The sequence below is a fragment of the Cornus florida genome, unplaced genomic scaffold, assembly GCF_030987335.1.
Source record: "Cornus florida cultivar Cherokee Brave unplaced genomic scaffold, ASM3098733v1 CherokeeBrave_3.0.0_Hap2_Chr11, whole genome shotgun sequence".
NCBI lineage: Eukaryota > Viridiplantae > Streptophyta > Magnoliopsida > Cornales > Cornaceae > Cornus > Cornus florida.
In genome coordinates this window covers 99,933,799-100,040,307 of record NW_026775581.1, presented here as the reverse complement: position 1 = coordinate 100,040,307, position 106,509 = coordinate 99,933,799, and the positions used below count along the sequence as shown (strand labels likewise).

At 38.0% G+C, this 106,509-nt stretch overlaps 8 protein-coding genes across 13 annotated transcripts; all 8 read right to left on the bottom strand.

Annotated features, from left to right (window-relative positions):
* Positions 1 to 14,120: 14,120 nt before the first annotated feature.
* Positions 14,121 to 21,980, bottom strand: LOC132281673 (uncharacterized). The gene is made up of 4 exons (XM_059783350.1): positions 21,450 to 21,980; positions 20,926 to 21,307; positions 17,708 to 17,847; positions 14,121 to 14,267 (listed from the first exon to the last, which is right to left on the bottom strand). Exons 1-4 carry the CDS (start codon positions 21,978 to 21,980, stop codon positions 14,121 to 14,123), a joined length of 1,200 nt encoding a protein of 399 aa, XP_059639333.1.
* Positions 21,981 to 28,594: 6,614 nt separating this feature from the next.
* On the bottom strand, positions 28,595 to 31,820 carry LOC132282564 (disease resistance protein RUN1-like). The gene is made up of 4 exons (XM_059784290.1): positions 31,688 to 31,820; positions 31,293 to 31,583; positions 30,033 to 31,171; positions 28,595 to 29,042 (listed from the first exon to the last, which is right to left on the bottom strand). Exons 1-3 carry the CDS (start codon positions 31,802 to 31,804, stop codon positions 30,068 to 30,070), a joined length of 1,512 nt encoding a protein of 503 aa, XP_059640273.1. The 5' UTR covers positions 31,805 to 31,820; the 3' UTR covers positions 28,595 to 29,042; positions 30,033 to 30,067.
* Positions 31,821 to 31,830: 10 nt separating this feature from the next.
* LOC132282565 (disease resistance protein L6-like) lies at positions 31,831 to 35,802 on the bottom strand. Its single transcript, XM_059784291.1, has 2 exons — positions 35,333 to 35,802; positions 31,831 to 32,185 (listed from the first exon to the last, which is right to left on the bottom strand). The coding sequence occupies exons 1-2, from the start codon at positions 35,800 to 35,802 to the stop codon at positions 31,831 to 31,833; spliced, it is 825 nt and encodes a 274-aa protein (XP_059640274.1).
* Positions 35,803 to 37,108: 1,306 nt separating this feature from the next.
* Positions 37,109 to 44,415, bottom strand: LOC132282562 (uncharacterized). Of its 3 annotated transcripts, none has more exons than XM_059784287.1 (8): positions 44,307 to 44,415; positions 41,216 to 41,358; positions 40,811 to 41,101; positions 39,573 to 40,713; positions 38,650 to 38,915; positions 38,225 to 38,542; positions 38,021 to 38,126; positions 37,109 to 37,722 (listed from the first exon to the last, which is right to left on the bottom strand). In XM_059784287.1, exons 4-8 carry the CDS (start codon positions 40,504 to 40,506, stop codon positions 37,388 to 37,390), a joined length of 1,959 nt encoding a protein of 652 aa, XP_059640270.1. In that variant the 5' UTR covers positions 40,507 to 40,713; positions 40,811 to 41,101; positions 41,216 to 41,358; positions 44,307 to 44,415; the 3' UTR covers positions 37,109 to 37,387. The 3 variants fall into 3 exon arrangements, with proteins under 3 accessions (XP_059640270.1, XP_059640271.1, XP_059640272.1); XM_059784289.1 differs by lacking the exon at positions 44,307 to 44,415 and adding an exon at positions 37,829 to 37,916 and having other exon boundaries at positions 37,583 to 37,722; positions 41,216 to 42,136; XM_059784288.1 differs by lacking the exon at positions 41,216 to 41,358 and having other exon boundaries at positions 44,307 to 44,370.
* On the bottom strand, positions 40,703 to 42,004 carry LOC132281671 (disease resistance protein L6-like). The gene is made up of 3 exons (XM_059783349.1): positions 41,216 to 42,004; positions 41,032 to 41,101; positions 40,703 to 40,713 (listed from the first exon to the last, which is right to left on the bottom strand). Exons 1-3 carry the CDS (start codon positions 42,002 to 42,004, stop codon positions 40,703 to 40,705), a joined length of 870 nt encoding a protein of 289 aa, XP_059639332.1.
* Positions 44,388 to 44,810, bottom strand: LOC132281670 (disease resistance protein L6-like). The gene has a single exon (XM_059783348.1). The coding sequence runs from the start codon at positions 44,808 to 44,810 to the stop codon at positions 44,388 to 44,390; it is 423 nt and encodes a 140-aa protein (XP_059639331.1).
* An 11,608-nt stretch (positions 44,811 to 56,418) lies between these two features.
* On the bottom strand, positions 56,419 to 56,912 carry LOC132281669 (uncharacterized). Its single transcript, XM_059783347.1, has 2 exons — positions 56,856 to 56,912; positions 56,419 to 56,763 (listed from the first exon to the last, which is right to left on the bottom strand). Exons 1-2 carry the CDS (start codon positions 56,910 to 56,912, stop codon positions 56,419 to 56,421), a joined length of 402 nt encoding a protein of 133 aa, XP_059639330.1.
* Positions 56,913 to 63,768: 6,856 nt separating this feature from the next.
* LOC132281804 (ABC transporter D family member 1) lies at positions 63,769 to 102,530 on the bottom strand. Of its 4 annotated transcripts, none has more exons than XM_059783473.1 (28): positions 102,223 to 102,530; positions 100,312 to 100,431; positions 96,119 to 96,295; positions 95,564 to 95,714; positions 94,314 to 94,593; positions 86,878 to 87,102; positions 84,452 to 84,649; positions 83,821 to 84,275; positions 82,044 to 82,179; positions 81,886 to 81,964; positions 80,156 to 80,394; positions 79,532 to 79,836; positions 79,307 to 79,418; positions 79,060 to 79,218; positions 77,612 to 77,711; positions 77,378 to 77,486; positions 75,744 to 75,834; positions 75,296 to 75,420; positions 75,011 to 75,160; positions 74,843 to 74,915; positions 70,254 to 70,434; positions 70,001 to 70,159; positions 66,662 to 66,823; positions 66,356 to 66,592; positions 64,908 to 65,071; positions 64,751 to 64,803; positions 64,551 to 64,629; positions 63,769 to 64,288 (listed from the first exon to the last, which is right to left on the bottom strand). In XM_059783473.1, exons 4-28 carry the CDS (start codon positions 95,623 to 95,625, stop codon positions 64,202 to 64,204), a joined length of 4,020 nt encoding a protein of 1,339 aa, XP_059639456.1. In that variant the 5' UTR covers positions 95,626 to 95,714; positions 96,119 to 96,295; positions 100,312 to 100,431; positions 102,223 to 102,530; the 3' UTR covers positions 63,769 to 64,201. The 4 variants fall into 4 exon arrangements, with proteins under 4 accessions (XP_059639456.1, XP_059639455.1, XP_059639454.1 ...); XM_059783472.1 differs by having other exon boundaries at positions 100,312 to 100,428; XM_059783471.1 differs by lacking the exon at positions 100,312 to 100,431.
* Positions 102,531 to 106,509: the final 3,979 nt, after the last annotated feature.

Here is a 106,509-nt window from a genome sequence, read left to right as displayed (position 1 = left end):
CAGTTCAATTCTAGCATGATTGACAACAATTAAAGTAGGGAAACTCACAAAGGAACAAGAATTTGAGTATTAGAGACCCCTACCTCTAAAGCAATGAAAAACCCCAAATTGATGCCCTAAATTTTGAAAATTAAGGAGTGCACCAAACTAGAAATTGCTCCTATCAACTTATAGGCTTCGCCGTGAGCTTCAATTTGCCGCAAACGGCTTTTCAAAATACCAAGAATTGAGGAATTAATCAAGGGTTGAAGTTGCAAATGAAAAAGAAAAAATAAAGCAGCGAGAGAGAAAGAGGACGCGGCAGAGAGAAGAGAAACATAAAATAGGTCTATTGTGATACCCCCTAATTTTGGAACACGGATTGATCAAGTCCGCGCACAAAATCAAGGGATATCAAAACAATTTAAGTATTTAACAAGCACAGAATACAAAGATGAATAATAAAGAATAAATAAACCGCTGAAGAAAACTAATAAATAAATATTACTTAATGATTCTCCAACAATTACAATTCGGAAATCCCATAACTCAAGGACCCCTTAAAATATTATCCAATAATCCAATACTATTTAAAAGTACACAAGATGAATAGACGAATGACAGTCTCCCAGCTGCGGATCCTCAACCTCGAGACTGGAACCTCTAATAACCTGAAAAATAAATCGTGGGTTAAACCCTACGAGCAAGTTCACTCTACCAGGCCTCTGAAAACCAATAAGCAGATCATCTCTGATCAAAACCAAACCTAATAAAGTTTTAACTTTAATAAAGCACGATATACATGTCTATATATAATTATATATACTATACTAATCACATCCATTAATAGGTTTATTAAATTTCCATACCTATTAAATAATTATTAAAATAATATTCATACCTAGACCAATCTACCATTTCATTTTATAAAAACTCCTTTGACCTTAATCCCATCCTAGTCAGTTGTTTAATCATTTAAACAACAAATTATAATAAAAGAAATACTCTATTTAATCCCAACCCGATAATGATTTTAATTGTTTAAATCACATATCCAAAATCCAAGTTTTGACAAATCATCCACGTCTTCCTCAATATTATTTTATTAATGTAAAATAATACACTAACCAGTAAGTACTAAACTATTCTCATTTAAGAATATCTAACCCTAATCCAATCCATACATACAACAACCATAGATGATATTTTAATCATCTTCCAGAAAATTACAGAACAATTCTAGAAAATAAAGAAACCATAATTAACTCTCTTGGGTCACAAATCCACCTATAGATTGATTTTAAAATATACATAACACCTATATATATCAATTAAAATCCAATAATCTAAAAATCAAATATAATAGTTTATACTTTTTAATTATTCCGATCTAACCATAATTTTTAAACAAATAAATTTAATTAAAGCCTTGATACTCAAGGTGAAATCCTTATGAGTTCTAAGAGGAAAGTTAGAGAAAACTCGCCTGAAGGTTTCGAAACGAAACCGACGCTTTAAGCTTTAATTATCTCTTCCAATTCCGACGTCCTCCTTTTCAGATCCGACCTTCTCCTTGTCAGCCCTTCTTCTTCCTCTCTCTCTGTCTGTTTTATTTTTCTAACGTGTAAAACCTTTAACCCTAAAGCCTTATGTGTATTTTTATACACCTTAAATTCCAAATCATATTCCAACTAGTATTATGAATTAAAATAATAACCTTCCATAATTAACTCATTAGTTAATTAAATCATATATACTTATAAATATCAATAAATATATATCTATATATATATATACACCTTAAATTCCAAATCCTATTCCAACTAGTATTATGAATTAAAATAATAACCTTCCATAATTAACTCATTAGTTAATTAAATCATATATACTTATAAATATCAATAAATATATATCTATATATATATCTTTTCATAACAATTATTAATTAATTATATTTATATATAATTATATATATATATATATATATATATATATATATATAATTGATACAAAAGTGATCATTTAAATAATTAAATAACCACGGACCTTCATTAATTAACCCAATAAGGTTTCATACAAGCCCAAGACCACATCTTTTGGTCCAACTTTCCTTAAGCCCAATCCAATTAATTTAAATAAATAAGATAATTAATTAAATACAGAAATTAAAATAACTAATTACATGAAGCACATAAACAAACAAGAATTTACAACTAAGTCATATAATACCAATAAAATCAACACACCAATAATTCAATCAATAATCAACCACACAAACAATCAATCATCATACATAATCACGAAATATAACTTAATTAAAATAAGATAATTAATCTAGCACTCAATAAAATAAAATAAATCATTGAAAAATAAAATAAAATAATTAATCCTAATTAATAAATTTTTTAAAATTATCGGGGTATTACATTCTTCCCCCCTAACAAACGGAATTCCGTCATCGGAATTCACAAATCCATGAAATAAAAACTTTGATTATTTAATTTCAAATTTCATTATTCCTTTTATCCGTGTGGAAATTAACTCATCCACACATATTCATTATTAGTAGACACATCACGTAATTAGCTAATTCCATATTTATATAATTGATAAATATAAGTACACACTAGAGACTCTCACTGGACTAAAGCAGTTTCAACCGGATAGTGGGTATCTCATGTAAAACGCACACAAAGGTGGTTACGAGTCCTCCTTCTACCAGAGCCCACACATCCTTAAACCCAGCTACCCATCTCAATCGGCAATATACGCCTCCATCCTAACCACTGATCCTGAGACTCAAGCTTATATCATGGCCCATATATGTGTGTGTGTATGTATATATATATATATAATCCATTATATCCACATAAAAGTAAACTATCCAACCATATTATTTCAATGGCAAACCATCCAACTATTCCGTTGACCTGACACGAATAAGTAGGACTTAACGCTATGGTTAATCCGTTCCCTTATAAATATATAGGTAGGACTTAACTTTTTTGGTTAATCCGTCCCTGAAATGCCACCGTCCCATACCGGTGTATTAAACCATACAATTCATAACTAAATAGGTAGGACTTAACTATTCCGTTAATCCGTCCCTAAAATACCTCCATATTATTTTATTGGTGCATAAATCCATAAAACCCATACTTCAAAATTAGGGGAAGACTCAACGATTTACCAATACCTTCTAAATCGGTGTCTTACCATTTTCCTGATAAGACTCAATGATTTACCATTAGGACACACTAACGGACCGAATATAGAATACAATGAATCCTAAACTTAAGCTCTAAGTAAAAGAGTACACAACGCGGAAGTCACACAACGAAAGACACCCTAGGGACACTTGAACCTGGAATGCTCTGATACCAACTGTGATACCCCCTAATTTTGGAACACGGATTGATCAAGTCCGCGCACAAAATCAAGGGATATCAAAACAATTTAAGTATTTAACAAGCACAGAATACAAAGATGAATAATAAAGAATAAATAAACCGCTGAAGAAAACTAATAAATAAATATTACTTAATGATTCTCCAACAATTACAATTCGGAAATCCCATAACTCAAGGACCCCTTAAAATATTATCCAATAATCCAATACTATTTAAAAGTACACAAGATGAATAGACGAATGACAGTCTCCCAGCTGCGGATCCTCAACCTCGAGACTGGAACCTCTAATAACCTGAAAAATAAATCGTGGGTTAAACCCTACGAGCAAGTTCACTCTACCAGGCCTCTGAAAACCAATAAGCAGATCATCTCTGATCAAAACCAAACCTAATAAAGTTTTAACTTTAATAAAGCACGATATACATGTCTATATATAATTATATATACTATACTAATCACATCCATTAATAGGTTTATTAAATTTCCATACCTATTAAATAATTATTAAAATAATATTCATACCTAGACCAATCTACCATTTCATTTTATAAAAACTCCTTTGACCTTAATCCCATCCTAGTCAGTTGTTTAATCATTTAAACAACAAATTATAATAAAAGAAATACTCTATTTAATCCCAACCCGATAATGATTTTAATTGTTTAAATCACATATCCAAAATCCAAGTTTTGACAAATCATCCACGTCTTCCTCAATATTATTTTATTAATGTAAAATAATACACTAACCAGTAAGTACTAAACTATTCTCATTTAAGAATATCTAACCCTAATCCAATCCATACATACAACAACCATAGATGATATTTTAATCATCTTCCAGAAAATTACAGAACAATTCTAGAAAATAAAGAAACCATAATTAACTCTCTTGGGTCACAAATCCACCTATAGATTGATTTTAAAATATACATAACACCTATATATATCAATTAAAATCCAATAATCTAAAAATCAAATATAATAGTTTATACTTTTTAATTATTCCGATCTAACCATAATTTTTAAACAAATAAATTTAATTAAAGCCTTGATACTCAAGGTGAAATCCTTATGAGTTCTAAGAGGAAAGTTAGAGAAAACTCGCCTGAAGGTTTCGAAACGAAACCGACGCTTTAAGCTTTAATTATCTCTTCCAATTCCGACGTCCTCCTTTCAGATCCGACCTTCTCCTTGTCAGCCCTTCTTCTTCCTCTCTCTCTGTCTGTTTTATTTTTCTAACGTGTAAAACCTTTAACCCTAAAGCCTTATGTGTATTTTTATACACCTTAAATTCCAAATCATATTCCAACTAGTATTATGAATTAAAATAATAACCTTCCATAATTAACTCATTAGTTAATTAAATCATATATACTTATAAATATCAATAAATATATATCTATATATATATATACACCTTAAATTCCAAATCCTATTCCAACTAGTATTATGAATTAAAATAATAACCTTCCATAATTAACTCATTAGTTAATTAAATCATATATACTTATAAATATCAATAAATATATATCTATATATATATCTTTCCATAACAATTATTAATTAATTATTTTTATATATAATTATATATATATATATATATATATATATATATATATAATTGATACAAAAGTGATCATTTAAATAATTAAATAACCACGGACCTTCATTAATTAACCCAATAAGATTTCATACAAGCCCAAGACCACATCTTTTGGTCCAACTTTCCTTAAGCCCAATCCAATTAATTTAAATAAATAAGATAATTAATTAAATACAGAAATTAAAATAACTAATTACATGAAGCACATAAACAAACAAGAATTTACAACTAAGTCATATAATACCAATAAAATCAACACACCAATAATTCAATCAATAATCAACCACACAAACAATCAATCATCATACATAATCACGAAATATAACTTAATTAAAATAAGATAATTAATCTAGCACTCAATAAAATAAAATAAATCATTGAAAAATAAAATAAAATAATTAATCCTAATTAATAAATCTTTTAAAATTATCGGGGTATTACATCTATAATCCCATTTGCAACATGATAACTTAAAGTAAAGCGGGTCCCACCCTTTTTTTTTTTTTTTTTTTTTTTTTTTTTTTGCTTTTAAATTACACCTCACACACAAATATGTATATATGAAAAACTTAAACATTACATTCTCCCCAACTTAAAAAGATTTCGTCCCCGAAATCAAGACATACTTGAGGAAGAAAATAACGCTGGGTACTTGGAGCGAACCTCCAGTTCGAGTTCCCGAGTAGCCTCTTCGACTCCGTGGTGTCTCCAAAGAACTTTCACCATTGGTATCGTCTTATTTCTCAACACCTTCTGCTGTGTGTCAAGGATCTGAACTGGTCTCTCCTCGTAGGAAACATCCTCATCAATGTCCACATCAACCCAACTCAAAATGTGAGATGGATCCGGCTCGTACTTCCGTAGTATCGATACATGAAAGACATTGTGAACCCTGTCCAACTGTGGTGGCAAAGCAAGTCTGTAGGCAACCTCTCTTACTCGGTCCAAAATCTCAAATGGTCCAATGAATCGTGGCGACAATTTGCCACTTTTCCCAAATCTCATCAATCCTTTCTGTGGAGAAACCCGTAGAAAAATGTGGTCTCCCATTTCAAAGGATAACGGTCGTCTCCGCTTATCCGCATAACTCTTCTGTCGGCTCTGAGCTGTAAGCAACCTCTGTCTGATTAACTTAATCTTCTCGGTAGTCTCGAGTACTATGTCGGGTCCTAAGGCGGCGGTCTCACCCACCTCAGTCCAACAAACAGGAGACCTACAAGGTCTATCATATAACGCCTCAAATGGAGCCATCTAGATACTCACCTGATAACTGTTGTTATAAGCAAACTCAATAAGCGGTAGATGATCTTCCCAACTACCACCCAAATCAAGTACACATGCTCGAAGCATATCGTCCAAGATCTGGATGGTAGCTCCGACTGGCCGTCTGTCTGTGGATGAAATACCGTACTAAGATGCAACGCTGAATCAAACGCTGCTTGAAGTCCTTCCCAGAACTTCGAAGTGAACTTAGCATCCCTATCTGAGACAATGGTTACTAGAACTCCATGTAACCTTACAATCTCCTTCACATAAAGTACACCAAGCTTCTCTGTATCATCTGTTACCTTAATAGGCAAAAAGTGAGCCGTCTTGGTCAACTTGTCAATGATGACCCATATAGCTTCATTGCCCCTCCGTGACCTTGGAAGACCTGTCACAAAATCCATAGCAATATTTTCCTATTTCCACTGCACTACAGGTAATGGTTGCAACAAACCAGCTGGTCTCTGATGCTCGGTCTTCACCTGCTGACAGGTAAAGCACTTAGCCACAAACTGAGCAACATCTTTCTTCATCCCGTTCCACCAATACTGACGTCTCAAATTGTGATACATCTTGGTACCACCTGGATGAATAGCAAAGTAGGAAGTGTGAAACTCCCGTAAGACGTCCTCACGACAAACCGTGGGAACCACCAATAAACCCCTGAACCGTAGACCCCCATCTGCATGCAAGGTCCAATCTTTCACTGTCTCACCACCAGAGATCAAGGTGTAAAGGGCATCTAAATCCGGGTCCTGTCTCTGTGACTCAATCACTCGTGCAACAAGAGTAGACTGAGTCACAAGACTAAACAAGAATGCTGGCTCACTGTCAACATCGTCATCAAAACAATGCAATCCCATCTCTGTCAAATCCTTAAGCATCTTCTACTTCTGAATAGCCAAACAGGCCAGAGTCCCACGAGATTTCCGGCTTAAGGCATCTACTACCACATTTGCCTTGCCTGGATGATACTGCAAGTCAAAATTGTAGTCCTCCAAGAACTCAACCCATCTTCTCTGTCTGTTGTTCAAGTCTTTTTGGGAGAAAATGTACTTGAGACTTTTATGATCCGAGTACACCTCGAATCTCTCACCATACAAGTAATGTCTCTAACATTTCAAGGCAAATACAACTGCCGCTAACTCCAAATCATGAGCAGGGTAGTTAAGCTCTTGAGTCTTTAACTGTCGAGACTCATAAGCCACTATTCTACCATCCTACATCAACATACATCCCAAACCATCACGTGAAGTGTCACAATAAATCACATAACCCACGCCACACTCAGATATCACCAACACTGGAACTGTAGTCAATTTTGTCTTCAACTCTTGAAAAGATGACTCACAGGCTTCAGTTCAGACAAACTTGATCCCTTTCCGAGTCAAACAGGTCATAGGCGCTGCCAAACGGGAGAAATCCTTCACAAATCTCCGATAGTAACCCGCTAGGCCAAGGAAACTCCGAATCTCAAAAACATTCTTGGGTTGCTCCCAATTCAAAACTACTTCAACGTTTGATGGATCTACTGACACTCCACCTTCTGAAACAACATGCCCCAAAAATTTCACCTCTTGTAGCCAAAACTCACATTTCTCATATTTGGTATACAATCGGTGCTCCCGTAAAATCTGTAAAACAATACTCAAATGGACCTCGTGCTCCTCCCGAGATCGTGAATACACAAGAATGTCATCCACGAAAACTATCACAAACTGGTCCAAGTAATCGTGAAAGACGCGGTTCATCAAGTCCATGAATATCGCTGGCGCATTAGTTAAGCCAAAAGGCATAATAAGGAACTCATAGTGTCCATACCGTGTACGGAACGCTGTCATTGGGATATCCTCATCCTTAACTCGTAACTGATAGTAGCCTGACCTCAAATCAATCTTCGAAAAACAACTTGCTCCTCTCAACTGATCAAACAAATCATCTATCATTGGAAAAAGGATACTTATTCTTGATGGTAGCACGATTCAACTTCTGATAATCAATGCACAACTTCAAAGAACCATCTTTCTTCTTAGCAAACAAGACCGGTGCGCCCCACGGTGACACACTCGGTCAGATGAAACCTTTCATCCTCAAATCATCAAGCTGCCTCTTTAATTCTTCCAATTTAACTTGTGCCATACGATACGGTACCACAGAAATCAGCGCGGTACCTGGCATTAACTCAATAGGGAACTCCACTTCTCGGTGTGGAGGCAACTCTGTCAAATCTTCCGGAAATACATCCAGAAAATCACAAACAACCGCAGGATAATCTTCTTTCACAACATCATCTTATTCGGCTATAAGGCTAGCCAAGAAGTAATCACCACGACTCCGTCCACGAGCTCCATCAAACGATGAAATGTGGGAATCACTCTGATCTCCCACGAAAAAGAAACAGTCTCCCTCGGGAGTGCAAACTGTAACTGTGATACCCCTCGGATCCGAGACACAGATTGATCAGGCCCAGGCCCAAACCCGAGGGAAATATCAATATATTAATATGTAACCGAACACAGAATACAAGATGAAATAAATAACAACAATAAGCTGGAATAATACTAATTGAAATCCTCAAAATAATTAATGAAATCTGTTAAATCCAAACTCCGAAACTCCATAAGTTACAACTCGGGAATCCATCTAGTGGACCCCATACTATTAAAAATCCAAAATGAAACTAAAATATCTGAAATAGAAAACTAAAGGTAAACATAGAAAAGATTCCTACGTAGTCGGAGGAATGAATGTCTGTATCTGCTCTGCACGTCCAAGCTCTAACCCTGGAACTGACGAACACCTGAAAAATAAAAGAGTGGGTCAGGCCCACATGCAAGTCCTATTTTACTACGATCCAAACAGTAATCCGATACGCAGATACATCCTAGGAAAACTCAATAATATCTAAAGTAGTCCATATGTATATATATAGTACACACTATAGGACGCTCACTAATCCAGTAGGTCTATCTCAGCCTGAGTAGAGATACCATGTAAATCGCACAATAATGTGGTCATGTATACCTAGACCTACCAGGGAATAACACCTATGTCCAGTTATCCATCTTAGGCTATATACGCGCCTTAACCATGGTCCTGAGACTCAAGCTCATACCATGGTACCATATAATAAATATATAAAGTCCGTTCTCCTCCTAATACAAAATACCATCCATCTGTGTAGTGGTCTAGTATATGTATAATCATCCGTCCGGAAACCATATTAAGTCATTCAACTATTTTGTTGACCTGACACAAGTAGGTAATGGACTTAATCTATATGGTTAATCCGTACCTTAATCCAAATTAGGTAGGACTTAGGGTTTGATCCAATCCATACCTAGTATGTCACTGTCCCATACCGGTACATACAATCCTCCAGTTTACACGGTTGACCAAACAATGATAAATGCATATCAATTATACTCCAGAATAAGCACACATACAAATCTAATAAGTGTATGATCAAATTATATATCCAGTATATAATCTAGAAGTCACATTATAGTTTTTTTAAAATGTTAGAGTACAATACAGCATCTGACTCCTCTAAAACAGTACCATAACTTGATGCAATAAATAGTATAGTTAAACATCAATTAATTTCCATTTAAGCATACCTATTTTTTTTCCAGAACATATAATATATGCTTATACAACAGCTGAAACATGAACAACAGTTTAAAACTATGCTAGAAACCAAAGTGCTTTATAGAAACAGTAAGCAATGTCAAGGTATAATTCAACCTCCCACATACAGTGTATTATTGTAGGTTATCCCATGCTTCAATATTAATACTAACATGCTTCCCAATTCTTTTAATATCTCTGGAACAGTTTTATAAACAATCCACAGCCCCTAGAACAACTCAGAAACCCTCCTATAGGCCAACCGGAAGTCAGAAACGTGAAAAATCAAAAAAATAAAAAAGGAGCCGCCTCCACCAAAAGTGGAGCCGCCTCTCCCTTTGTTGGAGCCGGCTCCACCCTTTATTGGAGCCGGCTTTACCCTTGTGGAGCCGGCTCCACCCCCTTGTGGAGCCGTCTCTCCTCCGTTGAAAGCCGTATCCCCTATTCTGTGCATCTTCTTCGTCTCTGACGAAGTGCAGAAACTCTGTACAGTTTTTATAGCTTATTTAGGAGTTCAATTGCAATCTTAGAATCCATTAAAATCATGCATTCAGTCCCAAATACATAAGGTTAAGCAAAATTAAAACTCACACAAACAGTTTATTTTTAAACAGAGCAACGTCTTACACACAACAGAATTATGCAATGATTTAACAGTCGATTCAACATGCTTCGAAGATTAATATTACTTTAACTTAATCTATTTTAGTGCTAAATTAATTCCTAGAGTCCACTAGGCATGCACAGAACACGAATTAAAGGGAAAGAATAAAATAGTGAGTTGCCTTTGAGTTTCAGATTTGAAACTCTAAACTGTCGTCCTGAATTTTCCGACGAGGTTTCCGACTGTTGTTCCACCTTCGTCACTTTAGGTTTAGTCTCAGTTGAAACCCACAACCCTAGCTTCATTCCTCTCTGTAACTCTCTCAAGTTCTCCTCTCTGCTTCTTCCAAAACCACAACTGTTACTCTCTGTATGTTCTCTACGTGTATGGGTTTTGTTTTTAAAACCCTAGGTAGAACTCGTACATGTATTTATAGGTGTTTGTAATACACAACCCTAATTCTAGTTGCAATACAAGAAGGAAACCTACATATACCCAGTCGGCTACCATGAAACCTAAAACCCTAATCCAAACTCACGCATTTAGCTAATTAAATCAATTACAAATAACTCAATTAAAATAACCATAATTAAATAAAACAAGTATAAAATTAAATATCAAATAACAAATAACAATTACACATTTAATCAAATATCAATTAAATTAATTGAAAACAAAATAACCCTATTTAATTTAAAACAATTTACAATTAAGCAAATAATTAAAAATTAAACAAAATACGTGCAATTTAAGCAACACAACAAATAAGGAAACAATTAATCAAATAAAAAGACAATTAAATCAAAAATAAAATATCAGAAATATCCTTTTAAATATCCTTTTAAAATTAGGGGTATTACATTCTTCCCCCCTAACAAAAGGAATTTCGTCTTCGGAATTCGCACTTACCTTCTTCCAATATTTCAGGAAATTGCGAGCGAATGACATCCTTCCGTTCCCAAGTGGACTCAGCCTCATTGTGATGACTCTACTGAACACGTACTAAAGGAATAACCTTGTTACGAAGAATCTGATCTCATCGGTCTACAACACGACATGGTGGCTCTAAATAAGTTACATCCGGCTGTAACTCAATCTCCCCAACATCGATATGCTGATACCGATCCTCATCTCGCAGAAATTTCTGCAACATGGAAACATGGAACACGTTGTGCACGCGATCCAAATGATCCGGAAGTGCCAATCGATAAGCCACAGCTCCAACTCGATCCGTAATCATGAAAGGACCGATAAACCGTGGAGACAACTTCCCTTTCTTCCCAAAATGCATAACACCCTTCATAGGCGAGACTTTGAGAAGAACCTGATCCCCAACCTTAAACTCCAAAGCACGAGTGTGACGATCAGCATAACTCTTTTGCCTACTCTGGGCAGTACGCATGCGATCTCGAATAAGAGCTATCTTCTCAGAAGTATCCTTGATAAACTCAGGACCCAAGAATCTGCTCTCACCAACCTCCATCCAACAAACAGGCGATCGACACGGTCGGCCATATAACGCCTCAAATGGTGCCATCCCAATAGTCTTCTGGAAACTATTGTTATAAGCAAACTCTACAAGGGGTAAGTAATTCTCCCAGTAGCCTTTGAAATCAAGAACACACGATCGGAGCATATCCTCCATAATCTGATTCACCTTCTCAGTCTGTCCATCAGTCTGAGGATGATAAGCAGTACTAAGGTGCAACTCTATACCCAAAGCCTGCTGAAAACTCTTCCAAAATCCCGACACAAAGCTTGAATCCCTGTCTGATATAATAGACAATAGAATGCCATGCAACTTTACAATCTCTGAAATGTAAAGTCTCGCCAACTGCTCCGAAGTGTAGTCAGTGCAAATAGGCAAGAAATAAGCTGACTTGGTCAACCTATCCACAATGATCCAAATGGAATTATGACCCTTGAAAGAAGTGGGCAATCCCTCCACAAAATCCATAGATATACTCTCCTATTTCCACTCTGGTATCGGTAGTGGCTGTAGAGCTCCTGGCAGCCTCTGATGATCAATCTTGACCATCTGACAAGTACTACATTGCGAGACAAAAAGAGCAATGTCCCTCTTCATACCTGCCCACCAAAACTGCTGCTTCATATCTTAATACATCTTATCGCCTCCTAGATGAACAGAGAACTCAGAGTGGTGAGTCTCAGTCATCACATCCTTCCTTAAATCCTCAGCAAAAGGTACCACTAACCGTTCCTTGTACCGCAAACCTCCATCAGCCCCAACATAGTAGAATGGAACCTCTCCGGAAGCTATCTCTGCGACCTTGTCGACACACTGTTGATCGGTGAGTTGTGCTTGTAAAACCTTGCGAATGATAGAAGGTGTAACCACCATGCAAGCCATAAAAGCATCTGACAACTCATCTACATTCTTCAAAGCATTCCACTCAGTAGTGAATAGAGTAGAGAGACTACCGACAGATCGGCGACTGAGTGCATCCGCCACCACATTCGCTTTCCCTGGATGATATTGTATGGAAAAGTGATAGTCTTTCACAAACTCCAACCATCTGCGCTGTCTCATATTCAGCTCCCGCTGAGTGAACAAGTACTGCAGACTTTTGTGATCACTAAATAACCTGAAGGACTCACCCAACAGATAATGCCTCCAAATGCGTAAGGCAAAGACCACAGCTACTAATTCCAAATCATGTGTTGGATAATTAAGCTCATGAGGCTTAAGCTTCCGAGATCCATAAGAAATCGGTCTCTCCTCCTGCATCAAAGCACATCTAAGATCCTACAACGAAGCATCTGTGTAGACAAGATACTCTATCCCGCTCTGTGGAGTAGACAAAACCGGTGCAGAAGTCAACTTAATCTTCAGCTCATCAAAAGCTTTCTGACAGTGCCCATCCTATACGAACTGTACACCCTTCCTGGTCAGATGAGTGAGTGGTCCTGCTATCTTGGAGAACCCCTGGATGAATCTCCTGTAATATCCTGCCAGACTGAGGAAACTCCGAATCTCAGTAGGTGATGTAGGCTGTCCCCACTCAACCATAGCCGAAACCTTGGCCGGATCCACCGCTATTCCATTTTCTGACACCACGTGACCTAAAAACTTCACCTCCCGTTGCCAAAATTCACACTTCTCGAACTTGGCATATAACTGGTGCTCACGAAGCGTCTACAAGACTATGCGAAGATGTCTAGCATAGTCGTCCTCAGACCTAGAATAGATCAAGATATCATCAATAAAGACAATGACAAACTGATCCAAATAAGCCCGAAAGACTCTGTTCATTAAATCTATGAACACTGCAGGTGCATTAGTCATCCTAAACGGCATGACACAAAACTCATAAGAGCTATATCTCGTGAGAAATGCTGTCTTAGGAATATCCAGCTCCCTAACCCTTAGTTGATGATACCCAGAACACAGATCAATCTTGAAGAAGTATGTGGCTCCCCGTAACTGATCAAACAAATCATTAATCCTGGGTAGAGGGTACTTGTTACGAATAGTAACCTTGTTCAACTCTCTGTAATCTATACACAGGCAAAACGAACCATCCTTTTTCTTTACAAATAGAACCGGTGTTCCCCAAGGTGATGTACTCCTATGAATAAAATCCTGGCTGAGTAATTGCTGAATCTAATCCCTCAGCTCTTTCATATCCACCAGTGCCATCCTATAGGGTGCCCTAGCAATAGGAGCAGTGCCGGGAGCTAAGTCTATCACAAAATCGATCTCGCGACTAGGTTGCAACCCTGAAATCTCCTGAAAAACATCCGAAAAATCCTGTACAATCGATATGCGATTCAATGACACAGTAATCCCCTCCTCCTTTTCCTCCTCCACATGGAACAAATAGGTGCTACCGTCCCCTTTAGAATGTGGCATAGCTACTACATACATATCGTGACCAGGTACGATAAATATAATAGACCTATCAAAACAATTAACTTGGGCATGGTAGTGAGACAACCAATCCATCCCAAGTATCACATCATAAGTGTGCATGTCTAGGACCAATAGGTTGGCTAGAAATCTAAGTCTGCCAATATCTAGTGTCATAGGCCCATCACTCTCATGTATAATAGCTGTATCGCCCAATAGTGTAGAAATACCCTGAGGTCTAGTGCATACCCTCGTCCTCATCCCAGATAAAATAACAAAAGTCCTAGCTACAAATGAGTGTGTAGCACCCGTATCAAATAAAACACGTCCATGCAAACCATGTATAAGAAACTTACCCTCAACAGCCTGAGGTGCTTGCATATCCTGTGGCTTAGGGTTGTACACCCTGCCATAATGTAATTGCTGCGGTGCCTGTCCCTGAGGCTGCGGCGGTGCCGGTAAAGCCGGATAAGTCTGTCCATGAATTCGTGGAACTTGTAAAGCTGGTAAAGGTACTGGCGCCCTCTGTCCCTGCTGCACATGCTGTCCCTGTCTCTATCTCTGTCCCTGTCTTGTTGTAGGACACTGCTTGGAAGTGTGACCATATTTTTCACAAGTATAACAACTACCCTGGAAAGTACCAAATGGCCTCCTCTGTCCGTTAGCCTGTGGTTGACCCTGTCCTGCCTGTGGTCCCCCATTCTGTTGACGCTGAATAGGTGCCACAGCCTTGGAAGCATCCGGACCACCCTTGTGCTTCTTCCAAGGCTGCTGTCCCTGGAACTTGCCCTTATCATTCTGTCGGTGTCCGTTCCCATTCCCTTTCTCAACTGACTGGTTAACAGAGTCTCTGTCACCCCGCTTCTCACCCTTGGCCTATCTGATGTCCACGGTCAACTGATACTGCTGTAGAGCGGCGTCTACCACCTGAGCATAGGTAGTATAAGCTGGACTACCTATAATAGCTCTCTTGATAGACCACATCAACCCCTTGATGAAACTGTTGTGCTTCTTCTCTTCTGTATCCACCTCTTCTGGTGCAAAAAGAGACAAGCGTGTGAACTGCTGCTCATACTCTGCCACTTGATAAGCGCCGAATATTGCATATTCAAGCGCCCTAAATTGCATTAGTTAAGTCCATTATTTGATTTTATTATGTAGATTATCTTCATTTGTGCATTTTTATTTATTTTCAGGTTCATTGGCTTAAAAGAAGCAAGAATGATGTTTTGTTGAAATTTTGAATGCAAAGGCACAATGCTGAAGCTTGGCGGCAGTGGAACCTGACTTTTGTCGCCATTTTTGACCTAGCAAACTCAAGAACTGGACTTCCATCATAACATGAAAGATTTAGAGCTCTGAATTAGATTTCTAAATCTTCAAATGGTTTGTCATTCAGAGCTCGGAGCAGAGAGTTATGGCCTTGTTACCAGAGGTGCGCAGAATTGCCTGGCAGCAATGAAATTCTGCCTTGATCTTCATTTTCGACCAACCATCCTTGAGAATTGGATCTTCACCAAAACATAAAGTTTTTAGAGCTCTGAATTAGCTTTCCAAATCTTCAAACGGTTCATCATTCAGAGTTTAGAACGCAAAGTTATGGCCATTTTACCAAAGTAGGTCCGGGTGAGCAAGGCAAGAATGGAGCATTCTACTCCAATTTCGAGTGCTCGAGCCCTTATTTCGAGTGCTCGAAATTAGGGCAGAATTGCATCCGGAAATGACCCATTTTCAGCCATGTGCATCTTGGGTTCCTCAATTCTAATTTCCCTCTTTAATGGTTGGTTGGAGATGTTGGTTGGTGGGGGTTTTTAGAGGCTTATCTTTAGAAGATAAGAGAGGGAGGCCACACATTTACATTGAGCTTCATTTTGGGAAGATAGAGGAGAGAGAAGAGAGCAAGAAAGGTATGTTCTTGAAGCAAAGGAAGGAGCACGAAAATGGAGTCTTTCTTCAAGCTTCCTCCTTCCTCTAGTGCATCAATGGGTAACTAAACTCTATCTAGGGAGGTGATAAAGCCTCCCCTTGTTGTTCATGTTCTAGATTAGGTTCTATTTTGGGGATTTTAATGTATAGATTTTGGTCTTTTCATAGTTTAGAGCATATTACTTCTTGTAATGAACTCTATTATGTTTAAATGATTGATGTAAGTTATTTAGCTTGACTTGATGATTCTTACATTAATCGTATTGCTTGTATTCTCATGGTGACAATGGGGAGAAAACTATGAAATGTTTTCAAGGCATGTTGATAGAAAAATGGATAGTCCATTGCTTAGGAACTTCCTTTGATGGGTTATGCTAGTTTCCTACTTCATGTGCTTTGTCATTTGCTTTAATTCTTGATGGTCTTCAGCTTAAGATAATATATTTGACTCTACATCCTAGTTTAGGTAGTTCAATGTGTTAGCTTTTGAAGGATCATTCTTATGCCAATTTAATGGATCTCTTAACAAATATATGGTAACTAAGTGTTGTCATATATTTCTTGACCATTGCATATATTGTCCATCCCCAATTTAGACTTAATCTAGCATGTACTTAGGGTGTAGTGTGAATTCATCTCCTTAGTCTTCTCTACCTAGATCTCTCTTTCTAAATTTCTTACAATTTTATTATTTTATGCATTTTAATTTCTTAGTTTAGTGACAAACACACAAACCCTTTATAAACCCCTCATCACTCTAAAATGACTTTAGATACTTAGGTTGCTTTAAGACTAGCGCAGTCCCAGTGGTTCGACTTACCTGTCCAATAGCCCTATTTTACAATGATTCGTGCTATTGCGAAGAGGGTTGATTTATAATTGATTTCGACCGTCGATCACCACTGTCATGTTTCCCTGTTGCAGATTGAGAAATTCAGTCTTCATGGCTGCCCTGACTGCATAAGAAAAATACTTTTCATCAAAGCGTGCACTGAACTCATCATAAGTCAAAGCCATCATCTCCTCTATGGTGGTAACTGACTCCCACCACTGCAGTGCATCCCCCACTAGCTTGAATGTAGCAAGCATCTGCTTCTGAACCTCCGTGCACTGAACCAAGCAAAGATGTCGCTCGATGTCCTGTTTCCACTAGTGAGCTGTTCTCGCATCGGTGGAGCCTGTGAACTCAGGTGGGCTCCCCTTTGTGAAAGAACTCCTAGCCTTCTCCCAAGTATCAATCTGAACAACCAGTGTTGGTAGCGGTGCCGGCTGTACCTGAGGCTAATTCTGAAGTGCAACTGTTACCCCAGCTTCTATGGCCCGAGCAATAAGGTCATTGAGGTGAAGAGGATACTCTGGATCTCCCCCCTGATCCCGAGCCTGTGGAACCTCCTCCTACTCCTCATAGTACTGACCTTTATCCTCCTGACGCTGCCTACGGGCCGCTTCCCTTCATTGCCGATTGTTCCGTCTGGTTCTTGCGTTAGCCATTTTGTCAACATAGAAAGACAGACATCAGCACGATTAAACCAAACCGTAAAGAATACAATGAATCCTAAACTTAAGCTATAAACAATAGAGAACGCTACGCGGAAGTCTTATACGATAGAATCCTAGAGACACTTGAACCTGGAGTGCTCTGATACCAACTGTTATACCCCTCGGATCCGAGACACGGGTTGATCAGGCCCAGGCCCAAACCCGAGGGATATCAAACAATTAATATGTAATCGAACATAGAATATAAGATGAAATAAATAATATCAATAAGCTGGAAGAATACTAATTGAAATCCTCAAAATAATTAATGAAATCTGTTAAATCCAAACTCCAAAACTCCATAAGTTACAACTCGGGAATCCATCTAGTGGACCCCTTACTATTAAAAATCCCAAATGAAACTAAAATATCTGAAATAGAAAACTAAAGGTAAACATAGAAAAGATTCCTACGTAGTCGGAGGAATGAATGTCTGTATCTGCTTTGCACGTCCAAGCTCTAACCTTGGAAATGACGAACACCAGAAAAATAAAAGAGTGAGTCAGGCCCACATGCAAGTCCTATTCTATTACGATCCAAACAGTAATCCGATACGCAGATACATCCTAGGAAGACTCAACAATATCTAAAGTAGTCCATATGTATCTATATAGTACACACTATAGGACGCTCACTAGTCCAGTAGGTCTGTCTCAGCCTAAGTAGAGATACCATGCAAATCGCACAATAATGTGGTCATGTGTACCTAGACCTACCAGGGAACAACACCTATGTCCAGTTATTCATCCTAGGCGATATACGCACCCTAACCATGGTCCTGAGACTCAAGCTCATACCATGGTACCATATAATAAATATATAAAGTCCGTTCTCCCCCTAATACAAAATATAATCCATCTGTGTAGTGGTCTAGTATATGTATAATCATCCTTCCGGAAACCATATTAAGTCATCCAACTATTTTGTTGACCTGACACAAGTAGGTAATGGACTTAATCTATATGGTTAATCCGTACCTTAATCCAAATTAGGTAGGACTTAGGGTTTGATCCAGTCCATACCTAGTATGTCACCGTCCCATACCGGTACATACAATCCTCCAGTTTACACGATTGACCAAACAGTGATAAATGCATATCAATTATACTCCAGAATAAGCACACATACAAATCTAATAAGTGTATGATCAAATTATATATCCAGTATATAATCTAGAAGTCACATTATAGTCCTTTAAAATGTTAGAGTAAAATACAGCATCTAACTCCTCTAAAACAGTACCATAACTTGATGCAATAAATAGTATAGTTAAACATCAATTAATTTCCATTTAAGCATACCTATTTTTTTTTTCTAGAACATATCTTATATGCTTATACAACAGTTGAAACATGAACAACAGTTTAAAACTATGCTAGAAACCAAAGTGCTTTATAGAAACAGTAAGCAATGTCAAGGCATAATTCAACCTCCCACATACAGTGTATTATTGTAGGTTATCCCATGCTTCAATATTAATACTAACATGCTTCCCAATTCTTTTAGTATCTCTGGAACTGTTTTATAAACCATCCACATCCCCTAGAACAACTCAGAAACCCTCCTACAGGCCAACCGGAAATCAGAAACGTGAAAAATCAAAAAAATAAAAGAAGAGCCGCCTCCACCAAAAGTGGAGCCGGCTCTCCCCTTGGTGGAGCCGGCTCCACCCTTTATTGGAGCCGGCTCTACCCTTGTGGAGTTGGCTCCACCCCCTTGTGGAGCCGCCTCTCCTCCGTTGAGAGCCGTATCCCCTATTCTGTGCATCTTCTTCCCCTCTGACGAAGTGCAAAAACTCTGTACAGTTTTTATAGCTTATTTAGGAGTTCAATTGCAGTCCTAAAATCCATTAAAATCATGCATTCAATCCCAAATACATAAGGTTAAGCAAAATTAAAACTCACGCAAACAGTTTATTTTTAAACAGAGCAAAGTCTTACACACAACAGAATTATGCAATGATTTAACAGTCGATTCAACATGTTTCCAAGATTAATATTACTTCAACTTAATCTGTTTTAGTGCTAAATTAATTCCTGGAGTCCACTAGGCATGCACAGAACACGAATTAAAGGGAAAGAATAAAATAGTGACTTGCCTTTGAGTTTCAGATTTGAAACTCTAAACTGCCGTCCTGAATTTTCCAACAAGGTTTCCGACTGTTGTTCCACCTTCGTCACTCTAGGTTTAGTCTCAGTTGAAACCCACAACCCTAGCGTCCTTCCTCTCTGTAACTCTCTCAAGTTCTCCTCTCTGCTTCTCCCAAAACCACAACTGTTGCTCTATGTATGTTCTCTACGTGTATGGGTTTTTTTTCTAAAACCCTAGGTAGAACTCGTACATATATTTATAGGTGTTTGTAATACACAACCCTAATTCTAGTTGCAATACAAGAAGGAAACCTACATATACCCAGTCGGCTACCATGAAACCTAAAACCCTAATCCTAAGTCACGCATTTAACTAATTAAATTAATTACAAATAACTCAATTAAAATAACCATAATTAAATAAAACAAGTATAAAATTAAATATCAAATAACAAATAACAATTACACATTTAATCAAATATCAATTAAATCAATTTAAAACAAAATAACCCTATTTAATTTAAAATAATTTATAATTAAGCAAATAATTAAAAATTAAACAAAATACATGCAATTTAAGCAACACAACAAACAATGAAACAATTAATCAAATAAAAAGACAATTAAATCAAAAATAAAATACCAGAAATATCCTTTTAAATATCCTTTTAAAATTAGGGGTATTACAGTAACCCTTCCTCTGTAACAGTCAATCGTAGCATGAAATGAAGCTAACCAATCCATCCTGAGAATGACATCAAAGTTAGTCATCTCTAGGAGGATAAGGTCAAACATAAAAGTCCGCCCGGCTATCACAATGGAATAATCCCACACAACTCGGCTCAATGGCACTGAAACCCCAACTGGCTTATCAACACACAACGCCTGATCCATGAAACTGACCTCTAACCCCGATGCAAGTGCAAATGATGATAAAATGAAAGAATGAGATGCACCATAATCAAACAAAACACGGGCCCAAAAACCAAACACTGGAAATATACCTCGAAGAACTGACGATCCAGGAGATGCATCAGTCAGTGTAAGTGCAAAGACACGTCCCTGCGGTGCCTGTGCCTTTGAATTACTAATTTGAACACCAGACTGTTGTGCCGACACAGTAGGAGTATCCCACCTAGCTAGTAGTGAACCCTGAGAATAAATGGCAGGTTGTGGTGGTGGCGGTGGTCTGAAACCTGACTGAACTATAGCCGACTGTGATGGCCTCTGCCGTGACCCTCTGCAACTAGTGGTGATTGCTCCCTGACTCGGATAGTCTCGAATCAAGTGGCCCTGCTGGCCACACCCATAATAAACCCTCGGAGCTGAAGAAACTGAAGACGATCTCAAGGGACAATTGGACTTGTAATGTCCAGGCTGCTGGCACTGAAAGCAAACAACTGCACTCCTATCAGATTCAGCTGGTATAGGAGTCGTAGAAGCGGATCGTGCAAACTGCTGCCCCTAAAACTAAAATGAACCACCCCTATTCCTTTTTCCCTGAAGGTCCCTCTACAGATGGTCCTACATTCCTCTTTTGTCTCCACTGTTCCCTTGTTACTTCGTTATCTTTGGCCTCCACCTCTAACATTAATGCTCTTTCCACTGCCTCAGAATAAACCTTGTTGCCATGTGCTATTAACAACGGCCTCATCTTGTAGTCAAGTCCGGAGATAAACTTCCGAACCTTATCAACTTCATTACTCACCATCTCTGGAGCAAAGCGGGAAAGAGACGTGAACTTGTTCTCGTATTCTGTCACTGACATATTGCCTTGGATAAGGCCAATAAACTGATTCTTTAACTCCCACCTATTGGAGGCAGGGAAATACTTCTCATAGAACAGCTCCTTGAATCTATCCCAACTCATCTCTTCAATCTTATATTGATTTGTGATTGATTTCCACCAAAACTTGGCATCCTTTGTGAACTTGTAAGTGGCTAGGGTGATTTTCAAATGATCCTCCGTCACATCCATAGAAGCCAATTGAGTTTCAACTTGCTCCATGTAGTCATCCGCTACCATGGGATCTGCACCACCTTCAAACAATACCGGCATTAAATGAGAAAACCCTTTAATAATATTGAGACGCTTCTGTGCTGGCGTCTCCTCCACTTGCACTACCGGTTGTGGTATCGGCTACAGTATCGGTTGCGGCTGAGTAGCAATGGTGGCCATCAAGGCCCTCTGCAACAAGCGATTCAATACTAGTTCCGCCGGACTTTCACCCTCTTTGACGGGTGTTTCCACATTATCCCTCCTTGTAGGAACAACTCTTGGGGCAATTAAATCCTGAAGAAGTGTGTCCTCATCAACTGGCTCCGCCGGATTGGAGCTCGAGCTCTCGCCAACATCATCCCTTGTTGGCCTAGGGCCAACTTCCCTGGGTCCCTCACGCCGTGACATCGTTCTATAAAACAAATAAAACGATTCAATAACGATAACACTAAGGTCTAACCGTGAGCAACTCAATATAAAAGGATGTTATACTAACACTTAGCATGCAAGACTATGCAATGAACACATTAATATAAGCATATAAGCACATAAGCACGTAAGCATGTAAACAAGTAAACAGTTAAGCATGCTTTTGCACATAGCAAAACACTTTAACAATTAATCACATAAACTATGCAAATGACTTCCCATGAAACCTGTAATACCCCTAATTTTTAAAAGGATATTTCTGGTATTTTATTTTTGATTTAATTATTTTTTTTGATTAATTGTTTTCTTTGTTTGTGGTGTTAATTATTTAATTGCGGGTATTTTGTTTAATTGTTAATTATTTTGTAAATTGTTAATTATTTAAATTATTTTAATTATTTAATTGGTTGTTAATGGTTGTTTTTATTTCTTTATTTAAGTCATTGTTATTATAAATTTACGTAAGTTCATGTAGCCGGCACTGTTAAACCTAGGTTGTTCAATGGGCCGAGTTGTATAAGGATTAGGGTTTAGAATTTAAAAGTCTATATATATGCATATTCTACGTTGGTTTAGGGTTAGAAACACAATCCTAGTTCTCATAGTCACACTGTGAAACAAAGAGAACATACATAGAGTAATAGTTGTGGTTTTGGGAGAAGCAGAGAGGAGAACTTGAGAGAGTTACAGAGAGGAAGGAAGTTGGGGTTGTGGGTTTCAACTGAGACTAAACCTAGAGTGACGAAGGTGGAACAACGGTCGGAGACCTCGTCGGAAAATTCAGAATACGGCAGTTTAGAGTTTCAAATCTGAAATTCAAAGGCAAGTCACTATTCTTCTCCTTCCTTTTAATTCGTGTTTTGTGCATTCCTAGTAGACTCCAGGGATTTACCAAGCATTAAAACATATTAGATTGAAGGTAATATTAAACTTGAAATCATGTTTGTATCAGTGGTTTAAACGTTGCATAAATCTGTGTTGATAGGAGGTTGCTCTGTAAATTGTTCCTCTTATTGTTACGTATAAGCTTTGTTTAATAGGGATTAATAATGGATTGGATGTCTGGTAACTAATCTAAAACTGAGTTTGAACCCTAGAACAAGTTCTTAGATCAATTTTTTATTTCACTAAATTAATTTGTAAAAATCTGTTGTAAGTTGCTTGAATTTTCTAACGGAGGTTCTGTGACCGTGGCTTAAGAACTTGTGTTCTTCACATGTTGGAATTGGTTTTCAATGATTTAAGTTTGTCTAAAACTAAGATTGAACCTAGAATGAAGATTAAAAACATTGCAGAGGCTTTGCGTTTCGCCTGAGACAGAGAAGTTGATTAGTTTTCGCGCAAACGGAGCACAGGGGAGTAGAGCCGGCTCACCACAAGGGTGGAACCGCCTCTACAAGGGGTAGAGCCGGCTCCACTTGTGGTGGAGGCGGCTCCACTTGTGGTGGAGGCAGCTCCACCAAGGGGGGAGGCGGCTCCACTTTTAGTGGAGGCGGCTCCTCTTTTGTATTTTTGATTTTTTCCACGTTCTGGGTTGTTTTTGGCCGGTAGGAAGATTTCTGTGTGGTTCTAAGGACTGTGGATGATTTATAAAACTATTCTAGAGATGTAAAAGATTGGGAAGCATGTAAGTATTAATTTTTAAAGCATGAAGTAACCTACAGTTAATTAATACACTGCATGTGGAAGGTTGTAGTATATTTTGTTATTGCTTACAGTTTCCATCAAGTAACTTGGTTCCTTAGCATGATTGTAAACTGTTATTTGTGTCTCAACTGGCTATAAGCATCTATTATATATTCTGGGAAGTAATGTAGGTACGCTTAAGTGGAAATTAATTGAAGTATAATTATACCGTAATTTTCATCAATTATTGTATTGTTTTGGAGGAGTTATATGTGTAGTCCTTCTTTATAAACTTGGAGGACCGGAATAGGATTTCTATATCTTATATTGACTGTATAATTGAATCATACACATATTAGATTGGTTGTATGTTGGTTCTGGAGTATAGTTAATAAGTGGTTATTATGCTATTTTGTTAACTGTGTTGGATGGAGGACTGTGTGCACCGGTATGGAACGATGGCATACTAGGTATGAACTAAATCGAACATGTTGTTCTACCTAATCTGGATTTAGTGGTGGATTAACCAAAACAAGAGGTTAAGTCCATCTCATAATTGTGTCATATCATTAAAACGATTGAATGATCTGTGGTGGTTTTAGGATGGATTGGTTATACATACATCAAACCACAATACAGATGGTTGATATTTTGTATTAGGAGTACAAGGATTTTATATATATATTATATGATGCCATGGTATGAGTTTGAATCTCAGGACCATGGTTAGGGCGCGTATATCGCCTAGGATGGATAACTGGACATAGGTGTTGTTCCCTGGTAGGTCTAGGTATACATGACCACATTATTGTGCGATTTACATGGTATCTCTACTCAGGCTGAGACAGACCTACTGGACTAGTGAGCGTCCTATAGTATGTATTATATATATACATATGGACTACTCTAGATATTGTTGAGTCTTCCTAGGATGTATCTGCGTATCGGATTATTGGTTGGATCGTAGTAGAATAGGACTTGCATGTGGGCCTGACCCACTCTCTTATTTTTTCAGGTGTTCGTCAGTTCCAGGGTTAGAGCTTGGACGTGCAGAGCAGATACAGACATTCATTCTTCCGACTACGTAGGAATCTTTGCTATGTTTACCTTAAGTTTCTATTTCAGTTATTTTAGTTTCTTTTGGGATTTTAATAAGGGGTCCACTAAATGGATTCCCGAGTTATAACTTATGGAGTTTTAGAGTTTGGATTTAATAGTTTTCATTAATGTTATTTTGAGGATTTCAATTAGTATTCTTCCAACTTATTGTTATTATTTATTTCATCTTGTATTCTATGTTCGGTTATATATTAATTGACTGATATTTCCCTCGAGTTTGGGCCTGGGCCTGATCAACCCGTGTCTCCGATCCAAGGGGTATCACACAACCCCTATGTAGGCCTCTACCCGTCGTCCTAATGGTTTTCGAACTAAGGCTCTGATACCAAATTTTGTAACGACCCTAAACTGATACCATTAAAAAAAGAAAATTTCGACATGACCTCCGCTAAAAATCATCATACAACAACCTGTTTAAAAGCATTTTTTAACCTGTCCCAACACAATAAACATATAATACATTCCATGGTGGTACAACCACATACTATATCATCCAGGTATCATAATTACAGTCCCAAAATACAAGATTAATATCGAATGTCCATGTTTTACAACGTTTAGACAGCTCATACAAAAGTTACAGCCCATAGGTATAATTAAAATATTAAAAGTCCATAAGTCGTACTACAAAATACATTATGCTTAGTATTACAAAAATTAAGTGACCCAAGTACAAAAATAACGAAATAAGCTCTTAATCCATACTAAGTCTGTGGTAAAATGTCATCTGCTACTTCTTTCCCGTTTCCTGTAAAAAATGTTAAGTAAAAGAGGTGAGCAAAATTGCTCAGTAGGTGGTGCCTAAGACACACCTTTTGTATCCCCGTGAATCCAAACAAGGAATAAGACAATAGGAATTTAGGGTCATGCAAAGCCGGGAAAACACAATATCAATTCTAAGTTCAAAGCAAATAAATCTCGTGCCATGAATGCAATATTATGCATGTCACTCCCCATTTTCAGAAAAATATCATCATTTCACAAATTGTTAATATAACCCGCCATTTGGTGACTCCGCAGCGACACGAGAAAAGGATTGGCTACTGTCCCTACCCTTTGGTACCTCTACAGCGTCATTTGGGGCCCAGATAGCTCAACCATGCTTGGGCAATCTCCTTAGTTCCCTCTAGGCTATATTAACACACCGGCCCTCTGGTGACTCCGCGGCGACTGGGTTTTTCTCAAAAACCGTTTCATCAAATTCTCCCCAAAATCCCCTTTTTCATCTTTTTCAAATCATTTCACCCTTTTCATACCCCATACTTTGAATGCATGCTTTGAATGCATGTTACATGCCTTTTTAATACCATAAAAATTTGGGAAAAATTAATGTTACACAACTAGCATGCTTCCTCATAACAATTTTTAACAATTTAATGAACACAACAAGCATAGAAAATCAACAAGGGAAAATTAATGTTACACAATTAGCATGCTTCCTCATAACAATTTTTAACAATTTAATGAACACAACAAGCATAGAAGATCAACAATTAGGCATACTTTCCATGTAGAACAACAAATACGCATAATAGCATGCTTCACATACACAATTAAAATCATTTAAGAGATTATCAGTTCAATTCTAGCATGATTGACAACAATTAAAGTAGGGAAACTCACAAAGGAACAAGATTTGAGTATTAGAGACCCCTTCCTCTAAAGCAATGAAAAACCTCAAATTGATGCCCTAGATTTTGAAAATTAAGGAGTGCACTAAACTAGAAATTGCTCCTATCAACTTGTTGGCCTCGCCGTGAGCTTCAATTTGCCGCAAACGGCACTTCAAAATACCAAGAATTGAAGAATTAATCAAGGGTTAAAGTTGCAAATGAAAAAGAAAAAAAATAAAGCAGGGAAAGAGAAAGAGGACGCTGCAGAGAGAAGAGAAACATAAAATGGGTCTGTAATCCCATTTGCAACATGATAACTTAAAGTAAAGTGGGTCCCACCCATTTTTTTTTTCTTTTCTTTTCTCTTTTTCTTTTGCTTTTAAATTACACCTCACACACAAATATATATATATATATATATATATATATATGAAAAACTTAAACATTACAGGCTTGTTCTCCTTTGGTGCTTTGGTTTTATTGTGTTTTTAGTTATTGGTGGTGTTTTGTTTCCGACACTGCTTTCCTTGCTCATGGTTCGCCGGTGATTGGTCAAGTCCCTTGGTCCTCCTCAGTTTTCTCGGCTTCTCAAGTGGTGTCTGCTGTTGGCTTCTGGGTCACACATGGTATGTGTTTTGTGTTAGGGCTGTATCGGGTCTCTACGTATACTCTCAATCCTTCTTACGTGTCCCTGCTACAGCCTTTTTTGCTTTGTATGGTCAGGGCTGTGCAGATCTCTCTGTCTCTTTTTGTATCACTGGTTAGGTGATTGTGACTTTTGCTTTAATTGTCTTTTGTGGTTCTGTTTATTGTAGATGCCGTAGAGCTTCTTGTCTTTACCAATGAAAAAAAAAAAAAATTCAATAGATATACTCACTATTTTTTTTCAATAATAAACAGGGCAATAACTAGTCATCATTGTCTAAATTACTACATTGTGAGTATGGGTTACCCAATATTTCTCCCATTGTACAGGATGTCCATTTTTTGTTATTAAAGTTTGTTGCTTAGGACCCATGGAGTTGAACGTGAAGCCTGGTATTATCAAACCCAGCAAACAGAGTTCGTATCTCAATGAAACAGTTTTTATGTTTCCTCATTTTATGGACACGAAGTTAAATCAGAGTTTGGATTGCTCAAGGCATGAATAATGAAGGATGCATGTGTGTTGGTTTCCCTTACTGCAACTTAAAATGAGCTTGGAGACATGGCCTTCTTGGCATGAAACTAAAGTAACGACTCTTTTCATTAAGGTTGGGATATGTTACAAGATTTCTTGTATCATATATGCATTTTTATAGATAGGTGAGGCTTGAAATAAGGCTAATTTGTGTCAGAGGGGAGGGGTTCCAGGCTTCTATTCGTGGACAAAAAATGTATTAAGAGTGTTTTTTTGTCGATGTAAAAATAATAACAATAATAAGTCCAATCCTTTTGGGCCCAGAGCATCCCAAGAATGTTCACAGCCCAACAGTTCGGGCTTGTGAAGCATTATGTCACTAACAGGACATTCAAAGAATAGATGGCTCGTATCCTTAGTTTTTTTCTCCTGCAGAGAAGGCAATTGATAAGTATTGTTCAAGATACCAACTTTCACAAGCCCATTCTGAGTGTCTCTGTCTGACTGCCATCCATAAGATGGGAGCATCTGGATTTCTGACCTTTAAAACATGCCAGGATAGTGTCCCCTTTACACCTTGTACAAATTCCTCATAGAAGAAATGGTGAAGCTGCAACCGTTCGTGAATCAAATAATGGGCCCTTTTCAACACATATCTTCTTACATGCTTAGTGAAAGAAAATATAGTGTTGGTATGCAGATTTGGCCCGACGCCAACTTTGAGAAGAGGGGCTGTGGATGGCATTTTATCACTTTAAAATAATGAATAAGTGAATGTCATGCTAAAAAATATTAACTTGTACTCTTTTAATTGATACAAAAATGATACCTACCCAAAAAAATGATACACCAATCTCTCTCGACAAATCAAACTGTAGCCTTTTGCACAATTTATCAAGAACTCCATATGTTACTCTTGCTAAAACACTTTGAGAAGTGGTCTGAAACTCACTGATATGTTTCAGTTGTAACAAACCAAAAGGAAAAATAATAATAATAAAAATATATAAAAATTGGAAAAGAGAAGAAAACTATCTTAGGCAGTAGGCACCACTGTTTCTAATAGGAAAGTTACCATTGCTTTTCAGAGAGCTGCTTTATTTTTTTTTCCCTACTTTCATAAAGATTCTTCTGTTCCTTCATTCCTATGTTCACTTACCAGTTACCACCAGCAGCCTCAAGCTCAATTCTTCATCTTCCAAAGCCTTATAACAACTACAAAATAAAAGGAATAAGTAAATTAAGTATACTGCATATCACGCCTCAGCTGCAATTAATTTAATTAAACAAAAAGAAATAGGAAAACTGAAAAAATTATCATAAAAAATAACCAACCTTTTAACCATCTAATGGTCTAAATGTACCAAGTCTCAAATTACCAACCATTTAGGTTTAGAACGATTTAAATTTCTTAGGTTTCAAATAAATGATCCTTCAGGCGTGGAGCAGTGTAAATTTCCAAGGTTTCAGGTACCCAACCTTTCAGGCTTTAAATATTCTAAATTGACTAGTCTCCGATAACCAGCCTTAATTTAGGCATCAAATAGTCTAACTTTTTGGTTTCAGATAATTGTCTGAATAGGTTACAAATACTCACTCTCAATCAGAATAACCAGTTAAATAGACTTTGGATATTCTAACACTCAATTTCAGACAAGCACTTGCATGGACTATAAATAGTTCAAACTTTTGATTATATTAACCGCGTGAATAGGCTTCAAATAGTTTTAACTCTAGGTTTATGATTGACTCTCATTTTTACCATAACAGACCTTCACCCTCGGATAAGTAGGGTGAAGGTTAAAAGTCAAACATGACAACACTGGCATACAAAACAGAGCATCAAGAAAATCAACATGCTCCTATGACATGCTAATTTGGAAAATCCTCCGGAGGCTTTTAGTTTGGTTGTTGACATGTAAATGACAATTCCTAGTTTCTTATTTGAGTGCCAATTTTGATACTAATTGCTGAGAGCACTAAGAAGTGGTTTTTGTTGAATGTTTTATGACCTCCTCCAACCTCAAACTGAAACTGATATACAGAGAGAAAAAATAATTAGCAAGCAATCGAGAAAAAATCACTCATGCGAAAATCAAACATTTAACTCAACTAAAGAGACCACCATATGCAAGAGAGAGAGCATCATACAGCTTGCTAGAAATATTATCCCCATCCAAGCCAATATTAGAAATAAATCCATACCAATGCATTGTATCACCATGATAATAGATCTAATCTTAGCAGCGCTGAATGGGCATGTTTGGCAGATTTTGTATTGTTTCCAATGGGCAACCTAACACATCAAATACCTCCAAAGAGCCCAAATCCTTAAGGCCCTCAATGTGATATAAGTTCTCACAGCCATGCAAATCCACACATCTCAAAAATTCCAGTTCGGCAAGTCCTTGGATCCTCATGAGTCCTCGACAATTAGTAATGCATAATGCTATCAACTTACTTAGGTTTGACATATCTCCAAGGTTAGCTAACATGTCACATGCATTTATGTTCAAATTTGTCAATGACTCTAATCTTCCAAGCCCTTGAACCTTTGTCAGACTCTCACAATTATGAAGCAGCAATTTTGATAAAGATTTCAAATATGACAGATACGGTAATCTTTCCAATGAATCACAATATGCCAGAGATAGATCCACTAGACTTGAGGGTAACCCCACTATATATTGAAGATCATCACAAAATTGTACATTGAGCAACTTCAGATGAGAAAGGACACCAATCTCTTTTGGTAGGATTCTAATATTGGTAGAATCCAAGGTCAATTTCTCCAATTTGGATAAGTTGCCAATATCTCTAGGAATCTCCGCATACTCACAGCCCCCAACAAAGTGCAACTCCTGTAAATTAACCAGATTTGTAAGATTAGGGATGGAAGCAACATGCAGAACCCTTAAAGATGAGGGAAGCTCTGGCAGTGATTGAAGATATGTGCAGCCCCCTAAGTTAAGGGTTTGAAGGCAACAAAGGTTGCGCAAGCTTCTTGGTAGGCTTTGAATTTTGGTATCACAAAAGCTCAAGAATCTAAGAGATGATAGTTTCCCCATATAACTAGGAATGTCCCCCCTCAAATTACCAGATTTTGTGAAGTCCATCACCTCCAGCTTCTCTAACATCCAAATTTCAGCAGGTAAAGTCCTTATATCAGCATATGAAATGTCTAGAACTTTTAGATTCTTCATACTGCCAATGGATAGGTGTATTTCCATTAAACTTTCACAGCTTCGAAGAATCAATCTCTCTAAAATTTCATATGATGAAAAGTCTAGAGTTCTCCTTAAACCACAATTTGCCAGTTGTAGAACTTTCAATTTTTTTGCCACCTGTTAAAAACATAGATAATGATGATGATGACAGAAAATATTAATTTCAAACAAGTCTGTGATATGACACACACAAACACGCGCGCACACCAAAAAAAAAAAAGCAGATATTTTACAAGACCTTGAAATGACTCCAACCACCCCAATCTTCTGTGATGCAACTATTTGAGAGATCAAGAATGACTAGATTCTCCAAACAAAAATTGGTTAGTTGAAAATATGGAGAGCAACCACGCCAATTAAGCCATCTTAAGTGAAACAAAACATCTTCAAAATCCCCAGCAAGGTCTGTACCATCCACTTGGAGATACCATAGATATTTTAGTTTCTTGAATTCCTTCCTTGTAAAGCAATGCCTGTTTGTAGATTCTAATTCAAAGCAAAGACTGAGGGCCTCAACCCTTTCTGTTCCCTGCAAAAAGGAAAATTTAAGTAAACAGCATATTAAAATAAGATTTCACAACCTACAACACTAGATTAAATAAGAGTATAAAATTCAGTGTGCTCAGATCTTACCATCCGTCTCTTCAATACGCTTAGGGCTTCCTCATGATCCCATAACCTACTACGCTTTCCTGGAATCCTTTCTTCACAAACAATAATCCTCCCAAGAGCACTTAGCTGATAATGCATCCTCAGCTCATTAGCATCTCCCACTTTTACAAGAGGAGACTAAGAACATTAAATTCTATCTTTGGATGATAGCCACAATCACCCCACACGTAAAATACAGTTGCCTTATCTGTCCCATCAAAAAGACATGAAATATCAAGAAAAATCTGTTTTTGGTCATTATTTAATGCTTCATAACTCTCTCTGAACCTTTTCTCGACTTTGTCGTGCAGCTTTTTCTTCAACTTTTTCAATATATCTTGCCATATGGCAGGATCCTTGTCAGACAAAAATGAACCTGTATGTTCAAGAGCTAGAGGAAGCCCTGCAGCAGTGGATGCAACCTCTTCAGAAATACTATCACACTCTTCTGGAAGGAGCTTCCTTCCAAAGGCATGTCTGCTGAAGAGTTCAAGAGATGGCAGAGGATTCATAAAAGGGGGTTCATAAGTTTCATCAACTTTAATAACATTTAAAACATGTTTGTCTCTAGTTGTAACTATGATCCTACTTCCTTCACCATACCAATCTCGCTTTCCTACAAGCAAATCAAATTGCAAACTTTCATTCACATTGTCAAGAGCAATGAGAACTTTCTTTGCGCAATATCTGCAATCAATCATGCGTATTCCACTGTCAACATCAGCAATGTCAAGGGGACAGTTTAGGGTGTCGGTGAAAAACATTTTTTGTAAATGGACAAGTCCATTCTGTTGCACCGTTTCTCGGATATTTGCAAGGAAGCTATGACAGTCAAAGTGCTTGAAGAGCTTGTTATAGACAAACTTGGCAATAGTTGTCTTGCCAATGCCAACCATGCCATGGATACTGTTGAACATATGGCTCAATTTGAGGCTTGCATCACCCATGATGTCATCAAGATTCTTGGCCTCCAAGAATGTGTGCCTAACAAGTCTTTTGAGTGGTCACTAAATAGCCTTGGCCTCCAAGAATGTGTGCCTAACAAGTCTTTTGAGTGGTCACCAAATAGCCTTGGCCTCCAAGAATGTGTGCCCAACAAGTCTTTTGAGTGGTCACCAAGTAGCCTCATTTTGGTGTCCCATTTTAGCTATAAATAGCCTTTGCCCTCCATAGTTTGAAGCATCCGAGAGGCATCCAAGAGTAAGACAATATTCGGATCAAGAGAGTATATTGGTTTTGTGTGTGTGAGAAAATCCTTTTGTGTGTGCAATCTTCAAGTGACACTTGAAGCTTGTCTTTGGGTGGGTTTTTCTCTTTGTTTAAACCATATACTATTTGGGGTATTTCTTGAGTGTTGAGTGAATCTTCTTTGTTGGTGAGTGAGTGGTGTGAGAAGAGAGATTATTATGAGGAAGAACCAAAACGTTCTTCAGTTTGTAATCTTCTTCTTTATAGTGATACGAATCATCATCGCCCATGGATGTAACCCTATTTGTGAGGGTGAACCACGTATAAATCCTTGTCCCTTTTGTGTGTGCCTATTCATTATTCTTGTTATTATTTTTCTCTTGTTCTCATAAACTCCTATTCGATCCTTATTTCATAACAAACTGGTATCAGAGCTTTTTGGGGAGTTTTTGAGAGGTCGACAAAATACGAGATTGAGAAATTTGATGGCAAGATTAGTTTTAATCTTTGGCGCATTAAGATGCAGACCCTGCTCACTCAGTAAGGTATTGGCAAAGAAAAAGATAAAAAGAGGAGTTACGATCCTAGTTCTCAAAAGGGTTGTGAGGGGACCACACAACATGGTGGGAGAATGAAATCCGTTTGCAGATGGCAACCAAAATTGCAGCAGTCCTTACAGGGAGGCAAACCCATGAGGATAGGTGTGATATTGACTTGCAATAATCTTGGTGGCAATGAGATAGTCCATTCGAGTGTCATTAAGATGCGTGGGAGGCAAGTAGTTGGTCACAACAGAGATGCGAGGAAAAGTCAAGGACATCCTATTCTCCACAAGGGTGAGAAGATGACTTTTCATTACCAGCCCGTGGTTTGTGGGCGGTTGGAGAAGGTTGCTGAAGGAGATGTCAAATTTGGAATTTCTGAGGTTGCTTTTGGTAAGCATTTAGAGTTTGACACAAATACTGAAGGTATGCTTGTGGCTGCGCAAGACATGCATGGGTTGAAGAATGAGAGCCCGGGGGTTAAGTTTGAGGATGACTCAAATTTAATTAAAATTCTTTATTAATTTGTTTTTTGTTGGAGATGATGATGGCGTTATTTTTATTACTCACATTGTGTTGAAGAAAGACTCTTTATGATGTTGTCATATCATTTCTGCTAAAGCGGAGAAATTTTGCCAAGGATGGAGTTTTGTGGCTCATTCGAAATTTTTGCCAAGGTGAAGAATTTTCGCCAAGGTGGAGATTTGTTGAACATGTGGCTCAATTTGAGGCTTGCATCACCCATGATGTCATCAAGATTCTTGGCCTTCAAGAATGGGTGCCTAACAAGTCTTTTGAGTGGTCACCAAGTAGCCTTGGCCTCCAAGAATGTGTGCCCAATAAGTCTTTTGAGTGGTCACCAAGTAGCCTCATTTTGGTGTCCCATATTGGCTATAACTAGCCTTTGCCCTCCATAGTTTGAAGCATCCGAGAGGCATCCAAGAGTAAGACAATATTCAAATCAAGAGAGTATATTGGTTTTGTATGTGTGAGAAAATCCTTTTGTGTGTGCAATCTTCAAGTGACACTTGAAGTTTGTCTTTGGGTGGATTTTTCTCTTTGTTTAAACCATATACTATTTGGGGCATTTCTTGAGTGTTGAGTGAGTCTTCTTTGTTGGTGAGTGAGTGGTGTGAGAAGAGAGATTATTGTGAGGAAGAACCAAAACGTTCTTCAGTTTGTAATCTTCTTCTTTATAGTGATACGAATCATCATCGCCCGTGGATGTAACCCTATTTGTGAGAGTAAACCACGTATAAATCCTTGTCCCTTTTGTGTGTGCCTATTCATTTTTCTTGTTATTATTTTTCTCTTGTTCTCATAATCTCCTATTCGATCCTTATTTCATAACAGATACCAACAATTCGTACATCATTTGAACCAATTTTTAATAATCTCATCATTTCATGTTCGTGGTGATCCATCCCAACCACGTTATCAGGTTCAATCATGCAGCGATTGCTCAACTCAAACAACATTCTTGGAATAATTATGTCTTTTATTAGTTTTCCTTGATGCCTGATTGATGCCAAGGGACAAATAATTAGTGTTTACAAGCCAATTAAAGTAATCAATAACGGAAAAGAATCCTGAGTTTTATATGTATATATGTGTATTGAACTAATTAAGTTAATTTATAAAAATAAAAAAAAATTAAAAAAAAAAATTAAAAAATATGAACTAAAAAACTGATATTGAGTAATTCTGTCATTCATTGTATGAAGGTAAGATTGGCACAGATACTCTTATTTGAGTAATTATGAGGAGCAGCTAGCTGTGAAATCTCTCCTAAATGACTCCTAATTCCAATTGTCATAATTTTTTGAATTCCAACGCTAGATAAGAGGATATAGGGTTAATTAGCAGGAATGAGTATATTAGGATGGAATTAGCATACCCGTCAGGTTGTTTCTCCACGTCCATACCCTTCAAACCTGCAACAACTCTGAGTGCCTCCTTCCATTGCTCAATAGTTTCGTCATCCAAACTCTCAGATTCCTGGAGCTCGCGTAAGGCCTTGGCGTAAATTCCATCTTTATCCTTCAGATCCGAGGGTTGGACATCGTAGAACCATTTACTGGACGCATAGTTTTTGGAGAATATTGGGATTGAGATCTTTGACTTTCTAATTGATTTGAGCAGCTTTGGGCCGATCTTCTCTCCTATGTGAAGCTTGTTACTGTCACGAAAGGTGCGAACTCCGTTGTTTTCTAGATAGATGTATAGAAAATCTGTGAAGTTGAGACGAGTGTCAAAGCCTCTGAAATTCAAAAACACTTGGTATTCGTCTTCTTGAGATAGATGATGAGTGGTTGTGGTGATAGTAGAAAAGACACCATATTCATTTGGATCACCTTCAATTTTCATTCTCTCCCTCTATGCCTGCGCTTTAAAAGTAGGACTTGGGGCGACAGATCTTCCCTTCGCATCTCTATTCAAGTTAACTTCCCCTTGATGAAACATAAGTAAAGTCAACCGGAACAGGACAATTTCTCCTCCAACTAGCGCCTGCACGCTGCTTTGGTGTACTCTCCTTTTTTCTTTTTCTTTTTTTACCATACTCTCCCTCTTTTGGGAACGTGTTATTTTTGGGACAGACGAGAATATTTCTGGGAACAGAGACAGTATCTGCATTTCTTAAACAAAGGAAGTATTATATTTTTTAATAATGATAAAGAGTCCACAACCAATATTTTTGGGACAGACTGAATATTCTACATTCTACATCTTTTTGAGAACAGAGAGACTAATCTGTATTGTTTTTGGAATTCTTTTTTAATAATGACAAGGAGTCCACAGCCAAATAAATTTTCGTGGATAGGGATGATGTGAACCTCTTCTTCTGTTTTTTTTTTTTTTTCTTTTTTTTTTTTTTTTTTAAAGCGAATTGCATATATAAAAGGGAAAAAAATACTTAGAAGGCCTTCGGCTGAAACAGCCTTTCACAGGCAAACATGCCCAAAGGCAACCCAGCCCTAAGATCCCCGAGCAACCCAAAGCAAAAGCCCAACCCAAGAGCAATAATCAAATAGCAGATGGAACCGTTAGTTGAAGAACTTAAATCAAATCCGGTTAGCAAACCCTGCGGCGACAGGGGAGAAACCTTCCACCCCTTAGTTCGGAGGACGGAGAGGAGGTTTGCAACAAGATGGGGAGAGATTCCAACTACTCAGAATCGATCTAGAGGCCATGCAATCCCTTAGACAGCCCAGTCGAAGCAAGGATCTGATTGAGGGGATGATGTGATGACATCATTATGTTTATCCATCACTTTTGTATTCATCATTTCTTTGTATGGCAGGCCTGCACTCTTTTTCAGTAATCTGGTTTGCATGGTAGGCCCTGCACTCCTATCTTTTATTGTAATTATTTTCTACATTTTTCACGGCTTCTTTTTTAGTTCTTCATTTTCTTCTCTCCTAATTTCAACTACAAATATCCAATAGAGTACTGCTACCAAGAGAGCCACAAGAGTTGGAGGCTCTCTTTATTTAATCACGGGATTGAGATTTGAGACAGATTCTTGGGCATCATAGAAGCAAGAACACCTTGCGTCCTCTCTTTAACAGCCATCCGACAGCCTACAAACAGCACTTTGCCAATGCATGCATCGAATGAGAAGCAACAAGACATAGCAAAACACAGACAAAAGCTCTGCTAGTGGATTATACACATTCACAACTCACAAGCCATCTTCCCAAATTTGATAATTCAGTAATAAGCCACTACATTGTCAAAAATAACTAATACAAACGAACGTCACAAGAGAATGGAATTCCTGAAGGACCTCCTATTACTACTTCTTTCAGCTAGATTTGCATACTCTTTGGTACATAGATTGCTTACTCTTATGAAGACATAAAGCCCAGGTGAAAAACAGAAGAGCTAAACTATATAAAAGGTCATATGGAGGCTATATCTTAAACCTATAACTCATACAAGCCAAATGACATCATGTTTTGCTCTTAAACTTCCTTTGGGCTGTCAAGTCCACCACAATCACAGTGATGTTGTCCTTGCTTCCCTTCTGAAGAGCACGGTTTGAGAGGCACTCTGCTGCTGCCTGAGCTGCAGGATCAATCCCTTCACCCCTTTTTAAGGGAAGTGTAGCATCATTCTTTTTATGCCAAAGAAGTATCCATTTCGGAGCAATATCACAAACTTCCTCATTCGTCATGACATCCCATAAACCATCGCTGGCCAGAATGAGGCATTCATCGTCTTTTGTTCGAGGAATAAACATCACTTCTGGATCTGGAATGATCCATGGTTTCAAATATCTGTCACCTGCACCCCACATACAAGATCGGTTTTTGAAATTTGAAAGAAAGCTAAACAAGTGCATGCAGAAATGGGGATGGGACGCAATTACAAATTAACACAGTTTTTTTACCCTAATTGACATTGTTCATAATGGTACATCTTGTTAGAACCTACGTACTAACATGGCGATAAAATGTCTTCAGATACAGTATACGTCCGTGGTAAAATAATAATGGAGAGTATCATTAAGCAAAACTACTCTTATATTCAAATTAGGTGGGAAAGATAGTCAAATAATAAAATTATTATGATGAACACATACCAATGGACCTTGACATTGCAAGAACGCCAAAAACTCGGGGCCCATTCCAATGTATGATCTTTCCTCCAGCTGCTTCAATCCTTGCACATTCATCTCCTCGATCCGGCTAAAAACAAGTCCAATGAAAAGATAAAGAACTATAAGTTCATAATGATCTCTCGTGAACTATACAAAGGTGTCAGAATACAAGTATAGGTCTCATACTTTGTGATCTACAGACAATGCCACAGGCTCTTTCCCACGACACAGGACTGCTCTTGAATTACCACAATTTGCCACTATGATATGAGATGAACAAACGATAGCTACAACAGCAGTAGAACCAACAGTTTCAGGAGCAACAGGTCCAATATCATCTTGTCCTCCGACCTCAGTATCAACCTTGAGAAAACAGTTGGTGAATGCTGTTCTCCACTGCTCTTGGCAATTACCCTTAATATTTCCATCATTGGAGCTGGCCATAACATTTTCCAACTCCTCAGTCAAAGCAAAATGAACTCGATCACAACAACAGCTTGCAACCTAAAAGAAGAAAATTAAACCCAGAGACTAAAATTACTTGAGCAAATGCACAATCTAATAATTAATAATTTGAAAAACCATGCGCAATCTGGAGAGAGAGAGGTTACCTGAGAGCCTCCGTAGCCATCATAGACTCCAAAGAAATGAGCTGACAAATGACTTGAAAACCAGCTCATGCCATCAACTAGCCGGTCACTGATAAGCATTTGAATTGGAATTTTCCAAAATTGAGGTACAGTTGCAACTGCATCTTCCATCTCTGGTCTCCTTCCACACATAGATGTAAATCCCCAAAGCGGCACACAATCCACCTCAAAAACACTCTGGTCAAATGATGCACTCATCTGTTTGTCCAAGGGCAACTGAGGCGCAACTGCAGGTGATTTTGAATTAGATCCATCTGAAATCTTTAAGTAGGCTTCAATCGATCTGATTCTTGATTTTGAATAATCGCTTAAATGGACTTGCATAGTCTAACATTCAATTTTAAACCACTACCAAGATGAACTTCAAAAGTATAACATCTGGTTTTTGATAATAACGTAAATAGGCTTTGAAGAGTCTAATTCTAGATTTAGGATTGAACCTCAATTTATCATAACCAACATCCTGTCTCAAACAAATGAGGTAGAGGTCAAAAGTAAAATGATAGAACTGGTATACAAAACAGAGTACCAAGAGCATTAACAAGTTCAGAATGAACCATGCCCATTTAGAGAGATCCTCCGGAGGGCTAACAGTTAGGTTCGTTGACTCGGTGTACAAGACCATTTCACATTTCTTATTAGGAGAAATTTTTTTGATACTACTCGCTATGAGTACTGATAACTGATGTTTTTGTAAATTTAATGAACTTCATGGACCACATTCTGAACTCATATATAGAAACACAAAATATTAACAAACCATTAAGAAAATCCAGAGAGAGAGGGGGGGGACGCGAGAGAAAGAGAGAGAGAAAATGGCATACCATCACAGAACTTGATAGAAATACTATTTCCATCTTAACCAAAATTAAAATAATCCATACCTGGGTGTTGATTTAGTAATGTGCACCCGGACAAGTCCAATGCCACCAAAGATTTCAAAGCCCCAAGGTCTTCAATCCAATGTAAATTCGTGCAACGATGCAAAAACAAATATTTCAATGAAGTTAATTTGCCAAGTCCTTGGATTTTATTGAGTTCTGCACAATCAGAAATAGATACTATTTCTAACTTCTTTAGGTTTGACAGATATGGCTTTTCATCAAGGTCTTCACTCCCACTCATCTCCAAGGATTCTAAACATGAAAACTGTTCAAGCAGATCAAGATTGGCTAGCTTATGGCACGAATATAAGCCCAACTTTCTCAATGATTCTAATTTTCCAATCCCTGGAATCTCTTTTAACTTAATGCAATTTTTAAATGATAATTGCTGCAAATTTGTCAAGTTGGATAGATCCGGCAAAGTTTCCAGTAAAGGACAAAATGTAAGAGATAAATTGACCAGACTTGAAGGTAACGTAGGTAAAAACTGAAGATTGTGACAGAATTGTACATCGAGCCACTTCAGCTGGGGAAGGGCAAAAGTCTCTTGGGGTAGGGTCCTAATGTTGGTAGAATTGAAGAACAATCTCTCCAAACTCCATAATTGCCCAATACTACTAGGGACCTCCACAAACTCAAAGTCCACAATAAGGTGTAACCCCCGTGAATTAACAGAACCGGTATGAACAGGGATACAAGCAACTTCCAAAGTCCTCAGATTCCAGGGAAGCTCTGGCAGCAATTGAAGCCTTTTGCCAACCAATTCAAGGGTTTGGAGGCAAGAGAGCCCCCAAATGCTCGGTGGTAGGCTTTGAAATTTGTTATTATAAAAGTTCAAGAATCTCAAAGATGATAGGCTCCCTATATCACTAGGAATTCCCTCCCGAAGGTAATAGCATGATGACACATCTATCATTTCCAGCTTCTTTAACATCCAAATTTCATCAGGTAACTTCCTTATATCAGCATATGAAATGTCAAGCACTCTTAAATTCTTCAGATTACCAATGGAAGGGTCAATTTCAAGCAAACTTTTGCAGCGTCGAACAATCAATATCTCCAGAGTTGCATATGATGAAAAGTCTGGAGTTCTCCTTAATGCACAATTAGCCAGTTGTAGAACTTTCAACTTATTTGCCACCTGTTAAATATAAAAAAATAGACAAACAGAAAAGTAATAATTTTAAACAAGTATACGATGTGATAGAAGAAATAGAAGTAGAGATAATATAGAAGACCTTTAATTGATTCCAACCCCCCCAATCTTCTGTGATGCCACTGTTTGATAGATCAACAATGACTAGATTCTTCAAATGAAAATTGGTAGGCTTAAACTGCGGAGGGCACCTGTGCCAATTAAGCCATCTTAACTTGGGCAGAAGATGCTCAAAATTCCCAACAATTTCTGCTCCATCCACTCAGAGATATCTTAGATTTTCTAGTTTTGTGAATTCCTTACTCGTAAAGCGAGGCTTCCTTTCAGGCCTTAATTCAAAGTGAAGACTCAGGGCTTCAACCTTTTCTGTTCCCTGCCAATGGAAAAATAATAATAATAAGAAGTAAACAACATATTAGGACCAGATTTCATAGCCTATTATGATTAGTAGAAAGGGTAAAAAATTCAGTGCAATATATTATCATACCCTCCGTCCCTCCAATATGTCCAAGGCTTCCTTGTGATTCCACAATCTACTACGATAGCCTGGATTCTTGAAACTTTCTTGACGAACAATTTCCCTTCCTAGATCTCTAAGTTGATGATGCATCCTCAACAAATTATCATCTCCTATTTTTACCAGAGACATTAGACATAGAACATTTATTTCCTTCTCTGGATTGTAGTCACAACCATCCCACATGTAAGATACATATGTTTTATCCATCCCAACAAAAAAACAAGCAATATCGAGAAATATTTGTTGTTGCTCATAATTTAGTGCTTCATAACTTATGCTCAGTTTTTTTTGGACTTCAAAGTCCGGTATGTTCTTCAACTTTTTCAATGTATCTATCCATAAAACTTTGTCAGATAGAAATGATCCTATAACCTCAAGGGCGAGGGGAATCCCAAAAGTTACAGACACGATCTTTTTAGAGATACTAACATAATCTTCTGGAGGAAAGATAATTCTAAAGGCATGAATGCTGAGAAGTTGAAGAGATTGCACATTATTCAAACGTGAGGGTTTATAAAACCCATCAACACCAAGAGCATTTAAAACATGTTTGTCTCTAGTTGTAACTATGATTCTGCTTCCAGAGCCAAACTGATCATTCTTTCCCAAAAGACTAGCAAGTTGAGAGCTCTCATTCACATCATCAAAAACAATTAGTACTTTCTTGATTCCACTATTGACGTCAGCAATGCCAGGACACAGTTCTAAGGTGTCAACAAGAAGCTGTTTTTGCAAACTATTGTGCTGTTGCACCATTTCTTGAACATCTGCAATGTAATGTCTTGTGTTTTCTTTATATATATATATACATGTAATTATGGTATGTATAGTGGTGAGAATTTAAAAAAAAAAAAAAAAAAGGAAAAAGAAGGTGGGACCCACGCCCCTTTTAAGTGGTTGTAAGACCACATTTGGTCTTAGTTTTCCATCTGCTCCCTCTCTCCCGTCTCTGTTTTCTTCTCTGTTCTTTTTTTTCTTTTTTTTTTCTTCAAGCTTCCATTGTTGATTCCTCTCTCAATACTTACCGGATTTAAGTGCCGTTTGAGGCAAAACAAAGCCTACGACGAGCTCTACGCGCTAGGGTAGGCAATTCCAGATTTGGTGCTTCCTAGGGAGTTCGAAATTAGAGACCCACTTTCAAGGGTTTTGTTCAATTTAGAAGTAGGGGCTCTTAATCCACAATTTTCTTGCTCCTATGTGAATTACATCTTCTAAATTGTTGCAGGACATGCTTATTTGTGCTAGTTGTAGTTTAGAAGTAGTTAGAACATGTGTATGTGGTTATGTGAGAGCTTGTATTAAATGTTTTATGTGGAAAACTTGCCTATGTGATGATTTATATATGTTCGTTAGGCTAGATGTATTGTTATATAAGAGCATGTTGAAATTCCTTGAGAAATTCTTGTGAAATTATGCCTTGCTTACTTAAATTGAGTTGGTTGTGGAATGATGAGTATATTCATGGTACTGATGCACTCATGCACTTACATTGGGCATGAAATGAGAAAAATTGTTTTGGAACGAAAAGGGAAATTTTGGGAAAAGAGTTTTTACGAAATGGTTTTATGAAAACCCGGTCGCCGCGGGGATACCAAAGGGGCGAAGTGTTAATATAGCCTAGAGGGGGGACTAGGGAGTCGCCCTAGCATGGTTGAGCTATCTGGGCCCCTCGATGACGCTGCGGGGTTACCAAAGGTCTAGATACAGTAGCCAATCCTCCTCTCGTGCCGCTGCGGGGTCACCAAAGGGCGGGTTGTATTAACAGTTTGAAAGTGATGGTTTGAAATGTGAAAATGTGGAGCGACATCGGCATGCATTTGCATTCCATGGCATTGTATTGTTTGCACTTGAGTTTGGTTGAAATGTTGTATTATCCCGACATTGTATGATCCCTATTCTTATTGATCTATTCTTCGTATGGATTCACAAGGACACAAGATGCGTGTCTTAAGTGTTACCTATTAAGCTTTATGCTCACCCTATTATTTAATAATTTTTTTCAGGAAACGGAAAAGAAGTGGCCTAATTTGGATTAGAAGACTTCTTTTCGCTATTTTTGTATTAAGTCCCATATTTTTGTAAAATTTTAGTTTGTTATATTTGGTATAGAGGTTTGTGAACTCTTGTTATTATAATTATACCCATGGGCTGTAACTTTTGTATGAGCTATCTAAATGTTGTAAAATATGGACATTAGATATTAATCTTGTATCTTGGGACTGTAATTATGATATTCGGATAATATAGTATGTGGTTGTACCACTATGGAATGAACTAAGTTAAGGCATGGTGAATGGATGAAAGGGATGTTGGAATGTATTATATGTTTATTGTGCTGGAACAGGTTAAAAATGCATTTAAACAGGTTGTCATAAGCCTATCTTTTAGGGGAGGTCATGCCGAATTTTTTTTAAAATTTTGGCATCAGCTAGGGTTGTTACATGCAACAAAGCTATGGCATTCAAAGCATTTGAGGAGCTTGTTGTCGATGTACTTTGCAATAGTTGTCTTGCCAATACCACTCATGCCATGGATACCAACAATTCTTACATCATTAGAGTTAACATCTAATAATCTCATCATTTCATTTTCATGATGATCCATTCCAACCAAGTGGTTGGTTACCTTCTTCTTGTATTTCTTCAACTCTAACAACACTGTTGGAATAATAATCTCTTTTATTAGTTTTCCTTGATACCTGGTCGATGTCCGTGGGGAAAACAACACAAAACAAATTATCAGGGCCGAGCAAGAAATTATAATAGACAAAAGAATTGGAGAAAAAGAACTTGCTCGGGAAAAAGATAATCTTAAAATTTCTTTAGGTATTATTTGTCCCTCTTGTTCCATTTTTTTAATTTGAATTTTCAAAAATTGCCTGAAGCTCCTGGCTTTGGCTATGGCTAATGAGAAGGATTTACTGAATTTCTACATCATAATAACTATGAAATTAACTATTAAAAAAAACTATGAAATTTTACTTATCAAAAAAATAGAAATAATAAGAAGCTAACTACGAAAATTCTGTAAGGGGCTTCTTAGCAGAGGAATGAATTACCCATCAGTTTCTTTCTGCACTTCCCAGCCCTTGAGTGATCCGACCTCTCTCAGTGCCTCCTCCCATTCCTTAACAGGATTTTTATTCGAAAATCTCGTGTATGTGGAAGGCCTCCTCGTAACTCCCAGTTTGATGCCGAACCTCAGACGGTTCAACGTCATAGAAAATGGGCAGAATCAGTTGTGTTGAAGTTCTCTTGCACTCCACCATCTTGGCGAGCTCGCCAAGGCACCATTTACTGGACGCATAGTTTTTGGAGAAAATTGGGATGCAGATCTTTGACTCCGTGATGGCTTTGAGGAAATCTAATCCAATCTCTTCTCCTTTGCGAAACTCGTCATCATCCCGAAAGATTCGAACTCCAAAAGCTTCCAGATCGGTGTAGAGGAAATCGGTGAAGGTTTTACGAGTGTCTGGACCTTTGAAACTCAAATAAACATCGTATTTGAATCCTTCGGCGGATGTGGATGAAGAAGAGTACAGACCACTTTTCTCGGATTCCATCTCAGATTCAGCGACAAGCAGCTCACATCTCTTTCTCTCCAGGTTTGGGCGACCAACCTCCGTGATAGTCAAGTCAAGTCAGTCAACATGGAGGAGAGGACTGAGAGAAGTTTGTAAATAATTCAACGAGGAAGAAGGATGCTAGCACACTCCCATATTCAATCCAAGGGCTTGCAAACCCTCGACTCACCTAAAACTTTTGATTTTAAAATTAATTTTCTTTTGTAAAATTACACTATCTCCGGACTTTATTGTATGCAGAATGCAACAATAATATATAAATTAAATTAAATTGAAATACAACAACAACATAAAGGTATTTTTATTTTTATTAAGTGTAATGATAGTTAACGATTTGTTTACAATAACAATGTCGATTTGTTGAGTAAAATGACGTGGCAGTCCAATGGGTAGAGAAAGTTAATAACGTGATTTGATTTATTCACTTTTACTCTTCATCATCCCCTCCCTAATTCCATAAACCTCGTCCCCAATTTCTCAAACAAAGTTTCTCTCATTATCTTCAATTTTTCTAAGTTTTTTTTTCCTCCAATTCGACGTGATCTGCAACAATTCCAAATATTTTGACGATCTACAATAAGCTTTTGACGATTTGAAACTATTAAGTACTTCTAGTTAATCATATATATATATATATATATATATATATATATATATATATATATATTAATTTCCCTGTATATGTATATGTTGTAATTTTTTTTTTTTTAAGAGTTCATCACCAATGTCAATCCATTGAATAGAGATTGATTCAGACAACTAGGATCAAACAACCCCATATATATATATATATATATATATATATATATATATATATATATATATATCAATCTCCCTATATATGTATATAAATAGTCAAAAGCTTGTTGTAGATAGTCAAAACATTTGGAGTTGTTACAAAAAAACGTGATCTTTGTCTGAGAAATTGGGAATGGCAAAAAGGTTTCTGAAATTAAGGATGGGATGGTGAACAATAAAAGCGAAGAGTATTGTTATTGCAAGCGCGCTATCACGGGCTTAGAGTTTCAGCACCACTCTAGTTGCTCCTGTGCGGCACCAAGACGTCGCTTCTACTCTCGCAAGTACTTGGTCAGCCTAACTCCCGTGCACACCTTAGCCAACACACTCCCCTCGTGCGCTTACTAGTGTTGTAGTGGCCCTCGCCCTCTCCTCACTTGGCTTGCACACTCACACACACTAAGGCACTTAAGCTGGCAAGGAAATAACACTTCTATTACTTCAAAGAATGCTTTGTACAAGGCTAGCACTCAAACTCTCTACAAGGCTCTCAAGACTCACTTTAGGACTTGTTGGCTACAAAATGAAGTTCTACTCCTATTTATAGGCATCCACATCCCTAATGGATAGCTAGGATGCATTCTAACCAATGGTGGAGATCGATTCTCTAGAATCTTCTCCCACCTTATTCACACTTCCATACTTATTTACTAGTATCTACAACATTCTAGAACTCTCCATACTACTCTACACAATTCTGGAGAACTCTATAATATATTACACATATCTAGAATCTTCCACACAACTCTAGACAATTCCGGAAGATTCTAGAAACTCCACTCGCCATGCAGTTGCCATGCAGCGTCCTCCTCAGCGTTTGCGTGTCGCCTGCGTGGCACAACCTCCATAGGCGGGGCGTGACAACGCGCTCGCACTAGCACTAACGAGCTCTCCCATTCTAGCCACACGATTTGTGTGCATTGAGATTCGAACAAAACAAACAAAAAGTAATTCATGCCATAATACTTTTCTCTCTCCTCTCTCTTTTTCTCTCACAATTGCTTTCTCTGTGTGTTTTCTCTCTCCTCTTGTAGACGCCGAAAATTTCCCCTTTTTTAGTAAATCAGTGTTCATTAAATCTCTGGAACACTTCCTTGGAGCAGGAAGATTGTAGTTGAGTCAACTATCGGCCTTCATCGACGTTTTTGCCGGAACTGTATCACAGACCAGAGAATATTGATGGAAAGCCAGTAAGATTGTTTCTGGCATTGTTCCGGTGAAAGGAACTGAAGAACCAATCTGAGTATTATATATATTTTAATATTTGTGTTTGCCTTACATGTTTTGATAAAATCTCTGCAAACTAAAAAAAAAAAATCTCCATATGAGAAAAAATAGAGAGAGATAGAAATCAATAACATATATTATATATATAGATACAGAGTGATACCATATATAGAAGTATAAAATCAAAACAAACCTGTTTGTGATGAGTTGAGGAGGAAAGAAATTGAGATGTCATGCTTCAACAGCCATGAGAGATGTTGTTTCTTGTTTAACTCTTTGTGATTTTGGGTTGCTTTGTTGATAGATGGATAATAATTTGTGTAGAGAGAGAAAAGAGGATGGACAACAAAGAAGAGATGAGCAGAGCATGCAATGAAAGTGGGGGAGTTGTTGTGTTTCCTTTGCTTTATTTAAGATAGATAAGAGTCTAGCGAGAGATAAAAGACAAGTCTTGCACCGCAGCGGCAAAGCTGTAATCGTACTATCCCTAGTTTCCATAAATTCTGGCAAAGCTCGCTGAAACCCAACTGAGGAAATTTGCCGGAATTAACTTCCGGGTAATTTTCCGGCAACGATTCAATTGTCTGGTTCTGATTTTTGAGTACCTTTTTGTTGAATTGAATTTTGCCATCCTTATATTTCTTAAACACTAAATTGGCTTTAGAGATGGAGACAAAAAAAAAAAAAAAAAAAAAAAAAAAAAAAAAAAAAAAAGAAGAAGAAGATTTGCAGGAAATTCTTTTTAAAGAGAGATCTTTCTGTTTTAGAGAGGCGATCGGCGAGGACAAACCTCGGCCACCCCTAAGAACAGCTTTGTGGTGAGCCATTGATTGAATAAGAGAGAGGAAAGAGAATATAAGAGAGAGAAAACAATTGTGAGAGAAAAAGAGAGAGGAGAGAGAAAAGTATTGTGCATTGAATTACTTTTTGTTTGTTTTTGTTCGAATCTCAATGCACATAAATTGTGTGGCTAGAATGGAGAGCTCGTTAGTGCTATTGCGAGCGCGCGCTCGCAATAGCATTACTCAAAAGTGAATAAGTAGATTAGTAAAAAAATCACCTTGAATCACGTTGTCTGCCAATTGGACTGCCACATCATTCTGCCCAACAATTCTGTGCATGGCTACCGCTCGCAATAGCATTACTCAAAAGTGAATAAGTAGATTAGTAAAAAAATCACCTTGAATCACATTCTCTGCCAGTTGGACTGCCACATCATTCTGTCCAACAATTCTGTGCATGGCTACGGTGTAACTATCATTACTCTTTTATTAATTACTCAAGTCTTTTCCAGTTGTAATTCAAGTTACCATATCAGGATCGATAGCGACTACAGAATGGAAAGGTTGTTCAAAGTTACCATAATTGAGATCTTTTGAAAAAGGTAAGAACAACACATTAGGAAGGATTCTAAAAAGGTTAGGACACATTCTACACTTGGTATTTATTTCAAAACTTACCATACGGTGTTTTTCAGCCTTAGTGAACCAAAATTCAAGTTTTGGCCAACTTGAACCGGTTCAGCCGCTCTGAACCGGTTCAGCCCCTCTAAACTTGTTCAAGGTTTCAAGATTGGATTCGAAAACCAATCTGCCAAACTTGAACCGGTTCAGTCCCTCTGAACCGGTTCAAGGAGTCATGTTCACAATACAGTTTTCAGTTTCCTTTTCCTAATTTCGATCCTAGTTGGTTTAAGATTGTACCAAGTCCTATGCACGAATTTTTCCATATTTTCAAAGGGACTAGGACATTCTAAACTCTATATAAATCTTGTCATACACATAGGTTTATTCATGACTTTAGCACTACAACTTCATTATTCATAAAAAGCATTAGGAAGATTTTTGTCTCAGAAATTCTTAGAGAATTTTCTATTTGTCTTTCTAGAACATATACACATAAACACATAGTGAGTTTAGAGTTGTGTTGTTCAAAAATCCTGATCGTGATCATACAATTGCATCTACATCGATCAGAATAAAGCAGATCTACTTCTACATCGAATTTAGACGATTGAAGAATAGAAGTAAAAGTAATCACACTTTGAAAAGGTTAGAGCATTTGAGTAGTGTTGTCTAATCTACCTGCTACTCTTTTACAAATATCAAGCGTAAGCTTGAGGTCAAGTTGTTGTTGGATAGGGAGTCGCAAAGCCAGAGATTGTCAACAATTGGTGTTTGGTAGAACGATAGAGTGTGAACCAAAGTCAAAGTTCAGACGCATGTTATCAACTAGGGTTTCCTCGCTAAAAATCCTAGTGTCATCTCAACTTTACTTTATTTTATATTGCATGATATTAATTTATTAATTGCTAAAATAAAGAAAGTTAAAAAAACACAAGATGTGTTTTTAAAATAATCAAAACTTTTTAAATATTCCGCTACGTACGACTCACATAAATGTGTTGCAGTGTTTTGCTCACAATCAAGGACCACCGTTTAACAAAAGTATTCTAAAATATAATTATGGAAACCACCCATTTTCTGTTACCATGTGGATGGAGAGCCAACGGCTCTATAATTACTAATTAGTTATTCTTATCAAATAGAGAGAAATTTTAAGGACCAAAATGTTATGGGAGTTTGTCCCACTTCGAATTCGGATGGAAAAATAAATTTGGTATAAATGGGTGAGTATGCAGCACTACTCAATAGCCTTTTGAGTAAATGGGCAAGTGTCCATCCGTTTCAGTTGGTGTTAGAACCAGACACAGTTCTTAATCTGATGTCACGCCAAGCACCCAGTTTGGAGGACTTCCGGGTCTTCTTCCTGAGTAGACAGGGTGGCCCGAGCCGCAACGAGGGCGTTATAAGTTCAAATGGGGGAGAATATTACAAGGGGACTTATCCCACATCGGATTCGGATGAGAAAATAATTGGGTATAAATTGGTGGGTATGCAACACTATCCAATAACTTAAATTTTTTGGTAAATGAGCAAGTGCCTACAAATTTCACAAAATTTATACTCCCTTTTTAAAATACTTCTATATTTAGAGATGTTTCAAAATATATGTCACATTTAACATTCTCAAATTAAAATTTTTAATTAAATAAGTGCCCTAATCATGAAATGTATCAAGATTTTTGGGAGAGGAAGCAAGTCTCATGGTGGGACCCACAAAAAATATGAGTCTCATATAAGATTTAAATTAGTATTAGTGAGAGGATGTCCGGTATTTTTTAGACGATAACAATGATTTGATTCTAAGATATGTTGATATAATCCAATAGTCTCTAAATAAAAAATATTGGACATTACTTTATTGAATATATATAAGTTTTTTTTTTTTTTTAATAATAAAGTAAACGCACATTTTTTATTTTTGAGGATATAAAACGTTTTCCACATCTTTGTGTAACTGTGAACCATGTGTCAGCCGGTCATTTATAGTGTGATTTTAATTCCAATGGAGCTTTTGGTTCCTCTTGTGAGTTCATATCGCTATGAATTTATGAAAGAGATGTGGTTAACTTGACATTTGCAAAATCCACAAGAAAATCTCTAATAAGGATCACAACCATGAGGAGCGTATCACAGAATTCTGAGTTCGCGCAAAGCACAGAGCTCAATGCAACACTCAACCGTTACAACAGTACGTTTGGTAATGCAATCAACAAGTTATATTACATTTATTACTAGAATCATGTTGTGAAGTTTATCAAGCAAAAATTGTGCAATTGTTTTGATCCTGATTTCCATATTTTTATTTTTGCTTAGCTGAAAAATGGAAATATGTAGATATATGTATATGTTTTTATTACCTAAGCATGTTTGTGGAAGCTATTTTAAAAATAACTGATATTAGGTGTATGGTTGCAGAATCTGAAGACTGATCCCAAGGATGATTTCCAGGTCACTTTGCTCAAAGCAACAATAAACTGATATGGGGTGTGTGATGTGTGTTTTCATGCTGCTTTTCTCCTTGTTAGTCGTTTAATTTCTCACATTATAACCCTTGCAAGTTGCGAAATAACTTGTTATAATATGCACAAAATGCGATTAACTTTTTATATTTGATTTCATGATTAATAATCAATTTGGCAAAACGTACCACTCGAATGAGTTAAGGCGCCATATATTAAACCCCTGTAAGTTTCAAAAATAAACTCTGAAAAATCTGCACAATGAATGGCTTACATTCAACTTTCATTACCAGTTCTGGGCTTGGATCACTGGCCATAATCCAACTATACACCATTTACACAGTAAGTGTTGGTGAGTGTTGATGGTAGTTCGTGAGCAGGACGAGGAGATCATTCCACGTAAGTCAAGAGATCTGAGATCAGTATCCAAGTGAAGATCCAAGCAACACAAGGGATTCTCTAAGTGAGGAGATTAAGAAATGGAAGGCCGGCGGCTCGAGCTTATCCAAAGATAGATATTAATGTGGTGGTTCTGTTGTTTTAAGGCTGATTAACACCTCTATTTATAGTGTTTACCTCCTCGGTTAATGTCTTTTGGTCCTTTAGCTGAGCCTGCTCTTATCCAAAGGCTTGATGGTCTCTTCTTCTGACGGATGAGACATTGATGGATGGGCCGCGACGCTTTGCCCCCCGATTAAAGGAGGTAATGGCACTCCTTAATTAATATGGGTCTCTCAAACGTCTTTCACAATTAATACGTTTCTTATCCTTCATTGCTCGAGCTTAGGTACCAAGTATCCTTTCCCCCTTGTGTTGGCCTCGGGCTGAGGCGACCCCTTGGATCTCAGCCACCTATCCACATGTCCTCAGATTCCCGTGCTTCAGTGGGGATAGGTCCTTTTCGAGGTCCTGCCTTCATGACCTCGCAAGATCCTATCCCAATTTTATCCCGAGGTCCTCTTTACCGAGACGGGAATTGTGTAAATAGGTTAGTCGAGGTTGCTCTTTCAGAGAGCGTCCTCGAATGAGCCAGGGGGGGAAGAGCCCATCCAACTAGAGCGGAGCGCATCCACAGTGGAGGAAAGGTAGCGACCCCTTCCTCGGCCAGTGAGTTCAGTTATCGGATAGGTAGTTCGAAAATACCTAATCCATTATGGGCACGCCAGGTCAGCACTGGCCAGTTGTGCCTATATTGCAGAGGTGGCGCCACTTAACCAACTGTCATAGCGCGATCATCAACATTTTGCCCCCCTGCTCGAGGTCATCGAGAGGGGAGCTCGAGCAAACCACTAATTTAATTTCTTTTGTCATTATTGTTTCCACTGAAGGGTCATGTCATTTAAGTACCAAACAATTATATCACTTCAGGGGTCATGTCGCTTTAGCTTATCCATCTACGTATCGCCCTTTTATTGGTGTGTCAGGTTAAGACGTTTCGGGTCTTGAGTCGCGTCCTTTCGTCAGCCGGAGGTGCAACGCTTGGGATGCCAAGCCCCCATATTTAAGTCATTCCAAAACACATTTTTTTCAAAGGCACATAACAACACTCGTCCACTTATCCCTGCTTGCTCCTCGCAAAAAGACTTCTTGTTCAAAACAAAATACAATGGCAATTCGCGATGATGTTCTCGATGTCCCTCCTTTAAACGAATGGCGAGTTGCCCCATATTTCGGTCTGAGCGACACCTTCTGGGTCAACAGTGATGTATTAAGCGAGGTAAATGAGGTTCCAGCAAGCACACTCTTGTTCGAGGGAGAGCCTTACGCGCTCACCGGGGCACCCATTCAGCCCAACTCGATTTTACGATTCAGGGTAGAGCGTGGTGACTTCCCTCACTCCAACATTGCCTTTACGAGTCAGACCGGTCATGGACGAGGGTGGGAGTTGTGGACAGACGCGATTCTATCTGATGGTGAGTTCTTAGGGATTTTGCAGGCTTCGAAAATTACAGACGCTATCCGAAACACTCGGGAGCTAACCATACCTCGGGATGTCCATGATCTCACCCTCCTGTTATCTGGATGGAGCCGAGATACCCATACCTTTATCACTTCTTGGGGAAAATTCACCCCTACTTTGGAGGATGTGGTGCAGCTTATGTGCTTGAACGTATTTGGTGAGCATGACCCTAGCTCTTGGTCCATCCCTGAAGACGAGGTTAAACTTGCCTCCAAGCTTCGCAATAGTGTTACCTCGGCAGGTAAGATAGCCTCGCACTATCAAGATACTGGACTTCTTGAAGAGTTCCCGGAAAGGGGCAAAAAGTGCACGTTTGTATCACTTTTGCGTTATTATTTCCGAGACTTCCCCCCCCCCCCCCAGGGTCAAGAAGAGGAGGAGTCCTTCAGTGGCCTGAAGTGCAAGGATTCAGCTCGCCTTGCTGCATATATCTTGTCGTGGCTATCCAGATTTGTTTTTCCGGGGCCTCCTGATGACGGGCCTTGTCCTGACCTCATCCCTTTGGCCGTCAGGCTATCTTATGGCAAAAGCTTGCCTTTGGTCGCTCTGTTCTTGGGTACTCTCTACCACGAGCTCGACTTGGCGCATGCCCGCATGGAACGCTCTGTGGGTTGCATAACCGTGGTTTCTCCTGTTAACGCAATTTTCCTTCAGATGTTCTTGTACGAACACTTCCCAAAGTATGGTCCTCGTCCAACCACGTTGGCTCGTAACAGCTGCTTGAAGCGATCTTTCCAGTGGCACAAACTTAGCACGAAAAAGAAATTATCGGAGTTTATTGACAGTGAGATTTGCTTTGTAGCTCGCCCATACACCCATGAACCTCGTGTGGAGTGTTGTACGTCGAAGGACGGCATGGTGATTTCGGGCAAGTCTTTGAAGCGTACTCCAGCCCTGACTATCATAGCCATGACCCTGTCTGGCTATCTTCCCGCGTTTCTTCCCCCTCATTCGAGCGTAGGTAAGGTTTACAACCCTCACAGGGTGGCTCGACAATTTAGATTGGATCAGGGGCTTCCAAGGGATTATGGTTATGGGGCGCGACAGGATTATAGCACCTACGCTCTAGGTTTTTTGTGCTTCCTCGATTCTGCAGAGGTAGAACTCCTTGGGGATCGCCAAATTCTTCATGTGCCCTCTACTCAGAGGGTTGGGAGATGGGCTGAAAAGATGAGGGCCTATTGGAAGGAGATAATTCTTTCTTTTAAGAAGTTTGTAAGTAGCACTCCTGTCCCTGTCCCTGCTCGAGCCCTGTTAAAGGATGACGCCTCGTTCTGCACTTTCAAAAATACGTTTGTAGCTGCGAGGGGTAAACCTTGCAGCACAACAGGTTTACTTCCTCTACTCTTGCCAACTGCAACCGTGCCCGTGATAGCCCTCCGTGCTACTAAGGCACACCGGGACAAACGCAAGGCAGATCAAGACGTTAGCACCTTCATACCTACAACCGCGTCTTCAAAGCAAGCTAAGGTAAAAGACAAATTCTACTTCTACTTTCTTATCAACTCCATGCTGACCAGTTTATTCATCTCTTTTTTTATAGGATGCTCCAAAGGCCCCTACCGTTGCAAAGGATCCTGCTTCTTCTGAGATTCTTCATTCGCCCACCCGAGCTGGGGTTCCTTTGAGAACAAGGTCTCGCGCTAGCCATCCAAAAAGAACTCCTACAACGACCGCGCCTACTAGCGGTGTTCTTCGCACTCCTGAGGCGGATACTAGCCTGGCCATTCCCTCTGACCCTCTTCATACTTTGGCAAGCGTTCTGAAGGACCCTGAGCGTGCGGCGAAGGAAGTACTGTCCTCTGACTTGAACCCCCCTCCTTTGCAGAACGGGGTAGGCAAAGAGTTGATCCCCCTAGCCCGCGGCTTGGGCAGGTTTGACGAGGAGACCAGGGAGGTTAATACCTCGGCAGATCCTACTATGGGAATTTTTAATATCGAGCGAAGCCCAAGTCGCTCGCCATCCCATGGAGAAGGTACTATTCTTTTCTTCCCCATCCCCCCCCCTCACTTTCTCTTTTTTTTTAACGATTGGCTATCCATCCCTTAGGTGCCGAGGTAGCTACGTCTAACGCGGCTGAAGCTGCAGCTGGTTCAGAGGGTCATTTCCCCGATTGCGTGGGCGAGGACAGCGATACCAGTTCGCAGGTCGAGATTGTTCATGTGCTACCTCGAGAGCCTCTTGCCGAGTTGCAGCAGATGATGGATTCAGCCATCAGATCTCTTCCTGAGGATGACGGTTTGGATGAAATGGAGAGCTCGAATGCCAGCGGTAACTCGTCCCATGATGACACCTCAGAATCGAACTATTTGAGGCATGAAGTCAACCAAGCTGAGGGTAATGGATCGATTCGGCCGGCCTCCAATGAGGATGCAACCGAGAGAGAAGTTAACTTACCAACAGGAGGTCAGGCCACGAATCCTATAGAGCTAGATCAAGAGACGGATGACCCTTTACCCGTGTTGTGGGGTGGAATCACCGTTTCCGCCGCCGAGGCTAAGATTTTGGACGAGGTTCAAGCAAAATACCCCCAGACCTTTGGGGATCTTGAAGGGCTGTTGCCTTTGTTCCTGGACTTTGTGTATAAAACCACATACGAGTTGGTAGTCGGCCTTCGAGAAGCCCGAGATCGTGCCCTGGCCAAGAAAGATCTTGATTCCCTCGATCGTCTCTTCACTAATTTGGGCCAAGCGCAGATCGACGTAGGCTGGGCCCGCGACATCCTTTTGCGAATTAAGGCCTTGGGGGAGCGCGAAAGGATGGTAGAAGAAATCAAAGACCTTCGCGATCAGGTCATCGAAGAGGAAGGAGTGCTGTATAATGAAAAGATCCGCTTGGCCGAGTTGCAAGAGCAGGTGAACTCGAGATAACAGCACATTGCTTCTTTAAAGGATGAGATCGAGCGCAAGTCATCTCAACTCGGCCCTGCTGTTTTAGTTTTAGGCGATTTACCCTGATATTATAACACCTTGTACTGGGGTATTCTGAGAATATGTCAATTTATGCAACTTGCAGACTTTAAAAGTATGATAATCTTTTATTAATAGAACGGTCTTTTTTTTTATTATTATTATTACCGCCCCTTTTTTTTTTTTTTTTGAGCAATGTCATGAAAATTATTATAGATGACCTGTGCAAGTCATTAATATGAATCAAAAATCATAAATGGCTTTTAGCCGAGGCCAGGTGATACCATGGTTGCTATAAGTAACCTCTTCCAGAGTCGAGATAGACTAGAGGCTCTTACAAATGATCAGTGTTTTTTTTTTTTACATGACCTCTACCAGAGATAGGGCCAACCAGGAATTTTGATTCAGGAAGTAAAAAAGTGAAGAAAAAAAAAAAAAAAAACATGCCAGGCATTAGAAAACGAGAGGGAGGCGCAAAGCCCCCTCGAGCTTTTCTTAACATCTTACATGAGTTCTTGCATTACAATAACAGGGCCTCGAATGAGGCTTTCAAATTAGGAGTAATATTTCTTCAACCACTTGGCATTGAACGTGCCCAATATCTTTCTGCTTCCAATCCTTCCATTATCGTAATACCTACTAGAGCTGGCAGCCCTTACCTCAAAGGGACCCTCCCATTTTGGTGTGAACTTTGGTGCAGACGAGTTCCGCATCACATGTGTCGCAGTCTTCAAAACCAGGTCGCCCTCTTGAAACGCTCGAGGTCGAAAGGTGGCATTGTAAGCCCGAGCCACCCTCCTTTAGTAAACCACCATTTTGCTCTTCGCCTACTTCCTCTGCTCCTGAAGCCCCTCGAGCTCCCCGATCCGGTGGTCGAACTGCAGCTTGCTCCGTTCAGCTAGACTTCCAGAAGGAACTGCTATTTCAACCGGGAGCACCGCTTCTGTTCCATACACCAGGGAGAAAGGCGTTGCACCAGTAGCTCCTCTTCTTGTGGTACGGTATGCCCAAAGTGCGAGTGGCAGCTGCTCGACCCACTTGTCATGCTGCTCCTTCAGTGTTCGACTCAGGATTCGAATCAGTGTCTTATTGGTGGCCTCTGCTTGTCCATTGCCTTTTGGATAGTAGGGCGTTGATTTACGGTGAACCTTTGGAGAAACGCGCGGACTCGACTGTTGATAAAGGGTGTTCCATTGTCTGAAACAATGATTCGAGGTACACCGAAACGGCATATAATATTTTCTTTTATGAAGTTTGCCACTACTTGCCCGGTTGCCGTTGACAGGGCTATCGCCTCGACCCACTTAGTATAGACCTCCATCGCTACTAATATCCACTTCATTTTTTTGGACTTGGGTGAGATTGGTCCTATCAAATCCATAGCCCAGGTGTGGAATGGCCAAGGCGCGTCCGTGGGATGCAATTCCACAGCTGGCGCGTGGATGGCATTATTGTGGAGTTGGCATTCCCGACACTTTCGAGCGCAATCTTTGCTGTCAGCTTGCATAGTAGGCCAATAATAGCCCAATTGTATAATGCGATTGTACAGTTTCTTCCACCCTTAGTGTTTATCATCGTGGGCTTGCTTCAGAACTTCGTGAGCTTTAGCCAAATTGACGCATCGCTTAGCTTTACCATCAAAGCCTCGTCTCATTAGCTCGCCGCTGCAAATGAAGAATCGGCTTGCCTCCTTTCTGAGTAGAACAGCCTCCCCAGGATCCTGCGGGAGCGACCGATTTTCAAGATACTCCACATACTTGTGTCTCCAGTCTTCCTTGACATTGGCCATGGATTGGTTCCCCTCGAACAGCTCTCGGCAATTGTGGCATGCTTTCTGAATAGCCGCTGCCTCCTTTGCCATCGTCGGCCAATAGTATCCCTACCTTTGTATTCTTCGGTACAAGCTTAATGAATTGTCGCCACATGTGTGCCTGTGAATTTTGCCCAACACTTTACTGGTTTCCTTTCTTCCAACACACCTTGCCAGAGTTCCTCCGGGTGCCCTGAAATACAATACCCCCAGATACACTGTAAAATTTTTAAGTTCCATCAAAGGAATCTCGCCCACACCACCCTTCAGCTGCGACTCATAAGGGTCTCGCCAATCCTTATCCTCAGAGTCTGCAAATTGTGCGTCGTACAAGCATAACTCATTCTTTCTGTGAATTCGGATGTCTACTGATTCCCCTGTAATCTCGACTTTGGATGCCAGAGTGGCCAGAGCGTCCGGATGCCAATTAGCAGTCCTCGGCCCATGGGTTATTTGAAGTTCACTAAAATGACCACTGAGCTTCTGGATAATGGTTCTGTATGCCGCCAAAGCCGGCTCTTTGATGGCATAAGAGCCATCTAGTTGTTTTACCACCAAGTTTGAATCTCCTTGCACGTGCAACCGCTTGATTTTAGCTTCTCGTGCTGCCAGGAGACCTAACACCAGAGCTTCGTATTCTGCCGTTTTATTGGAACATCCGAAGGTAAGCTTGTATGAAAGATTTCTGGCTTGCCCCCCCTCAGGGGTCAACAATACTCCTGCGCCGCCTCCCGTAGAGGTCGATGATCCATCAAATGACAGCGTCCAAATCATGTTTTCATCTACGCAACAAATTGACTCAAACTCATCGAGGAGAAGGTCATCGTGCACCGGCTTGAAATTCCCAAAATGGAATCAGGCTATCAGATCAGCCATGGCCTGACTCAAAATAGCACGAGGTGCTAGGCATTGGATATCGAACTCGGCCAATATCAAAAGCCACCGCGCCACTCCTCCCGAAATGATCGGTCGCGAGAGCAGGTATCTCAACGGGTCACATTTGGTGATGAGATGAATGGTATGGGCTAAGAAATAATGGCAAAATTTCTTGGCTGCAAATGCGAGGGAAAAGCAATGGCGCTTTATCGGAGAATAGCGTGCCTCAGCACCTTGCACAACTTGGTTGATGTAATACATGGGGCGCTCTTAACCATCCTTTTCCTGGGCGAGAAGCGCTCCAATGGAGCATTCTGTCGAGGTAATGTAAAGTCTGAGGGAGATCCCTATCTGATGGGCCACCATGATGGTTGGCGAGGAGAGCAGTCCCCTGAGACGGTCGAGAGCTTGTTGGTGCTCCTCACTCCATCTGAACTCGGATTTTTTCTTCATCAGAGCACCAAAAGCATGAGTCACCTCGGCAAGCGCCGGTATGAAGCGTCGTAGATATGAGACCCACCATACCAAACTCTTTAGTTGCTTGAGAGATTGCGGCGGGGGCATTTCTATGATAGCTCGAGCCTTGCTTTGCTCAATGTCGATCCCTTGACGATGCACTATGAAGCCCAAGAAACAACCAGCCTCGACCCCAAAGGTACATTTCAGAGGATTCATCCTTAGCTTGAACTTCCGACATCTTTCGAAGACACTTCTCAGATTAGCCAAATGTTCACTCCGAACTCGGGATTTCACCACCAGATCATCCACATACTCCTCCATTTGCCTGTGTAACATGTCATGAAAAACAGCTGTCATGGCCCACTGGTAAGTGGCTCCTGTGTTCTTCAAGCCGAAGGGCAAGACTGTAAAATAGAAGTTCCCCATGGGGGTGCGGAATGTTGTTTTCTCTGCATCACACTGCGTCATTCTTATTTGATTATATCCGCTGTATCCATCCATGAACGAGAACATCTCATGCCTTGAGGTCGAGTCTACCAAGTTGTCAATTATAGGCAGCGGAAAATCATCATTAGGACATGCCTTATTCAAATCTCTAAAATCAACACAAACTCTGATTTTTCCATTTTTCTTCTTCACCAGAACCACATTCGCCAACCACGCTGGATGTTGAATTGGTTTGATAAAGCCGGCTCGCAAAACCTTCTGTACCTCCTCCTTTATTTGTAACTCAAGCTCTGGCCGAAAGCTCCTTTGCTCCTGCTTAACCGGGTATGCATCCGGTCGCACATTGAGATGGTAAGCCACTACTTGAGGGTCTAGTCCGGGCATTTCTTCATATGTCCAAGCAAAGACATCTTCGAACTCTTTGAGCAGAGCTACCAGTGCCGCTTTCTCATTTCTTTCTAGCTTTTTATACACATAGACTACCCGGGAACGGCCATCATTGCCTAAGTTGACTTCCTCTACCTCATCCTGACTGAGCCGAGTGGATTCGCTTGACTCCATTTTGGCTTCTTCCTCCGAGCTCGGGGATTCTACCTGACACGACTCCACTCGGGGGCGTGGTCTCGCCCAAGATCGTGCCCCCCAACACCGTCATAAACGGTACGCTATCCTCCCGTCGAACAAACGTATCCTTTTGCAGACAACTAGACTCCTCTTCTGGTTAGCAGCCGGCCTTGGTATTCTCTCCTCCTTTGGTTAGTCAATCTCCTCCCATTTCGGTAGAGGGAAGGCCCTCAATGGCTGGGGCTCCTCTGTATCTTCTAACTCGTTAAAGAATCCCGCCTCCACCATATGAGACTCTCTTTTAGTAAATGGTCGATCAAAGCAACGGACCATTATTTGTTTCCCGTTCCAGAACCCCTTCATGCATTGGTGATAAGAGGATGGTACGATCCCGAACTTGTGCATCCAACCTCGACACATGAGCAAATGGTAAGAGGTATCTGAATCAATGACATGAAATTTCACCGAACTTTTAAACTTCCCAATGGCCAGTTCGGCCGTCACGTGTCCCTCAGTTCTCCGGATATCACTTCCAAACCCGGCGATCTCAGTTCGCCTTCGGACAACTTTCTCGTCTGGGAGACCGCATGATATTGAGGGATGAACCATTATCTAGAAACGCCCGTTTGAGCTCGACCCCATTGAGCGACGCCATGACGTACAGTGGCCTGTTGTACGGAGTAGGGACACATTTGTCTTCCTCTGTAAAGACTATAGCTGACCCAGCTAACTTTTGTGATACAGGGAGTGACGCGATAGACGCTACTTCTTTGACACCCTCCTTCACCGCTAGCCACAGAAACTTCGCTATTTCCTTCTGGGCAAAAGGAGAAAAATCCATCTTTTGGAGAATATTCTTGACAGTGGCCGTTCCCAATAAACGAAATGCATCTAGGTCGTGTTCTTCTACCAGCGCGACCTGGTCGGCATCCTCCTCGACCCCTTCCTTGCCAATTGCCATTTCCGATACCATCATCACTACACCTCGATCGTGCGCAAGAAAAGGCTCTTCTCTCACATCCTTGGGGGGAAGAATGAGCTCGCCACTAGCAATCCGCCTATGGAAAGTATTTCGCAACGCCCAACAATCATAGGTAGGGTGACAAGTATACCGGTGATACAAGCAATACTTCGGATTAGCTATCTCCTCTGGTGTGGGCTCTCGGGCCACCTCGGGCAGCCTGATGTCTCTATGTTGGATCCATTTTTTAAGAATGGTCTCTACTTCCTCTGGAGTGCATGGGAACGACGGAGGAGCCTCGTCCGGATTCTTCGAGCGAGGAATACGGGCTGGCCTTGTGCCTCTCTTATTTGGAGATTCGTCCGCAGCCGAAACTTGAGGTCTACGCCTGCCTCGATACTCTTCTTGTGTGGCGGCGTGTGCACAAATAGCGAGGTTACTTGCCAAATTCCGGGATGCCTCTATCAGGTCGGTGAAAGTGAGGAGCTTGAGGTTAATGAGATGGATTCGATAAGACCCCTGCATGCCTTGTATGCAAATCTTGGCCAGCGCCTCCTCTTCATGGGTTTCAAAGCATTCCATGGCTCGGTCATGAAATCTATGGACATAGGTAAGCAAATCCTCTCCCGGGCCTTGAGTCTCTTTAGTCAAGGAAAGTGTAGTCACCCTTTCCTCTGCCTGAAAGAACTTTGACTGGAAAATCGTGACTAATTGGTTCCAGGTAGTGAGCGACCCGGATTCCAAATTCACATACCATTTGTAGGCCCTATCCGTGAGAGTTTTTGAAAACTCCCTCAGACGCAGGGTATGATCGTTTCCAAAGGGCCCCAGAGCCTCAATAAACCGTACCACATGCTCTCGGGGGTTCCCTTTCCTTCCATCAAACTTGCTAAACTTGGGGGTCAGGTACCCTGGGGGGTAAGGGAGAAGCGCAATGGATTGTGCGTAGGGTGGTTCAGGGGCTACCTCCTGCATCAGCATACTTTTTTCGTTTCGCAACAATGTTTGCAGGTCCGCCATAGTTACATATGGCGACCGCTGCGCAGGGTCCTTTTGATGTCCAAATCCCTCCGAGCCCGTGTCTCTGTGATGAGCCACTCTCCGACTGGTACTCGGCATACTCAACCTTGCAGGCGCCGTAAGAGGAATACTGAAGAGGGTTCAGCGAGCCCGCGGCGGTGTATCCCGCCATCGCCTGTGTCGACCAGTGGCTCACCTTGCCTCGGCTGACGACGAGAACGTCTGTCGCGCCGGATTGTCTGGGGTTGCATGTTCACCAAAGAGAGTATCACTCGGATTTGCGCCTTGCCACAGTGCTCCTTGGTCAGCAATCTGCCGCAGCAGGGTCACTACCTCCCTCTGAGTGCCTTCAAGCTACTCCATTCTGTGCGACAGTGAGTTATGGGCTTCGACTAGCACATCAGGATAAATAATCCTAGTTCCGGGGAAGTACGACCCAGGCATACTCACAGACCCATCGTAGCCCTCGCCTAAGGCAGGGCTGGTTTGAGAGGGCAGATTGATCTCTCGTATGCTTGACATAGGTGAAGCGCTCCTCCCCAACAGAGTAGCCAAAATGTTGATGGTAGTTCGTGAGCAGGACAAAGAGATCGTTCCATGTAAGCCAAGAGATTTGAGATCAGTATCCAAGTGGATATCTAAGCAACACAAGGGATTCTCTAAGTGAGGAGATTAAGAAAGGGAAGGCCGGCCTCAGTACCATGTGAGCTCGAGCTTATCCAAAGATAGATATTAATGTGGTGGTTCTGTTGTTTTAAGGCTGATTAACACCCCTATTTATAATGTTTACCTCCTCGATCAATGTCTTTTGGTCCTTTAGCTGAGCCCGCTCTTATCTAAAAGCTTGATGGTCTCTTCTTCTGACGGATGAGACATTGATGGATGGGCCGCTGCGCTTTGCCCCCCGGTTAAAGGAGGTAATGGCGCTCTTTAATTAATATGGGTCTCATCAAACGTCTTTCACAATTAATGCGTTTCTTATCCTTCATTGCTCGAGCTTAGGTACCAAGTATCCTTTCCCCCTTGTGTTGGCCTCGGGCTGAGGCGACCCCTTGGATCTCAGCCACCTATCCACATGCCCTCAGATTCCCGTGCTTCAGTGGGGATAGGTCCCTTTCGAGGTCCTGCCTTCATGACCTCGCAAGATCCTATCCCAATTTTATCCCGAGGTCCTCTTTGCCGAGACGGGAATTATGTAAACAGGTTAGTCGAGGTCGCTCCTTCAGAGAGCGTCCTCGAACGAGCCAGGGGGGTAAGAGCCCATCCGACTGGAGTGGGGCGCGTCCACAATGGAGGAAGGGTAGCGACCCATTCCTCGGCCAGTGAGTTCAGTTATCGAATAAGTAGCTCGAGAATACCTAATCCATTATGGGCACGCCAGGTCAGCACTAGCCAGTTGTGCCTATATTGCAGAGGTGGCACCACTTAACCAGCTATTGTAACGCGGTCATCAACAGTGAGTCATAAAGCCCGTGTTAGAGAAATACATTCAAAAAGGGCTGTCACCAATCCTCGATGTTGTGAATATATATTCCCTCTTGAGTTGGTTTAATTCTTTCAGTAATTCAACAATTTCTTCACTCACCGTCTTATTTCCAACCGTCTTATTTCCAACGTCTTTAAAGTCACAGAGAAAAGCAATTTCTTTTTTTTATTATATTTATATTTTTATATTTTTTTGACCAAATGGAACTTTAGAAGATGCATTTCAAAAGAAAAATAAGAAAATATTTACAAAGAAAAAAATATATTAAAATTTAACTCATCAAATTTGACAAGTCATTTTAACTCAACTTCCATGTGAACTCAGCCTCAACCCTCAACCCTCAACCTACGTAGATCTTTGCCAAATATCGAAAAAATAAAAATATAAGAATATTTTTACAGAAAAATATATATATTTTCCCAAAACGAAGCCGACTCCATAATTTATTGTATATTTCCTAATATTCTTATCGCAACAGAATCAAGGTGAAATGGGTCGGACGTATCTCACACGGGATCCAAAACTCCAACAATTAATATTCATATCACAAGACGTCTGGCAATGTTTATTGTGGGCATGAAATTAGGATGAGAACACTTGATACTAGTGAGTGATGGGGGCCAATAAGGCATCATGTTTTTACAACATTTAAGAACCAATAGTTAAAAAATTGCTATACATAGTTTCTTCCTTTTCCCATAGATTACAAAAAAATCAATACATGCTCTATGCTCTAACCTTATTTTCTGTGATTTGATTCAACAGTTCATATAATAATACTACCACCTGGTTCTGCTCTTTGGCCCTTCATTATTTGACATGGGATGCTACCACACATCATGTGGTATGACCAAACTAATCACTTCCTCCTGGACGTCTGTCTCAGTCTACGTTGGCTTGCGCCCACCACCAATCACTCCACCAAATGCAGGAAATTACACTACATTACATTTGGGCAAGACAGCCAAGGGGATAGACATTCTCGAGTCACTGCTTAATAGAACGAAGCTCCCACCTACCCTCCCCATCGATCAACCGCAATTCCTTTGAATGGAACGGTATTAAAGCAGGCCGCTGTTGACAGAACCAAAGTTATGAACCATGTAAGACAAGCAATATTTTATAAAACAAAGCACGAGGAGGGAGAGTAAATCATTAAGTATATACTAGGTAGATCAATTGAAAAATAAAAAAATAATAATAATTAAACAAAAAAAAAAAAAAAGGGGCTAATCCAGCACAGCCCAATCTATCATATGATCAGATCTACTGCATCACTGCTCACAATACCTGATGCATACCAATTTACTATGACAACATTCATATTATTACTTACCTGCGAGGATGTTATGAACGTGATGCCCATATCAGTTGCTAGTCTATAAAGGTGTTCTTCAACGTCAACACTTGTAGCACTGCCATTGAGGATCCGGGGAAAAAAAAATAATAATAGCAAGATACCATGAGATCACGGATAAGCCTTTTTTTTCTTGAGGAGAAAAAAAAAATTTAAAATAGCAAGTTTTTGTAGCATACTTGGTGCACTCATCAAGGATGCCAAAATTAGGCTTGTGAAAGAACAGACGTGCCTAGTAAAACAAAAAATATTTTGTCAAATACTTAACCACCACTTGGATAATAAATTGTTCTTGTTAAAAAATGGGTAAAGATGCTACAGAGCACGTGAGCTCACCATGCCTAATCTCTGCTGTTCCCCAAGAGATAGGATGTCCTCCCAGTTCTGATTAGCATCCCACCCACCGCCTTCTCTATCCAGAAGATAGAGCAGTTTAACCTTCTCAAGAATAGTTTTCAAATGTGCATCCAGAATGTTTGTGTCATCAACGGGTTTTTGACCTGAATTTTAGCAAGATTATGTTTGTAATCAGGAAAAAGAATAAAGCAAATAAAAAACAACTTCAATAAAATATTTAATGAAAGTGAAAGACGTGCACACTCATACAATAAACAGGAGGAGCAAAAAAATGTTATTTAAAATATATATATATATATGTATGTATCTAATCCAATAGAACAACGAGAACCAAAATAAAATAGAAAAAAGCATTCCTACATACAAATATATGCCAAAAACCAAACCAAAAACATTGCTCGAGTTCTTAAAGAGTTTTCAAAAGTTACATTAGACTTAAATGTACAACTACAGCTTGTGACAGGAGCCTTATTTCTAACTTTAAATTAATTGGATCCCTACCCTACCCCGCAAGAAGCAGTTCTTCATTTATGTATATTTACTCTTTCTTTTTCCTCAATATGAGATGTTTCACCAAGCATGAGCTTCAATAACAATTCCTCCACCTCCCAAAGAAGAAAGAAGAGGTTGACTGTCCAAGTCCCAATTACAAAGAAAACAACAAGACATGACTGTCCTATACCAGGGTCCTATACCTGCCACCTTTTCATGACCCACATGGCACACTACTGTAGCTTGTGTTTGTGGCTGATAAAGGGAGCTCTCTATTCCTAGTGCAAATTCAGGGTAGGGGTCACCTAGTCCAAACCCTGAGAAAGTATTATATACCACGGGGGTATGGTACCCCGGGTCAGTGGGAGCCATTGGATCATGGATGTGGTGATGGGCCCCACCACACCCATGGGTTGAGAAGACCCAGGGTACCATACCACCGGGGTATTTAATATTTTCTCCCAAACCTTGCAGGCTCTTGTACGTACTAATCCAGTTAAGACAAGTATCTCACTTGAGGAGAGAACATAATGCTGCACTGCTATGTTGAAAGCCCCAAAACTAGCTATCACACAACAGACAACTACCGCAAGCCTACTCAACTAAACTCATAAGCAGAGGCCTCGCAACTAATAGAGAAAAACAACCACTAGATGAGACTAGTATGGTAGTATTTGAGTCTCCTTGTTCGGATCTTGACCGGGAAAAACTATTTTCATTGTAAATTCTCTTTCATAGACCCAGATTGGAAAACCAACACTTTTTTAAACGAATGAAATATCCAAGAGCCAAAAGATAAGTATATAATTTTCGAAAGAGGAACACAGAAGCAGGAGGCTGTGAGACATGTTCCGGTATAAGATAGGGAAGAAAATTTCAAAGGATTGATATAAGAAACATATCATAAAGGATAATGAAGACATAAACTAATTTACCTTTTCTGTGCAAACTTAACGTCCTTTCCTCGGCTTCTTCACAGGAGAGAGGATATATAATTTGATCCCTCAGGGTTCCTAAGCATGTGTATGGTCGTTGAGGAACATAAAAGACCCCGCAACCAGATCCAGATTCCTTGTAAATATTTTGGAATGGTTTAACAAGTCTACCACTGGCGATGGGCCAAAGACCTCGAAGGACTCTAAAGAAGGAACTTTTCCCACTCCCATTTGGACCTTGAAAATATCGGACTTGTCAGAAGTGAAATATGCACAACAGGATAAACAAAGAAATATTTCACCAACCAGTAAGAAGTAGGCTGTTTCCTGGTAGGATATCACATGTCAACTCCCGAGCCAACAATTTCTGTGCTGGGGTAATGATGTCGACCTTCGAGAAGGAAATGATATCACCAGAGTGAGATTCAGCCGCCTTATGTGGAGAAGAAGTGCCACCAACAGGTTCCCCTGGAAGAATACCAGCTTATTAGCACAAATGCATAACCTTCAGGCGATTTTATCAAAATAAATATAAAACAAAAACATATTCATTAGGCAACCAATACAAAATAGTGCGACCATTATTTGCATAGAAAAACATTAAGCATGAGATTGCAACGAATCACGATGTCGACTATTCGAACAAAAAACAAACACAAGCCAAGTTGTACTGAACTTTTAGGTTATAAATGAAGAAGAATGAAACCAACACAAACATTGTGATGGAGAATCTGCAGGAGTACCAACCACATAATATACTTTTATTGTGTCTCACGTATGAAAACCCATAATACAATGTTGTTACAAAGACTTCAACTAATCTGATTAAGAAATCAATCAATCAGAAACAATTCACAAATATAACTCCTAAACACATAATACTGCCATATTAGAATCAACTAAAATATTAAATTAAATTAGGAAGCCTACCAATTAGAGAAGTTGATTTTATTTGCAACAAGATTAAAGATGGAAACATGTTATACGCTCAAGAATGTAGTTGTAATTCGTACCTCCTACATTAAAGAAGACACATATATTTCTTTCTTTATTCCCACTATTTGGAAGCAGCATTCAAGCAAGGGAAGGTCTCCGTTTATGTCCTCATAGTCATTATTATGTAGCAGTTGCACTGCTGATATACTTGTAAATTTACTTCTTATGATTGAATGCAAGGGGGTTACTGCCTATTATGAAGTACAAGGGGGTTATAAGCAAAGCATATATAATAGGAGGGGGTTATCTGCATTTAACCCTTTTTCAAAATGACAGCTATGCATAACTAATTTAAGTATATAGCGGTAATCCAAAAGAGTAAGCAAGCAGATTGATCTGTATATTTCATACCAACAACAAAAACAAAATCTTTGCTGAGACCAAATTGATGGTTACCTATAAAAAAAGGCATCATTCTACTAATCAAGTGATCAATGTTTAAGCATTTATCCATCATCACAAGCCCTGCAACAAAACTCATTGATAGGAACCAAAGCAATATACAACTTTTTTGCCCCAGTAGTCCATTCCCTGTTAGAGAGGGCCTTATAGTATGATTTATGTGAGAAAAAGCAAATTACAGTCTTTCAGTACCAGCACAATTTCATCGTCTGGGAAAGCTAATTATATGATAAAGCAACACTCTCCAATTCCTGATAATGGAGTCTTCTAGTAAAAACAATATTCCAATGCATGGCCCACCACCAGACCACAATCTTTCACCATCCATCACCGTTTACAAATATCTCATAAAGATGGGGAATTCTTCCTTAAGGAAGGTCTCCCCAAAACTTCATGCTGTCACCCTCTCACTTTGCAACTCACCAAAAGTATCAAGGTCATTTACATCAAATTTGCTTTCTAAAGGTCCACTCCCATCTAATTTATACTTCCAGACTACAATTTTCTATCTTACTCTACTCTTCCTAAGGTGAATCTCCATAGTCATTTTCCTAAAAGAGCATGATTCACACAAATCAATGACATTAGACACCAGCCTTTTGTAGAGAGTAAAAACAATCACAGACTTCACAACTCAAGATGGAACCTAAACTCTTTGCTCATCCCTTAGAAGATTCCCCAACCTTCTAGACACCAAAACAAAGGATCCTTTAGAACAATATAACCAACCTTATGGTGGTTGGAATGCTTCCTAAAGTACTTTTTAAAAGTTAACTTCTCTCCCCTAGAACAATAAAAATTTGCCACCTATCTCATCTCATCCCTAGCAGTAAGTGACTCCCACATTCTACTTTCTAAGTGTTGAAATATATAAAAAGTTGAAGAAAGAAATTAAACATGAAGACCACAAGGATAGACACACAAAGCCCAAAGGGCTACATCACTTTTATTATATTCTCTCTTAAGATTGTTTACAATGAGCACCCCTATTTATAGGTGAAAGAACAACGTGATGAATATGGAGAATACATTAATGGAGGATTCATAAAATCAATCCCATAAATCACTCCAATCATACTCTATCATAGACTAAAATCAGTCCTACAATATTCTCAAAGCAATATTTTGTGGATTAATTTAAGGTTCCTATAATAATATTCTCCAACAATAAGAAAATAAAAAAGGCAAACCAAGAAATGAACATGAAAGACTCCCTATTTTATGACAAAAAAGATCTCCACTACCCCTGTTTGCATTAATTTGATTCTTCATAAAATAATCTTAAGCCCCAACACTATCTCAAAACAAGCAACACCCCCCACAATTATTGAAACTTAACCTCATTCAGACCATAAAGAAAATGATAACAACAAAAATAATGGTCGTACTGCACTAGTGCAAAAATTTTGATTGAATAGAGATTAAAGTCCTTACCATTTGGATCATATAATTCATCTAGTCAAGCAACATCATGAAAAGATCAAACTAAGGACCCCAGATATGTCTATGGATTAAAAGTACTACAATAATCCCAAACTAATAAGAAAACTTCAAAAACACACCACCAAAAAAATAATGGCTGTCATTACATTAACAGAATTTTGAAAGAGAGCCAATTGAAGTTTTTTATCGTGGACCGTTTCATCCATTTAGTCAGATAACTCCACAAAGTACCAATATTAAAGAATCTAGATGACTAAGGATTCAAATTACTATAATCTTACACTAACAAGACAACCTTACTAGAGTCAAATGTCAGCTTTCATTTGAAAAACCTAACATTGCATCATGCCTCAACCTAACTTAAATCAACAGTCTTAATCCTAATTCAATGGAGTGAATCAGACCAATCCTTTGCCACCATCCACAGCTATTGAAGATAAATTTTCCTCAATACTAGAAAATCATTGAAAGCAGGGCCACTTGTGTTGGCTGCTGACAACATCAATAAATGCGAAGGTGTGTCAAACATTTAGCTGGACCATATGTTTTGCAATCCACAAAAGTTGGATTCCCCTTGGTACAAAACAGAATGTTGGATATTTTGTAAAGGCAAATTTAATTGTGCCCAATATAGATTGATAGCGAGCAATATAAAGGACGTCCAAAAAAAAAAAAAAAAACGAACATAAAATAGAATTCATAGATGTCTTCAAAAAAAATTCAGAAGAAATAACTTTTTGTTGAAAGATCAATTCAAAGAGATATAAATTCAGTGGGACAGTCAACAAGCAGAAAAGGACACACCAGATTGAGCAGCATCTAGAAGTTCTTCAAGCTCAAAAATCCGATTAATACCCCCCGATAGCTCAAGGAATTTTCTATGTAGTTCAAGAATGTCGCCAAAAGCTAAAAAGCTTTGAGATACAACAGATGCTAAGAACCGCAGTGCATGAGCCAGCTCACCTGAAAAATTATAGAATGAAAACAGTTCCAACTTTAATTTGCTAAACAGGAATTACCATAACCGAATCAACAAGACTCTCTAATTTAAAGTCACCTTGAGTTGAAGTCAAGGCTCGATCTCCCTTGTGTTCCATAGCATATAACAAACTCAAACCCCAGGTAACATTGTGTGGGAGTTGTTTAGTGATAAAGTCATCCAGCATACCATATAGCCATTTCTTCCTTAGAAGTAACGCAGAGTGATCGAGAAGTTCCCCAAATCTTGATTCAACCATCTGTTTAATACAAGAAGCGTCACCGAGGAATAGACAGATGATTATAACAAGCGGATTACATTATACAGGAGTAAATCAATCAGTAAGGGGAATAATGAACCTTGATTTGTTCGGTATTTACCAAAATCAAATTTCCATCTGTAATCTTAGAAAAAAGCAATGTTCTTTTAGAAATAAGACAATTAACAAGTATAACTACTGGCCATATGACCAATAGTACCTTGCTGCCCCCTCCTTGAATTAGTTTCCTGAAGTCTTGAGACTCACTAGCACCCTATTCCTCACGAGGAAAGGTGGAGCTATGAAGCATTAACACTTCTTACTCCCTTGTTGTGTCCACTCTGTGTCCTATTTCAAACTTTCTTAGACCGTATCATGTCCTGTCCATATTCGTACTACGTAGGGTAACAATTTAGTTTATGGGCAAAGGTAGGGGATAAAGAGTGCTCGGAAAAAGGATAAACAATAACTTGTGCAAAACAAATCTACCAGACCCTGAATTTAGTAAATAAAGTATTCCCTGCCCTTAAACAGAGTCAGTTCGCTTAAAACTCCAATGACAATATAGCAGGGCAGAAGAAAATTAGTTATATAAACCATGGAATGACATTAATCCAAGTTTTCATAGCCCTAATTAAAGGGAGGTCCATCAATCAATTTTTCTCCACAAACTCTTCAAACAACCTTATCATTTCTCACTGATAGACTACAGCACCATACCATCATCACCAGAAGTCCAGAAAATGCCCTCAAAATGAATAAAGCTCTAATAAAAGAGGTCCCAGGGGAAGTGCTTATTAAGCCTAGAAACATTCTTCACTATGCAAGAAATTAAGATGGGGATGGCTCAGAAAGACAAGGAACATTCATACTGTGCTGACAGAAAGCAGTTATACCAATGATTTATTAACCAGCTAGGAAGCGCTGGAATGCATGAACCTTCAACTAGTATGTCATGGGCCTAAACTCTCAAAATATTTTCAGAGAAAATTTTTATTCCAGCCAATTCATTGATCCCAACAATCACTATCTTGCTACAACAATGTCATGGAGAGACCTAATCTTTGATATTTCACGAAGTGAGTGCTTTGGGACTTGAACTTGCACCAATGATACTGATGTTCATTACCCAGTGTCGTACCGACCTTTAAATTGTTTGAACTGTTCAAGAATAATAAGAACTCGCTGGTTTCCAAAACCTACTCAAAAACTATTTTTGGGGAATTTTTCCTCATCTGCTTCCTCCTTTATGAAGCATCGAAAGCCCTAAGGTATACAGGATGTTCTCACAATAAAAACAAATCTCTTCTTCATCGTCCTTTTCGTCATCCACCGTTCTTCTACGTCATCTTAACATTAGATTTTTCTAATTTGAGGAAGTTACACACTTGGAAGACACAAAACTCAAGTTCCTGAACAAGAAGAGGGAAAAAGAAGAGTTTCAGGTAGTTGTACCACATGCAGGACCTTTTACTGCTTCAGTGGGTCGTCAAGGCCCTAGGATATCCCAACCATCAAACCGCCAAAAAAATAAAATAAATAAATAATAATAATAATAATAATAATAATAAAACTAATATGTGTTTCTACTATTCTTATTGTTTGCTTTCTTTTCTCCCTTTTTCAATTAGTGTCAATTTGATTACGGTCTGAAGTCATGATCAATCCACTTGTGAGTTGACCATGAATCCAACTCCAACCATTGGACTCAAAAATCACAATTAGTTTATTCTTTTCACTTGACATTTTATCTTGCTCATTCTTTATAAATTTTGAAGTGATTTGTTAAATTTCATATTGTTCTCTCGGTGCACCAATTTGAATATTTAATTGATTAAAACTTGTTTAATATGCCCTTCTTTAAATTAAGCTTGCTTAACATGATTACCACTGGCAGTTTGCCCAGGTGTTATCTGAGTCTCTTTAAAAAAACCCTGATTGTGGGTTTTGACCTCACCATCCATCCTCCCCAGGCACGGAGCCAAGTGAGGCCCAGTGGGGGCGGGCACCCCCATTGGAATTTTTTTCATTTACATTCCATTCTTTTGAGTTTATCAAAATTCTAATAATACCCCACAAATCTTTAAACATTTTCACTCCTGCCCCCACTAAAAGTTTTATTTATTTATATTACATTCTTGAGAGTTTCTCAAATCATAAACGATCAGTTTGGTTCAATGGTTTTGGATTTTCTGATGTGCAAATATATATGTGTGTGCGTGTGCATGCGTACATATGCATAAAAAATATATATATACATAGCAATCAAATGAAAAACCAAAATTTCAAGCATATATAATGATCCTATATACTGAAGTGTAAGATAAGTTATATTCTCCACCAGTAAAAATTGAACAAGTGTATTATATTGCATATTTATTTATTTATTACTAACGATTTGTTTCGGTTCACTTCATTCCTTTTGGCCTCCAAACCTAGAACCAAACCATATTCAATGATTCCTTAAATTTTAGAACCGAAACCAACTTCCATTACAAACCCGGACAATACTGCACAGTACAATTTTGTCTGGTTTGGTCTAGGAAGCATGAACACGCCTAAAAGGTAAGTGTTTATATCAAACACACGCTGGACACTCCAAAAAACGTGTCTAGAAGCTTTTCCATTTTGGACACGTTGCAGATGCTCCATAGACATGCATCAAACATGCGGTCAAAATGTGGGCACACATGCCTGATTAAAAGGGAATTTTTAGAAGATTTCAAAAAAAAAAAAAAAAAAGAAAGAAAGTGGATTAATATACAGTATGTACAATGCTTTGAAAATATTCAATAATATAAAGGTCAAAACATTAAAATATATATATATATATATGAAATTTATCAATCCACTTTATTTACTTGACTTTTTATACTTATTACCTGTTTGATATAGGAAAAGATCACAAAGAGAAAATGGTAGGAATCTTGCTCTCTTTCGCAATCAAGCTTCGAACTTGCAATGCCCAATCATCAAAACTTGATTGCTGGCAGACCACCTTTTTCTTCTTTATGAAACCCTCTTTCTCTATCTTTTTTTCCCCCTATTTGCATTGTTATCTTCTTCCTATCACAAAGCTTTTTCTTACTCTATAGATTCTCACTTTTATTATCAGCAAGGTGCTTATTTTTTCCTCAACAAAATTTTAACTGTCTTTATTTCTTTTATTATTAACTAATTCTCTTTCCCCTAATAGAAATCCCTTTCTTTTCTTCAAGAAAGCCGTAATTTTAGAGAGGGTTTAAAATTCTCCTTCAGCCAATTCTCTCTCTCCCTTCTTTTTTCTCTTCTTTAATGAGAGAATTATTGTTGTAGATCATTAGTTATTGTGATCTGAGATTTTTTATTTTTAATTTGATGAAAAGTAATATTAGCACAAATAAAAATATAAATTTATTATTCGTTGTGTCCCCACCATGTCCTCATCTTCACTCTTTAAGATTTGTCGTGCACGTGTCGTGTCGTATCCATGTTGTCTATCTGTATCACTGATTCTTAGGGTCCAGTTTACTAGTTCTAACGAGTTCCATCTTAAAGAATCCTTCCTATCCTGTTGCAAAGGTGAGCTATAAATGATCACCATTAGTAACTCTTAGTAAGAGTTAATTTACCTGGAGGTTGGAAAGGAAAGGATATAGTCTAAGAAGCACGGACAATTCTATGAAGATGCTGTGTCCATGTCGGAAACGACACTCCATGGACATGTCATGGACACGTGTCCGATACTTCATGAACGTGTCTATAATTTAGAAATAATTTTTATTAATTCGAACACTTGGCTGAAACATCCCAAACATTCGACTAACAGATCCTGAACACTCGACTAACATGTCCTACACTCTCAAATACAAGTCTTATATAATACAAGCATATAACAATATTGAAACATACAAATACAGTTCAAAGTGTCTAGCCTCCTTTTCTTTTAAAAGAAAATTGATAAAAACTCGACCCATTAAGTCAAACCACATAGTATCATATCTTTCCTTGCTAACTCTACCCATGTTAGTTTTGGTACTCTTCCTTTTTCCGTAACATGTCATTGTTCCCGACTGGTGCACTAAGTGGCCATTCTAGCACAATACCCCATAGGTAAATGAAGACAGAAAGAATATGAGTTGTAGAACGGAAAGATTTATCAGTATTCTCTTCCATTCTATTTTATAAAATGGATATTGAAGCCTCATTTTCAGTCCAACTTTTATTGTGAAAGCAATCTATGCCCTCCCACCAAGATATGGTAAATTCATTACTAATATAGCATGGCCACAGACACAAATCAAGCTGTGATATTCACCAAAGTATCAAGCAATAACGATAAAAATGCAAACAATAACTCATAAAAAGGTAGTAGCACCCAAATTTCAAGCATGTGGAAATTGGAACGTAGTGAAATTCCAGAACTAACCGCTTTTTCTCTAGCACCACCCCCAAAGAAAGCAATGGATTCGGCATGCGTACGCAATCTCTCATGCATGAATCTAATTAATGAATGGTATAACAAGTCAGACTGATGTTCATAGAAATATAGACTCAAAGAAGCAGTACAATAAACATCAACAGATTCTGAAATGACCTAAAGGTTCCCTCAAGTTGTTGTTCTCGACTTCCCAGGTCACCAAAATCAGGAGTAACACTCCTCAGAAAACCCAGACCCAGTAACATATAAGCATATAATATAGCAACTCCCCTTCGACCTGTTAATAGCTTCATTCTCCAGGTGAACCTAAACAATTGGAGCATTGCTTTAGATTATTGAAGAAAAAGTGAAAATATGCATTTTACCTCAAACCAAGATCTTGCAATGAAGCCAAAATACAACCACAAAGAAAACTTAATAACCATTGCCACACACACTCACCATAAAATGTCGACAGATGGTTTTACCATTCCAGTAAGCAGCCCTGACAAATCAGTTGTTAATTTCTCCAAATCTTGTGTCATTCTCTGATCTGCATCAACATTTATGCTTGACATGTGGAATACCTACAAACATATGCATTTGACATTAATTTGGTAACGTTCTTAGTTTCGCGTGTCTCAACTTTGGATGCTATAAATATACAGCATTGACCAAACTCAGAAGCCAAACTCAGTGCATGAAACTGTCAATTATTCTTTTCTGAAAAAGAACTACAAAAGTACTATTTGAAAGTGTTTTAAAGAAAATGGAAATGGAGATACCAAATTCTAAATTCTATAATGACATGTTATAAAAACAAGACAGTAACTGCCAGGCAAGAGAATATAACCAATATTCTAAGTTCAGCCCGAGTAAAAAGGAAACACTCCCATTCCTATTCCATTACCTTGTAGTATGCGTTCTTTCTTAAGTAGTTCCTCAGTAAATGTTGAGTCAAACGAATCCTCCATCCAAGGGCAAGTCTGGCCGTCAAGTGCCTATGTAACAAGGAAAAATAAATAAAATATAGTGAAACCCTAATGTGTAGTAAAAACTACTACTAACTACAACAACAACAAAGCTTTTTTCTAACAAGTGCTCCAAAACAAGATTCCCTCACTCAGAAACCTCCACCGTACATCCCTTTCAGTGCGGTGATAAGACAGAGTTTGTAGAAACTTATTCATTGCAGTAATATGGAAAATATGGAGGAATAGAAATCAGAACCTTCAATGGAGGTCAGGCCTTACTTAACAAAAAAATAATAATAATAATAAATAAAAACGAGGTCAGGCCTTAATGCTATTCAAGTCGCCAGATGGGTGGTTTGGGAGGTTTTGGACTCCAGGGGGTTGAAAAACTCTGATCTGCAGACCTTAACTAATGATTGTGAATGATAATTCATTTAAGAACATAAGGTTGTTGCCGTCCAATTTTCTTAATATAAAAATATCTATTTGTGCTGAGTTCCAGTTATGGTTGGAGCTTTTTACAAGTGTGTTGGATTAGGACTGGCTATGTGGATACTGGTTTGGCTCAGTTCCAAAACTGGTTTAATCAGAGATCAGTTGCTACATTCTGGGTTTGGCTTCTTTTTAGAATGGTTAAGTGTTGGCCGGAGATGTTCAGATCTATTGGTGTTGGGTACTGCCGTTGGGCCCTTGTTTGGTGTAATGTGTTGAGTGGGAAGCAGTATTCTGCTTGCGCTTGGGTTATGGAGGATGATTCCAGGGGTTATCCTAGTGATAAGCAGCTGTTTTGTTATTTTCTTTTTGTTTGTAGAGGACTACAGCTTTTGTTATTTTTAGTTGCTAGCTTTTGAAAATGGGCATATTCGAGCCCTTTGTATGGTGAGGGCATACATAGTTTGTGTTTTATTCAATGAAATTCACTTTTTTTTTTTTTTTTTTGGGAGGGGGGGGGGGGGGAGGGGGGGGGGAGAGAACAAAAACTTCTTCCCAACTACTCGTGAAATTGTACTGAATATGATGCATTCTTAGGAGCAATTTATTACATAAGCCAACTCAGCCCTTTGAAACAAAAAATTCTTCATGAAAGATATGAAAATACACGAATAATGACATTCAGAGTCTATACACAAAGACTGAAATAAGGACTTGGCCTGCTCTAATCTAAAGATTTATGATAGCATTATGTTATCAGAAGTCACACTCAGAAAAACCAATCATGGGCCACAGCATTCAATGTGTCATGAGGGAATAGACAGATCTTAAGAACACATATTATATAAGAAAATTCATTTGGATCTCATGTCACCAGAAGCATATGCAAATGCATGGTGGTACCCGGGACATTGATTCAGGCTGAGAAGCAAACTAAACAGAAGCCTAAGTTCAGTCAACCTTGTGGCCCAGCACATTATTGAGTTATCCTTTGCAAAAGGTCCTAAGTAGGGTTATTAATGGAGTCTTCAGAATGTTCACTTTTAACTTTCATGCGTATAAAGCAATGTGTTTTGTATCAAATAAATATGCTCAAGGGTTTCTTAGTATGCCAAATATACTGAGCCATTGAAATTACCTTAAAGACGGTGCAATGAACGACGATGCAGCACTTTGAAGAACACTCACACCAATCAACCGAATAAAGGATGCCTTATCTTGCTCTAAAACGTACCTAACGGTAGTCCCTGAGAAAACCAAGGTATTTATATCACAAGAACATGATCCCTCTGATTTTGAAATGCAGCATTGAGGTCAAAGAATAAATAACTAAATAAAAAAACAAGAAAAGAAAGAAAGAATAGAAGGATACCATTTAAAGAGGCAATACGATCTGATATCCAAGTTCTTGAGACCACAAGAACAGCAACTGCAAGGAGTTGTGCCCCCTGTTTATCAAGTACTGAGGGAACCTAAAATAAGCAGTGAGAAGGTCAACGAGAACGTTATAGAAGATTGTAATTGTGGATCTAAAGATATATATTTGTGTACTATTGGATTTATGATAGCCCTAGGGTGCCATTAGGTAGATAACGGATGAATCACATTAAACCAATAAGTAATGGATTAACCACAGAACTGAGAAAGTAACAATCCAACAAACATCAGATTGCCATACAACTGAAAGATAAGAGATGCAAACAAATGGTTCCAGAACAAACTAAGATCTCAGTTACTTACAAACTCCAAAAGGCAGATGATTCTAACATAAAATTGATAGGTAACCAGAATTGGTGGTGGACAATCTGCAGTCCCATTGAGAAAACTTTACAATATACTGTATTTTTGGAACCGAGCATTTTCCCATTGTTATTCATCTTCTAGGGGTCAGGACTCAGAAGTTAAATTAAATGTGTAACACTGACAGACTATATAATTACCTCCAAAGACTACAACTAACAGGCTTCATACAAGGAAAAGCTAAACTGTACAGCAAGAAATCACTTAACACGTAATAAGGACAATTTATAACTATTTTCTCAACAGACAAAAAAAAGTTATCAGCATCAAAGAAACTGGAAGATAACCTCCAAATATTATTCTGAACAACACCATGTTATAATTATTGAGGGGAAATAGTTTTAAGGAACTGAATATGTTTTAGATGCAGAAAACTGATTTTGTGCCAAAGTATATGCATCAAGTAATTCCATCAAGATTTCATTCTAACATATGGCTGCTCATTGGCCCATAAACTGCAATCATTTCTACTCTGGTGCAGTAGCATCAGCAATGACCAAAAGAAATTAGACTACACGGGTGGTATGTAACAAAGCAGTATCAATACCAAAAAAACAAAGCATTTTTCATCAAAAGATCCTAGTCATTATTAATCAATCAACTCCAAATAAGGTTCTATGGGGAGTTCAATATCTTCAGTCACAAACATAACACGATCATAAAATCCTATAAAGATAAAAGTCACCAATAAATAATACACCATCCTGAAATGGACAATGAAACAATGTTAGGGATACCATGAAAAAGAAGATCCGGAAAGCTGCAGCGGTGAGAATTATTAAGTTGAGCAAGCAAAGGAGACATCTAGTATTCAAAGGAAATCATTCTAGAATAAATCCAAAACTTAATTCAACAATCATTACAATGAAGAATGGGAGCTCTAATTTGGATCATAATACAAAAAATAAATAATTTAGTGTATTAAACAGTTTCAGAAGATGAAGGGTATGCGAGACATTTAACCAAGAATTCCTCACAGAGAGTCTACAAGAAAATTGTTCTTCCAGATAAAGTACTCACCAGTACTTTAAACATGGCAGCGACTCTCAATGGCAGCATCCTTTGAGCAGTTCCGAGTTGTGGAATGATGGGCAATGGAACATCATGATCCCAAGAGGGAGACGCTGCTATTAACTCTGAAATATATGATTGTTCCTTTGAATTTGAGAATGCAGAATCCTAATATAAGATCACCAACAAGGTTTTCAAAATGAAAAATTAGGTTTAAAAGAAAAGTTCCAAGAACAGAATATAATAATTCTCAAACCTTTTTTGTATTGGCAAATGCACGTTGAACTGCGATTGCATCACTTTGGCGGTCTGTCTCAGATGACTTCATACTATTGAACCCAGCTGAAGTAAGAACTGGAGAATCATCCCTGTAGAATTCATGAAAGCATTATTAACAAAGATCTGCAGCCACAAAACAAATGGGCGCAGTAAGATTGAAAAGTGAAATAAAAAAGTCAGTTCACCAACTGAAAGTTTCAACCTCTTGTAATGAACATTCCAGCCTCCTTCACCATCTAAGGACAAGATCACGTCATGAAATGCAACTAGTGCAGGGCGATGGGATATAGTTATGCAAGATGTTCCCATGGCTCGAACTTTAGCACAGAAGCGCTCTTCCATATCAGTCGTCACAGCACTGGTACATTCATCAAGAATAGCAAATTTGGGTTTATGGTAGAAGAGTCTGGCCATTCCCAATCTTTGCTGCTCACCAAGAGATAGTTCATCACCCCAATTTATCTCTTTTTCAGGTGGGTAACGATCTAAAAGATATTCAAGGTCAACCTAGTAAAAAGACAAAAAAATTCCATTAAAAATTATGCCAAAGAAAATCTTGAAGATTCAGTAGACCCATGATATGATTAACTCAATCAAAGAGAAAAATGAGAGATCTCAGAGAACCCATGCAATTCTAAATAAACTAAGGCTATGTTTGGCTGCATGGAATTGGAGCCTTGGAATTGGAATTGGTGGAATTGGAGAAAATTTTGGTTCAATTTTGTGAGTTGCTTTTCTCCAATTCCAAAAATTCCAATTCCAAAGCTACAATTCCATGCAGCCGAACACAGCCCAAGAGAAAAAAGAATATTGTAAAAAAACTTACATTTTTCAACAGCTCAACCATTCCACTATGCATGAGCGGTTCAACCTCTTGATCTGCAGTAAGAGGATAGATTAACTGGTCGCGTAGTGTTCCTAAAGCCGTATATGGTCGTTGTGGCACATAGAAAATCTCCTTATTCAGATCAGAACCAATCCCAGGTTTCACAATATGACCAGAAACTAATGGCCAAAGGCCACCTAAAACTCGGAAAAGCGAGCTCTTGCCGCTACCATTCGGACCTTCAGCAAAACAAAATGCAATATAAGTTCTCCTTGTCAAATATTATATACACAAGCAATGTCGAAGAAACTCGTGCTATTGACATCCATCCATATTTAAGCATATGTTCAAGCATCGCATACAATTCTTTTTTATGATCTCTCCCCCCACCCCCCAGTGCAACAACAAGCATGTTCCAACAGGGACCTGAATCCTGTACCTCCCTTCTGCCCAAGTAAAAGCTGGCACTCTTTGTATACCAGTATAACCAGAAACAAAATATAGCATCAAGTTTAGGCAAACAAACAATAAAGAATGCTGGAATGATCGCGCAAACAAAATGACCACCAAATAAAATCTAGATGAAAGCCTGCGTTATCTATTTCTAGGCCATCATCATCTATGTTAGATGCATATTTAAAAAATTGTGAAGGACCTTTCAAGCACAACATGATATCACCGTTATGGATATGGATAACAAACATTCTGTAGTAAAGAACATATTCCTAATTTACTTGAAGTTCTATACCATAATTTCTTAATGAGTTAGATATGTCTAAAAGGGAATGGTTCTCAGATTTTCAACCCTATTTTATGTAAGCAAGTCCTGTTATCCTTGATATAATGAAAACAGGAACTATCAGAAATCAACATTCAAGACACATTCTAAAATGCCCTGAATAAATGAATCCACACATTACCCACACCATAAATAGGTATCCAGGTCCACGCAATATACAAGTTATATTTTCAAAAGCTTAATAAACAATGTAAAAAAATACTGAAAATTTTAGTTTAGCACATGGCACCTCAATACAAGAATTATAGAGATGTTCCATGCTTGTTTACTTCCTGTATTCAGCTATTCGATCTCCCAATAATTTTTGCATGCCATTAATTTGAAAATACATATACATATGAGTCGAGGGCAGAAAGTAAGAAAGCAGCGAAGAGCCCAGGCCAAGAAGCATAATTGTAGCTACCCAACCAGACCCCCTGCCACCAGTGTGACTTGTGAGGGAGAAACAACTTTCAAGAATTTGAGATGTAGTAAACTCCATGAAAACATGTCTTTCTCGCTTTCAGTTTGAACATTTATCATCAGTGTTGTCTGAGAGAATATATTTTGTTATCATATTAACACAAACATGCACGATCTTTATAAAGTCATGCTTCCCAGGATGTCCATTTGCATGACTTTTTACAATCCCTTTAAAATCAATCAGTGGGAATATATAACATGTTACCAGAGTGCAGTCACAAATTTGAGAACTTTGAAGGGATCGAAAGAAAGAGCGAAGAGCCTCAGCCCTTAAAAGAACTGCAGTGTACAATTAATTAAGTAAAAAATGGATACTCTGAATTCATAACTGAAGCTTTCCCTACTTACTTCAACAGAAAAATCAATAGGAATAGAACCACAAAAAGAACCACACTTTCAAGGACAATGTGATGTTTTAAGATAAGGAAATACAAAAATGAAGTTTATAATTATAAGTAGATGAAATCACCTGTGATCAAAAGATTAGATCCTGATTCAACCCTTAGAGTCAAATCCTCCACCAGAACATTACCAGTTGGGGTAACAACCTGGAAGATACTATATTAATTTCAAAATATATAACAGATAGATGATTGTGAAACATGGAGTCCATGATTTTCCAAGTACCTTAACACCATCAAACTCAATGTAATTAGCTTCAGTCACGTAATTCCTGCTCCCGTTTCTTCGCGGAGAAGATATATCATTAATGCTTAACTCTCGCGATACAATCATGAGTTCATGAATACGATCCGCATAACCACTGCAAATTAAATGGTTAAACTTACAAATGACCAAAAGGTCAGGCACAGGAAGATGAATTATTAGCATGCTTCTTTCTACTATGTTGTCAAGCCCCCAATATCCAGCTTATTAAACTGCGAATACATTAAGGAACAACATTTGACAGGAAAAAAAAGTTCACCTTTGTATCATCTGTTACCATTATGTAATGGCTGTCAAGGACATTTCGGTCAAAACCCACATCTATGGATTGTTGGCAGACTTAATTGTTTCCCATTTTTTAAACATATTCTGTCTACTTACTCCCCATCCATGTGGGATAAAGGCAAGGATGATGATGATGATTGTGTCTACTAAAAGTCCAAGTTCCACACTGGAGGCTAAATTTACAATTTAAATGCTAGATGGACTAAATCAGAGGCTAGACTAAAACAAGAAATTTTGGAAATTTAAGGGTTTTTTCTGTAAGAACTAAGTCATGAGCCTATTGTTGGTTCAAGTTGCAAGTAATTATATATTTTGGGAGGTTTTTCGTTTTTTAATTGTTATTTTACCATGAAACATATATGACTACACGCATAGATCTGCATTCAGTAAAATGATTAGCATCAACCATATACTATCGCCACCTTGCTAATTTTAACGCTTTATATGTTACTTTCTTTAACATCCCACCAATCTTAACACCATGATATGAAGTATCTATTTTTGTGCTATTACTTCTTTATTTTCAAATATTATATTTTCCTTAATTTTAATATTAGTTAATCTCTATCAGTTTAGTATTTGTTTGACTCGGACTTAAAGCAATAAGAATCTAGTGATTAAAGTGACTAACTCATAGGAGTATAAGTTATCTTTAAACATTAAGTAGTAAGAATAATGCAAAAAATGGCAACTCACATGATCTCGACAACAAATATAAAGATCAAAAACCTGCATGCCGTTTTTTTTAAAGGTTGTGAATCAATGATGTATGAAATATGAACATAAACTTATTATTTATGTTATGTAGTAATGGAGTAAATTACTATGTAGTAATATTGCATTTTTAACCTTTCAACCAACAAATATTTGGCTCTTCTTTTAGTTATCAGTTTTAGACTTGTAGTTGCATTTCTAGTCATTACTTCTATATTGGCGCAACCGTAAGGTTGCTCCATTATGACCTGGTGGTCACAGGTTCGAAACAAAAAACAACACTCTCGGTATTGTTACACCATGATCATGACATAAGCCAATACCATGATTTTAAACCATGGAAGCAAATAATCAAAATGCAAGGGATATTGCATCAACATGCTATGTGGGACCACAAGAAAGTCAAGAAAACTCAGCATAATATGTTGTTATGGCCTTAGACGTTCACTCCCAAACAACATCAAAGTGCACATTAAACCAGTGAAGAATTAAATCTTATGAATGACTACAACAAACAACTGCCTAGTAAAGCAAACAAAATCTGCGGAACGAAAAAAGTACAAACCTTCCAATCCATCAAATCTGCAATTTTTTTGGTGATGCAATTCAAGAAGTGATTATCTTGCGTATCAAACTAAAATGTTTTAGGTAATTACAGTCATTGCTTAGCGGCATGCTAGAGAAAATGCCCCGTGTCATATCCCTAAAATGCTGAAACAAGAAATGGATCAAGCAATACCTTAGACGATTAAGCCGCCTTGAACTGATGGAAAGAGTTCCCAGGGACTGAAAAAGTGATATTATAACACTAGTATGATATCTTAGATTGCTCAGCATCTCTGCTCGTCCTAAAGTTGAAGTGTCAGGTCTTAAATTGCCAGAAAAGAAGGGCTCAATAATCAGGATAACAGCAACAGTAGCACCAAGATACTTTAATAAGAAATCTTGAATCATGCCAAACCACCAATGGTCATGTAGAACAACACTCAAGTGCCGCACAAGAGTCTTAAACTTTCGCTGAATATGAGATTCTTCTCTACTTTCACCACCATAAAATGCTATGCTCTCTGCATGGGTCCTTAACCGTGAGTGAAGTTGTCGATACTCTCCTTCCAATTGTTGTTCTTTAGACATTAGTTTTCCAAATGCAGGAGAAAAGTTTCTGATTGCGGTCCCTGCTCCTAATACATAGGCCTGGAAAGTAACATTAGATTGTGAGTGTCAAACTAACTGCTATAATTGTGATGCAAAGTTCTAAGGTCCATCAGTAAATGGAAGTACTAAGCCACTGAAGCTCAACAGTATCTAAAACATTAACAGACCCAAAGATAAAAAAGACAAGTCAGAGCAGTCAAAGAACAAAGAATTACCAATATCCAGAATACATATTTTGGGCTTGCATATGAACATAGGCGCCAAGTATAGAGCAAACCGTCAGTAACTGCAGTGAGATCATCCTGCACAAGGTCACTCAACTCTGAACAGAACCTTGGTACATCACTTGCAATTCGTTGCTCTGGATTAGTTATCCTACCATCAACATGTGATATTTTGTAGTATACCATATTCTGCAAACCCAGATAAATAAAAGTAGAACATGAAGACAATACCAAAGAAGATGAATTCATGGTAAAGAACATACATCTTATCAAATTAAAGGATAGTAGGTCAAATATAATACATGAACCTATTCACAATTGAAGGAAGAAGATAATATTTTGCACCCTTTGTTAAGTACTATGCTGCATAATGGAAAATAAAAATAAAGTTCAAATTTAACCATGCATTTTCACCAAATGACTCATGGACCATTTAAATAAATGAACTGCCCAATAAAATACCCAAAATAAATTATTGAAAAAACATAAACTGTAATAAAGAAACACTGTTATAGTTATATGTCAATTAATCAAACTGGATGAGGATTGTGTTAAGACCAAAAGGCCGAGTTTTCCAAAACAAGGTTTTCAGCCACTGATTAGTTTTGTGATACAAAGGCATCAAGGAATATGACTATTTTATTTTTTCTATAGAATGCACTGACCACGATTTAGTTTTCCAGTTATAAGGAATGCCTTGCCTTCCTAAACGGAAGACAGATGGGTATAATTTTCATCCATTAAGAAATTGAGAACTCCCTTTCTTTACATTGTCAGATGCTCAAGTCTCTGATCAATAATAACCATGATTTTGGACATCATACTCTCTTCTAGCTAAACATATCTGCCAACAATCTCCATTTTGAACTCCTTTTGCAAGAATCTTTAAGTGTTATAGTGTTCAGGAGATTCATGAATAGTTCACCCGCACTATGATTATGTGTAAAATTAGTAATATATTCTTGCATATAGAGTCAAATACTATGGCTGACTTTTAAATGATCTCAAGATTTTGGTATCAATGAGAGTGAACATCCAATCACATTATAAGAAAATTTACTTTAATATATAGTCGAGTTTCTCAGATGTATTCCCAGTTAATTTATATACTGATAATATCAGTGGCAATATATTTTTAAACTCGTAACTGGAATTTATCCATCTTTTACTACACTAAACATGTTTTCTACACCCGTGATTATGGTTTCGAAGAAAGATTTAACCAAGATATAAATCCACACAATCTAAACCCTTGGCCTGAATTCTCTTGTTTAGAAATCCTAAATTTCGACATATTTTACAATTTAGGACAGCTATCTCACAATTGCTTAAAGTCCAGAGCTTCAGCTAAAGCCAATTGCAAACATTACAAGTAAAATTGTTAACTCTAATTGTCATTTACCCAGTTTTCTTCTTCCTGTTCTTCCTTCTTTTCTTTCTTCTTCTTTTTTTTTTTTTTTTTTTTTTTTCATTTTGTTGTTTGACGAAATGTAGCTAGGGAGCACTGACTCTCCAGAGATATACATATATATATAAAGTTGTAGTACATTTGAATAAAGAAACAAGTTTATAGCACAGAATTCACATATAAACAAGTTTGAATTCTTTGTGGCACATCACCAAATTTATTTGCTAACTTGAGCCATAAGAAAAAGAACTCAATTAGAATATGAAATGACATTTGAAACGTGATTCACTAGTATGTGATACTGCAAATTAACCACAGGCTAGACACGCCACAGCAAAGATATTAATATGCATGTATAAAAGGGGTGAATGAATGATGATTAAAGGAAATAACTTATCATTCATGTTTGCATGGATGGTCAAAATGGATATCTGATGGAGCTTTGTAGCAGATCTGACAACATTTTTGGATGATTTACCCGATATGTAGACTAATATACAAATACAACTAGTTCATTTTTACTTCAAATGTAATGTAAATCCTAAGGACGATCACTTACATACAAGAGTGATTAAACTTAATTCTAAAAAGCAACATCAGAAAGAAGCAAGACATCTTTTTAACGGATGACCGTAACAAATGACTATTAGTCCTAGAACCTACTGTATTGGAACTCTAGAAATAAATTGGAGAGAATGAAAGGGCTACTGTTCCAACTTTTTTTTCCTAGTTGGTACTCACACACACTTGTATCTTCTGAGACTTAAAGCCCTGACCTCCCTTTGGGAAGTAAGAGGCTGATACCGCTAGGCCACTGGCCCGTTGGTCTACTGTTCCAACTTATCAAAACAAGATAAATTTATTTTTATTTTATTTTTTTTCCAACTTATCAAAACAAGATAATTTTTTTTTATAAAAAGTAGGGAAAAGATGGCTACCATAAGATAGAAAAAGTAGTTCCACCTCACATAAGCACATACACACGCACAAAAAGAAAGACAGTAGTTACCTGAAAATATTGTGCATGGATAAGCTTTGTCAATATTTTTCTGAACCGCAAACTCAAGGTCCCTGTTATGTACTTAGATGTAGAATAAATAGTTGACTGAAGAAAACACAGTAGAAGATTTTCACAAATCAGACGAATAAAGGTAGGTACGCGCCGAAGAAAAGCAGCACGGAATAGGAATCCTTGCACTTTTGCTAATCTATTGCTTAAAGCAGTTCGTAACACCTGCAAAAAAATAAATAAATAAATAAAACAAATACAAAAGCAAACAATTAACATAAAGACACTAGCCACCCCGTCCATAATCCATATCTCATGTCAATACAATGGAATGGAATCGAAACATAAGTTTAAGTTTTGGTGGTTTCTCTAGGAATAAAAACTAGACAGAAGCATTCGGGAGGGAAAAACAAACAAACAAAAAAGCAAAAACCTAGACAGAAGTCATAAAAATCCTCATAATTTAGGCATCCATGATCGAACACTTTCTTCCCAATTCGACTAAACCAGAAAATACAACAAAATAACAACCTCAACCGAACAAGGAGTCATACTCTGTGATTTTCTGTTCAAAAAAAAACAAGAAAAAAAAAGGTACTCAAAGGTACAGGTTTTAAATTTTATATTCTTCGGGTTGATTTAATATATCTACAATGTAACTTCTATAGAATGTACAGAATATAGATCAACAATTATTTGCCAAATTTATGAATCTACAGTAGCACATGAGAAAAACAAAAGGATGGATATCCAGATGATTTTCTTCAAAGAAAATTTTAAATGACATTCCAAGACTAAGCTTTAAAGATAATAATACCTCTAAATAATTTTATTTTTAAAAAATTTGACATGTAAAACTACACATACTACTACTCTATAAGTAAAATATAGATTTAAATATACACACACACACACACACACACACACACACACACACAAATAAATAAATAAATAAAAATTGGAATCTTCAATGATGAATTCCACTTCTATAGTTGTTGTATAAGAAACATCCCATGCTAGAGTAGCTAAGAAGAGAGACACGTGGACACTTAATAGACACTCTTGGACACATGTCTTACACTGCATGGATGTGTCAATAATTTAAAAATGAATTTCATCATTTCAAATGCTTAACTAACAATATGAACACACTTCTGGCGTCCAACCTTTTTTTTTTTTCTTTAAGAAAATTAACATTATGCATATGGTTACCACAAGGCAAGCATGCAATATCACATTTTCTTTGAGGAGAAAAATAAGATTGTAATGAGAAAGTAAAAGAGTAAAATATACATAATATAATTATCCTTGCGACATTTACATAGCTTTATCTTCTAAATTATGTAAAAATTAAAATCTAATTGAAATTCTATAATTGTCATAATTAAAATTTTAACACTATATGAATATAGTTGTGTTCGCGCTATATCCGTGCCCTACTCTTTTGGTATTTTATCTGTCGTTGTATCCGTGTCCTATGTCCTAGCTGATGGTACTTAGGTTGCAAGTTCAGAGCTCACAAACTATCTCCCACTTACTTATGGCAATACGAACAGGATGACGACCATCCTGACAACCATTGACATTGTATTTACTAAATAGGAGTATATTCAGCATGGAGTATATTCGGCAAGGTCATTGGAAGTGCATTTTTGTTGTCCCTGCACCTTCGCATGTGGAAATATTCAACAAGTGACTTTAAATTGCCATGGAATCAATCAAAGGGCTGTGGCAATTACAACTGCCCTACTAGAATATATTATCAATCACATAAACAAAGGTAAACGAATAAATAAATCAATAATTGAAGGAAATTTAATAATTTCTATAAAATTTTAAAAGTATAAAGCTCAAAGAAGAATAAATGTCTTCCATACGGGCCATTATAAAGGAATCCATCTAAATAGGATAGGAGACTAATGGTTTTAGTGACGATAACTTTACTAATATCTCATTCTCCGAATTCATTTTCATGTTTGGACAGAATATCTTCCAAATGATTTTTTTTTTTTTTTTTTTTTTTTGGATAAATAAAAATTATTATTATGTTACCAACAGTCCTAAATTTTCATGTCTTTTTTTAAGCATTTTTCACATGTTTACACCAATGCCTCAGAAGAATGGAGTAGATCAAGCGGTTGGATCAGGTTCAATTTTGGTTAAATGGTTAGCAATTAGATTCAGTTCAAGCTACTGTATGGTACTTGTCAAATACAGTGGCAATCAGGGAACGTAATAACCAAAAGGTAACACACAAATAAAAAAAAACTGTCCACCAAAAAAATCTTGTCTGGGCCTACTCGGACTACAAAAACAGCAAGAAGAAGGGGAAAATGGAGAAGAAGAGACTTATCAAAAAAAAAAAAAAAATTTGAAAAGAAGAGACAAGAAACAAAGAAACATACAAACAAAAAAGGATCCATATTTACAACATTTGATTAGAACATATCATGCGCTTGCCCCAAAATGCAAGTATCACTTACTCACAGAAGGCAATTGTGTTAGACATGAGTTATGGAGGTAAGCATTTAGAGATGTTCATGCAATTACTGCTGCCAGCCTGCCATTGTGTATATAAAATTCATATTTGAATTTTCATCACATAACTATAATCTATGTAGCACGGACACGAACACAATATGACACAAACACCGCGACGCATCAAATCCCACAAAGGCCACAGATACAGCGTCAACACGGCTAATATAAATATAGAATATCATTTATAATTTTATTAAACAATACAGTTAGAACATGTTACATGATTTAGACTTTAGAGGAGGGAGCAATGCGAACATCCTAATATTATATATATTAGGGTAAAGTGCAAAAAAAACCCTTCAACTATTGGCCATTTAGCAGAAAACCCCCGTGATCTAATAATTTGACAAATAACCCCCCTAAACTATCATGTTTGTTGCAATTTACCCCAATCCGGTGATTAGCCGGTTGAATTTGACCGTGAAGAAGCACATGACGGTCACGTGACAACCCAAAAATTTTTAAATGGCCATACAACCCTTTATGAAGTCCCCCCCCCCCCCCCCCCCCCTTCCTCATTCACGCCACAATGGAGGGGTCGGCTGTGAAGAGGTCGGCCGGTGAGGGCTCGGCCGACTGAGCAGAGAATTGAAGCGGAAGGACGGCGGTGAAGCTGTGGCAGGCACGGTCGGTAGAGAGGGTCAAATTGCGAAATCTGGATAGAGAAAGTTGGGATTTTCTCGACAAAAAATTGGATATATTTTCCTTTTTTGCTGGTCAATTTGTGGGTAAACAGGGATTTGGGGTACGAATCGAGGGATCGGAACGAAGACTTGGAAACTCTGTTCATCAGAGTTTGGAAACTCCGATTTCGCAGGGCGATTCAGTTCATCGAAGTTTGCTGCGTCGCCGGCGGAACAGCTTGTGGGTTTGGTTTGGTAGGGTTTTGTTCGCCGGAAGTTGCAGAAGTGAAACTTTATTGCTATTTGTTGTTGGCTAAAAGTTGCAGAATTTAGTTCATCGGAGTTTGCTACGTTGTCGCCGGCGAGCCTGCAATCAAAGACCGAACAACCCCGACATGTCTTAGTTAAGATGAAAAGAAGTGCCGGTGACAGAGCTATAGTAGCGAAACGACCCAGCAAGAGTGCAATTTCAGCGAAACCCAGAACAACGAGACTGAGACCCAGTCTCGTTGACACTTCCCTGAAGAAAAAACATTGTGTCAAATCCTCTTATTCATTAATCATTTGTTTGGCTCCTCTGTTTTGTTAGAATTTGTTGATTCACGGTACATCACAAAAAATCATTGTTGGGTTTTCTATTGTGGATTGAAAATGAGCTTCACGATTGGGGATTTTTTTTTTGAAACCCACTATGACATATATCTGTCTATTTTATTTCTCTCTCTCTCTCTCTCTAAGAATCTATATCAAATATTCATCTCTCTTTAAATCTAAATCAGAGATTCAATATCCAAATAACTCAGCAAGACAAAACGAGGTAAACTAGAGTCCATTTTTAGGATAGGAAGGTCTATTCTTAGACTGATTGGATCGGCCGGTGACGGAGGAACTGCACAACGGCGGAGGTGGAATGGACCGGCAGTGAAGTGGCGGCAGCAGCGGTGGGGAAGACAGCGGTGAGCTCAGCGGGCTGGTTCGGCGGTGGCTCGGCCATGGATGACTCGGCGGCGCTCAGATGAAGCGACGACTGCGGGGACAAGCTCAGATGGTGGAGAGGACCGGCGAGCAAGGTGGGTTGAACGGCGATGGGCTGGTTCGGCCATGGTTGACTCGCGGCGATGGGCTGGTTCGGCCATGGTTGACTCGCGGCGATGGGCTGGTTGCGACTTCGGCTGTGTGCGGATGAAGAGACGGCAGTGGGGACATGTTAGTCGAGTGTTTGGGATGTGTCAGACGAGTGTCCGAATTAATAAAAAATTATTTCTAAATTATAGACATGTTCATGAAGTATCGGACATGTGTCCATGAAGTGTCCGTGGAGTGTCGTTTTCAAAACGGACACAGCATCTTCGTAGAAGTGTCCATACTTCTTGGACTATAATCCTTTCCTTTCCAACCTCCAAGGAAATGAACTCTTACTAAGAGTTACTAATCGTGATCATTTATAGCTCACCTGTGCAGCAGGATAGGAAGGAATTCTTTAAGACGGAATCAATGTATTAAAGGCTCAAGGCGCACCAAGGCGCTAAAGGTCCTTTGGAGCCTAGGCGGGAAGCGTGCGCCTGAGTGAAGAGAGGCGCACAATTGAAATTTTAAACTACCATAAAAGCATTCATATCTCATAAGTCATATCAAATTCTATTAATTAATAGCAAATATAAAAAAGTAAATCCATCTATATAAGCATTCGAGAACCATAAAACAGAGCACAAATTTGTTTTCTTGAAAGGCAAAACAGAGCACAAAAAGAAATAAATCTTTTAACAAAAAAAAAAAAAATATTGTTAACAAGAAAAGAAAGAACAAAAAAATAGAGCCAAAAAAAAAAAAAATTTGATGCAAAGACAAAAGAAGTAGATGAAGAGAGAGAAGGATATTAGAGGAGAAGAGAGAGAAAGTGTTAAAGAAGAAAAAGGAGAAAAAATAGAGCCCAAAAAAAAAAAGATAAAGAGAGAAGAGAACTAGACGGAGAGAAAAGTAAACAAAGATGAGGAGAGAGGAGTAGAGGAGAAGAGAGAGAAGAAGAGGAAGAAAGAACTGACATGGATTCGTCGTTCGTCTCTGACACCAGAGCTTTGTTGATGGTCTCACAGTCTCACTCTTTCTATATTCGGTTGACACTTTGACTCTTGGACTTGCTTATTTGTTTATTCTTTTGAACAAAAGTTCCTTCTCTTATACACTTAAGCTTTCTTATTTGTTTATTAGGTTGCCAAAAGTACCCTTTTTGGCTTAAGAAATAGAATAATCATTATAAAAATAAAATAATAAATAATAAAAAAAACAGTGAGGCGCTCCTGGGCGCCTGACAAATAGGACGAGGCACGCGCCTAGTAAACATCAATGCACCTGGGATGACAACAGGCGCTAGACCCACACCTCAGGCCTAGGCGAGCCTTTAACAACACTGGATGGAATCCTGACAGAAATGGCTGTCTTGGTCTGAATACTTTTTATCGGGTGTTATGTTGTGGAAATAGGAAGGGTTCCCTTGGAAAGATATTTGAAAGGTGAAAGGACTAGCTAAAGGATTTTCCTGGTGTGGATGCTGCTTTGGAGGTAATAATTTCAACTATGGATAGCATCGGGAAAAGGGGTAAAATGATCTTCAACTGGTAATGCACGTGCAAGAACAATGAAGATTGAAGATACCACCAATCACCTTCTTCAGTTTGCACTGACACGTGACTTTGGTGTATGCTGCTGTCCATGACAACTGTGCGGTGAATTATGCTTCAGTCTGTGGAGGACTTTTTTGGTTGTTGGGCTAGCAGTTGTGTCAAGACTCAAGAGATCCCCTGTTGCATCACTATGTCTCATGTGGTCAGTATGGTGGGAGCGAAATAGGAAAACTTTGGAGGATGCAAAGCTATTTATGCATTAGGATTAAGAAGTTGATGCTGAATATTTATTATTTTTGGCTGTCGGGATATTCTCCAGGTTTTTACATTCTTTTGTAGATAGTTTGGACGATTTAACTTAGAAGGAAGGATTCTAGGCTTAGGATGCTATGTGAATGCACAGGTTTTGCTCCTATCTGATGCTCTTCTTATAAGACAATGTCCTGTACTAATATAAAACAAACTGATCTTTTCATTAAGTCTGAACAAGATTTATTAAAGAAAGTGAGTATTCCAGTAAGCCAAAAATATAGAAGGGTTTTGGGATGCAACATAACAAGCATAATTTTGTGGAATATGCTTGAAAGCACTTGGAAACATAGCATTTCTATTACAGGAGCTAAAAAAAATCCAAAAATGATGAATAGAATATAATTAAATTCTAAACAGTCCTCCAGTCATAAAATATATATATATATATATATATGAATTTACTGAAAGCCAACAAAAATGGAAGAACAACAATGAAAAACCAAAAAAAGGGAGGAAATGGACACTAAAGCTAGTTTTAGAAATATCAACTATAATCTGTTCACAGCTGAAATTTCATGAAGATAAGTTTTGAAGTCTGAAATGTCAACACAAACATTGACAATAGAAGATACTCCAAAATGAAGCAGATCCTTATGTATATGGCATATCCAAAATTGTAAATAAAGGTAAAGCATGGATCTATATGTTCTGTACAAAATAATGATTAGAAACCATTGATGTAGATGTTGAGTAACAGTCCCGTCTAATGATTTTCCATAAAAATTGTTAATTAGACAGATTAGAAGTATACTACAAATTTTATTTCTAAAACAAGATCTACCTTAGTTGATCAGGTGTATAAAAATGCATGGACGAATTAAACAAACAGAACAATAACCTTTCTTTTTATACATAAGTTTCCTAATTCTAATTTACCTTTTTAAATTCCATCATTTATAAAATAAGAAATTATATATTACACACACAGAAAGTTTTGGAATTTAACAAGTTTCAGGTACTTCCACTGCGCAACTTATGAAATCTCAAGTAACTTTGGATTTCTAATGACATCCCAAATAACTATTATTTTAGGTAAAACGCTTAAATTACCAACACACCTTAAAATTTTGTATCATCCTACCAATTTCCAAGCACCTTCAAAGGTTCAATCTATATTCCATTCAAAATATTTAATTTTAAAGGGAAAATTATTTAAAATAAAAAAATAAAAAACAATATTGGAATTGATTCTGCATGCATAGGGTGAGTTGAACAGGGAAACAAGGAACACAGCAGCATATAACGAAGATATGTCCACAAGGAAAAAGCAATTTTGGAAGGCGGACCATACCATATCAAAACATTAAAACTTCAGATTTGCTCAAAAGAAGAAGCTTACCACTATAGAAACTAAAGCTAGAAGGTCTCTTGCCCCCATTCGGCCCATATGAGATAGAAGAATTGCAGCTAAAACCTGAAGTGACCTTAATCCTCCTTTCTTTTGCCTACTTTTTTTTACAATATTATCACTTCCAACCACATCGTTTGATGGTTCTGTATGATCACTGAGCCCATTGCATTGATCCAAAGCATTAGGCCTTTTACAGCTATACCGTGATTGCATATACGCAGCCGTTCCACCAGCGATTATGATTCCAGATGCAAGCAGCAGAGTCTTCCTGTAGCATAATAGCAAAACATGTCTAGCAATGACAGAGGGATCTAACTGAAAACAAAAGAACCATATGACTGTAAAATGAAAAAATGACCATACAACTGCATAGCATGAAATTAAGTCACTTACAAGCACGGTTATGAAGTCGTAGATTCAAAGTTGGTGCAGAGGTAACAATGAATCATTATATCAAATTTAGACCCAAAAAAAACGAACGAACAAACAAAAAAGAAAGAAAGAAAAGGAGATTTTTAACATTTTTGGGAATATTCACTGTCTACAAAGTTTAAGCAATTCATCTGAATTTTCATCTAAACAATCACCATTATCAAAACAACCATAGGTGATTCTTAGGGGTATGAGTCTAGAACCTAGGATTGTAATTTTTTTCTTCCATAGTGGACTGTTTAGCATCAGGATGTGTCCCCATGGTTTCCAGTTCAGGTTTATGTAAATCATTGTCTCTATTTATTTTTTTTTTTCTGGGTACGTAAATTACACACTCATTTATCCTGTTGGGACTCGAACCCTCAACCTTCCATTTGGAAGGAGGAGGAGATACCATTTAGATGCATATAATTTGAACATTTTTCAATACATAAAAAGCTTTCTACTATTCCAGGACACCTTTTCTTGGAAAGTACTTAGCTGACTGCTCGAGTATAAGCTTATCATTGACCATTGCACCAACCAAACACTAGTGACTGCCTGCAACAATTGCTCATCCAAACAAAATGCATGCACCAAGAAGCTGCCAAAGCATAGCAGTCATCTATATATCATATGACCAAAACTTTAAATGAACAATGACACAAAAGCAGTTGCACCAACAGCCCAATTTCATTCATAAAATAATTAAAATCATCATATGGCAAGCAGATAACACGAGAACATGACACAATGGTAATATCCGAGATTTATTACAGAAATTTAAATTGATAGTGGATATGAGCACAAAGAGTAGGAAATATTACCTCCTTGAGGCCAAAATGCTTCGACCATGCTCGGTTAGCTGTAATAGTTGTAAAGAAGGCATGGCTGAAGATGAACCTTCCCCAACCACTAAATGTCAGCAACTGGGATAGCTAAACTTCCAGTTTCCAGAGCGAAGCAATACTGAAGAGTCTAAATTAAAAAATCATTTAAAAAGGAAAAGTGATTTTCCCCCAACAACCAGAAGAAGATGAACTAAGAAATTAAAGAAAAAAATTAACAAAATAAGATGTTTATTGCCAAGTAGTGAACCAAATATCAAATGAATAACTTTCAATCAGCATCAAGAAAACTAAGAAAAGGAGAAATTTTTAAGTCTTGGTAATGTCTTTTCTAGTCTATTCAAATGGCATTCTTTCAAAAATAAGAATGCCATTTGTTTAACACTTGGTAATGTCTTCTCTAGTCTAATCATTTGATTAATTCTAGCCATGAAACTAAAGATAGTATCAACTACACAATCCACAAGAGAGAGGAGAGAGAGCTCATGTTTATGTGCTGCAAGGTACCACAAAGACATGGGATGAGCAAGTTACCGTTCAAAAGCCAAGGATGCTAACCGTGCTCCATCACATGCAGAAGTCGATAAAAATACATACTTATTGAATATTGAAGATTATTTTCTTGAGCTTCAAACGACCCACCAAGCCTTCCTTTCCATATATAATTTGTGTAAAGATAATAGTCCTCGATGACAATCAGGCATAAGACCTCTGTAATTTATTCATTTAACTGAGTTAACCACACAAAACAGGGCAACATATGATAAACCAACTAGAAATATAAATCCAATGGAAACAGATACACAGATATAATAATAGAGTACAAGTTCAATAACGCATTTTGTAGAACCCCAAAGAAAAAATTGTAGCACTTGTTAAATAAAATGGAACGTATTAAAGAATCTAACCGAGCACGCATTCAACTCAAAAATCTCCCATAAGGGAATCCGAAAGTGAGCATCTCCTTTACGGTAATCCTAAAGTTGGTCATCTCCCATATGGCAGCCCTATGTCATAGTGAGCATCTCCTTTAAGGTAATCCTAAAGTTGGTCATCTCCCATAAGGCAACCCTATGTCATGGAAAATGTTACGAATGCCTATGAAATATTTCAGGCTGATTACAGATGGCAGTAAATTTATGTATGATTGCCACAATAAATATAAGATTCTACCAGCATATGGTACAGCAAGCAGAACAAGTTCCAGAAGCTGAAGTACATCCAAGTGAACCATAAGACTTTTTTGGGTTGTGGGGATAAATTATACATCTTTAGAGGAGATTGTTGATTTTTTGGACTCTTTGAAAGTTTAGAGGTCCTTTTTGGCCTTGTGTAGTTCTTTTGGGCTTCGCTCCCCTTTTGAGCGCTTCTATACGATTGTCTTACTTAACAACAAAATAAATAAATAAATAAATAATAAAACATGAGACTTTTGGCAGTCCCAATTTCCAAAAACCTCCACTTCTCTAATTAATGGAAACTGAAGCTAAAAGACTTTTGATGTTGTTATCGGCTTGATGGCGGAAGCTTGACTTGGGATGTACATTTTCATAGAGAGTTTCATGATTGGGAACTTACGGAGGTTGCAGAGTTATTAGCCTTACTGTATAGCTAGGTGGTGGAGGGGGAGGGAATGGGTGAGATGGTGTGGGAGGGTACTCCAAGAGGTATGTTTGAGGTTAGAGCTTTTTATCACAGCCTTTTGGAGATCCTAGGTCCTCCCTTTCCGTGGAAGGCAATTTGGAGGTCAAAAGCCCCATTGAAGGTGGCTTTCTTTGCATGGTGTGCCGCTCACGAAAGTATTCTTACCCTTGACGATGTTAGGAGGAGACGACAAATTGTGGTTAACTGGTGTTGTATGTGTAAGAAGACAGAAGAATTCTTGAATCACCTTCTTCTGCACTGCCCAGTGGCTAGAGACGTTTGGGCTATGTTTTTTATCGCGTTTGGCATGTCTTGGGTGTTCCTAAGATCCACAGTGGAGTTGATTGAGCCTTGGAGAGGGTGTCTAGTGGAGAGCCGAGCCAGGGATGTTTGGAGGGCCACTCCCCTTTGTTTATGGTGGGGCTTGTGGTGTGAGAGAAATAGGAGATCCTTCGAGGGTGAGGAGACACCTGTTTGGTCTCTCAAATACAAGATATAGTATTCTTTATTTTCTTGGGTTAATGGGCGCAATTGTAAATCTTTGGGGCATCTTTTGGATTTTGTGGATAGCTTAAAGCTATAGTAGTCTCCTTTGGCATCTTGTGTATTCTTTTGGAAGCGCTCCCCTCTTGAGCGCCTTTAATGAAATCTTAGTTATCAAAAAAAAAAATAGATATCAACCTTTCATATCTCATAGCCAATATTTATCCCCAACAATTAGGCACCACTTAGCAGCGTCTAGCATCCAGTCTGGACAGCAAAATGAAGAAACTGGGATGGTCCAAACCCTATAAAATGAGGATGGATTGGCCTTTCCAAATATTAGTATATATGGATTTTCGTAAATAATTTGAAAATCAGTCAGTTTTGTTACATTCATAATTACTTTTCCATAAACTATTAATTCTCCCATCCCAAGTCACACAATCCTTCTTAATGGGTGCCGCTCTCACGCTCCGAGCGCGCTCCTGCTCTCACGCTCCGCGCGCGCTCTCACTTCCGTTCCCTATTTGTGACTTAATTTTGCTGCTTTCAGGCACCGGTTCTTGAATTCACTCTCGCTCCCTCTACCGCTTTATGTGACATAGCTCCCACCTTATAGGCCAAATAATGGTTTATCTATGGCATTGTACTAAGATTAAATGCAAGCATATTACGTCAAACTCTTTGCTCATGAGTGCACGGAACACTCCGCATCCACTGTCGCCTAGAAATGGTAGTTTAAATACAACAAAACGTGGAGATAGCAATTTGTCTTAAAAAAATATAATACAAACATGATAACAAACATTAGCGAAGTTTTAACAATACTTTTTTAGTTATTCATATAATTGGGTAGAAGTTTTTTAAATATTTAAATAAATGAATTCCTATTTCTTTAGTTTGGAAAATTGCAATCTCTTTTTTTAACTACATTACCTTTAGGTTACTCGAGAACTCCATTCCATAGTCCATTGTCACCCTTGGACAAAAAAAGATGATGCAATGAATTTTTTTTCCCCCCAGTTTATCCTATTATGCATTTAATTTTATCCCTTGAAAAAATGATCTCTAGCAGATCCGCCCCTGCTTGTAAACAAATTATACATCAATTATAAGATACACTAATTCATCTCAATGTATTAAAAATACCAGCATTTATATTTCACAATAATCAATCACATGTTAATCATCAACCGCCACCCTTGTGGTAGACTACTTGCTGTTAGGAAGATGAAGGGTAATGGAAAATGATCAATCAATATCAGATAGTCAAATGAATCAAAAATTTCATTTGAATCAGATAAAAAAAATAGTAAAGAAGGAAGAATTTGCTTTGACCAATACAAAACAACTAGTCAGTAGTCTCCCCTTCGCCTGACCTTAACTCATTAGATTCAGCAGCAGAAGAAGCACGCTCTTGTTTTCTTGCTTTCTTGTTGTCTTGAATTGTTAACTTCCAGTAAGGCGTGAAATTCTCATTTTTTTTGAAATAAATCAATTACCGAGTCTTAGGATCTTAGCGCCAGCGCTTTCAAACTTTTGAACATAACACTACGTTGCCCAATCGATCATAGGTAGGGGGACATCTTTTGCCAAAGCCCACAAGCCCAAGAGAAAAGGAACGAAAGGAGGCAATTCAATAGAAATCCCCCAGCAGGCCAAGGCTCGAGAGTACACAACACTCCCCGAAGTTGCCTTGCTTGCCCCCATCACACGTTTCTAAAACAATACATGTTTCAAATCCTTCCATATTTTAGAGACAACATGCACTAGATGTCTTCAAATATGGGATTTTTTATTCATAGTTTGCACATCAGACATGTAACTGCTTGTATCTAACGCATATTCATGTGTTACACGTACTAGATATAAAACACATCAAACTCAAAGGATATTCACATAAAAGATCAACTGAAGGAATATTTTACTGGTCAAAAAATGAAATAGCTTAGTTCGAGAAAGCCTAGTATCACAACTTGGAAGCTACATAAACAATTCTCTCCGTTTTAACTAATCTAAGGTCACAGCCTATTTTTTTACCATAGGTCACATCTCAACTTCGATCCTCAATCCACATTCTTTTTGCCTTTCTCCTTTGCCTTTAAAAACCTCCAATTCATACCAAAACTCTCATCTCACTAACTCATTGATTTTCCCATGTCCTGTGTAACCACACACACACACACACACACAAAAAAAAAAAAAAAAAGGAGACAAATTTCCCTGGTTTTTCATCAGTGTTACATATGTATTTTAACACATGCTTCTATTTTGTTTATTTATTTATTAAATTTCAGTTCTATCATTACTTGTATTGCCCTCTCAGTAACTTCTCATTTTTTTTGCATTCCACACTCTCTAAAACTCACCCTCTCTTTAAACACAGTCTTTCTAAAATTTATCCTTATCTAAAACTCTCTCACACTAGTGTACCCACAGACAACTCAGCGTCCTCTTTCAAATTGGCCACTCCATGGCCATCACAGAAAAATGGATAATGGTTGTGTTCCAAATCATTCATCAACAATAGACTTTTAACATCAAAACAAACAAATGTATGATAAACCAAGCAAGATAAATCAACTAGTGAGAGAGGAGACCTGTCAAAATCAATAATCAAACATGGACCTCCACCGCCAGCCCTTCTCTCTCACTCTGTAAAATCCTTAATTTGACTCCGTCTTATACTAAAAGTCGTCTTCCATTCTCTTCAAAAGCTGCTGATTTAGTTCATTGAGATATATATATAGATATATTTAGAGAGAAAAAATAAGATAGAGATATATGTGTCTATATGTATAGTTGCTCTGATTGAGTTTATATATACCTTACTGCATACATATATATACATAGATAGTATAATATATATGAATAGTTGCTCTAATTGTATAAAAAAACATAACATAAACATTTACATTAATGAAGAGATCAAATGAGCCTGTGTTAATGATCAAACCTAGGGTGTATAAGTAATACATAAAAGATTTCTCAGTGTTAATAAAATGAACTCCAAGGTAATACCCAGGGCAAAAACTTCAAAAAGAAGAAAAAACAGTTGATAAGATTCATTCTAGTGTATAGAATCAGAAGCCCGTCCTATGTGTTAGTCTTGAAGTCAAACATAAGTAGAAAAGGGAAGGGGGGTGGGTTGGTTATTTAAACTAGAGAGGAGGCACGTGTATTTTAACCTAACTAGAGGAGAGGTCAGTGTAATCTGCTCATTTCTTAATTATTCATTTAGTGTAATTCAAAACTCATGATGTGAAAAACAAAAATAAAATTGAATCTGGAGTCGAATGAACCCTAAGAACTTCTAAGCACCTGAAACAGAGGATCAAGAACCATCTACAATGACCTCATTTTGATGTGTGGGTTACACTGCGTCAGCGGTAAGCTCTATATATTGTGAGAATATTTCAAATGTCTCACCCAAGTTTTTTAACAATATATCTGCACTCTGCGGAAAAATAAAATTGCTTGAGCATAAAAGTTGAAATCCTAAAGTCAGATTATATTGCAAAAACAAAGTGAGAGCTATAGATAGTAAGTAATGCTACCCTCAAACTTCACCTGACCTAATTTACAATGAAATTATGAAAATATGCAAGGTTTTATACAAGTTCAGATGGGGTTCCTATTTATGATTTAGGCAGGCTAACAATGTGTTTCCGGGTCCATAACTACGAGAAATGAAATAAATAAGCATAACATAAGTCACACCACGTGGCTTGGTAGTTGAAAGAATTACATAAGAGCAACTTTTGAAAGGTATAGCTAGTAAGTAATTCTACCTTCAAACTTCACACCCCCAATTTACAATGAAATTAAGAAAATATGCAAAATTTTATACAAGTTCAGATGGGATTGCCATTTAAGATTTAGGCAGGCTAGCAATGTATTTCCGATTCCATAACTAGGAGAAATGAAATAAAAAAAGTGTATCCCAAGTCCCACGGCATAGCATAGAGATAGACTAGGTTAAAAGAGGAAGAAGGAAAAAAAGTTGTTGATAGAATTACAAAAAAGCAAATCTAATCCCCGGCGTATTATCAAAGTTCTAAACGGAGCCATGTTTATAAACAACAAGAAGAAAAGGGCAAATATGAATAAAACCAACTCCATGGTGACTGCAGTAATGAAAATGAATAAAAATAATAGTAGTATCGACACCAAACATATATTTTAAAAATATATAGATACCATAGAAATCATAAATAAGGTCATAAACTAATTTTTCCATTCAGTGTAATATTTCTTAGAACAAATGAGCAGCGTTTGGTTGCTAAGTGTGGGTAACAAGATAAAGATTGCTTTTCCAATGAGAAAATAAAGCTCCATCCAAATTGACCTCAAAAAACAATTTAAGGCAAACTTTAAACTTTACTTGAATGAAGATAAAACAAAAGTTGTAGCTAACACTCAAAATCACAATTTCAATGCTTTTTCGCGACATTTCTTGGCAACCAGACAAAGAAACCAAAAAAAAAAAAAGTATAATTAAATTCCCTTACCTGATCGTGCAGTAAATCAGAACAACATCACTCTCTGAATCTCTCCAAAGCACAACACTCATATACAGAACTCGATCGAACTCCGCATGTATTCCGATGTGAGCTTCAATGAATCAAACAACAATCAAGATCTTGTATCAACATATAAATCCAATAATAGCTTCTTCCGATTCCTAAATCGAACACAGTAGAGCCCTAACTGTATAATCGCGACAACACTCCCCCAACACATCAGAGAGACACAGAGTTTATGACTTTATATATAAGAGATTATATTAGAGATGAAAAAAAAGATGATGGAAAAGGGGTGGGGAGCAATTTTAGCAACTTCCATTATTTATATTACTTTTATTATAATATCAAAAAGTATTCGGGTTAAATTTGTTATTTATTAAATTTTAGGATCATGTTATACATGTATTTATATTTACATAATTACATCATCACAATTCACAAGACCACTACTAAAATGAGTAATAAATTCAGATTAAAAATCCATAAAATATACTATTACTATACAGTATACAAAGATGATCAAATGAAACCGTTGTGATTTACTGTATTGTTGTTTCTGAACCAAATTTACTTCATTTTCAATTTCAATTTAAGTGCATTAATTTGGCACTCTCAAATATAGTTTCAAATATTTTGATATGAAATTTGGACTTTTAATTGACATGATTCCCATAAAAATTGGAAAATCATAACAACCCTTATGAGATCAAATGTGGATGTCAGCGTAACATTGTTATGTTTTTAGCACGAGTAATGATTTATAAATCAATCAATTTTTGTGATTCCAATAAAAAGAGTTTAATAGACTCTTTGCTACAAATATGGATACCACCTGATACGGATATAGTGATATGGCAAATCTCAAAAAAAAAAATATTTGAATATGGCAATAAAAATTTAATAATTTTATTTTTCTATATATATAAAAATTAATTTTGTGTTAGGTTTTTAAAATTATTATTAATTTGAATGTAATAATTAATATGACATAAAAGGCACAGGAAACAAGTATTTATAGTCATCACTTTAAAATTGGAATTTTTCATAACAAATATACTATATTATTGTTGTTGGCAAAGTTGTATTTTGATATTCAAACTTATCTAAAATGTGTTATGAAGTGTCTGAGAAATGTCACGAGTCTAAATATCTAACAAGCATATAGTATTGGATAGGTGTTAAAAATTAAAATATATATTTTAAAATTATGAATACTTTCAAAAAATATCCAATCATTGGCTCCACCTAAGTAAATAAATAAGCTCTCAATTTAAAAATTGTTGGCTTTCTTTCCTAATTTTTTGGCGTGTCCAAATTTTTGTCTCTCTACTTAAGAGGGTAATTTAATTCCCAAAATATTCTCAAACTTTTCAAAATTGAATTTCAACAAACACTACTTTTAAACCAGTAGTCTTATAAATACAGTAAATTATAAGAGGAAAAACATTAAATACTTATTCTTTAAGCCACGTAAAGCAGGAGTGAGAGTAAATTCGAAAAAATTAAGTTATAAATAGTAAGAATTTGAACCAAAGGCCGCTCCCGCGGAGTGTAAGAATAAAAGCGCGCTTAGAACGTGAGAGCAACACTCATTAAAATATATATATATGAGGCTTATTCCCTTGTAAAGTGAGACTTCTAAATTTTGGGACCAGGGAGTATGATGTGTTAACTTTATTTATAATTTTTAGGACAAATTTCCCAAAACCCCAAAAATTATTAAAAAGTGATCATAAAATTCCAACCAGTTTTAAAAACCCCCAACAATATAACAACGTTATCATTTTACCCCAACTTTGGCAATTCGCCGTTAAGGATATGTGAAGTAACTAAATTACCCTTATTATATTCCTTTTTATTTAAAAAACCAAAAAATCATATTTTTGAAATTACAATATTATCCTCTACAGTGTACCTAACAGTGAGTACAATATTAAATTCAAACGACGTCATCGATCCTCTCTCTCTCTAGCATGGCAACAAGAATTGGGTTACAAGAATTGAACTAGAGAAGTATTCACCACACCCAAGCTTACAAGATAGTCGTATATTATATAGAGAGAAAAACAAATACACCACCACCAACAATAGTCATCAGTCAATCGCAATAGTTTTCAATTCTATTTAAAATTCAATTCGCGTGATCAGATTTGCGATTGGGAGTTTTGTGAATCATCGACCTAATTTGCTAAATTTTCTATAACAATTTTTTAGAAAATAATTGAATTCGAATTCTAGGGTTTGATACGATGACAATTTCTTGATCGCCATTTATCAGCGAGCAGAATCGTAATTGAGGGATTAAGGTTTTGTATGGAAACTCGGCGCCGGAAGCGGGAGAAGGCCAATTCATCAGCCTCTTCATCTTCATCCTCTGGTCCCGCCACCCGTTCGAGAAAAATAACTTGTCTCTCTGCAACTTTGTCTTCAGTCCCCGCCACCGCCACCGCTAACACAGTCGTTGTTTCGTCGACCTCTACTCGTTCCAGAGCTTCTCGTACCAAAAATTCACTGCCTTCTCCGTCTTCTACACCGATGGAATCAACGAACGAGCCATTAGGGTCTGTCCCTCGTCGCGAGTCCGATGGCCGACGTGGAAAGAACAACGGTCCGAATAAGGACAATTCAGATAAGAGGGAAGGAAAATGAGCATAAAGTTAGGGCTAGGGTTAGAGATAGGGATACCGAGAGGAGCTCAGGATTGAATATAGACGGTGGTGCAAACGATGATGATAATGACAGTGATGGTGATGAGGGGATTATCGGTCACCTCCACCTCTTCACCGACATGCCCCACCACGCCTTCGCCCAACTCGCTCGCAAACTCGGACCCATCATCTACCTCAAACTCGGCCAAGTCCCCACCCTTGTCATCTCCTCCGCTCCACTCGCCCAACTCGTCCTTAAAACCCACGACCACGTCTTCTCGAATTGCCCCCAACTCATCGCAGCTCAGTACCTCTCATTCGGCTGCTCCAACATCACGTTCTCCCCTTACGGCCCATATTGGCGCCAAGCTAAAAAGATCTGCATCACCGAGTTACTGAGTCCAAAACGAGTCAACTCGTACCAACTCGTCCGGTAAGAGGAGGTGAACCGGTCGATTTCCACCGTGTTAACTCAATCCGGGTCCAACATTGACATGAGCGAGTTGTTCTTCACCTTGGCGAACAACATACTGTGCTGAGTGGCGTTCGGGAAACGATTCATGGACGAGTCAGGTGATTTGGCTGGTGAGTGAAAGAAGCGAGTTGGTAGGTGTTTTGACGGAAAAACAGGCTTTGCTTGCTGGGTTTTGTGTAACGGATGTCTTTTCGGAGTGGGACTGGGTCAACTCAGTGAGTGAGTCGAAACGAAGGTTGAAGAAGAACTTGGATGATAATGACATTGAATTTGACTTAAAGGGCTTCTTCAAATGAACACATGAGCTCTGACCATATGTTTATAGAAGGAAATTCAAATGAATAGTGCTGAATTATTAGTAAATCACGTTGTCGAACTGAAGTGAGTTTCGCAGAAAAGAAATGCACCGGACTGAAATGGGTTTCGTAGACATCCTAAACCCATGACCGAACCCATAACTAACTACCTCATCCTAGACTAATGGAGGAAAGAAGATGAACTAAAACGATGACACTGTGGGTGTGTTTTTACTATTATAAGTTTGGGGGTATTTTCGGTATAACACATTTAAATACACATTACTTGTTTGGCACATGTGACAGCAAGGATATTTTCGTCACAAAAGTCAATTTGTCAAAGCATTTGTTAAGCACGCGCTGGGTTAACGGGGTCAACTGTTGGGGTAAAATGATAATGTTGCTATATTGTTGGGGGTTTTTAAAACTGGTTGGGGATTTATGATCACTTTTTAATAGTTTTGGGGGTTTTGAGAAATTTGCCCTAATTTTTATCTTTATTTATATGTCAATTATTGATTGGTTGGAATAAATAATTCAGAAGTATCTACTTCTTTGTCCTAATTTTATTTTTTTTAAATATGTGTTTTTCTATAATTTAACTTTTGAAAGTAATGGCTTTAATTTTTATTTTTTATTTTTTTAGTGATATAAATAAATTATCAATTTATCGTGGATGACAAATTCACAATGATGTGATTATATATATATTTTTTATTAGTTAAAGAGTAAGGGCCTGTTTGGCATGCGCTTTATTTTAGGCGTTTTGTTTTTGGTTAAAACCGAAACAGCATTTTTGTTATAGGAGTGTTTCGGAAAAAAATCGAAAGTACGTTTAGGAATGATATTTTAC

Bases quoted from the DNA above. Each gene is read 5' to 3' on its own strand.
- LOC132281673 (XM_059783350.1), bottom strand. From the start codon at position 21,980: ATGCCGGTATTGTTTGAAGGTGGTGCAGATCCCATGGTAGCGGATGAC. The intron at 21,308-21,449 runs GTAGGACCATCT...GTTTGCTTTCAG, and splicing joins AGTGGAGACAAAAGAGGAAT to TGCCAGCAGCCTGGACATTA. The intron at 17,848-20,925 runs GTATATTTCCAG...GCTTAAGTTTAG, and splicing joins TGGATCGTCAGTTCTTCGAG to GATTCATTGTATTCTTTACG.
- LOC132282564 (XM_059784290.1), bottom strand. From the start codon at position 31,804: ATGCATTATCAGCTAAGTGCTCTTGGGAGGATTATTGTTTGTGAAGAA. The intron at 31,584-31,687 runs GTAAGATCTGAG...TCCTTTTTGCAG, and splicing joins GCGTATTGAAGAGACGGATG to GGAACAGAAAGGGTTGAGGC. The intron at 31,172-31,292 runs GTCTTGTAAAAT...TGTTTTTAACAG, and splicing joins GTGGTTGGAGTCATTTCAAG to GTGGCAAAAAAATTGAAAGT.
- LOC132282565 (XM_059784291.1), bottom strand. From the start codon at position 35,802: ATGAAAATTGAAGGTGATCCAAATGAATATGGTGTCTTTTCTACTATC. The intron at 32,186-35,332 runs GTATGCTAATTC...TGAACTCTTCAG, and splicing joins GTGGAGAAACAACCTGACGG to CAGACATGCCTTTGGAAGGA.
- LOC132282562 (XM_059784287.1), bottom strand. From the start codon at position 40,506: ATGTTAAAGAAGCTGGAAATGATAGATGTGTCATCATGCTATTACCTT. The intron at 38,543-38,649 runs GTAACCTCTCTC...TTCTTCTTTTAG, and splicing joins ATGGCTACGGAGGCTCTCAG to GTTGCAAGCTGTTGTTGTGA. The intron at 38,127-38,224 runs GTATGAGACCTA...ACTTGTTTTTAG, and splicing joins CATTGTCTGTAGATCACAAA to CCGGATCGAGGAGATGAATG.
- LOC132281671 (XM_059783349.1), bottom strand. From the start codon at position 42,004: ATGGTGCAACAGCACAATAGTTTGCAAAAACAGCTTCTTGTTGACACC. The intron at 41,102-41,215 runs GTATGATAATAT...TTCCATTGGCAG, and splicing joins ACATATTGGAGGGACGGAGG to GGAACAGAAAAGGTTGAAGC.
- LOC132281670 (XM_059783348.1), bottom strand. From the start codon at position 44,810: ATGGAATCCGAGAAAAGTGGTCTGTACTCTTCTTCATCCACATCCGCC.
- LOC132281669 (XM_059783347.1), bottom strand. From the start codon at position 56,912: ATGGAGGTCTATACTAAGTGGGTCGAGGCGATAGCCCTGTCAACGGCA. The intron at 56,764-56,855 runs GTAGTGGCAAAC...CTTTATCAACAG, and splicing joins TGTCAACGGCAACCGGGCAA to TCGAGTCCGCGCGTTTCTCC.
- LOC132281804 (XM_059783473.1), bottom strand. From the start codon at position 95,625: ATGCCTTCTTTACAACTATTACAGCTAACCGAGCATGGTCGAAGCATT. The intron at 70,160-70,253 runs GTGACTTTAAAT...ATAATTTTTCAG, and splicing joins AGCCTTGACTTCAACTCAAG to GTGAGCTGGCTCATGCACTG. The intron at 66,593-66,661 runs GTTGGTGAAATA...GATATTTTCAAG, and splicing joins AAACAGCCTACTTCTTACTG to GTCCAAATGGGAGTGGGAAA.